The sequence below is a fragment of the Eumetopias jubatus genome, unplaced genomic scaffold (assembly GCF_037043125.1).
Source record: "Eumetopias jubatus isolate StellerSeaLion01/CBP00866 unplaced genomic scaffold, mEumJub1_p1.0 scaffold_7, whole genome shotgun sequence".
Taxonomy (NCBI): domain Eukaryota; kingdom Metazoa; phylum Chordata; class Mammalia; order Carnivora; family Otariidae; genus Eumetopias; species Eumetopias jubatus.
The window spans coordinates 48,606,509-48,729,727 of NW_028274813.1; the positions used below are offsets into that span (position 1 = coordinate 48,606,509).

The window sequence follows — 123,219 nt, forward strand, 5'->3', positions numbered from 1 at the left end:
ACCAGTACTACTTAAAGCAGGCACACTTAATACTGCAAGTCATTTTTAACAAAGAATGTCCCAACATTCAGTCTTTAAATGTGTGTGACAAAGCCAAGACACCCCACCAATCCAAAAACAAAACAAAACAAAAGGGCAAATAAAATCTTATCTAACAAATCAAGGGGGGAAAAAAGAGAGAACTCTTAAACATACAAAATAAATGAAACATAAGGAAAAATAGTCACGATACAGAAGAAATTAAAACATTCACAAAAGTTGACTTTTCTCAATCTTCCAAAGAAATTTGAAAAATCTTAATGATACAAATCCTTATCTAAGGAAGAATAATTTAACTAAACTTCCCAAGAAGAGACAGAAAATTTAAGCAGATCAACTATAGAGAAGAAACAGAAAAAGTGGTCAAACAGCTCTCCCACTCAAAAAGCACACACCCCAGATGGTCTCACTGGGAGTTCTACTAAACCAATGGCTCTCGATGGTGGCTGCACATTATAATCACCTGGGAAGCTTTTGAAACATCTGGGATTCCAGGCTGTCCCCCAACCAATTAAATTAGCATCTCTGGGGAGCGCCTGGGTGGCTCAGTGGATTAAGTGTCTGCCTTGGGCTCAGGTCATGATCCCAGGGTCCGGCTTGCGACCTGCTCCGCGGGGAGCCTGCTTCTCCCTCTCCCCCTGCTTGTGGTCTCTCTTGCTACCTCTCTCTCTCTCAAATAAATAAATAAAATCTTTAAAAAAATTTGTTTTAGAAATTAGCATCTCTGGGAGGTATCTGTAACTTTTAAGCTTCCCAGGTGATTCCAGCATGCAGTCAAGGTTGAGAACTACAATATCAAATTGTCAAAGACATTTATGATGCTATTTAAACTGCTCCTTTGTGTAGAAAATGAAGGAAATTATTAATTGTTTATAATTTACAAAGTAGGGGCACCTGGGTGGCTCAGTTGGTTAGGCGACTGCCTTCGGCTCAGATCATGGTTCCAGGGTCCTGGGATCGAGCCCCGTATCGGGCTCCCTGCTCAGCGGGAAGCCTGCTTCTCCCTCTCCCACTCCCCATGCTTGTGTTCCCTCTCTCACTGTCTCTCTCTCTGTCAATTAAATAAATAAATAAAGTCTTTAAAAAATAACAATAATAATTTACAAAGTAAATTCTTTGTAATATTACTATTAACAGTATTGCCTTGTATGTTAATTGATGATTATAATTATTTATATTAAATATAATTAATAATTAACTTATAATAATATTAGTAGTAGTGTTATTTTGTAATAATACTAATGACTACAACACTGACACAAAAATATGATAAAGATAGCACCAAAAAAACCACTACAGACCAATAGCACTAATGATCATCAATGCCAGAAAGCCTATATTGACTGTCAGCAAACAGAATCCAACAGCACATTAAAATAATGACACACCATTAGGTTTCTTCTAGGAATGTCGGTTTGTCTTAATGTTAGAAAATCTCTTTATGTGGGGCACCTGGGTGCCATAGTCAGTTGGGCCCGACTCTTGATTTTGGCTCAGGTCATGATCTCAGGGTCATGAGAGTCTACTACTTCTCACCCTCTCCTACCCTGCCCCCCCCCCACTCCTGCCTGCTCGTGTGCACTCTCTCTCGCTTGCTCGCTCTCTCAAATAGATAAATCTTTATTTTCTTATTTTTAAAAGATTTTATTTATCCATTTGACACACAGAGAGCCCACACGAGCGGGGGAAGGGGCAGAGTGAGAGGGAGAAGCAGGCTCTCCACTGAGCAGGGAGCCTGACACGGGGCTTGATCCCAGGACCCCGGGGTCATGACCTGAGGCAAAGGCAGAGGCTTAACCGACTGAGCCACCTAGGCGCCCCTCAAATAGATCAATCTTTTTTTAAAAAAGGAAAATCTATTAATGTAACTTCCATAATAGATCTAGGGGGGAAAATCATATATATAGTCAGATCTATAGATGCTATTAAAGGATTTGATAAAAATACAAGACCATCTTTTGATTAAAAACTCTCACTAAAATAGGAGTAGATGGATACTTCCTTAATGTAATAAAAATGACCTCTCACCCAATCCCAAAGCTGCATAATAGGGACACACTGGCTCTTCTCTCCACTCAGGATCTTTATTCCTGCTGTGTTCTCATTAAACACTTTGCTCCCAGATCTTCCCAAGACTGATTCCTCCTCCATGTTTGGGTCTCAGTTCCTCTGAAGGGCTTCCCATGACCATTCAATGGAAGTAGTTCACTTTTCCAAAATTTCCATTTGTTCATTTTCTTATTCACTGTCTTCCCTCATTAAATTATAAACTCTAGATAAGCAGGATTTGGCCTGCTCTAGCAGTCAATAGAGGATAGTGACAGAGAGAGAAAAAGAGAAACTATCCTTCTGGGATGCTAAACCCAGAGCATAGGCTATGGTGAGCAAAACAAAGGCCTCTTTACAAAAAATAAAATACCTGTGGTTTGTGAGGGTTTTTTTTTTTTTAATATTTAAAATCAGACAAGGCGGTATCTACAATTTAAAGGATTTCTTTATTATGTATTACCTCTCCATCACTCAAGGGTTCTTCTTTGGCTAAGTCCACCTGCTTTGAAGAATAGGATTTTCACCTGGAAGTAGACATAACAGGAGTTTAAGTTTGATTGACTTAATTTTTTTTTAAGATTTTATTTCTTTTTTAGAGAGAGAGAGTTCATGGGGAGAGGGGAAGAGTGAGAAAGGGGAAGAGGGGGAGGGAGAGGGAGAGAATCTCAAGCAGACTCCACACTCAGCATGGAGCCTGACCTGGGGCTCACTCTCATGACCCCAAGATCAAAACCTGAGCCAAAACCAAGAGTCCAACACTTACCCAACTGAGCCACCCAGACACAGCTTAAATTTGATTTAGGAAAGAGTCTGCCTGACTCACACCATCATCAGCCCAGTTCTTTTCTCCACCCTCCATACCCTCCCAGACCCAGTCAGGGGGCACCTCAGCCAGCCCAACTGACTGATCTTTCTTTCTTTGCTGACTTTGGTGGTTGGTATGTGCTCCGTCAAAACTAAACCTCAGAGAGGAAACAAACTGGAATGGTTCTGGCTTAACTTGGCCTTTTCTGGGACAAAGATGTCCCACAACCCACACTCTTGACCTATTAGGCTACTGAATTCCAAACTAGTGAAGTTAAAAGAGGGCAACTAGCTGGTGAAATGTGTATTGACACCATTGACACTTTCACTCTCTGGGAGCTGAGTGTAGTCAAGAGACCAATGGTGAGCATAGACAATAACAATCCTAGAAAGTGTAGAATTTCAAAACGTGACAAAGGGACTATCAACTTGACAAGTGTCTAGGAAGGAACTTACCCCTGGGATTTTTAGAGTCAGGGATTTTCCCCTTGTATGCCTCCTCACCAAATTAAAATTAATTTGTACTTCAGTACAAAAACCTATAGGTTGAGTACCTTTAAGAAAATATGACAGTACTTGTACGGGCTGTTCAGAAACTACAAATCAAAGTATCAGAGAAAAGTTTGGCTTTAGATATCTGGACTGGATGTAACTGGGAGACAAAGCTCACCCAAAACACATACATCACTAGCATACTTCCTTACACCCAGTACGGTATCCTCTAACACGCTAAGTGAATGATTCTTGCCTAATCTCATTGATTGATCCTGTTGTTTTTCTCCATCCTCTAATTATGAGCGCCCCCTTGGATCAGTTTTGCTCCCATCCCAGTCTTTCTTCTGGGGACAACTTATCCACATTCTGGCAGTGCATTGCACAAATATGGCTTGAGCACCAACTCTAAGCCAGGACAAGACACCAGGACCCTCCAATACCACATTGTCCATGAGCCAGAGGAAAACACTTGAGTAAGGACAGTACAATGTGATAAGCACTTAGTGCACATTACCATGGGAGAAAAAAGAAGGGTGTGACTGACATCTGAGGAGTCTTTGCAGAAGGAGATAGTAGTAAAAGACGACCAAAATGTTGAAAGATGGACATGACAACTTGGGGCCAAGGGAACAGTAAGTGCAAAGGCATGGAATTATGACACAGCACAGCACTTTTGGAAAAGGACAAGAAGTCTGGCATGGAGGAACTTAGGGGGATTCAAGTGGGTGTAAGGAAGGGAAGCTGGAGCTAAAGGGAGTGTTGTGGAGGGTCCTGCTAAGCCCTGGTAATAAGTTCTGATTTTATTCATTGTGTACTGAAAACCAGTAAAAAGGGGTAAGCAAGAAAGAGACACAGTCATATTTGTATCTTAAAATGGTCCCAGTTTGGATGTTCTCCTGCAAAGACCTAAGCAAGTAAAGGCATTTGAATAATCCAGAAGAGAAGTCATGGCAGCCTGACTTCCATGGAGAGGAGATGGAGAGGAAGGATGGATTCAACAGGCGGAATTGATCAGGTCTATGAACAAAAGGATAGAGGGGGCAAAGAGAAGGACTGATTAAAGGCAGATTCAAAGTGTTTAGCATAGTCAGCAAGTTGGATGTTGGTATCACTAAATGAAACAAAAAATATGAGGCAAATGTGGAAGAGATGAAGCAAAGGGAAAGAAGAAAAATGATACCTATTTGGACATGAGTTGGAAGAGTCCATTGGGATATCTGAAGGCAGAGGTCCCGTGAGCAGTTGAATATAAGAGTGTGGAGCTTAGAAATAAATGTGGGGGTTAAAGCCTTTAGCAAGTGACAGCTTCAACCTTGAAAGGAAATGAAATCATCCAGGAAATACAGAATGGAAAGTACCTACTTTTATCTAGATACTCACATTTTTCTCTAATACTTTACTCTCAGAAAATCTGTGTCCTCCATCTTCGTTTACTTACCAGACCTCTCCATTTGGACATCCTACCATCACCTCAAACGTGAATGAATCTAATGATGTTATAGGTCAAAAGTGGTAGAATATTGGAATTACATGTGATTCAGTCTTAATAACTGGCATATCACAACGGCATCATCAAAGCAATTTCCTGGCTTCCTTACCTTCTAGTGCACCTTCTTATAATCCATATTGGCATATACTTCTCATCCCCTTCTTCATGTATTATTCCCCTGCTCAAAACCCATCAGTGATGTCCTATTAATTATTACAGTCAATCTAAGCCCCACACTCAATTCTATCACTTCTCAACATTATTTTCCACCAAATAGGGCTAGGCTCCTCAATGAACTGTGAATCAACCCACAGTGTTCAATCAATTCTTGGTTCATGTTGTACCCCTAATTTTTGAGTTCCTCCTCTAAACTTATCCAAATCCTGTTGAACATTTAGGGCAGCATTTGTCAACTTTTTGACTATGATTACCTTCAGTAAAGCTAACTCAAAACCCATTCTCGACCCTTTTCATCCTTGTCCTCTTTTATGAGAGGCGTTGGAGAAGTTCAGTGCCCTTTTTCTGAGCCTCCTTTGGAACCAGGAGAGGCCACGTGGTGCTGCTCTCTTTTTCTCCCTACCTTAAAAATGGGTACAGGTGGGGCACCTGGGTGGCTCAGTCGGTAAAGTGTCTGCCTTCGGCTCAGGTCATGATCCCAGGGTCCTGGGATAGAGCCTCATGTTGAGCTCCCTGCTCAGCGGGGAGTCTGCTTCTCCCTCTGCCCCTCCCCCTGCTCATGCTCTTCCACACACTCTTCTCTCTCTCTCTCAAATAAATGAAGAAAATCTTTAAAAAAAAATAGGGCACAGGTATCTAGAGCTGCAGGAGCCATCATGGGATGATCAGTCAACAAGTCAGCACACTAAGGATTACAGGTGGTGAAACACAGATTCCTGGGTCCTTGATTCTATCCCTAGGCTAGGCCAGGCCAGGACTGCCTACCTCTAGGCTTAAACTATGGGAGAAAATAAGCCCCGAATTGTTTAGGCTACAGTTGCCTGTCTTGTTTGTTTGTTGTTTGCTATTGCAGAAGATATTCCAAATTTATATACACAGCATGCTCACAGTATATATTTTCAAACAGTAGCATACTCTAATAGCCAATAAATTTGTGTGCGTCTTTATGCACAAAAATTAACATTCACCTGATAGTTCAAACTACTTTTTATTAGGTATCTAATAAAAAGCCCTCAAAGATATGTAACTTCTATTCCACCAATGATGGCTTTTTGTAGCAGCTACTGTCTCTGAAGGTCACAGAATCTAAGAGAGGCAACAATTTAACCCTTAATTTGTATTAAAGAGTTTCAGTTCTTCAATAGCAATACGTTTAGTTATTCTATAAGCATTTAGTTCCCTTTTATTGCAACTGCAAAGGGAGTTCTAAATTTTCAGATTTTTATATTTTAACCTTCTGCATTCCCTCTAAAAAGAGATGGGCAAACCCTCAGAACAGGGTACTGCTGAGTCCTCTGTCCTGATGTGGACAGACGGCCATTCCATGCCATGGGAGACTTCCTCCAAGATGGCCTCCTGTGTCCGCATCTCTCCATATTTCCAGTGTTTGATCTGCTCCCCTAAACATGGGCTAGATTAGTTGCCAGGTCATTTGATAACTTGATGTTTATCATTTTTAGGAACTGTCAAGCTGTTTTTCTAAAGTGGCTGCAGGGATGCCTGGGTGGCCCAGTTGGTTAAGCATCTGCCTTCAGCTCAGGTCATGATCCTAGGGTGCTGGGATCAAGTCCCATGTCGGGCTCCTTGCTCAGCAGGGAGCCTGCTTCCTCTGCCTGCCGCTCCCCCTGCTTGTGTTCTTTCTCTATGACAAATAAATAAAATCTTTAAAAATAAAATAAAATAAAATAAAGTGGCTACAGAATTTTATAATCTTAAACTACTTTTAATCTATGGAACACATGCAGATTATTTAACCTGAGTTTTCCATCACTGATGGAACAGGATAATTCCAAAATTAAAGACTAACATTTATTGAGCACTTACATGCACCAGCACTGTTCTAGGTAATTTCTAAGATTTCCTTAATTTAATCCTCTGTGATAAGGATGTCAGATAAAATAAAGGACACTCAGTTAAATTTGAATTTCAGATAAAAAAAGAGTAATTATGTACTATGCAATCTTTGCCCAAGGTCTCACGTACCAGGATGGGAAACTAGGCCATTTGATTCTGGAACAACTGCTCTTAATTTTAAGTAAAGTCAAGCAGTTCTTATGAGACAAAATAAGTATGTAAAAGGATTTTGTACCCACAGTAGTAAATTTTCAATAAATGTTAGTTCTCTTCCAGGTATCTTCTTTCCCTGTCTTCCTTCTTCCCTCACTGCTCCTCAATTCTATTAGAATTAAATCAACCCTTTGGGTGCCCATAGCACTTCGGGTGCCCATACCTCCTTTGTAGTAATATTATGCAGGTCAGTGTCATTGTTGAATGATCATAATTCCTGAATTGAGACTTTAATGAAAAGTTATTTAAATATTAATTTACCATGCCAAGTTATGGTAAGGACATCCTTGGGGAAAGCTTTAAGAAATAAACAATTACTCTTTAAAGGCAGATCAGGGAAGTGAAAGTTCCTGTTCTCTCTAAATTTGACACTTGACTTCTAATTTTGTTCTTTAAAAATAAGTAATTAATGATCAAGAACATCAAGTTTGATTGAAACACTGAGTACATTAATTACATTCCTATATTATGAATGCCAATTGTTTAAATATATCAATGGCAATTCTTTTTTCCAGGAATGGTTTTCTCAAATGCATTAGTCTAGAATTCACCCCAACAAAATTTGCTGGGATTTTTTAAAAAGTAGATCTTCAGCTTTCTGCAGTTTTCAAGGCGCCTTTAATCAATCATTAAACACAAGAAAATCACACCTTTTTTCCTTCTACATCTCAATGCTGTGTACAACAGTTATATCCCTATGAGTAAGTAGTGCACACTTGTTTGCTCTCTGGAATTTATTCAATTATGTTTGTAACTCAGTATACATTCATTCTTAGAAAATTAATACAGTTCAGAGGAAGAAATGCTGGTACATCTCCATTATCATCCTAAGATAACAGAGAAAATGTTAATATATAAAGCTGGTTCCCATATCATAGTAGTCATTTTGGTTACTGCCTTTCTTGACCTAACTGCTCCCTTTCTCCAGCTGAAAATTATGTTGGCTGTGAGCCATGCCACAGCACCTCCTCCCTGAGGAGTGACTCAGATAATTAGACAAAAAGCATTTAAGCCTCTTCAGGATTTTTTCAGGCTTCCCTTTTGACATTCCTTCTTCTTAAACAACTATTCATTTTGTGTAGTTGAGAGGAAAAAACTACGACCATTCATAAATCAGTCATGTCTGTTCTCAATCATCATCTTCAAAAAGGTATAATCAACAAATAGATGGTTCTTCATCACCTTGAGAAAGTCTTTGTTCACTGAATATTTTTTTAATACACAGTGTAATTTTTAGAACTTTTTAAAAAAGATTTATTTATTTATTTTGGAGAGAGAGAGAGCGAGAGCAGGGAGAGGGGCAGAAGGAGAGGGAGAGAGAGAATCCTCAAGCAGACTCGCTGCTGAGCTTGGAGCCTGACACAGGACTCCATCTCAGAACCCTGAGACCATGACCCGAGCTAAAATCAAGAGTCGGTGGCTTAACCAACTGAGGCACCCAGCACTCCTAAAGCTTTTTTTTTTTTTAGCTTTTTATTATGGATAATTTCAAACATACAAATGATGAATTCTCCATGTACCTATTCACTTGATTTGAACAATTGCAATTATATAGATTTTCATCTGTAATCCCACTCCCAGATTATTTAATACAAATCCTAGTCATATAATTTCATCTTTAAATGTTTCAATGATACTAGCATAAATCTTGAATTTTATTTCTGCTTTAGTTTTTTTTTAATTATTAAACTAGAGGGGAAAAGAGAATAGAACTAACTTTTATCGAGTGCTTAACATGCTAGAGACTTTCTCCTAAATTACTGCTTTTAATGATCAAACCCTGCAGGGCAGACATTACCATTCCCATCTTTAGAAAAGAAAAAAGATATAGAGGGGCGCCTGGGTGGCTCAGTCAGTTAAGCGTCTGCCTTCAGCTCAGGTCATGATCCCAGGGTCCTGCTCATTGGGCTCCCTGCTCAGCAGGGGGTCCGCTTCTCCTTCTTCCCTCCCCCCATTTGTACTCATGCTTTTGCTCAAATAAATAAATAAATAAGAAAATAGATAAAGAGATAAATTTTGCAATGTCATTCAGCTATTGAGTAGAGGGGCTGGGATCCAAACCTAAGTCTGTCTTACTGAAAACCCTATGCTCTTTCCCCAAATCAACCCTATCCGGCAGGGAACTAAAATGGGATGAAAAGATAAGAAGTGTCTTATATGATACTTTTAAGGAAAGGGGGATCTCTTCTACCTTCAGTCTTCCCTCTGACCTATGAATGGCATTCACAACATCATACATAGGATGTTTCCAGATCCTAATTTCTCTAATATTACTAATACCGGAATCCAGAATCCAAAAGTCACACAGTTTCTTAACTCACTGGATGCTCAGCAAAACAACATGGACTCTGAGGTGTACCAGTAGGCAACATACTTTAGGTTTTATTAGGACGGGACAGGCAGCAAGAAAAAGAAGAGAAAAGAAAGGAAAAGAAAAGGAAAGGAAAGAAAGGAAAGGAGAGAAAGCCTAGATATCACCAAAGGTATGAAAGGAGAAAAATTAACATGTCTAAGCATATGGAAACAATAGCCCTAACAACTTACTAATTAGGAAGATTAGTTACCCAGGATGTAATATAGAAATTTTGTTGTGCTAGTCTAAAATCTCCATTCAATGACACATCCCACAAATAATAAGAGTACCTATTCACATTTATTTCAATATTTTCTCCAAGATGCCACTAGCATATTATTACACAAAGTAGAAAAAAAAGAATAAAAATGTAGTGTTTTGTTCTAGATTTCAAGTTTGCCTTGATGAAAAAACAGGACTTAAGATTCCTAAAGTAGTTTTCTAAATACCAGGTTCTTATGTGAAATGCATTCACTACCTTAAATTAAGTATTATTCATGAATTGGAAAGAATAAAAAATGCAAACCAATCATATAAAAAGTTTAACTAACAAAGATAAACAACCACAAAAAGCTGAAAGTTTTCATATAATAGCACTAGTGTTTACTTCGAGATACCTATCTGTCTTCACTCTCAAACCTGATAATTACAGTTCAGATTTTTAAGGTTTCAAAAATAAGCCATAATGCAATGTGTTCATTTCAGTTATGGGCTCAAGGTTCTTAAGAAAAATTCGTGGCTTAGGAAAAAACTCAAGTGTATCAAATAGAAATATGATGTGTCAATAGCTACCCGCTTCCCAGGTTTGTCCTGTTAAATCCATAAGTGAGTCACCAGTTATTAACCTCAAAAATCTTGTTTTAAAAGCTGATTAAGAATCACGATTGGTTGGGGGCGCCTGGGTGGTTCAGTCAGTTAAGCGTCTGACTCTTGATTTCAGCTCAGGTCATAATCTCAGGGTCCTAGTATCAAGCCGTCTGTTGAGCCCCCAGCCCCGTGTGGAGCTCAGGCTCTTTGCTCAGTGGAGAGTGTGCCTGAGATTCTTGCTCCCCCTTTCCCTCTCCCCTTCCCTCTGCCCCTCCCCCGCCCTCATGAATAAATAAATCTTTTTAAAAAATCACTATTGGTTGCCTAGAGCCAAATATATAACTACTGCTTTTAATATCCCTGTATTTCTACTAAATATTTGCTGAAAGAATGAATGAATCCCAAATTCTCATTACCTTTAAATTTCTAAAAAAAAAAAAATCTGTTTTCAATTTACTGATAGCAAGCAAGAAGATTTTTTAACAATTCAACATTAAGTTCTCAAAGTCAAAGCCTCAGAAAAAGGAAAGTTATGGTTCATAGCCACTGACTCATTTCCTTAGATGATTCAACCTCCTGGCTTTAACACCGCCTTGCTTTCCTCTCCCCCTTCAAATTTTAATTCCGTACTGGGGGGCAATACACCGCGGACACTATAAAGCTAGGTTTCCTGTACTACCACATCATAATCTTTTAAATAAACTCTTTTTTCTATAAGCTTTTATACACTTTGATATTGAAGTCCTACTACATAATTCAATTAACAGTGGATCAAACGTATACATGCTACGTGGATTTTTTCTAAATGTTATTGAAAACATTCAGGGATTTTTTTTTCCCACCTCTTAAAAATGAATAGTTAACTTGTCACTGGCACAAAGATGATTTCATTAAAATGTGTATTTTTCTGCTACCCTGCACAAACCTTTGAAAATAAGTCTGTGCTTCACTATGTTTTTCCATGTATTCTTTAAATATTTATATACCTCAAAGGTTGAGTTCTTTATGAATAAATTCATGAATTTACCTAATACAAAGTCCAGACCGACAAAGACAAATTAAGAGAATTAAACACAAATACACCAAAGGCATGTCTGCACATGTCCATAATTCCTGGCCAAATGCACAACAGAAACAGAGTACATCTGGCTCCTCCTCTCCAAGTAAAAGCAACACAAGATCTAGCCAGCTAGCAAGGTTCAGAAATCATAGTAAATTGGTAACCCTATATTTAGTTAAATAGGGGCTAAGCTAATCGGCATGATGCTTACATATTAGAAATTCTTTTAAATTTCACTCCATGACTATGTGAGTGATAAATACAGGGAAATTTTGAGTCTCAAGTTATATCACTAACTTCTATGATTTACTGGACAAGTCATAGCCACCCTGGCTTACCTTCTACATTTGTGAGATAAGGATGCCACCATCTACATCCATAATTGAAGTAGGACTAGAATTACTTGCCCATGGTCGTTGTAGGCATTTCCAGGAGCAGAACCCTAGCTATGCAAAAAGAGCAGCTCTTAGGAATTAAGATCCACATTTTTCAAATGGATTCTTTTCCCAATTTTTCTTTACCTCTAGGAAATCGGTGGTAGGGAGCACATGTCCCTCATTTCCTACTCCACCCTCAACAATCAATACCTACCACACTTACCTGAACAATGCTTTGAAAATTAAATGACCCTCCTGTAGTAAAGTATCTTTATAAATGTCTGCATACATCTTCCTCTCCCAATCACATCCTTAACATCTATTATCATCCTTTCATCGCCAGCTTTTTGGAAGACTTCCATTCGCAACTCCTCTACTACCTCCTGTCTCTTTCATTGTGAACTAGTTTCTGGCCACTTCACTCAAACTTATCTAAGGAAAGTCCTGATGACTTTCTAATGTCAGCTCAAAAGAATTCATGAACTTCAACCTTCTTGATCTCCTTGTAGGATATGACATCATTGATATTCTCTCCCATTTCTTCTTGGTCTTCTTTGTTAATACCCTCTTCTTCTAGCCACCCCTCAAACATTAGTGTCCCACCGAGAGGTGTTGCGTCCTCTGCCCTTTATTCTTCTCACTCCCAGGAAATCTCACTACCATCTGTGGTTTCAAAAACCATTTACAAGCTCTCTCGTAAACCTCTATCTGTAGACTAGATGTCTCCTGACCTCTCTACTGTGTATCTCCATGTAGATTTCCCTGCCATCGACACCTAAAATTTGCTGACAAAACTGGGCCTCCTCCCTTTAAACTTGCTCTTTTCCCTCTAATTTATGTCTTTATAAATAACCCTCATTAGTAGTCACTCATGCAGACTCATTCAATTGGCCAAAACTTGCTGATTCTGCCTCTAAAATAGGGTTTCCTGAAACTATAGTCCTTGGCATCCTTGTTCCATAGGATAGTTTTTAAAAAATTATTAGGGTCCTGTGATCAAATGAGTTTGGGGAATGCTGGGCATTAAAGCAAGCCTTCTAAGAACCTTCAATATAATGCTAAGGTGACTTGTGACTCTCAAATGCAGATATAATATGAAGCATTTCCCAAATAGTCTGGAAGCCTTTTTCTGAGAGCGTATCTTTGGTGATCAGTGTTCTACAGAACATACTTTGCAAAATGCCATTCAAGTATTTTTCAGATGTGTTCTCCACTCTACCACCATGACCATTGCTCTCTTACCTAGTCTACAATAGCTTTCCTGCCTAGGACCTTTATTCATCCTTTACAGTAGTTGGTAAGCTCCCTAAAATGTAAGTCTCATGCAGTTTTGTTCTTAAAAGTCTCACAAGGTTTTGGGGCGCCTAGGTGGCACAGTCAGTTAAGCATCTGACTCTTGATTTCATGATCTCAGGGTGGTGAGATTGAGCCCCATGTTGGGGTCTCCACTTGAGATTCTCTCTCCCTCTGCCCCTCCTGCTTGTGCTCTCCCTCTCTCTCTAAAATAATAAAATAGGTTTTAAAAAAATTCCGGGGCGCCTGGGTGGCTCAGATGGTTAAGCATCTGCCTTTGGCTCAGGTCATGATCCCAGGGTCCTGGGATCGAGTCCTGCATCGGGCTCCCTGCTCTTTGGGAGCCTGCTTCTCCCTCTGCTTCTCTATCTCTCTCTCTCCCTCTGTCTCTCATGAATAAATAAATAAAATTGAAAAAAAAATTCCGTAAGGTTTTCCCAGTACCTAAATTATAAAATCCAAAGTTCCTTTAAAAAACAAAGGCACTTCATGATCCAGCCCCTGACCATCTTTCCATCTTCACCTCACATCAGTCCACATATGCTCCAGGCATAATAAGCTAGTTGTCAATTCCTGATGGTGCTATGCTAACCCCTTCTGACTTGCTCTTAACTAACTGTTCTGTTGCCTAAAATATCATCCACCTCTTATCTGAATAGTTCTTATTCATCCTTTAAAATTCATCTTAGGGGCGCTTGGGTGGCTCAGTCAGTTGAGCAACAGACTCTTGATTTCAGCTCAGGTCATGATCTCAGGGCCCTAGGATCGAGCCTGGTGTCTGCTCAGCCAGGAATCTGCTTGAGGATTCTCTCCCTCTCCCTCCACCCCTTCCCCTGCTCATGCACTCTCTCTAAAATAAATAAATAAATCTTAAAAAAAAATAAAAAAGATAAAAAAATTTCACCTCAGATGGACCTCTTCTTCTAAAGCCCTCCATTCCTCTGACTACCTCCCACTCCCCAGCCGGAGGAAGGTATCTCACTGGTGTGCACTCAAGGCACCATATGTTATAGGCCATCTTTGTAATTATCTGTGTATACATCTCTATTTTCAACTAGACTGTGACCTTCTTGAAGATTTAGGACATTTATTTATTCCTGTGTATGGGGCCTACTACAGTGCCTAGACCCTAGTATATAAATTCTCGGTGAATAAATGGATCAATACATACATTACCTTTTAACTATTTCGATACTATTTCTGAAAACTCATTTAAACATATAAAGTATGTGTTTCATCCCTGAAACTTTAGTTTGGAACCCAGAAAGGTGTTGGCAAATTTCTATAAAGGGCCAGATCGTAAATGTTCTATGCTTTGTGGGCCATATGGTCTCTGTCATAACTACTCAACTCAGATGTTGCTGTGAAAAAGCAGCCATAGACAATATACAAATAAAAGACCATGGTATGTTCCAATAAAACTTTATTTACAAAAACTGGCAGTGGGCCAGATTTGGCTCGTAGACCATAGTTTGGGCACCCCTGGTCTAAAAGTTTCATCATATTGCAATGACTTAACTAGATCAAAACCCTCTAGTGCAGTTTTTTGAAATTGTAGGCATGGTATTAGAAATAACCATCTTCTAAGAATGAACTGTTCAATATGAAAGCCACCAGCCATATATGGCTATTGAGCACTGGAATGTGGCTAGTCTGAATTGAGATGTGCTTTGAGTATAAAATGAACACTTGGATCTTGGAGATTTTGCATGAAATAAGGAATGTATCTTATTAATATTATTTTATACTGGTGACATTGAGATACAATATACGATATATTGGGTTAATAAAACATTATTAAAATTGATTTTACCTGTTTCTTTTTACTTTTTAAAATGTGACTCCTAAAGCATTTAAAATTACATGGTGGTTTGCATTACATTTATATTGGACAAAAATGCTCTAAGAATAGTTATAAAATAGAGTATGCCTAACAGATTCAATCTCGATTTTCAAGATTACAAATGAGGCACTTTATCCAATTATCAAAGTGTCTCTATTCAAAACTGCTGTATATCCTGGTTTCTTTCTACCGATGATGTGATTATCTTTTACATAAGAATTAAGGATCAAAATCTTTAACTCTTTTTTTCTTAGAGGGGGGAGGGGCTGAGGGAGAGAGAGAGAATCCCAAGCAGGCTGCACCCCCAGTTGTGAAGCCCAATGTGGGGCTCAATCTCACAACCCCGAGATCATGACCTGAGCTGAAATCAAGAGCTGGAAGCCCAACCGACTGAGCCACCCAGATACCCCTCAAAATCTTTTTCCTTCCACAAGTAATGTATGTCCACCAATTTATCTCACTTGTTTTTCATTTTCTCTATGCTATACTTTGTCTTTATTTTCTCACCTGAATTATTAAGTCTCTTGAAAGGACTTCTAGCCTCTATCTATCCATGACCCTAATCCATGATGCTATAGAAAACTACCAGATTAATATTTCTAAACTTTGTGACTCTCTCCTGCTATATGAATATTTAAAAAATTCAGTGGTTCCCATCACACACAAATATCCAAACTACTTGGTCTAGCTCCCGAGGCCTTCTAAAAACCTCATTTTCAACTTTTATTTTGAACCGTATCTCCCCAACCAAACACTCAAGTCAAACATAGGATTGTAGATAAGATACAGGCTACTCAATTCAATTCCAATTTCAGACAAACAATAATTTTTTAAAGATTTTATTTATTTTGACAGAGAGAGAGCACAAGCAGGGGGAGCAGGAGAGGGAGAGGAAGAAGCAGACTCCCTGCTGAGCAGGGAGCCTGACAGGGGCCTAGATCCCAGGACCCTAGGATCACTACCTGAGCTGAAAGCAGACACCTGAGTGACCCAGGCACCCCAACAATTTTTTATATATAATTTTAGGATATTGCATGAGATATACTTGTACTAACAATTGTGAAATTGAAATTTCACTGGGTACCATGTATTTTTTTTATTGAATGTTATATTAGTTTTAGGTGTACAATATAGTGATTTGACAACTTCATATGTTATACTATGCTCACCACAAGTGTAGCTACCATCTGTCACCATACAACACTATTATAATATCATTAACTATATTCCCTACACTGTACTTTTCATCCCCATGATTTAGTCATTCCATAACTAGAAGCCTGTACATCTCACTCTCCTTCACCCATGGCACCCTATATTTTTATTTGCTAAATCTGGCAACCCTACTCAGACAAGTCTTTTTTCTACCTCCCAAATACTATATGTAGATTACTACCCATGCAACTTTGCTCACATTTTAAGCAAGATAATGCAAGTAATGCACTTAGAACAGTGCCTAGCACACAATGAGCATGCAATAAATACCGTAATTCCCCTGAATTTGTGGGTCCAACTCAATTCCTACTGGCCTTCTCTAGCCCACTCCAGCCCACAATGTAATACTTCTTTGCACTGTCTAGTATTTGATGGAACCCTTGATTATTCACTTTGAACATTTCATGTGTATGTCTTACCTAGCCTATATTTCTACTTCATTTAGAAATTACTGACAAAAACAGGACTTTTAAATAAGGCATTTTGCATTTTACCAAAATTATCAACTTTTACTCTTACATCCTGACTTAAACACCAAAGTACATGATTAAAGCACTCTACCTGACCTTAGACTCCAGGTTCTTGCTGACAGGAGGATATAGTGTTAAGTAAACCTCACTCACAAAAACTGAGCTATAATAGGATCTAAAAAGCAAGAAATTCACATATTAAACAATACCTGAAATGTCTACTTAGGAATTTATCAGGTAGAAACACAACATAAATTGTACACTCTAAATTTTCTAAAACTTTTTTCTTATAAATAAGCATGCAAATAATCAGTTTGGTGAAAACTTTAACTTCTCCTATTTGTTCATGATGATCTGTAAAATTCACAAGTAGTCACATGTGATTTTTACAGAAAAAACTAATTCTCAAACAGAGTCCAATACCATGTTCTGCATTATACAGAAGGCTCAAATTATACAGGGTCTCAAAATTGGGGGATGATCAAATGAGAAAATTATTAGATATTACTCAAACTGACCTTTTTGTAAGTAATACAAACACAAAATATTAAGTACATGGTTAACCACTAGTTCACCTTACCCATACTCATAATATAGTACAGACTACCCGAGTCCAAAGTCTGGCTCTGCTACTTATTAACATATACTTCTCTAAGCCTCAGTTTTCTCAACTATAAAATGGGGGCCTTTTCTCTCAAGTTTTTGTGAGGATGGAGAGAATTAATATGCATGAAATGCTGAGAACAATGCCTGGCACATGGTAAACATTCAAAATATGCTCTCATATTCTCTTAGTCTTAGAATGTTTCCCAATTTGGTATCTGGGGACATAGCTCCAACCTAGGACTTACTCACAAAACTGTCTTAGAAACAGATATGGAGAGAAAGCACTTTGGTTTGCCAAATTAGAATAAATGTCAAAGATCTAAACTCCTGCTGCTCTAGCTCCCTTAAATTTGTTTTTTGTTTGTTTTTTTCCTCTCTCACAATGCTATGACCTTCTCAGGCCAGTCTATTCAGCTATAATGGGAAACAGTTTTTATGGTCATGAATATCCAGTTTCACATAGATCTTTCTATGAACTACAAGTGCTTTTATTTTTTAAAGCCCATTAGTAAATGACCTCCATAAAACTTACTTCCATAATTCCTGTTAAATTATTATTTACTCTTTGGGGATATTTACAGATTCTCACATTCTACCATACAAATAGCATAGAACAACTCTCCATGCAAGAAATAATTCAGTGTGAATTTCCTCATTTATATTGCTTGGAGGAGTAACAGTACAAGAAACCAAATATCATGCAACATATTAGTTTCCAAGTCAACAAAACACTTCTTCTTATAGTTTCATAATATAAAATGCTTGACTCAGGACTTGATTACAGTAATAACAGAATAAAAGTCAGTTCAATGATGTTATCTGAACCTATTCCAAACTAATCTAGGTTATCTGGAGGAAAGGGCACTTCAAGAGAGAAACACACTTAACTTATATCCAAAAACCAGTAAAACTACCATAAAAATAAGGGAAATAAGTTTAGTGAAATGATTCATAAGATCTTAAAGAATGTTAAAATTGAACTTGAAAAACTACTGAAACGTATTTAGGGGGAAAAAATCCAGGTTAAACTACTCAATAACAAGTCTCAAGGATCACTAAATGTTCAAATGTGGTAAATTGTATGAGCCACTGTTTCCTAAAGTTTTGATAAGACTCATTCATTAACCATGGTCTTTTACTTTGGATTGTTGGATTTCCTATATATTTTGGTAATATTTTAAAATCTGGGCCTTACATCTGAGGTCAACAAGTTTTTCATAAAGGGCCAGATAGTAAATATTTTAGGATTTCCAGGCTAAATACTCTGTCACATAGTCACGTTTGTATTTTCATAGTCTTTTAAAATGTAAAAACCATTCTTAGCTCATTCCCTATAAAAACAGGTCATAGCCAGATTTGCCCTAGGCCAGTTTCCCCACCCCTGCTTTACACTGTACATATTATCTTATTATGTCAATTCCACTGATATTTATTTGTTCAAATGTCACTTTCTCAATAAGTCCTCTGAAGACATTCCTGTCCGCCAATATATAGAACATAATATGTAATACATAGTACAGCACCTAACATATCTTTATTATCTGATCTTTGTCATTCCCTGCACCCCATCCCCACCAGCATAAATTCCATGAAGGCAGACCTTTTTTTTTTTTTTTTCACTGATGGATCGCCTGTACCTAGAATAGTACCAGGTGTATCTTTAGGCTCTCAATAAATAAATCTACTCTTGCAGTTATAAAACAAATACCATGGAGCAGATATATATCCAAACGAAATAATGTAACAAGTGGAAAAGTATCTAAGGACAAGACTGACAAATACTTCCCTTTTAAAATTGTTTCAAGTAGTCATAAAACATTTTAAAGAGAAAAAAAAGTTCAAAATTACAGCATTTTCTTACTGTCCCACAGAGTGGTTTTTCTTACAGACTTTACCATTACTTTAGCTTACTTAATAACAAATTCATTTGCCATTCCTAAACCTCTCTACAGACTTGTTCTGCCTCTTTGATCTCACTTGTATGTATTCCCTGCCCATTAAACTCACTCATCTAGTTTGGCAACTTTAAAGTTTAGCAAATCAGGGAAAAGTTACTTTACCTCTTCTTCTGTGGCTCCATGTCCCACCATTCCCTTTTTTATAAACTTCCTAGTATTGTAATCTTTCCTACTTTGTCTTTACCATTGAATATAAACAAAACAAGAAGCTAGATTCTATCGAATGTTCTACTCCAAATACATTCTGCTCAGTGATTAGTCAGACTTAAAAGTTCTTTTTAATTGCTATATGTGGTTTCACAATTTTTACCTATAAGAGACAAGATTTGCCTTACTGCACCCTGATATATACTTGGCAAGGGACTGGGGATGTAACTGGAAATTTAGGAAGCTCCACCACCATTCAGCTTATGGCTACTATATTTCTTAAACATATGAAAAATATAAATACCCACTAAAGAGTAAAGTATCTTCTGCTGCTATCACTGATAAATTGATACCTAATAGCCATTAGTAAATCACAGTACTAAGTATATTAACATTAATGTGGGGGTTAAATCATACTAGAGAACACACTAAGACATTCTAAAATTAAGTTACAAAAATTGCTAATTCAAGGGAGAATGCTTACAAAAAATGAAATGTGTTTAAAAAAACCTTTTATCCAACAAGTTATTCATCTACTATTTTACTTTCTAAATGGCTACAATTCTGCCATTCTTATGAGACAAGCAACTGGCTTTTAGAAGACAAACTTTAAAATCTAAAAGTCAATTGTCAAAGGTTAAGACAACTCTGTAGGCCAATTCCTTAGAGACACAATTCTCTACTCCTGAAAACGGTAAGGTTGTGATTTTGGAAAAATGGTAGAATACAAACTGCTTAGAACCTTAATTCTTAAAAATTATTTTCAACTGGTTTTGTCTCCTAAGTTATCATAAAATCAGATTACGTTTGGTAGAGCTAAATCAGTACAAAACCTTGTACACCCAGCATTATAAGAACCAAACTGATTCTTTTTTGTTCTTATAAAAGCTGGTGACTCCCAAATCGAGTCACTTTATACCATCTATCCCTGGAGAATAACGGCCCAACACACATGTCCCACTTAATCTAGTCCAAACGAGTAACATAACGTGAGAAACTGCACTGTGTAATTCCTTTATTTTCTGCATATTAGTGCTTTACCAACACTACAACCATAAAGAACACAATTCCAAGTACTGTACTTTTTAGTTTGGGGAGATCACAGTCTACAGACTCATTTACTTATATTAGACAAGATTAACCTCATTCAAAACTTACTGCAGTTTATAAATTCACATAAATACAGAAATTGATGCAATTAAACATAAACTTCAGGATCTTATTTTTTAAATTCCTAGATAATAACTTTTTCTGCAGGCTCCAATTACCTGCCCCATGATCACCAATAGTTATGGTTCAATTTAACTACATCAATTATCAACCTTTTGTATCCTTAAAGAAAATGTAAATGAAAATTACAATTTCTTACCAAAAAGTTTAGGGTTTTCCAAATTTCAAATATTTGCTCCCCCCTCCCCCCTTCAATTAGACATTTCAAATAAACTAAAAGTAACCACATCTCACCTGCAACATTCAATAGCAATCACTTGATGTATAAAATTTTAACTATGCTCCCAGTTATTTTAAAACACAAAAAAATGGCTGCCTATCAATCTGTCTGTCACAAGTTAGAAATACTACATTTAGGAATTAAGATGAGGGTTTCAAGTTTCCTCCAGTTTAGGCATTTACACCTTTGTGCTTGTCTAAAGATGTTACTATAGCATCGATATTTGTATAACCCATGTTTATGTACCTTAAAATGCAATCATTTAAAACACTAAGAATTAAATTTATGGTGGAGCTTCGGGAATTTTTTAAAAGCAACTAAAATGTTCTCGGATGTGTCTGTCAGCTTCATTTCTAGAGATCCTTCTAAAGCAAAACAGAACTTTATACCTTAGTTGCATTTTGAATTCAAAAATCCCTCTGCACCATCAGGAGCCTACAACATAGCACCTTTTCTCATCTGCTTTAAGTAAAATGTGTCAAGAGTTTTACTTTCAATAGTTAACTTTTTATAGCCTTATGCTTCTCATACATCTTTGGTAAAAGCTCCATTACACAATATGGCCAAAGCACGAAGGACCAATACTGTCCAACTATGTACCATGATATCCCGCTCCATTTTAGTTTTCAGACACCCTCATGAATAAAACCCACTCCACCTTTTCCTGTATACTGCCTTTGCAGTCTACGTTTCTTAAATTCCCTACGTTTAATTCCTTGAGGATCTCTAAAATTAATCCTTAAGGCTATATGAGAACCAGATGCTGCTCACAATTCTGTATCAAGCATTAACATTTGGTTCAAAGTATCATCATAGTGGTCTCAATAATCTAGTTACCAGTCCCAACAAGCTAAGCAAGTAATCTTGCTAGGATCTGGATATCACCAGTGAGCACACTGCTTACCCTTGAAGAAAAATAAGTTTACATTCATTGTCATCTGTAGGTTCTTTTTCTTCATCCTACTTCCCCTTTAATTGTCATTTCTCAAGTCTACACATCATTCATTCATCACATTTCCTTCCTTTAAGGAGATAGTGTATTAATGAACCAACAGAATATCTATTTGTGAGTTAATCCTACAATCAAACAGAATTAAATATCTTTTTTATAAAACATCTTTTCCAGTGTTCTAATTAATGGAGATGTGGATCACTCATCTACAAAAAAGACTTCCATCTTCAGCTTAATCAGTTGCTCTAATGTGAAAACAGGAATGTGTGTTTTTCCAACTAGGTAGGTGTATATAATTTGAATTGTTAAATGCTTTATTAATGAACAAAGTAAACATTCTAGTAATTTTTAAATTATTGGTTTTAGACATTTGAAATGTGGTAAAAGTATATATTCCAGTTTTGCCCCAAAGTCACTTAAAATATCTACAGATATCTCATCTGTCTGTGGCATACACCATTATTGCTCCATTTTCTGGAAAGAGTCTACTTTTTAAAGTTAAAAAAGAGGGAAAGCACAGCAAAGTTGCTAACTTTGCAGTGAAAAAAATCCGTGTTGATGGGTTACACTTTCATCTTTTTATGCAGTGTAAGTTAGCTATGTAATAAGGAACTTGAGTTTTATCCCTACTCATGCATGATGTATGTTTCAGAACTTAATAGCTGACATTTCAAAGAACCTCTTACATTACCTGTTTAACATAGTGATGTGCAACTGGAACATATTACAATGATATTACTCATTATTTGCCACTGTAGGCTAAGTTTACTATACTGGTCTTAGATATAAAAGGTCACATTTGAACTTACTAAGTTAAAGGTAAAACTCATAAGGGAGGGGTAAGGGCCTTAAATATAAAAGACAAACGGCAGTTTGATTAAGCAATAATTTTCAGTTTACTAGATGAAACAGACTTGCAACATAGTCTGCATGAATGCAAAATAAGCCATCTACAGCAAGTGATAAGGAAACCGGGCAAAAAGGAAAAAAAGCATACATTGCAAAAAAGATTCTCTCGAAATAAAAAAATCAAACCATTATTATAAAGGACTTTACCAAAAACTGCTATATTTCCCCCATCCGATTTGCTGGAAGTCAATAAGAGCATCTAGCACTGTGTTCATGTCAACTGTCAGATCAGAGCATCCTAACGCAAAGCAGAAAGAAAAAGAGGGGAAAAAAAAGAAAAAACAAAGAAAGAAACAAAAAAAGGAAACCCCTAACCCCCCCCCCTCCCCAACCGTAGAACAGTAACTCCAGAGTTCAAATTCAAAAGAAGAGAAAGTGGCAATTGAAAGAGGTGATGGTGGCGATAATCCTATGAATGGGTTTTTGATTTCTCTCCTTCCGGGGGGACAGGTGGAGAATATGCTCATTAAGATTTGTAGTTAGAGGTTAACCATGTGAGCCCCTCATAGAGTCCATCCCCTGAGGTGGCACAGGAGGGCTGCACATACCAGTTCCTGTCCCGAATCCGGGTCAGGCCCAGTTTCTCCTGGATCTCGTGGGGTTTCATGGCATCAGGCAGGTCCTGTTTGTTGGCGAAGATGAGGATTATGGCGTCCCTCATCTCCCGGTCATTGATAATGCGATGCAGCTCCTGGCGGGCCTCGTCGATGCGGTCGCGGTCGGCGCAGTCCACTACGAAGATCAGACCCTGGGTCCCGGTGTAGTAATGCCGCCAGAGCGGCCGGATCTTGTCCTGCCCGCCCACATCCCATACGTTGAACTTGACGTTTTTGTAAGTCACCGTCTCCACGTTGAAACCCACTGTGGGAATGGTGGTCACCGACTGGCCCAGCTTCAACTTGTACAGGATTGTTGTTTTGCCGGCCGCGTCCAGGCCCAACATGAGGATCCGCATTTCCTTGTTCCCGAAGATCTTGGATAGCACCTTCCCCATCGCGTCGGAGGAGCCGGGGCCGGGGGCATTCAGGTGTCCCGGGTCCCCTCAGCCAACTACGCCGCAGCCGCCGCGAAACCGAAACGAAGCCTCCCAGCCGCGAGGGCGCCCGTGCGGCCTGCGTGGGAGTTGCCTCCTCGGGGCAGAGGCCCGGGCTCGCCACTCACTCGGGCATCACCGACCGCACAACTTGAATCCTCCAGTCGCCGCTGCCGCCGGGGCCCTGCGTCTGCGCCGGGAGAGCCGCCGCCCTGCTGAGGCGCGGCCCGGCCCGGAACTGCCCTTCCCCCCGCAAGCGCCGCGCGAGCGCCGCCGCGGTTCCCGCTCCTCCGCCTTCTCCTCACTCCGCCGCGGGAGACCGAGGCCCTCCGGCCCGCCCGCCGGTCCACGAGCACCGGGCTCACCACCGACCCAGGCCACCCGAGAGTCAGCGCGGCTCCGGCGCCTCGTCAGGTCATTGATCCTCGCGGGAACTCGGAGCGCCGCCTGCAGAGACACAGAGAGGAAGAAGGGAGTTACTGGCGGAGTACCAGAGGAGAGCGGAGGCCGAAGTGGCCCGCCTTTCCAGCTCAGTCCAGGAGGTTACCTCCAGCCGCCGCCCTGAGCGCGGGCTCCCTCTGGCCTCCACCTCCTCCTCCCAGCACTGCCGCTGCCGCCGCCGCCGCCGCCGGAAAAGGCGCCGAAGAAACCGCCTCACTTCCCCTCCCGATCACGCAGGCGCAGCAAGGCCGACCGTTCGACGAGAGCGACCTCTGTAAGGAGCGCGGCCCGCGCGCCTAGCGTCATGGGCGCCACGCGCGAGGGGCGGGGCTACGGCGGCTCGGAGGCCTCGCGGCTGCGGCCAGGCCCTAGACTCGCAAAACTCGGACTTTGACCCGCGCCCACCTGTCCCTACACTAGCGGCTCGCGTACTTTCTGCATTTCTTTTCCGCGCGCTCACCTCCTCCACCCCCACTGGAACCGGAGGAGCAAATCCGCTGGGGAGCTCCACAGGGTGGGGCCCGCGGGAAGCGCGCTCCCACGATGAAAGCCTCCCCCATGCTGCTTCCAGACTTGTTCTCAGCCGTCGGTGCCCGCCAGGTGCTCCGCGAGTTCCCTTCATCCCGCCCCAGCCCTCGCGCGTCCTCAGTCACCCGGGAAAGCCCAACATGCTGTTCCTACCTCTCCCAGCCCCTCCTTGGCCTCCCTAATCCCTCGTGTTCTGTGCATTTCCTGAAAGACACGTGGGAGGCCCGTGTTTTGTGTGGCTTCTGCAGGCAGTGCGGCGTTTTACTGGGCTCGGGTTTGCTATGAAACCCTTCTTTTGAATGAGCCCTATCTTTATACATCTCTTCAGGACCAGTCCACGTTACTTAAAAATGACAGTGTTAACCAGAGTTCCCGTGCCTTGCCGCCTTTTCAACTGTGTAAGGTGATAACTTTTCATATTTAAGTATTACTTCCCTTGAGTGTGATGACCAGGAACTTCTCACCTACCCTTTCTTAACTTTAAGAAGCCCAGACGATAATAATCTTAGCATACGGTTTAGAATCGGACTAACTACTTTTGTGGCCTGGATCTAGGCATTTAACCTTGCTAGGTTTGTTATCTCATGTGTAAACCAAGTGTAATGCCGACCTTGCTCTCTGTACTCTGTTTCAGGGTAAATAACAAAATGTTTGTGGAAGACTTTAGGAAACCTTGTTGTAGCAAATGGTTAGAGATCAAGTTAGACTTAAGGCGAAGCTTAAAATAAATGAACCAAGGGGAGGAAAAGCAGGAAATAGCGCTTGTTATTTTTTAATGAAGATGCTCATTAACAGCATATGATAACATACTTATTTCATAATATAAGAATATTTGATAATGGTACATAGGTTAAGTGATAACCTTATAAGCTTCAGCTGAAATAAACTTGCTAGAGTTAGTAATATTCTGACAATGATCCAATTTACTTTCCGTCTGCCTTAATGCGCACTGTCATAAAACTGAAAGAAGGATTTTGGAGAAGATTAGGGTTCAGAGTGTTGCCTGTTTTATAGCTGTGAATCCTTAGGCCTCAACTTTCCTAAACTTCATTTTCCTTATCTATAAAATCAGACGAAGAATAATATCGCTAATAAAAAATAGTCACCATTTATTGTTTGTTATGGCAGACACTGTACTAAATACTTTAAATATATTTTTAATCCTCACAGCAATCATATGAAATAATTTTAAGTATTAATATTTTACGTATGAGGAAACTCAGAAAGAGTTTAAGTTGTTTTTTGAGGGTCACAGAACTGAGATTAAATCATAAGTCTGCAACTCATCCTCTTACCCCCTAATTATGCTATCTCCCTGGCTACCTCACACAATTGTTTGGAATCTCAGTTACAGTACCATAGTACTTATATTCTTTGAGGGAGGAATTTTTTTATATGTGGCAAATAGAGGTATTTTGTTGCATTCCAACATAATAGTTTTCTCAGAGCAGATTCCAGTTTTTCCAAGTAGATGGGAGCTTGATCTGCTGGGCTTGGATTTCTTTTTCAGTGGAAGGAGTAATATAATGAAAAACAGAAGTAGCTGGAAGTACTAGCCTCTACCTGGCAGTGGCACTGTGTTAGGGCTAAAAAGTTTATTTTTGAAAGCCCCTTCTGTTTATATGCCACCAGAATGCAAGCTTCATAAAGGCAGAGACTGGGGGTATAGCTCAGTGGTAGAGCATTTGACTGCATAAAGGCAGAGACTTGTTTTGTCAACGTAATGTCACTAGTGACATCATGTAGTATCAGAAGTTACATCATTATTTGAATGAATGAATGCCATTTATACCACAAATAAGACCAAACGAAAAAGGAAAGGGACATACTATTTTTATCTGGGGTTAGAGTATTGGATATGTAGAGTGGCTCATCATTTTAAGTAATAATCATAAAACAATAATGGCCAGAAAATAAATACAGACAGTGAAAATTTTTACTTTGTATATAATCATGGCAGTTGAGAAAATAAGTGAATTTCAGTAAAACCAAAATATCTGTAAAAAGTAACAATTTAGGGGGCACCTGGGTGGCTCAATCATTAGGCTTCTGCTTTCAGCTCAGCTCATGATCCCAGGGTCCTGGGATCCAGCCCCGCATTGGGGCTCCCTGCTCAGTGGGGAGCCTGCTTCTCCCTCTCCCACTCCCCCTGCTTGTGTTCCTTCTCTAGCCTTGTCTCTCTGTGTCAAATAATAAATAAAACCTTTAAAAAAAAGTAACAGTTTAGGCAACTACTGAATCATACCACTGATGAAACATTTTCTTGATTTCTTCAAACAGTTAACAATTCAAAAATAGTGAATTTAAAAAATATTTCTGTTCTGTGAAATATTTTACAGATAAACTAAAACTTGTATTTATGAAACAAAATATTAAATTTCTCAGTGTGTACCCTGTTTCTCTGTTTTAAGTTTCAAACACAAAACAAAACTATAGAAAAATTAGTCTCTGCTTTTTAATTTAAAGCCTATAAATGAGGGGCGCCTGGGTGGCTCAGTCGTTAAGCATCTGCCTTTGGCTCAGGTCATGGTCCCAGGGTCCTGGGATCGAGCCCTGCATAGGGCTCCCTGCTCGGTGGGAAGCCTGCTTCTCCCTCTCCCACTCCCCCTGCTTGTGTTCCCTCTCTCGCTGTGTCTCTTTCTGTCAAATAAATAAATAAATCTTAAAAAAAAAAGCCTATAAATGAAAAGGTTTCTTCAGCTTACTTAGAAACCAGGCTCCCCTTCTAGAAAACACCGTAATTTCTAATCTGCTGAACAACCACATATATTATCTTGTGATATTCCTGACTAGAATACCATGTTATAAGAAAAATATTTACTTAAAAAAATGGCTTAACTTTTTGCCTTTAAAATGAAATGAACAAGTCTTTAAAATAGCACCCCTTTCTGTTTACCCCTATTTCTGAGTTCCTAAAGCTCTTAATAATTTATTCTGTATGACTGTGTCATATATTTCTTTTTATCCCATGTAGTGCTAAGGACAATTCTGACCACACAGCAAGGGTGTTCAGACTACATACCTGTTTAAGGAAGATACCATCCCTGTTTATGGCTTCATTTTTGAGCTCTTAATCCACTTACCCAGCAATGGGTTCTATCTAGTTTAAAGAAGCCTAGAGCCCCAGAAAACCTAGTAGCAGTAGAAATAAAGAGCATACAAGAAGCTACTATAAAGTATATCTTTAGAAAAATTTCTAATCTTTTCCAACCAAAACATTGAGGCACGAGAATTAGCCCTCCCTTCATATTATACCTATCAGTTTATAAGCTGTCTAAGAAAGCTTTCATGTCCTTTTCATTTTTGAATCCTTAGTCCCTAGCATTGATATGACAGTCCCTATCATTCCCAACTAAAAGTGGGAATGATAAAACTAAAAACGAATTATACTTGATATTTTAGCAAATTGTTTAATAGGGCTTCGGACCATAAAAATAAACACTGAGGCAACATGGTCTAGTGGCACAAGTGAATAGAAAAAGCTAAATGACATCTTTAAATTACTCCCAACACTTCGTAATTAGCTTTGGGTAAGTTATTCATCCTCACTGATCATCACTTTTTTCTATTCCTGAAATGGAGAAATCTCTCTTAATTGATTAGGGCGGTATATAGTATTTCCCTTTACAATTGAAAGAGCTGAGCCACTGAGAGGATAAGCTACTTAAGATCAATAAAATGGTACAAAAGAGGTTCAAATTTGGATTTTTTTTGATCCAAGTCTGGTGTTCTTTTCTCTGTTGTACCAAATAATTGTGTGAACTCAATAAGCTGGACTAGAGCAATGGTTTTTAGCCCTGGCCGTACATTTAAATCACCTGGGGCATTTTAAAACCACATAAATGCTTGGGCCCCACCCGAGATCAATGAAGTCAAAATATCTAGGGTAGAAGTTCTACCCACCAGTATTTTTTTAAGGCCTCCCTGAGTGATTCTAACATGTAGCTAAAATTGAGAACCACTGAACTCATTGCTAACTTCCCTTCACGTTAAAAATGAATTTCGGGGGGTGCCTGGGTGGCTCAGTCGGTTAAGCGGCTGCCTTCGGCTCGGGTCGTGATCCCAGGGTGATGGGATCGAGCCCCGTGTCAGGCTCCTTGCTCAGCGGAGAGCCTGCTTCTCCCTCTCCCTCTGCCTGCCTCTCTGCCTACTTGTGCTCTCTTTCTCTCTGTCAAATAAATAAAATCTTAAAAAAAAATGAATTTTGGGCGCTGTAGTGGCTTAGTCGGTTAAGCAACTGCCTTCAGCTTAGGTCATGATCCCAGGATCCTTGGATCGAGTCCCTCATGGGGCTCCCTGCTCAGCAGAAAGCCTGCTTCTCCCTCTGCCCCCTATCCCCCTACTTGTGCTCTCTCTGTCTCTCTGACAAATAAATCTTTTTTTAAAAAGTCTATGAATTCTGAACTCTACTTATTTTATTATTCCTCTTCCCCAAATACATACCTCCACACACAATTTTTTGCATAGTATAGTTCAATAATACCTTAATCACTGGTATAACTTACCAAGACATTAGACCTGTCAGACAAAGGCGTAAATATTTCTGAGATTCTTGTAAAAAAGTATTTTAAAAACATAACTATAGCTAAATTTACTGAATTATTAATAGAACCACTATCAACTAGTCAGCGCCATTCAATGAAAAGAAAATAAGATGGAATACTTGGCAACCATAGGATGATCAAACTCATTAAGCCCTAGATTAAAACTTGTCTATGGATACTTGCCATTTGGCTGCCCAGTATGCAAATACCTCTCCTATTTGACTTAATCCCAAAATAGGTAGAAAGAAAGATGAAGGTGGGCAAATAGATATATTCCTTTTCTTATATTGCTGGTAGCTAGGATTTGGGTAAGTGAACTGGGCTCAACCAATCAATTAATGTCCTACTACAGGCTTTGAATTTTGGTAGATTCAAGATCAGAGTTGCTGGGACAAGTGCCCAGAGTGACTGAGTCCAACAGGATGGTGGCAACAAACGTTATAATAAAAGCACCAGCAAACTGTTCTGTGGCATAGGCCCAACAGTACCTTTTCTCCCATCTCAACAGCCTTCCTGACAATTCTGTGGGTCTTCTAATATACTTCCAATGAAATTGTCTTCAGTTCAAGTTAACCATGGTCAGTTTGATTATAAATAAGGATCCTGAATGGTACACATTTTAATTTAAAGAATGCAAAATAAAATCTTTAACCAATATTGTGCAAACTGAAGATCTGATTATGTTAGTAATTTTCCCATTAGGAGGTCATTCAGAAATGGGGTCAAAGAGAATTCTAGAATCATTTCCAACCTGCTAAAATTATGTTCCTTCTCAGAAGTACATGAATGTATCGTTTTTATATCAACCATTTGAATCACTACAATTGTTGAAGTGGGAAACATTTCATGTCTTGGAGATAACCATAACATTTGCTGTTAAAAAGCATATAATGTCAGAAATTGGTTTTTAATATCAGAAAAGTGTTTTTAGACTAAAATAAGATTATTACTTCTGTCTAAACTGACAGACTAAAATACTGATTTTCTGAAGAAGAGTTTAGTTTTTTAAGAACAGAGAAGCTAAATCATTCAGACTGCTTAATTAACTGAATCCTGCAAGCTTTGTAATTAAGTAATAAAACAACCGTTTGTGTGTAGTGTTTACAGTAAGAGTCGTCGGGCTCTGTGCTATCAGTTACTCAGATGTGTTGTTATTATACAATAACATACTCTATAGCTGTGTGTTGGTGCCGATAGTTTACTCTTCTCGTAAGACAGTGAATTTAAAACTGTTTATGGATTAGAAACCAAATAAATAAAATGATTTTAAATGCCACACAGTGCAGCTCCAAAGACAGAGAATAAATGAATAGATTTAAAAACAAGTGGGAAAGAAGAAGCAAGATGGGAAGGAAGAAAAAAGGAAGGAGTGAAGGAGAAAAGGAAATAATTGTATTCAAAAATAGAGTGTGGCAGTCTTGTAAACTGTAATCTTGTAACCTAATCCAAAACCTAGCTTGGGGTTGGAAAGGAAAGATTCCTTAGAAAAGTATAACCAGGTAGATTTATGTGGGATTTCCTCCTCCATAACCTTTTTTTATTTTGCTTTATTCACACGTAGCATGTATACCAAGAACAAACAAGGGAACAGTTTTTGCTGTTGAATACCTTTGGACTATCAGTATACAACTCTCTGGAGTAGGTCCTACTCCAACATACAGTTTTGAGCACAGTGTCCAAGACTTATAAGTGTGGCAATAGTTGTAAAATCCTAGGTAAATGTTACACTATAACCAACTTAACAATGGCTTAGTTGGGCAAAATTTATGGGTTTGTTTCCATTTCAAGTAAGAAAGATATATGTTCCAATTGGCTTAGAAAGACACCTCCTAGATTATATGTCCACAGTAATAGATAACATAAACCTGCTGAGCCAAAATCTGGCTTCAGGGATAATATTACAATTTCACAAACTGGAGTCTATGGTGCTATGACTCTCTCTGGTGAACTAGGGCAACAGTTCCTGTGCTCTCTTCACTGTGGAAGAAAGGTCAGCTACCTGTGTGCTGACTTCCCAAACTATGATTGCTGGAAAAGGAATGTTCTAGAGTCTTTAAAGTAGTTTCTGACGTTGGACTTCGTTTTTAAATGTAAACATGGATCTTTCTGCTTCTTATTATATCTTTTTGACATTATAACTCATGAATTCAATGTGCTTACCCAGTAGCAACCTTGGTTATATAAGAAGGTTAACCTGGGACTTTATAACATTTTGATATGGACACATCCTGAACAGTATATCAAAGATTTTAGGGCACCTGGGTGGCTCAGTCAGTTGAGTGCCTGCCTTTGGCTCAGGTCATGATCTCAGGGTCCTGGGATGGAGTCCTGCCTAGGGCTCTCTGCTCAGCAGGGAACCTGCTTCTCCCTCTGCCTGCCACTCCCCCCGCTTGTGCTCTCTCTCTGTGTCAAATAAATAAAATCTTAAAAAAATTTTTTTTAGCAGTAGAACAAGCCACCCAATGTATTTGACACTTTTAGGATGTCTTTGGAAAGAGCTACCCCCCATCCATAGGAATATGGGAGTAGATTCCTGGTATCCATGTGACTCAATATATACATCTCTGGTCATACCAATTGGACCATGGGTACACTCATTATTCTGATCAGCTAATCAGATTCTCATTCCTGAGAATTTAAAATCAGATCTGAAGGAAGACCGTGTTAGTCTGTCTTTTCCCAGTGGATCTATATCCTACTAACCAGTGACTATGTCACAGCCGTACTCTGCTTTGAGTACTGGGTGGCAGACAGAAGTTAGTCTTCAGGGAGAAAGGAAAAAAACAGATGTACAGAAAGGAGCAGAGACAAACAGATTATTTCCTAGGCTCCATTGCACAGTTCCAGGCCCTACTTGGGGTCTGTCTGCATACCAGCCTTTGAGTTTCATGAGACATCGTGTATCTTTATATAAAATTACCTTTCTGGGGTGCCCGGGTGGCTCAGTTGGTTAAGCGACTGCCTTTGGCTCAGGTCATGATCCTGGAGTCCCAGGATTGAGTCCCACATCGGGCTCCCTGCTCACTGGGGAGTCTGCTCCTTCCTCTGAACCTCCCCCTCCCATGTGCTCTCTCTCATTCTCTCTCTCTCAAATAAATAAATAAAATCTTAAAAATAAAATTGCCTTTCTTTTTGCTAAATCAATCTCCAATGAGCTGCTGTTACTTACAAATAAAAGTGCTACCTACCTTTACAAAATACGACAATGTAAAGTAGTGTGCAAGCAAAACAAAATTTTAACAGTCAAATAAAGTAAATGTATCAAAGTCACAAACTTTAGTGCTTTATGAAGAATTACATATGATATACAAATACCTAATACGTAATAATTATATACTTCCATCACTGTTACAAAATAAAACCACCATTAAAATTAGAGTGGGAAGGACTGAGTTATTGAGAAATCTAAATCATTATATAAAAAGCTCTATACAGGTCTGACCTATCCCTGAATTGCTTCATAGAGCTCTTAGAATAATTTAATGCATTCCCTTATATTATAGCAATAGTTATCTTAATGTGGGAGGAGAAAGAAACATCACAGAATCACTGGAGGAGTTTTTTAATTAGCATCATTTGCCCTAAACAGAAAGTAATTATAAAAATTAATACAATACACTCCTGTTTCTGGGAAGGTTGGATAACATGCTTTTTCTAATTCCACTCTCTAAATGCAACTAAAAACCCTGGATGTTACATATTAAACAAAAATAAGAAAACTTTAACAGATGGAGAGAAGAAAGCAGACTGGCTGCACAAGACAAAGGAGTGACATGGTAGTGAGTTCCCTGGGTTTTCTTTTTGCCTCATATATCCCAGACTTGAAGCTTAAGAAGTCAGAAATGCCAAAAAAAACCCCAAAGAGCAAAAAAAAAAACCCCACACAACAACAACAAAACAAACAAATCCTCTAACAAAAGAATGTTCTCTTTAGCCCAAAGGATTAGGAAAAGGACAACCTAGCAAGACAGAAAACCTTTAGAAAATAACCACTGTACTCCAGCCAAACAACAAAAAAAGTTGTGGCCCCACATTCACCTATGGTGGCAAAGGCTGAATGGGTAGCTTAGATTTCCACACTTGTGGGACTCTTTTTTTTAAAGATTTATTTGTTTATTTTAGAGAGAGAGCATGCGCAAGTCGGGGGAGAGGCAGACAGAGAGGGAGAGAGAGAGAATCCTTAAGCAAACTCCCTGCTGAGTGTGGAGCCTGATGCAGGGCTTGATCCTAGGACCCTGAGATCATGACCTGAGCTGAAATCAAGAGCCAGCTGCTTAACTGACTGAGCCACCTGGGTGCTCCTTCACTCTTACTGGACTCTTAATGGTGTTCTCTCTCACTAGGTGGAGTAGGAAATAGGGACTTTCATCCCTACCAGGTGGTAATGAGCCGTACCCAAACACTTGGTGTCAGTGGAGACCACAGGAGAGCCTAGACTTTCAGCTCCGTTGACAGGAGGTACCCCTTTCCCTCTCTGCTGGGGTATTATCAGAAGAGGCCTAGTGGAGAGTCAATATTTTCACTGTAAGTAGAGGCCCACCCCTTCTTCCACCATGACCTCCCTCATCCCTAACAATCTTCACCCCTTGTGGTGTGGTGTTAGTGAAAACCATGTGGGGAGCAGTAATAAATATTCCTACCCTTTCCAACTGGAGGCCTAGTAGGGATCCAGTACTCCCGCCCCCACCCAGCAGTAACAAGGAGCCTCCCCTTAGGGTGTCAACAAAGGCTGAGTAAGGAACCTTGGGCTTCTGCTCCTACCTGGTAGTAATTAGATGGTGCTCCACTTTTCCTGTTGAAGAGGTGTTGGAGGAAACAACCTAACACAGAAAGCTAAATAAGATCCAGAGTCCTATAATGACCAAAATATTCAGGTCTCAACCAAAATTCACTCATCATACCGAGATCTCAGACCGAATGAGAAAAGACAATTAATAAATGCTAACACCACTATGACAAAGATGTTAGAATTGTCTGGCAAAGATTTTATAGCAGCCATCATAACATTGCTTCAGTGAGCAACTGTGAACACACTTGAAGCAACTGAGAAAATAGTCTCAGCAAAGAAATAGGAAGTCTCAGCAAATATAGAGAAGATATAAAGAAAAACAAAACGGACATTCTAGAACTGAAAATATAATAAAAAGCTTAGGGGTTGGGCTCAACAGCAGAATGCCGGGATGGAGGAAAAAGTTAGTGAACTGGAAGATACAGCAATTGAAATTACCCAATCTGAACAACAGAGAGAAGATACAATAAAAAAACAGAAGAGCCTCAGAGACCTGTGGGACTGTAACAAAACTTCTAACGTTCATATCATTGGAGTCCCAGGAGAAGAGAGAGAGGGTAGGGCTGAAAAAGTCCCCTAAGATGTAATGGCTAACCACTTCCCAAATTTGGCAAAAAACACAAACCTACATATTTAAAAAGCTGAATGAACTTCCAAATAGGATAAATCTGATCTGGGAGACTCACATCGAAACACATTATAATCAAACTTCTAAAAACTGAAGACAAAAAAAAAAAAAAACTTGAAAACAACCAGAGAAAAACAGCACCTTACCTACAAAGGGAAAAAACAATTTAAACAATAGTGGATTTCTGGGGTGCCTGGGTGGCTCAGTCAGTTAAGCGTCTGCCTTCAGCTCAGGTCATGATCTCAGGGTCCTGGCATCAAGCCCTGTGTCAGGCTCCCTGCTTAGCAGGAAGTCTACTTCTCCCTCTCCTACTGTCCCTCACCCCTACTTGTGCTCTCTCTCTCTCTCTCTCTCTCTCTACTCTCTGTCTCTCAAATAAATAAATAAATAAAATCTTTAAAAAAAAATAGTGGATTTCTTACCAGAAAACAAAGAGGCCAAGAGAAAATAACATTTTTTAAGTGCTGAAAGAAAAAAACTGTCAACCCAGAATCCTATATCCAGTAAAATATCCTTTGGGAAATCAAGACATTCTCAGATGAAGGAAAGCTAAGAGAATCTCACCTCAGACCTAGCCTAAAAAATGTCCAACAGAAGTTGGAAGGTCTCTAAACAGAAAGGAAAGGATTTTTTTTTAAAGGAATCTTGAAACATGAGGAGAGAAGAAAGAACATAGTTAAGCAAAAATATAAATAAGTGCAATAGATTTTCCTTCTTCAGTTTTCTAAATTACATTTGATGATTGAATCAAAAATTTATAATACTGTCTGATGTGGTTCTAAATGTATATAGAAGGAATGTATTAAAGACAATTATAATATAAACTGAATAACCAAGGAACATAAATATGTGAAGCAAAAACTGATAGAAATGAAAGGGGAAATATCTAAACCTACAATTATAGTTGGAGATTTCAATACCTCTGTTTTAACAATTTATAGAACAAACTAGACAGAAAATCAGCAAGAACATAGAAAAACTCAACAGTGGCATCAACCAACATTTATAGAATATTTCACCTAACAATACAGAATACACATATCTTACCAAGTCCCCACGGAGCATACACTAAAATAGATCATATCCTGGACCATAAAACAAATGCAGCAAAAGTTTTAAAGTTTTTTTTAAATTTATTTTAGTAATCTCTACACCCCATGTGGGACTCGAACTCATGGCCCTGAGATCAAGAGTCACATGCTCTTCCAACTCAGCCAGCCAGGCATCCCAAATCTCAGCAGCTTTTAAAGAAGGAAATCATACTCAGTATGTTCTCCAACTACAATGGAATCAAACTGGAAATTTATAACAAAAAGGTAACAGGAAAATCTCTACACGCTTGGAAACTAAATAACACACTACCAAGTAATCTATGGTCAAAGAGTAAGTCTCAAGGGAAAGAAAAATACATTGAAATGAATGAAAATGAAAATGCAATGTATCAGAATTTGGGGGACCAGCTAATGCAGTGCTGAGGAAATTTATAACACTAAAATGCACACCTTAGAATAAGAGGGAAAGTCATAAATCAATAATCCAAGTTACCATCTCAAAAAGCTCAAAAAAGAACAAAATAATCCAAAGCAACAAAAGGAGGAAATTTTAAAGAGCAGAAATTAATAAAACTGAGGACAGAAAAACAACAGAGAAGATCAATGAAACAAGGAAGCTGGTTCGTTGGAAAGATCAATTAAAGTGACAACCTTGGGGCACCTGGGTAGCTCAGTTGGTTAAGTATCTGACTCTTGATCTCAGCTCAGGTTTTGGTCTCAGGGTCATGAGTTCAAGCCCAGTGTGGAGCCTGCTTTAAAAAAAAAAAAGTGACAACCTCTAGCAAAAGTAACAAAAAAAGAAGACACAAATTACCAATATCAGAAATTTGAAACATGAGATATTACTATAGACCCTGCAGGTAACAAAATGATAATAATGGGATGCTACAAACAACTTTACACATATACATTTGACAACTTAAGTGAAAGACCAATTCTTAAAAACACAAACTACCTCAACTCATTCAATATGAAATAGATAATTTTAGTAGCCTTATAATTATTAAGGAAATTGAATGTGTAATTTTGAAACTACAAAAGAAATCCAGTGGCTCAGATTGATTTCACTAGAGAATGCTACCAAACATTTAAAGAATTTTAGTAAATAGAAGAGGAAGGAACACTTCCCAATTTATTTCATAAAAGTAGAATCACCCTGATATGAAAACCAAATAATACAGTACAAATAGTCACAAAGAAGGCTGCAGACTAATAGTCCTCATTTATAAAGATGCAAAAATTTTTTAAAAATGGTACATAAAATTCAACTATGTATATATATATATTTTTTAATCATTCACCAATCATGCACCACACACCATGACCAGGTGGAGTTTATTTCAGAGATGCAAGGCCGTCTTAATATTTGAAAAATTAGTGTAATCCACCATATTAGCAGCCTAAAGAAGAAAGCACACAATCATATTTATCACTGCAGAAAGGGAGTTGACAAAATTCAGCACCTATTTATGGTTAATGCTCTAAAAAAACAGGAATCAACTTCCTCAAGTCGCTGTCTCTATGTTTTTGCTTTTTCTAGATATTTCATATAGGAGGAGTCATACAATATTTGTCCTTTTGTGTCTGGTTCATTTCACTTAGCAAAATGGGTTTTTCTGTTCTTTTTAAAGATTTTATTTATTTATTTATTTATTTATTGTTTTATTTAAGAGAGAGAGTGTGCGCACACAAGCAGGGGGAGGGGCTGAGGGAAAAGGAGAAGCAGACTCACCCCTGAGCAGGGAGCCTGATGTGGGGCTTGATCCCAGGGCTCAGAGATCATGACCTGAACCAAAGGCAGATGCTTAACCAACTGAGCCACCCAGGTGCCCCTAGCATAATGTTTTTAAGGCTTATTTGTGGTGTAGCCTGTATCAGATGTTCATTCCTTTTTATGGCTCAATAATATTCCATAACGTATTTTCTCCACCCATTCTAATGTTGATGGACACCTGGGTTGTTTCCACCTTGTGGCTATTGTGAATAATGCTGTGACAAACATTGGTATATAAGTAACAGAGTCCCAGTTTTTTATTCTTTTGTGCATTTGCCTAGGAGTGGAATTGTTGGACCATATAGTAGTTGTATGTTTTAACTTTTTGAGGAATTGCCAACCTGTTTTTTACAGCAGCCGGACCATTTTATATTCCCACCACCAAGGTACAACAGTTCCAATTTCCCCCACATTCTTGCCAACACTTATTATCTGTTTTTGTTTGGTTGGGTTTTTTTTATAGCAATTCCTAGTAGGTATGAACTGGTATCTCATTGTGGTTTTGATTTCATTTCCTTAATGCTGTAGAATTATTGGGTAGAGTTCATGAATGAATGAATGAATGAATGCACAAAGGGACTTACTATTTTATTTTATTTTTTAAATATTAAAGATTTTATTTATCTGAGAGAGAGAGAGAGAACAAGAGAGAGAGCACAAGCAGGGGGAGGGGCAGAGGGAGAGGGAGAAGCAGACTCCCCGCTGAGCAGGGAGCCCTATTTTTATTTTTTTATTAAACATTTTATTTATTTGAGAGAGAGAGAGGAGAGAGGGGGAGCAAGCACTAGTGGGGGGAGGGGGAAGAAGTAGAATCCACACTGAGCAGGGAGCTCAATGCAGGCCTCGATCCCAAGACCCTGGGTTCATTACCTGAGCGGAAGGCAGACACAACCAACTGAGCCACCCAGGGGGTCCCTGGGACTTACTATTTTAATAGAATTTATCATAAGAGGGTAAATCACTCTTCTAGTATATATTTGATTATGTTAATGCATAGGAGCATTAATATTAGTTTTGATAATGATAAATCATACCTCAGTGTTTGTATGTATTTGCCTTGATTATACAAAATACCCTTTTAGTAATCTGCAATATAGTTTATCCATACATCATGGTGACTATAGATTGTTTCCATTAAGAGAATATTGCAACTAATGTGTAATAGTTTTGTCTTTTTTTTATTTCTTGCCACATGCCAGGCCAGGCCCTTTTTGGGAAATGACCTATGCCATAAAATGAATTACAGCTCGGTCATTGTACAGTGACAGGGTTCATTTGAACAGGCACAGGCCGCCTGTGCCTTCAGTATTCTCTGTAAAAACAGAGTTACTTTCAGTCTACATTAGCCCTAAAAGCAGCCCCAGAGGAAACCATGAACCACTTTGATTGTAAATCATCATATACAGAAACCAGAGTGTAACACAATATATTTTTAAGTATCAGTGATGTGAACTGTGATAACAATGTATTTATTAAGTATTCCTTAGCAGACATGCCTGGTGCTATATATTCAACCATTACATCATAAAATCTCAGTAAGTCATATTAAAAAGTTGTCTAAACCACACAGAGAAAAGCTTAAAATCTCCCCCTCCAAAATAAAAGTGAAAGTAGTTTGCCATTTGAACCTTAGAAGGCCTCAATGTTCTTCCACCCATTCATGATAAGGGGAGAAGGTCTAGGGGAAGATATAACCCTCCTCACCACCTCCACATAGGAAAACCATAGAACTTTTATATTAGTCATACTTGGGGCCAGCAGTCATGCGAGATTAGACACTTTTCCAGTCCTTCCTCTCAGAAATTATGCCCTTTCCTCAGGGTCCAAGGTGAATAAACACAAACACATCTATTAGACTATTGTTTCATGTCAAGCAGATTCATTGTTTCCCTGTTTACACTTTTATTCTCAAAACTAACCTTTATCCACAATATTAACTAATGGTTAACACTTCAGGACACCTAGCACATAGCAGGTGCTCAATAACTATTTGCTGGAAGAGAGTGATTTAAGCAAAGAATGTTATCTTGATCCTCTCTCACCTTAGTCAGGGAAAGCTGTATGCAATTTAAAGTATTTGTTTTGCTACCAAAAGCCAGGCTGTTTCAATATATTAACCTGGGCAAATAATTAGCCTTGAGAATAGAAAGTTACAAAAAAGTAAATCAATTTGCAAACTATTCTGGTCTGAGGTGACATTAGCTTAAGTCTACAGGGTCCCCAAAGGAAGCACTCTTCTAAACATTATCTGAAGAAAGTGAAACATTCCTAATAATACTTTCAAGAGGAATAAGTTTTAAATACAGCAAAAAGCTTTTGCCACACTGGTGTAAAGAGACAGAATCAATATTTGCGATAAAGTGTTAAATATCAGGATTTTGATGTATGAAGTTTTGGTTTGGGGATGTGTTTTATTCCACGTCAGATCAGAATCAAGGTAATAAATAGCCATGCTCTGTTGGAGTTCTACTAAGTTTTAAAACGTTAAAAATATTCCCGCAGAACTGTCGGATGAAAGTCAAACCGTATTCAAATTAAAGAAAATAGCCCCCCAAATTTAATTTCTATTTATAGGCCCAGCTGTGTGACACTGGGTAAGTAATTCTGATATTTTTGTAAAACCTGCCACAAGAAATGAGTTTCTGGATGGGTGAGATATTGTGTATTAACCATATTAAAGGCTCTTCCTCCATGTAGGGTGTGGCCAAGAAGTAAACGTTTACTATGTCAGTGTGCTAATTCTCGTTAATGAATTGTTCGATTATCAAATGTAATAGAATCAGGGTCAGCCCACGGAGGCATGTCTCTGAAATGCAAATAACGTAGCGTGATGAAAATCCTGCTGGCAGCAACAAGTGATCCCCCTGCGGTGAGCGGCGGCGAACGGGCTGTATGTGTGTCAAAGCGCGGGGACAGGGGGGCCTTCGTGGGAGGATGCAGCCCAGTACTGGACGGCGAAATCCGGGACCGAGGTCATGGTGAGTACTTTGTCTGCCTCGCCCCCTAGCGGCCCTCCTCCTTTCCCCTTGCGGGCCCTGCCTCTCGGTCTTCTAGAGGCCCTGAGTGACCCGTCATTCCGAGAGTGACCCCGCCTCTCGCCTCCTTCTCCGCCCCTCGGCGTCCTCAGGTGCCTCGCCTCAGGTGCCTCGCCCTGAGGCGCACCTTTCCTCCCCTGCCCGTCTGAGCCCCTCTCTCCCGACTGGAGGCCCCGCCTTTCCGGGCGTGGCCCCGCCTCTCCCTCCCCTGGTGGCCCACCTTCACTCTCCGAGGTCCCGCCTCTCCCCGCCCAGGTTCCTCTTCCGTTCCCCGGCCGCGGAATGGATTGGCGGTCCTGGCAGGCAGCAGTCCCCAGCAGGCACTAGAGCCTCCTCCTCGGGTGTTCTCTCTGGGGCTAGCAGTTGGGGCCTCTGCGCCCCGGTCAGCCTCAGGCTTGTCCGGTGCTCTTGCCTGATGGCTGCTGAGGACGTAAGCTAGAACCCAGTTTGCCCTAAAGACTTTTCTCTCCGACCTGGGCAGAAAGCCTCTTCGTCTGACCCCATGCTCTCCTTCGTTTAACGTTCCAGAAGGACTAATGTATAAAGGTCTTGAGCTCCATGGAATGGATTTTTTCAGACAGATTTGAAACATAACCATTTAGGATGAGTGCATTATCTATTCTAATGTTTGAGCGCCTCAAAATTAACTGCCATTCAGGTTACGTTTTGAAGAAGCAAAACCTCATGTAGCCAGACGTGACCTAGTTTATTGAACTATTAAAAACTAAACAATCTAAGGGAGCCTGACTGGCTCAGTTGGAAAATCATAGACTGGATCTCAGAGTGGTGAACTGGAGCCCCATTTTGGGTATAGGGATTACTTAAATAAAGAAAAATAAACTTTTTTAAAAATGCACTCTTAGGTTAAAAAAAACACCTAGGTAATTAATGATGGCCATAATGTGGAGAAAAGGGAACCCATGTGCACTGTTGGTGAGAATGTAAACCGGCTCAGCCATTATGGAAAACAGTATGGAGGTTGCTCAAGAAATTCAAAATAGAACTACCATGTGATCCAGCAATCCCACTTCTGGGTGTATATCCAAAGGAAACGAGACCATTATCTGGAAGAGATACTTGTACTTCCATGTTCATTGCAGCATTATTTGCAATAGTGAAGGTATGGAAACAACCTAAGTATCTATCAACAGTTGAATAGATAAAGAAAAAAATATATATATGGATGGATGGGTAGAATATGATGGAATATTATTCAGCCTTTAAAAAGAAGGAAATCTTTGTGACATAGATGAAACTGGAGGGCATATGCTAAGTGAATTAAGCTAGACAAAAAAATACTTCATGGTATCACTTATATGTTGGATCTTTTTAAGAAAATTGTCAAACTCATAAAAACAGTAGAAAAGTGGTTGGCAGGGGCTGGGGGCATGGAGGAAATAGGGAGAGGTTGGTAAAAGGGTACAAACTTTCAGTTATAAGATGAAAAATGTCTGAGGATCTAATGTATAATATGATGGCTATAGTTGATAAACACTGTATTGTACAATTGAAATTTACTAAAAGAGTAGAACTTCAATGTTCCTACCGAAGAGGGAAAAAAGTAAATATGTGAGATGATGGATGGAAGGAATCCTTTTACAATGTATATGTATATCAAATCACCATGCTGTACACTTTAAATAGCTTACAATTTTATTTGTAAATTATACCTCAATAAAGCTGGAAGGAAAAGTCACAGAACCTAAAAAAAAAAGCAAACACTGATTCAAGCTTGTTAACTGACTTAGCACTGGATATTGTGCATATCACTGATTCATAAGACAATGCAGGTAAAATGTGTAGAATGATGAAGAGCTGGTTAGTGTAATTGACAGTAGTTGACTTTAAATCATCCTAAGTTATGCATCAAATCGAGAGGCTTATACTACCACTAAAAGTATAGTGACAAATGAGAAAAACAGAACATAAAAGTTTTATTTACAACATAATTATGATAAAAATGGATATGAATATGGAGATTGAAGGGGGACACAGGACTCAAACTAGAAAATCAGACTTCTTACAGGAGGTTGAATCTGATTCATCCAGTTGGGGTGATGCCTGTAGCTCGTTTGGTTCCTGCCCTTTCTGAGATCTGGTTAGTCAGGGTTTTCCTCTGTGAGCTTTCCTGTGTAGATTAGAGTACTGAGTATGCTACAATAAAAAAGACTCCCCCCCCTCCAGCCAAGTACAGTAATTTAAATGAGATAGAAGCTTATTTCTCTTGTAACAGTCCAGAGGTAGGAGTGGCCCAGGCTGGCAGGGTGGCTCAGCTCCATTAAGTCAATAATAGACTCTGGTTTCTTTCCTTTTGATGCTCTGCTATAGCCTAGGATATTTTCTTCATTTGCATAGTTAGAGCTGGGGCACTGCTGTGGGTTTGCCTTGGCGCCATCTAGCTCTGGGGAAGGGCAAAAGAGCAGAAGTAGAGGACAAAGGATTTATTTTTAAGCAAGTGATGCAGAGGTTGCACCTATCACTTTCACTCATATTCCGTTGGTGAGAACTTGGACACACTTGGTTGTAAGAGAAACTGGGAAATGTGGTCTCTGACTTGGAGAACAAGGCAAAAGGAAATGTAGATAAAATTAAATTTCCTTACAACTTACAGCCCATTGACAAATACTTCAGACAGGCAGAGTATGACATTCCTCCAGGAACTCCCAAGCATCTTCATGTTAATGCTTTGCTAGTGGCAAAAAGCAACCTTAGCTTGACAAGAGTTAGGCCTCCAGGATCCTGTAAGTCTTCTTTAACATATGAAAATCCTTTTGGAAACTTCCTTTTGTCTCTACCCCACCCCCTCAACTTAAAATTATATAACCAATCACGCCTTACAATCCCAGTGCAACCCTTTCTGCCCATGGGTCCTGTCCCTCGTGCTTTAATAAAACCACCATTTTTGCACCGAAAATGTTTCAAAAATTCTTACCATTTGCTCTTGGACCCCACATCAAATCACATCTGTCTCTAAGTGGGGCTTCATCTGCCCAACTAAAAATTTATTACTGTAGGAAAAGGTGAGAACAGACAGGGACAAGTACTGTTCTGCCACATTTGTCCCAATGCCTTCCAATGAGTTCTTGCTTAAGAGGAGTTCCTTTACTTCAGTTACACATAGCCCTATTGCTGGCAATTGAAGTACCCTAAGTAATGTCTCATTCTTCAGGCCCCAGTTCAAATGACACCTTCTCAAGGAGGTTTACCTGACTACTTTCTCTTAAGTATGTCCCTTCCCCATTCCTGTCATCGTTTTTTTCTCAGCACTTTGTTTCCTGCAATGGCACTTAACAGAGCATATATATACTGCTGTGTTTTTGTCTCCCCCAAATGTCTCTTTTCATTGCCACCACATTTTTATCATCTAGCACAGAGTCTGTCATTGGATAAGCAAGAAAAAAATATCTGGTGGTAAATGAATGAAGCAGTGGTCAAGGATGACAGAGTTCTCAAATGACCAATTAAATAATTATATTTGTAAAGAGTGAGAATATAGGAAATTGGGTGGGCAAGTTTAGAGATAGGGATCAGCAGATGGTTAGGTTTGTTTGCACAAGTTGAATTTGAAGTTCTGAATGATTTCAGGATGATATCCAATAGGTTGCTAAAAATATGGATCTGGAGCTCTGGAAAGAGCATCAGATTGGAGCTATAGATTTGAGAGCCTTGAGAATTGATGCAATCATGCATGAAAAGTATGGCAAGAAAATAAAGGTTTAGAGGGGAACTACAAGGAACAGCATCGTGTATAGAGTTGGCAGAGGAGAGACTGGCAAAGCTTGGGAGGACCTATCAGAGGCTATCAACAAGAACCAGGGAAAAGAAAACTTCAGGGAGGAGGTAGTGGTCACAAATGATACAGATGGGGGTGTGTGTGTGATAAACTATGTCACATAAGTCTTAAAGGGTTCCTAGATCTGTCAGTTAGGAGCATAGGCATGGGAGCCTTAGTAGAATAGTTTCAGTGGGTCAGTGGGCTGTGGGCTGAAGACAGAATGTCAGGAACTGAATGTAGTTATCATAGAACAAGCTTTCAAAAAGTGCAGCCATGAAAACAATACACATTTCATTTGGAAAAAGAGGCAAAGTCAAAGGAGGATTCTTAAGATGAAAGAAAACTCAGCATCTCTTTAAACAAGTGAAAGAGAGAGATAGGATGGGTATGGAAATGACTGAGAAATTTTTACCTACTGGATTTGAGATAGGAAGCCACAACAGAGTTGCCCTTTCTTCAAAATGTAAACACAAATTTAGAGGAGGGAGTAACCAGGACTTGATAGAGTTTTTCTGATGGCCTAGGTTTATCTATGAGGGAGGTATTGAAGTTCTGTGACGCAACAGAGGAGGTGGAGGGGAAGTTGGGACTATCTTCTAGGAGAAAAGAGGAATGGGAAAGATTGTGACGGGACAGATGAAAGGTCTGGTGGTTGCAGATCCACTATGGTTGGAAATCCTTTTTTCCTTCTTCCTCCTACCCCTTCCTAACCCAAACTTCTTCCAAAAACGACTCCAGGCTGACAAATCCTAATCCTTGCGCCCATTTACCCATATAGTAGATTTTTTTCCCCCTACAATAACCGTTAAAGAACATGCGGGGGCTACGAAAGCAGACCACTCCCTCAAACTTCCTTCATTTCAATAGGGAAAACTGAGCTGGCCTCAGATATTTTTGCAGACCCCCAACCCGCTTGCTACGACAAGTTACACTTCTTCGTACAGCTGTACAGCAAAGGCACCTGCTTGCTGTGGACAATGAGACTTTTAGGGACAGATGGTTCCCTCGTAAGTAACTTCCCCCAAAAGTTGCAGTATGTACTAAAGCCTGGTTTAAGTACAAGAACACAGTGTTCGGGGCAAAACACCCAGAGCCGAGGCCCGAACAGTGAAAGCGACTTCACCGGCTCAGAGCCCAGTAAAGCAGGACAGCAACCCATCCCCGATGACGTCACACGGTCTCAGCCTCCGGACCACCTCCCACGGGGCGTTCCCATTCTCGCGACAAGCACAGCCCCGCCTTTGCTCCGCCTCCAGGTAACGTCATCACACCACAGCCTCTAGTATCTGCTTTGCAGACGTTCTGAACGCCGGGCGCGGTGGCGCGCGCCTGTAGTCCCAGCTACTCGGGAGGCTGAGGCAGGAGGATCGCTTGAGCCCAGGAGTTCTGGGCTGTAGTGCGCTATGCCGATCGGGTGTCCGCACTAAGTTCGGCATCAATATGGTGACCTCCCGGGAGCGGGGGACCACCAGGTTGCCTAAGGAGGGGTGAACCGGCCCAGGTCGGAAACGGAGCAGGTCAAAACTCCCGTGCTGATCAGTAGTGGGATCGCGCCTGTGAATAGCCACTGCACTCCAGCCTGGGCAACATAGCGAGACCCCGTCTCTTTTGCCTCTCGCGGATTTAGAAGAGAATCCCGTCTCCTAAATAAACGGTAGAAGTTGGCCCCCTGTTTTTATGTATTCGGGAGTCTACTAATATGCACATTAAAAATAAATGAAATATAACTGGTCTCTATTACTGGCTCCTTCGCCTCACTATTTTACGTTTGTCTCCTATTTTGCGTCTCCTTTAGGGTCCAAGCTGATGGGGGTAACAGGATATTCGATGTTTCGGAGCCGACTCATCGCTGACCCCTACCGGACCGTCGCCAAAACTTCACTGCGAAGAGCTGTTATCACCCTCGCAGCCAACAGGGGCTGCTCGTTTACTCACCGCCTGTTGGAGAAGATGGCCGTAGGACACGAACAGGAAAAATGCTCCAGCATGCCCAAGTTCGCCGGCGGCGGTGCAGCTCGCTGCTGTTACCACTGTTTCCCCGGACCTTTCCTCCCCACCTCCAGCCACGGAATGTTACTTTCTTTCACCGCTGTTAGCTCAAGGTTTTTGCTTTCAAATGTTGCAGACGAAAGATCTGGCAAATCAACAGTTTTTCACCCGAATCCTTACAGTCTACCTGTTTACCGGTAGGCCTTAGCTTCCCACGGGGTATCCTGCTACTCCCTCCTTGGAAGGGGGAAAAAAAACACAAAACTTAAGAGGCGCCCGCACGCCTTTGTGAGAGCATATGTGAGGGGCCAGCGTGGCAGAATGCCGTCAGCCGGTCTTCCCCTTGATTCTTGGATTGCCAACAGCCAACGTCAGGGATGGAATGAAGCGCAGGGAACTTAGACCACCCGCTGCGCGGCTGAGTCTTGAAACCAGTGTTGCAGGAGCAAAACCTCAGCGCCCTGCACCGAGCCGCACCGAGCAAGTCTTGTGTCCCTATCTAATTTTTAAAAGGAAATAAATGAACACAGTATGAAAGAATAGAATGTTTCAAATTGTCAGAAGTTCTTGGTTGTCTGTGATCGTAATTTCACCTTTACGAAAGAACTATCTTAGAGGATTCCCTTTTAAATTCAGACATTTTAGGGGCAGCGGAAGTTGATCAAATGTTCACATCAATCTTAATATTAATCTGATCATCTATTGGGAATTTCAAGACTCTAAGCACTAAACACAGACTTCACCACTTGTAAAATGGCCAGGAAAGGGGACAATGTAGTAAGCTTTTCATAAAGCTGATTGTATTCAATTTCTTTGAGGTGATTCATTCTGTTTGAAGAAAGATAGCTGTCAGCAAAGGCCCTCCTTGAATTGAACGGATATCTTCCTCTGATGCTCTGGGTCTGCCCTCTACAACTACATGGAATAAATCCTATTCCAATGCTTCAGGACATCATTTCAAGAATTTATAAGTCACCTCCAAATCAATACATTTCCACAAAATGGAAATATACGGAAATGCTTTTTTACTTTTTTAAACTTCACCCCGCTCCTCCCAGAAAACAGAAAAATACTTCAGGCATGTCTCTCTCTCTCTCTTTTTTTTTTTTCCCACTACATGGACCCCTGAATTTGGCCCAGAATGACTTAGCTGTGACTATAAGGACTGCATTTCAGATGCCACCTCTGCTAGCTTTGGGCTTTATGATTTCTTTTACCCTTCAGTCTTTTCTATCACTTCTAGAAGAACTTAGCTTTCTGGAACTAGGATGGGGTAAGCAGAATAATGACCCCTCCCCAAAGATGTGCACAACCTAATATGTGGAACTTATGATTTGTACTTTACATGGTAAAGGAATTTTACAGATATGAGTAAATTAAGGATCTTCAGATGGGGAGAATATCCCAGTGGTTCCAATGTAATTACAAGGATCCTTATAACAGGGAGGGAGGCAGGAGGGTCAGAGTCAGGGAAGGATATATAGCCTGAAAGCAGAGATTGGAGTCATGCAAAGCCACCAAGCAAGAAATGTGGGCAGCCTCTGGAAGCTGGAAAAAGCAAGGAAACCAATTCTCCCCTAGAGCCTCCAGAAGGAATGCAGCCCCTGCTGACCCATGTGGGACTTCTGACCTTCAGAATTGTACGATAATAAATGTGTATTGCTTAAGCCACTGAATTTGTGGTAATTTGTTACAGTAGCAATAGAAAACAAGGTTAGTCTGTACCTGAAAAAAGCTCTTGAGGTCAGAAAGGAATTATATAGTAGATAAGCAGAAACAATATAGACTAGTTGTTGCCTTTGTAGAGCTTCTTATCTAGTTGAGGGTGAGGAAGAAACCATCTTTTAAAAATGAGCCATGTAAGTTGTGTTTTACTGTTCTCATGATGCTCTTCCAACCATATTCAATTCATTAGCCTGCCTGTATGCCTGAAATCTCCAATACCAAAAACTCTCTCCTGGGTTAAGACATGGTTCTCAGTTACAAATGCACTTTGGCATTTACTCAACACCATTAGAGAACTTCTATTTCAACCACCCACCTGATACTTGGTTATACTTTACAATTTCCTACAATATCCATGAAAAAAGTTCAGTATATCATGAACTTGACCATACTTTTTTAAAGACTTTTTGTGAATGTAATATTCTTGACATACAATGACTTTAAAATTTTATGTATTCAAAACTGTTAGTCTTATCCTTTATGGTTTCTTTTTTTTTTTAAGATTATTTATTTATTTATTTATTTATTTATTTGAGAGAGCGCAAGAGAACACACAAGCAGGGGGAGGGGGAGAGGGGGAGGGAGGAACAGACTCCCCAGTAAGCAGGGAGCTCAATTCAGGGCCTGATCCCAGGACCCCAAGATCTTGACCTGAGCCAAAGACAGACATTCAACTGACTGAGCCACCTAGGCTTCCTCCTTTATGGTTTCTGCTTTTAGTGTTTGCTTTGAAGGGTCTCACCCATCGCAAGAGCATGTACACAGTCATATTAATATTATAATTAAAAAAAGTCATATGTACACATGTGACTGATTTTAAAATGACAGTGTTGGGGCTCCTGGGTGGCTCAGTCAGTTAAGTGTCTGCCTTGGCTCAGGTCATGATCCCAGGGTCCTGGATTTGAGCCCCACGTCATCTGGCTCACTGCTCAGTGGGGAGTCTACTTCTCCCTCTCTCTGCCCCTCCCTCCTTCTCATGCTCTCTTTCTCAAATAAATAAGTTTTTAAAAATCTTTTAAAAAAATGAAAATAAAATAACACTGTCCCTCCAAAACAATGTTTTTTTTATTCTTAACTCTACTTTGTTGTTGTTGTTGTTATTCACATTCCTGGTGCAAGGTGCTTGGCAGCAGCAGAAGCAGCACAGACATAATTCTCAAAAAATTGTAGTTATGTGTTTTTGACCTGTCTGGCAGCTCCCTAAGGGATCAGTTTAAGAGTTTGCCTTTGTTTTGACTACATAGGGGCTTTTCCAGGGCTGGGAAGCCTTCATGGACCATATTTGTTCAAAGCATTTAAAGGCAAATGTATTAGCTCCTGCAGCTGGGGCAAGAGATAATAGGGCAAGAAATAAATTAAAAAGACTTGGAAGAAAGAAGCTGAGGAAGGAGATACTTGGAGGAATATAGACTGTGAAAGTTCTGGTATATTATAGGAAATCTAGAAGGTCACACACATGCCTAGAGCAAGAATGCATGCTCAGAAGAGACCTCTCTCACCTCTCTTTGACCTTCAGGCTCAGAACAAGAAGGAAATGAAGGCTAAGGCAGAGTCATAAACTGCCATGGTAAATGTTGAAGTGCCCCAACATAGCACACTCTGCAAAATCAGAGAGAATTCTTTGTTTGGTTGTTTGGTCGGTCGGTAGGTTCAAGCATTTAAGGAAATCTGTCAACCCATTAATGACACATTATTCTAATGGAATAGGGACTTCAGGGGACACAAACAAAGAATAAAGACTTTACAAAATTAGTTCAGAAAGAGAATTCTGGAAAGATGGTAGAGTAGGAAGCACCAGGAATCTGTCTCTCCACCTGGACAGTAATTGCAGAATTGCAGACAACAACTGGCAGAACCTGTCTGGGGTACCTGTTTTGGAACTCTGAGTCTACTGAATGTCTGCAACTTCCAGAAAAAGTCTTGCATGGTAAATTACGGTTAGCTTTTATCAATTTCCGCTCTGAGCCCCACAGCAAACAGCTGTGTACATGCTCCTGGAGCAGCTTGTACCTAGCTTTTGGCAGCCAGGACAGGCAGAAGGACACTGTTTTCCAAATATTGAGCGTCTATGCTCTGATTGATGATTGCAGCTTCTGGTCATAGAGGTGCAGACAGAGAGGCAGGTGAACATTGTTGTTGCCCTTCCCATCATTGTTGGAGGCCACTGCTAACTTCCAGAGGATTAAAAGGGCCAGCACCCTTTTTTTCCTGTCAGTCTCTCTCTCTCTTTTTTTTCCCTTTTTCCCCTTTTGGGGGCCAGATATCAAAGACTAGGACATTCAAAAGCAACTGCATATATGGGGAAAATTAGAAGTTTCTGCTTCAAAGGACTTGAATAGACATTTATCCAAAGAAGGTATTGGGGCGCCTGGGTGGCTCAGTTCGTTGGGCGACTGCCTTCAGCTCAGGTCATGATCCTGGAGTCCCTGGATCGAGTCCCTGGATCGAGTCCCTGGATCGAGTCCCACATCGGGCTCCCTGCTCAGCAGGGAGTCTGCTTCTTCCTCTGACTCTCCCCCCTCTCATGTGCACTCTCTCTCATTCTCTCTGTCTCAAATAAATAAATAAAATATTTTTTTAAAAAAAGAATGTATTCAAATGGCCACTAAGCACATATAATCTGCTCAACATCATTGATCATTAGGGATATGGAAACTAATACTACAATAAGATATCACTTCACACCCATTGGAATGGGCAAATATATATTGGAAAAAAAATCCAGGAAATAAGAAGCTTTAGTGAGAATGTAGAGAAGTTGGACTACTCGTGCACTGTTGGTGGGAATGTAAGATGGTATCGCCATTGTTGAAAACAGTATGGTGGTTCTTCAAAAAATTAAAAATAGAACTACCATATGATCCAGCAACTCTACTTCTGGGTCTTGAAGAGATATTTGTACACCCATGTTTGTAGCAATATTATTCACAGCAGCTAAAATGTTGTAGCAACTCAAGTGTCCATTGATGGATGAATGGATAAGCAAAATGTGGTCTATATATACAGAGGAATATTATCCAGCCTTAAAAAGGAAGGAAATTCTAACATGCTACAGCACAGAATAAACTTGAGAACACTATGCTAAGTGAAATAAACCCATCACAAAAAAGATAATTACTGTATGATTTCAGTTATATAAGGTAGTTAAATTAGTCAAAATTGAAGAGATGGTAGATTGCAGGTTTCTAGGGGCTGGGGACAGTGGAAATTGTGAGTTATTGTTTAATGGGTATAGAGTTTCAGATTTACAAGACAAAAAGAGCTATAGCGTTGAATGGTGGTGATGGTTTACAACATTATGTACTTAATACAAAATATATTTTAATACCACTGAACAGTACTCTTAAAAATAATCAAGATGGGGTGCCTGGATGGCTCAGTCAGTTAAGTGTCTGCCTTCGGCTCAGGTCATGGTCCCAGGGTCCTGGGATCAAGCCCTGCGTCGGGCTCCCTGCTCAGCGGGAAGCCTGCTTCTCCCTCTCCCACTCCCCCTGCTTATGTTCCCTCTCTTGCTGTGCCTCTCTGTGTCAAATAAATAAATAAAATCTTTAAAAAAATAATTAAGATGGTAGACTTTCTATAGAGCATATTTTACAACAATCAAAAAGTGGAAAAAAATTAGTTCAGAAAAAAACTGGAGTGTTTAGTTCACTATACAAACAAACAACGACTACAAAATACAAATGTTTGACCAAATATCTAGGCACAGTGGCCCAGCTAGGTTGACACATAAAATTAACCATCACAAGTCCACCCATGGTCAACTAGATACTCATATATATATTCTTAAACTATACTTAACTTCTAAATAAAGGCAATAACTATCCTGTGTGCAACCAAAAATGCACTAAGTCTTTCCCCAAAAAAGAATGCTGAGTCATTGGGTGATGTTTGTTCTTCTGCTTGATATCACAAAATTTGAATACTATAATGTAAAATTAACAACACTCAACTACTATGATATAAAGTCATTACATCTTATGTTACATGATAAAGGGATAAGAAAGGGAAGAAAACAAAGATATTTCCTTCATATATACATATCAAAATACACAAACAAATACACACACAAAATACGGAAGAAAAATTCCTGACAATTACAGTTCTTGTCTCTGTAACTGGGTATGTGGTCATAGCTGGTATTTATAACTCTTCCTTCACCTCAGCTGGTGGTCACGGTCCTTTAACTGGTGGAGTTACACAAACCTTCTTTCCTGAGGGGTCTAAGCCATTAGTAGTCTTGTCTGGATCAAGTTGTTGTAGTTCTCTATTGACTTTAATCTCAGAGCATGGTAATGCTAAGAGATTCCCTAAGGGATCTACTATATTCTAGACATACTCTTCCTTACCTCCATTGTGGAGTAGCAAATTTCTCTTTGGTAGTCAGGACCAATCACCCCTGTAAGCACAATAACTCCCTTCTGGCCCATTAATTCAGAGCTACGACGAACCCAAAGTGACTCAGCAGCTGTCTAAACTTCCAGTTCAATGGAACCATTATTGTATCTCAAAACTAGCAGCTTTTTGAGTCCCTTGGTAAATGAACCTGAGTACTATACACAAATGAGGGATATGCTGTCTCTAAAATCCACAAAGAGTCCACTAGGCATTGTGGGCTCTTCTTTGTTGTAAGGGGGACATATGCAACAACTTATCTTTCACATTAAAAGGGGTATCTGGCATATCCCACATCACTGGTTCCCCTGGAAATTTCACTGAAGTAGGTCTCTGAATTTTTGTTAGATTTACTTCCTCTCTCTGACACAAATGTCTTAGCAATGAATCTACAGTTGTTTCTACTTCTAGTTCACTAGACTTCAGTCAGCATAATGTCATCAGTGTAATGAACCTATGATATCTTGTGGAAGGGAAAGGCGATCAAAATCCCTGTGAACTAAATTGTGATACAGGGCTAGAGAGTTGATATCCCTGAAATAGGACAGTGAAAGTGTATTGCTGCACTTTCCAGCTGAATGCAAACTGCTCTGGGGGGTCTTTATTAACAAAGATGGAGAAAAAGACATTGCTAGATCAATAGCTGCATATCAGGTACAAGTGGGTGTGTTGATTTGTTCAAGCAATAAACCTACGTCTGGTATAGCAGCTCCAATTGAAGTCACCATTTGGTTGAGTTTACAGTAATCCACTGTCATTCTCCAAGGTCCATCTGTCTTCTGCAGAGACCAAATAGGCAAGTTCAATGGAACATGGTGGGAATTACTACCACTGCATCTTTCGAGTCCTTGATGGTGGCGCTAAATTTTTTTAAAGATTTATTTATTTATTTTAGAGAGAGAGCAGGGCAGATGGAACGACAGAGGAAGAGAATGTTCAAGCAGGCCCCGCCCTCAGTGCAAAACCCAATGCAGGGCTTGATCTCACAACCCCTGAGACCATGACCTGAGTGGAAACCAAGAGTTGGTTGCCCAACCGAGCCACCCAGGTGCCCCATGGTGACACTAATCTTTGCAACCCTTCCAGAAATGTGGTATTATGTTTCATTTTAGGTAGAAACAGTTTTAGTGGCTTGACATTTCCCACCATGATAGCCTCACACCACAGGCCAGAGAATCTGTGTGGGGATTCTGAAACTGCTGAGTATGTCTATTCCAATCATACATTCCAGTATTGGGGAAATAACCACAAGATGCATTTGGAGGGGCGGCTGGGTGGTTCAGTCAGTTAAGCTTCCAACTCTTGGTTTCAGCTTGGGTCATGGTCTCTCCAGTCGTAGGGCTCCGTACTCGGCACAGAGTCTGCTTGTCCCTCTCCTTCCCCCTCTACTCCTCCTCCTCCTCTCTCTCTCACTCTCTAAAATAAATAAATAAAATCTTTTAAAAAAAGTAAAAAGTAAAAAGATGGGTTTAGAGATCCCCTGGGACCACTGTGAGGCAGATCTGAGCTAAAACTTCATTTATCACCTGACCTCCCAAGCCCCTACTTTGATGGTGGACCAAAGTGACATTTTGAGTTTCTTAGAATTACTGTCAGTGAAGTTGGTGTCCAGCAATCCCCAAAAGGGATTTTTAAAAAAAATTTTATGATTGGGCACCTGGGTGGCTCAGGGTTTTGCACTGAGGGCGGGGCCTGCTTGAACATTCTCTTCCTCTGTCGTTCCATCTGCCCTGCTCTCTCTCTAAAATAAATAAATAAATCTTTAAAAAAATTTAGCGCCACCATCAAGGACTCGAAAGATGCAGTGGTAGTAATTCCCACCAGGGTCCTGGGATCAGACCCCGCATCAGGCTCCCTACTCAGCGGGAAGCCTGCTTCTCCCTCTGCCACTCCCCCTGCTTGTGTTCCCTCTCTCGCTGTGTCTCTCTCTGTCAAAAAATGCATCCCAATTTTATGGAACTAGACAGTGGAGATGGTTTCACAACATTGTAAATATTTTAAGAGTTACTGAAGTGTATATTTTAAAATGGTTAAGATGGTGAATTTTATGTTATGTGAATTTACCTCAATTTTTAAAAAATCTTGAAGACTGTATAAAAAATATGTCCATGAGTTGAGTAGAAAGTAAGATTAATTATATCTTATTTTATGTGAAACTACATTAGTTCCTAGTGATCACCACTTCATCTTCTAGAGATCAGTCAACTTTCAAGTATGGGCCAGAAGCCCCTTTCATCTTGGTAGTTAAAAATCCAGATATGTTGAGCCAAATAACTCTGGGTGTGGTGCCCAGGAATTTGCTTTAATTATGTCGGCAGTAATTGCTGAATGTACACTAAAGTTTGAGAATCATAATTCTAGATGCCCATAAGTCATCCATTAATAATTTTCTCTAAATTTTTCGTTGCGCCACATGTTAATAGCACCTGTCTGTGGTTTCAAATAGTCACTTTTATCTTCTTTTTGAAAATCAGAAGATGATTTGCTCACCCTGTTGCTTCTTATTTTTTCCACAAGTCCTCAAGTAACCCTGTCTCAGAATTTTCTCAAAGCAGAGAAATTACTTCAAAAACTAGAAATGATAGAAATCTGTAGTAAATGATGCAGTTCTCTGGTAATTTTTACACTTATCTTGATCTACCTCTTCCCTTAGGGATTTTCTTTCATTTTCTTTCTGATCCCCACTTTCTTTGACAAAGCAGAAGCAACATATGAGTTAGTTGATAGGCAGACGGACCCTGTATAACTTAAATCAGTGTTCCTGCTCCTATCTTATTGGTCCAGTGCCCTAAGGTGGGAGTTTTGTTATGAGTACTTCAGTTTTTGTTTTTAAAGAAACACCTGAGTGTTGTCCCTTTCAATGTGGAGTTTTACTCGGCTGCTTTGATGCCAGATATTTAGGCAATCTTTTGGGAATGCCTTCAGAGCGAACATAGTAACCTTAGTATTGTTTATGTACCCCGGGACCTCTCATTTTTGCAGTTTGGACCATCAGACTACTTGGCTCCCACTCTTTCCTGACTCTCCAAATGGTTTATTTTACATTTTGAGCTATTCTGCATGGTTTACTGTGTCCTAAGATGCAGTAATGAATGTTGTGTGCCCTATGTCCTATAGCAGTCCTCCTTAGCATCTACAGTTCCCGCTTTCTTCTGAAGTGGCAAGCGCATCCTTTCAACTTAGAGTCGCCTTCTGCTGGTGGGAATTGTGACGACTGGCTGCCGGCAGACTGGAGAATCCTCCCAAGCTCAGGATCCTCGCCGGGCGCGGTGGCGCGCGCCTGTAGTCCCAGCTACTCGGGAGGCTGAGGCAGGAGGATCGCTTGAGCCCAGGAGTTCTGGGCTGTAGTGCGCTATGCCGATCGGGTGTCCGCACTAAGTTCGGCATCAATATGGTGACCTCCCGGGAGCGGGGGACCACCAGGTTGCCTAAGGAGGGGTGAACCGGCCCAGGTCGGAAACGGAGCAGGTCAAAACTCCCGTGCTGATCAGTAGTGGGATCGCGCCTGTGAATAGCCACTGCACTCCAGCCTGGGCAACATAGCGAGACCCCGTCTCTTTTGAGTTCTCACCTTAAAGTATCCTTTCTTCTAATGTATCTATCGAACACAACGAAAAGTGGCCTACTTACATTCTTGCCCGACAGTTTTCCTACTACCCTGTGCATTTCCCCATGGTGAGGCAATCTTCTCTTATTCTGTCTTACTTTTGATTATCTAGCGAAACACCTGAATATTCAGGTTGCCTAGCGTTTATGGAGTTCCTATGGTATACCAGGTACTACGCTGAGGCAAGGGGATGCCAAGACATGGGTTAAATGAGAATCCCACAATACATCTCAAAATATTCTTCTGAGAGCAGGGCCCATCAAAATAGGAACTCCTTTCTGAACGTTGCTTCATCTTTATCATTGAGGGTAATTGTAAGGCGAATGAAACAGTTCCGCTTCGTTGCATTTCAAAATTCTACTGGTCCAAGTAACCGAATGGAAAGGGGTTGTTGCTCTGGCATACCGAGCCCTACCGCCCTTCTAGGGGAAATCCTCCCAGTACGCGCCTCATAAATTTTTACCACCAGCAGGGGTCACTAGGGACGCTCGCTTGAGTCCCGAAACACAAGGGGGAAAGGTAACCGGACTAGTCCGTCAGCTTTCCAGGAAGAAATGCACTTTCAGAGAATAATTGGGGTTTATTTCGAATTCTTTTGGCATACGAAAAGCCAGCTGACGGCGACTTGATAGTCCAAATTTCAGAAAAGTGACGCAAACACCTTCGCTTCAAGGAATATTGGGTCTTCTGCGCGGCCGTAGATTTCAGCCAAGTGCGCCTGCGCATAAGAGTAGCGGCGTTGAGTCAGGCAGTCAGTGGAGGAAACTGCGGCAGCGACACTCAGACCTCGCCATGAAGACTCGCTTTAGCACCATTGATCTCCGCGCGGTACTCGCGGAGCTGAATGCCAGGTACTGAGCGATAGGTGACCAGGCTCGTGCGGGGAATGCAGAAGGCAGAGGCCAGTGCCCCAAAGTGGAAGAAAGACCAGCCTGATATTTCCCCTTAGTCCCCAATGCTTTTCTTCTGCGGACCTGGCTAGGCCTGGGTGGGCGAGCGCGTGACATCTTTCCCGTGGCCCTCAGGACACCTGGGGGGACCCCAGCGTCCGCGTGCCCCACACCCTGCTCTCGCGGGTTGCCTGACTCACCAGGTCTTGTGTCAGGCTTTGGCGGGGTCCTCGCCGAGCTCTCGCCTTGTTGGCCTGAGTTGCCTGGGTCTGGCAGCAAGCGTTTAGTAAAACACGAGACACCAGGTGGAAGCCAGGATGCCCCAGTAGTCTTTTGCCTCAGAGGTTTCCAGACTGGAGGCCTGATTTCTTTGACACTCCTCCTTACTCCTGAGAGGGAATATCGGCGTTTTAGCTGCAGGTAACAGATTCTAGTCTGGTTTCTATTCAGCTGTGTGAGTTTTGTCATTTTTCCAGGGTTTCGTTTATCTTTTTTCCCTTTTGTAATAAAGTGGATTAGATTGTACTATATTTCCTTAAAAATATTGGGTCGTTTCAAGGACGCAGGGCATTGCATGGTTTTCTTAGGGCTGGCATTACCACTTTTGTTCATAAAAAGTTACAATTACGTTTTGGGCTGAATGCCTGGTGGCCTTCAGACTCTGCTCCCTGGTTGACTCCATATCCTTAGAGTTGGAGATCCCCTCTTTCGAAGGCTCTGCTTCCGCCTGCCGCTTTAATTTTTGTGAAGATTTATATTTCAAATGTTGTTACATGTTTCCTTTCTCTTTGCAGCTTAACAGGAATGAGAGTAAACAATGTTTATGATGTGGATAATAAGACCTATCTTATTCGTCTTCAAAAGTAAGAACATTTACAGGCTTGTTTTATCTTTGGTAATTAAATATGGGATAATTAATTTTTTTTACTTGCACTTTTAGTCTGTTTTACTGAGTTAGCGTTGACAAGTGCCCTAAAGAAAAATTTAACTTTTTTCTTCTACAGACCAGACTTTAAAGCTACACTTTTACTTGAATCTGGCATACGAATTCACACAACAGAATTTGAGTGGCCTAAGAATATGATGCCATCTAGTTTTGCCATGAAGGTAAACTTTAAATTATACTTGAAGCTAAATTTTAAGGCCCTGAGATTGGTCACTAACGATTTAAGTTTTAAAACATTTGGTTTTCCTTTACTGTTATGAATAAAGTAGAGATAAAATAGAGTAGTTGATAGATACTGGGATGAATAAAGTAGCTGTTTATTGACTTCTCCCTGTTACTCTTCACACCCCATTGTGCTCCAAATCTTTCTGTTCCCACAGTCACTATTCTAGTTTGAACTTTCATAACATTTCCTTAAAGTCCCTTAATTACAGTCTACTTCTTGCTATCAAAATTGTGTTAGACCAGTGTTAATTTTTCTAAAGCCTCATTTTCATCAGTTTTTCACCTTTTTATGATTCCCTAATTTCTGAACCCATATCCTATTATTCTTGGCTTTCTGTGATATGCCCTACCCCCCTTTCCTAGTTTTCTGCAGTTCACTTTTGAGCTACCAATCTGTATTTTGTTGGAATACTCAATGACATTTGTTATCAATCATATCTTTTTACTTTTCACGTCTCTCTTTGCTTTTGTTTTTTCTGTTAAAGCTGAGATTCTGCATTTGTGGACGTGTTACCTATCCATTTGTTGACATAACATATACTGAAAGATTATGTGGTACAGAGGAAAGACATTAGAATCAAATATACCTAACTTTGAATTAATGATTTTGCCACTGAATAATTTTATAACCCAGAAAAGTTACTTAACCTCTTGAAACTTAGTTTCTTTAAATGTAAAATGTGGATAATACCTCCCTCATGGGGTTATTGGTGAGGATTAATTGAAGTAACATGTAAAGCACCTAACACAATGCCTGACACATCATAGGGCTCCATATGTATTAATTTCCTTCTTCCTCTCCTCCTCACTTTCCTTCAGAAATTTATTTGTTTTGGCATTGTGTTATTTCATTAGAGGCTTTACAGAGAAGAATCTTATCCCCAGCAACTTAGAATCTGTTTTGGATTACAAGTTAGGTAAGTGTTTCCCAAATCACAAGGCCTGTCACAAAATTATCAAACTCTTAAAAGTTTAATATACTTAATAGTAAGCCTACATGGTTCTTTTGGGAATTGTCCTTAATAATGGTGACACTTGGTATTTGTATAGCACTTTTCAAAATAAATGAATAATATATATTTTAAGTTTAATATAACAGTGGATATGAAGAACGGTTATTTTAGTTTTACAGATGATGTAACAGATGATAAGATATATGATACTGGGATTGTGTAAAAATCCCCAAATCAGGCTATACTAATAGGAAGCCAAACACTCTAAAAAGAGAATTTTATGAGTTAGGTGTACATGTTAATCTAAACGTATAGAGAGATACTCTTCATTGGAGCAGACAATGTTAAGCACGTTATAAATAATTTAAAATAAAGAGCTGCTACTGTTGTATGTCATAGTCATGCTCAGTTTGTGGTAAATCACAGTGATTGTTCCTCATTCTCACATTTGGGAATGCCAGTTAATGCTTTGTGGCACTGACAGTTGTTTTCACCAAGCTGCTAATAGGGAAATAAACAAAATAAGCACTACATATGTACCGTATGCCCATCTATACTCATGATAAATAATCTTCCCTTTTCTCCATTCCACGGTGTGGATTTCTGTTCCCTTCAAGGACGCCTTTTATCTCCATTTAACTTTATTTTTCTTGAATAAAAATGCTACTGGGGGACTCTGGAAGGATTGTGATTTTCCCCTGGGGATTTAAAAATAGCCCTATATGTAGGTCACTGTTTAAATCAAAATCATCATAGACCACTCATAAATCAGAACTATTGAATATAAGAGGGGAAAAAAAGTTTGAAAAGTCTTATTACATCTGTCTGAATATACAAGTACATAAAATAAGAATTTTAGTCAATGTGAACCTATCAGGTCTGGGGAAGAAGTCTTGGTTATCAAAGAGTTGGCATTCTAGGAATGATTGTATATTTCTTTCTCTCTCTTTTTTTAAGGTGACTTTATATTAACTTCTCTGTAAAATTTGAATCTCTCTTTAAAATCTTGAATTTAAGTCTTGAAAGCATTCTATTTTACTGGTCTTGACTAAGGGGTCATTCAAATTCAAGTATTAGAAACAGTTGGAAGATTTTTTAGGCACTACAGATTAATCTTGTTTCTGATCTGTGTTATGCTTAAATATCTGTACTAAAGGATGGTATATATAATCTAAAGCAATAGGTATTTACAAAGTAATTTGTATTTGGGTTTAAGAATGTTAATTTTATTTTAATTGCTAATAAGAAAAGAACATCATGACTTAGGGATAGGAAGAATGGGATCTGATAAGGAATGAGAGTTAATACATTTGGATTTGAGCTAGGTTTATCAAAACCTTTGGAGACAGTACCAGAAAAATTCTGTCTGGGTTATATTAATAAATTTGTGGGATTAGAAGGTAATTGGATGTATGTAGAGGATTATACCAATAGAATACCAATAAGCTCATGGTTCAGAATTTGTATTTGAAGTGGAAGATTAGTGAAAACCACTAATTAATTTTGAACACAAAGGAAATTGGGGATACTTAAAAGATGGGACTAGAAAGAGGCTTAAAAAAAGGTTATGGTTTTGAATGAGGTTATCAGGGTAAGAAAAAGGGATTTAGCAGTGGTATAAACAACAAAATAAATTTCTCTATAGATCTGTCATTTTCTTCTTAAAAAATATACTGTTTCAGAGTTAGCAGTGAGAGTCATCTGAAGTGTTTTTCCTTTGGTTATCTGCAAGCTTTTGTTTACTACTTTTTAAATGTTATTCTTGATGATAATGAAAAGAGGGAACTTATTTACAAACCAGTATCAAACAATTAGGAATTGACTTCTACATAAATGACATTTTCTTCTGTTTTTCACTAGTGCCGAAAACATTTGAAGAGTCGGCGATTGGTCAGTGCAAAACAGCTTGGTGTGGATAGAATTGTAGATTTTCAATTTGGAAGTGATGAAGCTGCTTATCACCTAATCATTGAGCTCTATGATAGGGTAAGTTAAATTTGGGGAATGAGATAAAGGATAATTGATCATTATATTGTTAATTATTTGTGTAATACTATTGTACTGTGAAACATGGGCAGGGAACGTTCTGCCCCTTCCCCTGCAGTCAACTGTACTGCAGCCCATCTGAAATTGATTTTTGTATGTGGTCTCAGGTAGTGGTCAGTTAAAATTTGCGTGATACCTACTTTAAAAAAATTTTTTTTAACTTTTGTTTTGAAATGATTATAGATTCACAGGAAGTTGCAAAGATAAGAGAGGTCAGTGTCCCTCAGTTGTTACATTTTACATAATATAGGACAGTATCAGAATCAGGAAATCGATATTGGTACAATGTATGCATCTAGTTCTGTGCATTTTACCACCTTTGTAAATATATAACCACTACTGCAGTCAAGATACAGAATTTTCCATTACCACAGAGATCTTCTTGGTGATACCTCTTTATGGTAATACCCACCCACCTCTCTTCCTCCCACCATCCCAACCTCCTGACAACTACCAATTATTCTGTTTCTATAATTTTGTCATTATGTTGGGTCTTCAATAAAGAAGTCAGTTTCAGAACCTTGCTGGAAAGGGTATATCAGATACTCTTAAACAGGAGTAGATAAACTACAGCGGGTGGCCCCGTGTTATAAAGCTTGTGAACTTAAGAATGTTTTTTATGTTTTAAAAGGGCTCTTAAAAAAAAAAAATGCAACTGAGACCATATGTGGTCACAAATGCTAAAGTGTTTACTGTCTTGCCTTTTACAGAGTTAGCTTTGTAAAAAAGTTTGCTGACCCCTGCTCTTATATAATAGACTCACATCATCTGAGCCAGTATTGCTTAGACAAATGCCAAAATGTATCAGGGGACCAAATTAGAATTATGAGACTTCCTTTAATCTAGAAGCAGGTGCTTTTATGAAAATAGAGTGCCAACCTGTGATCTAGGATGATTAGAATTAATCAGATAGGACTAAATAAACTGGAGAGAATCTAACTGTGGTTAATTTTTTTCAGAATATTGTTGGTATTATTTTTATGATGTGTGTTTTATGGTAGTGTATGATAAAGCCCTTTACCTTTCTCTTGATCTGTAGTAGTTTATACTTCTGCAAATTGAAGTGATATATTCTTTAAATGGTAATTTGCTCTCATTGATCCCTTAGAATTTAGGAACAAATGTCTTTTATGGACATTTTTTTTACTGCTAATGGCAATGTGTATATTTACATAGGTTTGATAAGAATTTGTCCTTCCTTTTACCAAGATATAATTAGGCAAATTGTGCAACTAAGGTCAAACCTGGGGTGTCATAGTTGAGAATAAGTCTCATTTAAGTAGGATAACAAGCTCATCATTAAGGAACAAAGGTTATATTGTATATGCAGAAGCAGTGTCCACAAAGCCCTCCTGAGAAACTGGTTTTGTACCTATTCTGTGGCGTGTAGGATCTTAGCCTATTGGTAGTAAGGAAGGGTAGGTTTGAGTAACTTTAAAGAGGAATTTACATACATTTATAGGTATACCACAGACACAATGAGTAGTGGTTTTTTTGTTTGGTTTGGTTTCATAGCTTTGAATTAGAAGCAAATACTAATTGTTAAATCTCTGGGATAACAAACTTTTTGAAATAAAATCCCAGATTTCTTATGAATTCTCCAGGCAGCAGTAATTATTATGGCTTTAGTAATTGCTTCATACCTTGTGGCTCTAGATTTGCTGACTATAAGGAGATTGTATATGTTAATTAACATTTCTTGCTGTACTTATATAAATAAATCAGGCCAAGATGCAGTGAGAGTAGCTTATGTGTATTTGTCATCAATAATTTTAGATGTTATGAGAGGGGACCGAAAAAAAGTATCCAAAATTTGAAAAGAGACAAAAAGGACACAATGTCATTTAGTATCCTGCTGAGTTCTGTCTAGCAGGCACTCCTGGGGATTATATTTTTCTTGAAGGATGTATATCTTTGATTTGCTATTTACTATTGATTAGGTTTTTTAAACAACTCTATAAAGGTAGATTTTAACTTGTAGGAAACTGATAGAAATACAAATAATTCTTGCCTCATAGCAATGAAAATAATTGCATCTAGTAGAGATTCAAATTATATCTGTCCAAAGAAAAGATATCCCCAAAGGTTGGTCTTATCTTACTGCCTTGAATTGGCAATCTTATATAGTCATTCTCTCAGTCACTCTAAATATTTCACTTATTTCATTTCTCTTACAACCAGTTTTACAATCTAGTTGGTTCTCTTATTAATTAAATTTTTTACAGTTACCAAAATAGTATATTGTCTTGTGTCAACCATTGTTTCTAGTGAAATCAGTGTCGGCTCTTTTGAAGGTAATCTGGCCTTCTAATCTGGATGCTTTAAAATTTTTTCGTGTTCAGTTTTCAGTTTTGCTGGGGTGTGCCTAGTTGAGTTTTTATTTGTAATTATCTTTTGGGGGTTCATAGCGCTTCTAGAACTGAGTTGATGTTTTTCATCAGTTTTGGGAAACTCAGCCATATTTTCTTTGACCTGTCTTCCAGGTCACTAATTTTATTGCTATCAGACAAGAATCATTTGGAGTCATTTGGAATTGCTTTGAGCGTCTGTTTTTTTGTTTTGTTTTGTTTTTAAGATTTTATTTATTTGACAGAGAGACAGCAAGAGAGGGAACACAAGCAGGGGGAGTGGGAGAGGGAGAACTAGGCTTCCTGTGGAGCAGGGAGCCTGATTCGGGCCTTGATCCCAGGACCCTGGGATCATGACCTGAGCTGAAGGCAGATGCTTAACGACTGAGCCATCCAGGCACCCCTTGAGTGTCTGTTTTTATTGTCTGTTGTTTCTTTTGACTTTAATTACATTGTCTTGTCTCCTCACATGTCTGGTTATTATATTGTGTGGCCGACATTGAGTAGGAAAAACAGTAGTTATATTGTGAGATCTGGAATGATGTTGTCTTCCTCTAGAGAAATAATTGCTTTTGACAAGTGGCTAAAGGCACAGATAATCCCAGATTACCTCGCTCCAGTCAAGGATTGAATTGATAGAAGCTGGGCCTGGAAAAGCTGGTATATTTGTAATTCATCTCATCCCCTGAGATGCAGCCTTTATGACCCCCTATTCAGAGCTGGACTTACAGGATATCCCTCTCTCCCCAACTCATCTTTCACTTGGACTCTGAACTCTGGTTTTATTCCCCTTAGTTGTCCTGTAAGTCTATCAGAATTTATGCTCAGCTTCTCAGCCTGTCATCAGCTGCTTCTTAACTGTTAGACAAATGATCCGAGGGGAAAATTAGCCCCAAGCGTGGGGCTAATTCTGAGTTTTCTGAGTTTTCTTCTCCTAGGTTTCAGTCCTGTAAATGTTTACTGTCTTGCTTGCATTTTTTATTTCTTAAAAGACAGGCTCTGTGTATTTTATCCATATAATGTGATGTGTATATCCCCTAGAGAAGGATTTGTTACTTAGAATTTTCAACTTACTTGATCACAGAGTTCTTTTTTTATGGAGGGGGGACCATATTAAGGAAGAGTTTGGGAAACCTTGATTTAAGGAAAAAACACTTCCAGGGAAGTAACTGCCTTACTGGAATCTGCCAGATGTTCTCAATAATTGCACATTTTGATTCAACAAACATTTATTAAGTACTTCTGTGTGCCAGGCTCTATGGCCAGGTGTTTTTCAAGTCACATATTCCTGAACCAGACACTATATGGACATTTTTCCAAGCTCCCAGCTTTCCTTCTCCAGTTAACTTTTATGTTAAATGCATGAATGCTTTGAAGTCAGAACTTTCAGGAGTAGGTATTACTCTTTGAACACCTAGTAACTTCTGGTTAATCAAGGTGAATGGTGGCCCCATCTACTAAAGCCACTTCCCCAACCTGAGTTTGGGGCTACTTTTCCAATCTTCTGTGACCAACTTATAAGTAGTTGCTAAGGCATTTGTGATTATCTATTTTAATTCTGTAACAACACCTGTCTTCACTGTCTATAATAAATTTGGAAGGCTGTATTTTTTAGGCAGTTTTATTTTCATTAAGTTTTCCCCCTTCTTCGCTTGAGTGACTGAGTCAGTTAATCGCTCGACTCTTAGTTTTGGCTCAGGTCAGGATCTCGAGGTTGTGGGATTGAGCCCTGTGTCCAGCTGTGCTCAGTGCAGAGTCTGCTTCAGATTCTCTCTACCTCTCTCTCTCACACTCCCGTGCAGTCTCTCCCTCAAATAAAGTCTTAAAAAAAAAAAGTTTCCCTCTTCTTTTTTATTGAAAAGATGTAACAATATTTTTAAAAGTCTTTTTAATATTTTCATTTTCCCATATATTTGCTTTCTACTTCCTAGAATACAGAATTTTTTTGTGTCTTGCTATTTTTTACTTAAGATTATAGACATTCTACTTTTTCAAGACATAGTCTTAATAAGTTAACAGCTTTTCAATAGTTTATGTTGATAAATCATAAATCAGCAATTTCCCTAATTTATACATTTAGGTTGTTGCCATTTTTTTTCTATTGTAAATAAACTTAAGTGAATATCTTTAAGCATGTAGCTTTTGGTTTTATTGAGTTATTACAGTAGGCTATATTACAAGTGTGGAATTACTCGGATAGAGTATAACTGTCTTTGTTCATTTTCCACATAACTATTGCTATCAAAAGACAAATAGCTCTTCACTTAGCTCTAAAATGTCTGTTCTGAATTGTTCTTAATAAACCACAGTATTTGTAGACCTGCCTCATGCAAGGGCAGCAGTTAGTTCAGCTGGTGGTCATCAGGGTGTTAATTGACTACAGGTTTCCCCTGCTATCCAAAAGTAGAGCCGTTCTTATGAAACCTTTTATAAGCTGAAATGGTGTAAAGCAAAGAAGCAGTTGCCATCAATTTATATGGAAAAATTTTTGAGCACTCCCAGACGCAAAAAATAACTTCTCTTAGGCTTTTCTGATACTTTAGGTCATATCTTACTAATGGGCACACAAAATAAGTAGAGATAAAGTACAGATTTTCACAGTTCAAAGCTATGATGGCTTGCTGCTGAGATGCTGAGTGTAGTTCCAGGGAATTGGCAGTGCCACCTTTCACTGCTTGAGGTATGTGCTGACTCTGTAACAGATCACTGCAAAACACACTGAGTGCTTTTTTTGTTTTTTGCCTTTTTTTCATAAAAGTGAAAATCCTTTGAAGATTTCTTTCAGTTAGTGAAAACAGGTACTAATGTAGGTCTTTTATAAGAAAGCGGTTTTGAAAACTGGGGGATAACTGTATTGTGCTTCCATTAGTGATTTCTGTAGAACCATCAGACAATGAGTTTAAAGTTGCTGTACATTCCTTCATTATGTTTCAAACTTGGGGTCCTTTATTTGCTCATCTTATTTCACATTCTGTGCTGTCCAAGTGCAAAGAGCAGTGTTTAGATGTGATTTAAATGTCTTTTGTTTGTAACTTCATTTCTGTAGCTTGATTAAGTTTTCAAGAGACTGCAATTTTTTCCTCACTTTTTAAGAAGTTTCAAGAATGATTTGGGAAAAGCAGTAAATTATATTTTATTCTATTACAGGGGAACATTGTTCTTACAGATTATGAGTACCTAATTTTGAATATCCTGAGATTTCGAACTGATGAGTCAGATGATGTTAAATTTGCTGTTCGTGAACGCTATCCAGTCGATCATGCTAGAGCTGCTGAGCCTTTGCTTACCTTGGAAAGGTAACATGTTTTGTTTATAAGCTCATTTCATAATGTATTAGGAGGTAAAATAGGTCAAAGGTCAGAATATGAATGAACTGTCACATAAGAAAATACTTTGTTTACTTGCATGCAATAACTAAATTTGGACTGCTCGAACTACATAAATGTGCATATAAGCAATTAAGCTTCATTTGCAAGTAGCAAATGTATGTCTTTTTAATCTAAGTTTGGTGTTACTTTAGATGTTTATGATTTCTTGGTAAAGTGAGGGGACTTACTAGCTATTCTGTGAGAAGGCAGATGTCTATCTTAGGCAGAGTGCAAATGGAAATGGTTTGGCCAAGAAAAGGGAGTACTGTGGGATAAGGTGCTGATTGTAATTATAAAATTATAATGATGAAATGTTTGCAAGAAAATGTAGTGCTCTTCTGGCTGAAAGGTTTTGCTGGCTAATAGCTATAGCAGAGGTTCTGAAAGTGTAACATGCATCACATTCACCTGGAGGACTTAATAAAACATAGATTGCTGCCCCTGCTTCTAGTGTCTGATTCAGTGGATCTGGGATCGGCCCAGGAATTTACATTTCTTTTTTTTTTTTTAAGATTTTATTTATTTATTTGAGAGAGAGACACACACAGTGAGAGAAGGAACACAAGCAGGGGGAGTGGGAGAGGGAGAAGCAGGCTTCCCGCTGAGCAGGGAGCCTGATGCGGGGCTCGATCCCAGGACCCTTAATCGATCCCAGGACACTGAGATCATGACCTGAGCCGAAGGCAGATGCTTAACAACTGAGCCACCGAGGCGCCCCCAGGAATTTACATTTCTTTCTTTCTTTTTTTTTTTTTAAAGATTTTATTTATTTGACAGAGAGAGACAGCGAGAGAGGGAGCACAAGCGGGGAGTGGGAAAGGGAGAAGCAGGCTTCCCGCGGAGCAGGGAGCCTGATGTGGGGCTGGATCCCAGGACCCTGAGATTATGACATGACCCGAAGGCAGTCACTTAACCAACTGAGCCACCCAGGCGCCCCAGGAATTTACATTTCTAACAAGTTCTCAGGTTATGTTGATGCTGCTGATCTGGGGACCAGAGTGGCCCACAGCATCGTTAAGAGTTCTTATTAAAGCCATTCCGGGTATTAAGATATATCACCAGGTTCTACAAACATTTACCTGTTATATAAAAACATCACTTTCCTGTCATGTATGAGCACATTGACAATAAGCAATATGACTTAGTTGAGAAAGTATTGATTTTTCTTAGGAAATTTGGTTTTGGGTCCCAGTCTGCTGCTCAGGAACCTACTACCCTTGGATAAATTATTTTTACAATCCATTTTCTTACCTACAAAGTGAACTAATTCCTCTTGTACTTTAGAGTACCGTGATAAATCAGGCAATTTGATGTGTATGAAAGTATTGTGAATATGAATATTGCTGTAAATATAAGATATTAAGAGGTGTGTCAATTTTGTTTTCACAGATTGACTGAAATAATAGCCAGTGCACCTAAGGGTGAATTATTGAAGAGAGTTCTTAACCCATTACTTCGTGAGTACTCCTAGATAGGGCAGTGAAATGTTTGTAAGAAAATGTAGTTTTCAGGATTCTCTTATGAAATTAGAAGGCATTAAAAAGTTATCTCTGCAACTTTCCAGTTGGAAAGTGTATAGCACACATAAAACTTTTAAGTTTGGATTTTTTATAAATTTACTCTGTTAACATGGTGTATTGCATTAACAGGTTTTTGGATGTTAAAACAATCTTTCATTCCTGATTTATGTCCTTTTTATGTGGCTCAATTCCATTAAATTTCTATAACTTATGCACTGACTTCAATTGTTTTATAGTCTCAAATATTTATAAGTACTTGAATTGTTATTTCTAATAACATTTCAAAAATAAGTAAACTAAAATAATAAAATCTAAGCAAAATAAGTAAATTGTTATTTTCACTGGCTACTGTTATTTAGATATTTATATTGGGATATAAATTTTGGATTATATTTTGAATGTTAAATTTTATGGGAAAATATTAAAAATGATACCCTCTGCTTTTATAGCCTATGGACCAGCTCTCATTGAACACTGTCTTATAGAAAATGGATTCTCTGGAAATGTCAAAGTGGATGAAAAATTTGAAAGCAAAGGTATGCCTGCATGCTACAAGATTTGTCCATTTTCATTTCCTTTTTTAAAAACTATGAAAATTAATTCTGGGAAAATAAAAATGAGCAGGTAGCTGTAAACTTAAAAACATTTAACCTTTGAATGTTCTATCCATTTGGTATTCCTGGCTTCCTACTCTGATGTGGCACTTTTACCTTTTTTTTTTTTTCCTTTTTAAGATTTTATTTATTTATTTGAGAGAGAGAGGGAGAGAAAGCACGAATAGGAAGAGAAGCAGAGGGAGAAGTAGGCTCCCCGCTGAGCAGGGAGCCCAATGCGGGGCTCAATCCCAGGGATCATGACCTGAGCCTAGGGCAGATGCTTAACTGACTGAGCCACCCAGGCTCCCCGCTTTTCTCCTTTTTAAAGATTTTATTTATTTGGGACAGAAGGAGAGAGAGAGCACAAGCTGGAGGCAGGGGTTGCAGAAGGAGAGGAAGAAGCAGACTCCCCGCTGAGCAGGGAGCCTGACAAGAGGCTTGATCCCAGGACCCCGGGATCATTACCTGAGCTGAAGGTGGATGCTTAATTGAGCCACCCAGGCACCCCTCTAATGTGGCACTTTATCACTAGTAACTCACAGTTCAGTCTCTACCTTATTACCTTTCAACTTTAGAATATTCTCTCTTCCTCTCCCTAAATATTTGAAGTGGTTACCAAACTTGATAGTCTCTGTTACAGGCTTGAAGGAGTTGAATTACTCACCTTCTGACTAGGAAGTTGGAGTGCTTTTAGAAATAGCAATTATTCGTGCATTTTAATTCTGTAAGAACTGTAATGTAGCTATAAAATGAATTAGGCTTTTGTAATTACTTAAAGGAACCTAACTAAATTGCCAGATTAGGATAATAAAAATTAGAGGAAATATAAGGGAAATGGAAGACTTGGTTTTGGACAAATTTATCTGCAGATTCTCATGTAAAATTTTTAAAAAGTCATTCTTCATGTTTGTATTTTGGGGTTATATATAATTTAAGCTTTAGGGATAGTAATTTTTATGCTGTAAATGTTTTTATGTTTAAAAATACAAGTTAAATGTTTTAATGAATGATTTCGTATTTAAAATACTAATTCAGTGCAATCCTGATCAAAATGGCAACAGGTGGTATTGTTTTTGCAACTCTAGTGTTTTGTTTCAAATCTGATACTCTTATGGAGTAAAAGCATGTGAAAATGTTCAGGAAAACTGGAAAATAATAGTAATGATGGAGAATAACCCTTTCATAGATATATTAAGAACCTAACAGGAAGTTTTTGAAGAAATACAAAATAAAGAATTCAGAAACAGGCCCAAATATATATGGAAATTTAGTATGTGAACAAAATTCCTTTACCATCATGAGGGGAAAAATGATTCAGTAAAAAGCTGTTGGGATCACAAACTGGCCAAAACATATTCTTAATTACATCTACTGATTACAAACATGAAATAACTGTATCTACTTTTCTTGAACATTTTTTACTATTGCATCAGCACTTTTCTGTTTTCTACATGGTTGTTTAATAGTTATTAATTGACACTTGATTTTTTCCATTTTTATTCTGTTAGATATTGAAAAAGTACTTGTTTGTCTGCAGCAAGCAGAAGACTATATGAAAACAACATCCAACTTCAGTGGAAAGGTAGCACCACATATACTTATTGTATATTGTTGTGGTTTTATTTATTTAGATTTTCAGAATTTAAAGTTCATTAAGGATCACTACATTTAAGTTTTTGTTGTAATTTGGAAATTCAACATCTATAATATGCTTATTCTAGGGTTTTTTGTTTTTTTAAATTGCTGTTGGGTTTATAATTTTTCTTCTGTTTCTTTTATAGAAAGTATTAGGTGAGGTCATTATTGTTATACCAGGAAAGTTGAGGGATTTGAAAGTATATCCTCTTACACTGATTTTTAGATAGAGAAGCATGTTTTAATTTACCAGCACTTTTAAAAAAATTGGTGATTTACATCACTCAATTTTTTATATTAAAAAAATTTTTTTAAATTTAAATTCAATTAACCAACATACAGAACATCATTAGTTTCAGATGTAGAGTTCAGTAATTCATCAGTTGTATATAACACCCAGTGCTCATCACACCACGTGCCTTTCTTAAAGCCCATGACCTGGTTACCTCATTCCCCCACCCACCTTCCCTCCAGCAACCCTCAGTTTCTTTCCCATAGTTAAGCTTCTCTCCTAGTTTGTCTCCCTCTCTGATTTCTACCCATAAAGTTATACTTCCAATAGGGAAGAAAAAGACATCCTCTGAATTATCTCATACCTTCTTTTTCTTCCCTATTGGAAGTATAACTTTATGACAGGTTCAGAAAAAGTTCTGAGTAATTATACCTAAATTCAGTGCAAATATACCTGCCCAGTTTTTTAAATGAATTAAAATTTCCTACCAACAAAGTGAATCTAAGATTTTTTTCTTCTGGAAGTAAAGTACTTTTGGTTGTTTTAAGTTGCAGAACATCTAAAAATGGAAAGAAAAAAGCATAGTGCACATGTATAATCCCACCACTTTATTAATTCACTAGTTTTCATTTTCTTCCTTATTTTTTTCTTGTCCATATGAAAAAAAACAGTATTATTTAATAATACTTAGCCTAGAAACATCATTTGAGAATTGGTACAATCAATAGACAAATGCAGATTATTTAAAACTGGAATAATTTTATAAGTTAATAAAATTTATATCAGAAATGGAAAGTAAATCTTTGTTAACTATGAAGAGAAAGAGTTTTAATACTGGATTTTTGTAGGGGTACATCATTCAGAAAAGAGAAATAAAACCAAGTTTGGAAGTCGATAAACCAACTGAAGACATATTCACGTAAGCATGTAGGCATGAGTCACTTTGCTTTCGATGTTTATTAATGTTCTTGAATGATATAATAAATATGTTTTGCAGGTATGAGGAATTTCATCCTTTCTTGTTTTCTCAACATTCACAATGTCCATATATAGAATTTGAATCATTTGACAAGGTGGGTTTTCCAATTCTGTTTTTTTGACCAGTTAGCATGATATGAGTTATTAAATTAATACCAACTTGCTTTGATTGATAAATTGAAAGTATTTTTGGTTTACAGTCACTGAATCTGGGCATTAAAGATCAGTGCAGTCACAAATAAAAACTATTGGAAATTTTTGTTGCCATTTTATTTCAAGATGAAGGACCAAAGATTTTAACTTAATTTGATTCTGTTTAGCTATATGATACATTTACTAGGAATCTGTTCAAGTTCTTTGAGTAGTGTTGTAAAACAAAATGGACTCTAAAATTCTATGTTTGTAAGTTGAAGTAGAGACCATGTTTTTTTTTTTTAAACTAGTTACTATCTTTTTTTTTTTTTTTTTTACTAAGGCTGTGGATGAATTTTTTTCCAAGATAGAAGGTCAGAAAATAGATTTAAAAGCTTTACAACAGGTATGGTATTGCTGAAAACATTTATATTAAACCAGCTAGCCTTAGTGTGTTTTTTGTGTGGATGATGCTTTTATAATAGGAATGGGCAGCCTTTCAGAAGTAGTATGGGAATGCCCTGATTCCTTAGTTTATTGATAAAGGTACAGGGGAGGTCTCATTGTTGGAAGGCATTCCCTCATTTGTTCCATCAGTATGTCAGATATTCTCCAAAACGGAAAATACAGTGGGAAGGTGAGGCTTGTTATTTATTCCCTAGTATAATTTGTGTTACTACAGCAACCCAAAGCTTCTCAAACTTTGCTATTAAGGAAATACTCTTCCGAGGAAATTTTTAAATAGGCCAAAAGAGAGGGAAATGTCCTTTCTCTACAAATAATCGTATTTGTTTATCATTAAACTGTTTTTTTCTAAGTGGGCTTTCCAACTCCACAGGAGAGTTTAATAAGCTCTGTTTCCCCAGCACATTTGACCATGTTTTTGGAGGATTGCTGCAGAACAGCTTTAGAAATTAGCCACGCTCTTGATTTGAAATTGATTTGATTTTTCAAAAATATTGATAAGTAAAGTCTTGAAATATGTGTGCAAAAATTTGGAATTATATGAATCCCTGTACCGTCCCCCTGTTATAAAAAATTAACAGCACAGGGGCACCTGGGTGGCTCAGTCGTTAAGCATCTGCCTTCGGCTCAGGTCATGATCCTGGGGTCCTGGGATCCAGCCCCACGTCAGGCTCCCTGCTCCAGTGGGAAGCCTGCTTCTCCCTCTCCCACTCCCCCTGCTTGTGTTCCCTCTCTCACTGTGTCTCTGTCAAATAAATAAAATCTTAAAAAAAAAAAAAAAAATTAGCACAATTTCAAAGCAGGTGGGTTGAATGAATTAGTGTGACTGCCACATGGTGGCAGCACCTGAACTAGTAAACATATTTCGTGGGCACATTGAATGGCATGTTTTTATGAGCATCAGAATATCCATGAATTATTTTAGTGATCACTGTGTTCTTTTAATAGTCACTGTTCTTTTTTTTTTAATTTTAAGATTTTTATCAGAGAGAGAGCATGAGAGCATAAGCAGGGGGAGGGGCAAAGGAAGAGGGAGAAGCAAACTCCCTGCTGAGAAGGGGCCCAATGTGGAACTCGATCCCAGGACCCTGAGATCATGACCTGAGCTGAAGGCAGATACTTAACCAACTGAGCCACCCAGGTGTCCCCTTTTACTAAAAATTTTTTTTCTTAAGACTTTATTTATTTATAGCCACCATTCTTAAAATTCACATTTTTTTAAACATTACATCCAGCATTCAAACATTCATTAATTAGTGATACTATTACTAGTGTTAGAAAATTTGCTCCAGATCAGTAACCTTGAAAGGTAAATGATATATGATAAAATGCTTTATAGAAGGTAAATTAACTACCATGAGCCTTTGTGGCATTAATTTAGAAAAAAGAGTACTTTGTAGAAATGATGATGAGAAAATTAAAAGCAGCAATAAAATAAAAAGAAGCTGTTTTGGGGGGCGCCTGGGTGGCTCAGTTGGTTAAGCGGCTGCCTTTGGCTCAGGTCATCATCCCGGGGTCCTGGTATCGAGCCCCGCATGGGGCTCCCTGCTCGGCGGGGACCCTGCTTCTCCCTCTCCCTCTGCCTGCCTCTCTGCCTACTTGTTCTCTCTTTGTATCTCTCTGCCAAATAAATAAATAAAATCTTTAAAAAAAAAAAAAGCTGTTTTGGTCATTTATGTTCGTTAAGAATGCATTTCCCCAAAACATTACTTTTATGTGATAAGAAGACAATGTCTTGAATTATGCCTTCTTGAATAATGCAAGGGCATTAGGGGCACATATTACATGCAATATAACCTATAATCAAAATACCTTCCTATATAGGGAATGGGAGGTAGGTAGTTGGGAGAGGTAGTTTGAGAGCATGAAACACTTTGGGGTAGGATAGACCTGGGAGGTGGAGTATGGGAACCTTAGCTAGCAAGGTGACAACATTGAGGGGGCTGAAGTGGAGGTGGGATAGTGAGTTTCAGGACGTAAGAGAGAAAAGGTGTAAGAGGCATGAGAAATTTAAGTTTTTAAAAATCTGTTTTGTCTACAAAAGGAAAAACAAGCATTGAAAAAATTAGATAACGTCCGAAAGGATCATGAAAACCGATTAGAAGCTCTTCAACAGGCTCAGGTATTATGTTTAGCTTTTTCAGATTTCAAAAATGGTAACTTTAAATGTAACACTGTGTGTTAACTAAGTGGAATTAAAATAAAAACTGAAAAAATGGTAACTTTAACTGGCATTATAGTAAACATTTTTGTTTATTTCTTAAGGAAATAGACAAACTTAAAGGAGAGCTCATAGAAATGAACCTACAAATAGTTGACAGAGCCATTCAGGTTGTTCGAAGTGCTTTAGCCAACCAGATAGATTGGACGGAAATCGGGTTAATTGTGAAAGAAGCCCAAGCTCAAGGAGACCCTGTTGCAAATGCAATTAAAGAATTAAAACTACAAACAAATCATGTTACAATGCTACTAAGGTAAGTTTGATTCTTAGTTAAGCAGTTCATAATTGTTTTTATTTTGCTGTTTAATTGTTCACTATTCATTTAAAATTTTTTGTCTTTTATTTGGAAATTTATCCTCAAAGATACAGGAAAAAACAATTTACATTAAGATAATGCAGCTATTTAATTTTTTAAAAGATTTTATTTAGAGAGCGAGAGAGTGCAAGCGTGTGCATGAGTGCCCTTGGGGTGGGGGGGAGGAGGAGAGAGACTGAAGCAGCCTCCGCGCTGAGCTTGGAGCCCATCATGGGGCTCAATCTCATGACCCTGAGATCACGCCTGAGGCAAAACCAAGAGTTAGACACTTAACCAACTGTGCCACTCAGGTGCCCCCCAAAAATGCAGCTATTTAAATATTGTAAACAGTCTATGTCGTTGAGGAAAAAAATTGAAAAAAAAAAGTGATGTCATTGACATTAGTGAAATACTATTGAATATTTTTAATAGAAATCCATACTTGTTATCAGAGGAGGAAGATGACGATATTGATGGTGACATCAGTGTTGAAAAAAATGAAACCGAACCACCAAAAGGAAAAAAAAAAAAGCAAAAGAATAAACAGCTGCAGAAGCCTCAGAAAAATAGGCCATTACTTGTTGATGTTGATCTCAGCTTGTCAGCATATGCCAATGCCAAAAAGTAAGTGTTAAATTTAAGTATGAATTGTAGGTAAAATATCTGCAATAAATCAGGGTATTAAGGATAATATATGTATATGTATATTATGTATGTATGTGCTTTTGGGTGGAAACACTTAAATCTCATTTTGTGCATTATACAACTTTGTTTTCATAGAAAACATAAAACAAAGTTGCATAATGCACAAAACTTGTTCTGTATGATTTGAGAATCTAAGATAAAACAAATAGAAAGCTGAAGAATAAAGATTTGACTTAAACTTAAGAGAAATATATTTTTCTAGATACTATGATCACAAGAGGTATGCTGCTAAGAAAACACAAAAGACTGTTGAAGCTGCTGAAAAGGTACTTAATATCTCTTAGAGTGAACATTAATTGTTTTTCTCTGCTTTAACTTAATGGCCTTAATTATTTCTTCTGTTTAAATGTGGTTTTCTAATTCAGAAATATCTTTCAGGTTTAATTTTGCTTTAGATATGTGTATTTCCGGTATTTATTTCTTCCCCGAGCTTCCTTCCCAGTCTTCCCTGTCTTGGTAAATAGTGCCTTCTTTTTTCCCTTTAGTTAGGTTAAAAACGTTGGACTCATCCTAGACCCTTTGCTCATAAACCGTATCCATTCTCTCATCAGCATATCCTTGTAGCTTTTCCTATAGGGTGTAACCAGAATCTGGCCACTACTCATTAGTCCAGGCCCTCATCATCTCTGTTCACATGGACTGTAACAGCCTCTTCCTGGGTCTCTCTTCTTCTACCCTTTCCCCCCTTCAGTCTGTTCTTCATGTAGCATCCATAGTGATCTTTTAAAACAAAAAATGAAGTTATTTCTCTCTGTTCAAAATCCAGTTGCTTCCCATCTTAAGACAGTTTAGGGGCGCCTGGGTGGTGCAGTCCATTAAACGTTGGACTCTTGTTTTTGGTTCAGGTCATGCTCTCAGGGTCGTGAAATCGAACCCTCTGTTGGGCTCCATGCTCAGCCTGGAGTCTGCTTGGGTTTCTTTCTCCCTCTCCTTCTGCTCCCCACCGCATCTCCCCCCGCCCCTTGCCCACTCTTTCTCTCTCAAATAAATTAAAACAAAACCAAGGGCCGCCTGGGTGGCTTAGTCATTAAGCGTCTGCCTTCGGCTCAGGTCATGATCCCAGGGTCCTGGGATCGAGTCCCGCATCAGGCTCCCTGCTCGGCAGGAGGCCTGCTTCTTCCTCTCCCACTCCCCCTGCTTGTGTTCCCTCTCTCGCTGTGTCTCTCTCTGTCAAATAAATAAATAAAATCTTTAAAAACAACAAAAAAAACACACAAAACCAAGACAGTTCAAAGCCCTTCTCTTGCCCTGTAAGGCCCTACATGATTGCTCCCCTACCATCTAATCACCTGCACTCCTCTTGTTAACATTGTTTCCAGCTACACTGGGATCTTAGCTGTTCCTGCAACAGTGACTGATGCTGCCTTCTCAGGGCATTTGTGCTTGCTGCTCTTTCTGATGAGAATGTTCTTCCCTCAAAATTTCCATGGTTTGATCCCTCCATTCATTGGCATATCTACTAAATGAGGCTCTATCAGAGAGTCCTTTCTTGACCACTCTTACTAAAAATAGTACTGCCCTCAATCACTCCCTCTTTGCTTTATTTTTTTCTTAAAAAACACCCTTCCCAACATATGTTTATCTGTCTTCCCGCTAGAAAGTAGATTGTATGAAAGTAGGATCTTTGTTCATTACTTTGTCCCAGTCCCTAGAATATTGCCTAGAACATAGTAACATTAATATCTGTTAAATGAGTGGCCTTCATGACTTGGCCCTCTGTCTGCCTCTTCAGCCTCATTTCTTGACATTTTATCTTGTGATCACTGCTTTGTGGTCAAGCTGGCCTTTTCTTTTTGCTTACAGTGATCTTCTTCGTATTTTTGCCTTGATAACTCTATTAACCCTTCAGGCTTCAGCCCAAATGCCATTTCCTCAGAAATACCTTCTTTGACCATAAGCAGTTATAAATTGGGTTCCCTTGTTATACTCTCATAGCATCCCTAGAAGCACTTAACATACATTTATTTGAATAATTATGTGTTTTATATTCGTATCTTCTTCTAGACCCCCTGGTGGGGTTGAGGTGAGAACTTTGTCTTGTTCACTTGTGTGTCTCAGCATCTAGTGCAGAACCTATTATATGGTATGTACTCAGTATCTGGTAAACAAATGATACTTTTTGTTATTTGTGGGTCTTGAGCAAATACTTGTACGTGGTAAATCCTTGACTTAAATCATTTTAATATTCAAGGCAAAAATCTTTTCTTCATTTCTTTCGTGTGGGTATGGGGTGTGTGTGTAAATAGTGCCATCTTGTGACATTTAAAATAATTTCTTGCCCTATCATTTACTTAGTGTTACTTTATATTTTATTTTTTTTTTTTTTGAGAGAAAGAAAGAAAACGCGTATGCTCCCGTGCATGTGGGGGATGGGGGGAAGAGGGGCAGAGAGAGAGGGTGAGAGAATCAAGCAGGCTCCATGCTCAGTACCGAGCCCAATGCTGGACTTGATCTCATGACCTTGAGAACATGACCTGAGCTGAAATCAAGAGTTGGATGCTTAACCAGCTGAGCCACCCAGGCACCCCTTACTTGGTGTTACTAAAATATGTTCTTAACAAATTATTTAAAAAGTCTCTTCTTATAAATAGGCATTTAAATCAGCAGAAAAGAAAACAAAGCAAACCTTAAAAGAAGTCCAAACAGTTACCTCTATTCAGAAAGCAAGAAAAGTATATTGGTAAGTGTTCTACCTTTTAAAAATAGTTTTTTGTTTTTGTTAAAATTATACATGCACATTGTTTAGAAAATCAAGCAGTTCTACAAAACTGCAAAAACCAGTACCCCTGGAATATTTTATCCCTACTCTGTTACCTCCTCTCCATAGAAACTATTTTTAGCTCTTTTAGCTGATTACTTTTTCTCTTTTTCTCTTAGTAATATCCTTATATTGCTGCTTCTTAATTTTTCTGTTTTATACTCTATTAATGACTTCCCACTGTCTAAGATGAAGAACTTATTCTTTCCTCCTGTGCTCCATTACACACATATACACTCAGCCTCCCAGTAAAGGTATAGCATAATTTGCCACGGTTGATATTCAGCATTAATATTACATTAATATTTTAATTGTAGTCACAGCTGAGTCATATAACATTATGTTTCTTTTTCTTCCCTGCTCAGCTTTTTGTCTTCCCTGAAGGTAATAATTGTCGTTTCATTCACACCTTCCTCTTTCAAGTGTGTTCAGACACATTGGAATTCTATCAGTATCATCTTGCAGAAGTCTCTCCTGAGCTTTTTGATTTGACCTACTTTGTTTTAGATCAGTTACTCTTAACATCTTAAGATCTTCTTTTATTCTTATCCTGAAAATTCTCTTTTCCCCTCTCTGTTGGATTCTCGGTCCTGGATCTCATACTTCCTTTTTCTTGGTTGATGGAATATGTGCCCTAGAGGCTGCAGGAGAAGGGGTGTATAAGATGTAAAGTTTTTGAGGTCTTCAAAATATTAAAAAATTATTTTTACCCTTATGCCTAATTGTGTGACTGGCTATAGATTCTAGTTTGAAAATGTTTTCTTCAGACTTTTAAAGTCATTGTTCATTGTGTTAACTTTCAGATTTGATCTTCAAAAGTCTGATGTCATTTTGATAGTTATATTTTATTGAAAATTTGTTTTTGCCTTTCTGTAAACTTGTAGATCTTTTTTCTCTCAGTTTTCCAAAATTTCACAATGATGTAGGTTGGTGAAGATGTTTTAATCTATTATGCTGGATACTCTGTGAGTCATTTTAATTTAGAAACTTTCAGTTCTGAGAAATTTTCTTGAAATATTTCTTAGCACTCTGTGGATTGCGTTTTTTGGTTTGTTTTCTTTTTTTTTCTTTCCTTCTGGAAGTCTTATTTATTAAATATGGGACTCCTTGGATGGTCCTCCAATTTTCTTGCATTTTCTGTTTTTCAACTCTATCTTTTTGTTCTATATTCTGAGAGATTTCTTTATCTTTCAATTCCCCCTGAATTTTTAAATGTTTTATTCCTTCCTATCATGTTTTTATTTTATTTTATTTATTTTTTTTTTTTTAAAGATTTTCTTTATTTATTCATGAGAGACAGAGGGAGAGAGAGAGAGAGAAGCAGGCTCCCAAGGAGCAGGAAGCCCGATGCAGGACTCGATCCCAGGACCCTGGGATCATGACCTGAGCCGAAGGCAGATGTTTAACCATCTGAGCCACCCAGGCGCCCTATCATGTTTTTATTTTAATCTATTTTTGTTTTTTGTTACTTTTATTTTGTTTATTTATTTTTAAAAATTTTATTTATTAGAGAGAGAATGAGAGATAGAGAGCACGAGAGGGAAGAGGGTCAGAGGGAGAAGCAGACTCTCTGCTGAGCAGGGAGCCCGATGTGGGACTCGATCCTGGGACTCCAGGATCATGACCTGAGCCGAAGGTAGTCGCTTAACCAACTGAGCCACCCAGGCGCCCTTTTTGTTACTTTTTAAAAACTTCCTGCTTCACTTTCTTTATACTGAGAATAATTTTGATGTATTAATTTTATTTAAAAGTACTCTTTTATTGCAGGTCTTCTCTAAGATTTTTGGTTTTGGTTTTTTTTTTTTTATTATTTGTTGGGTTTGTCTTCAGCTTTTGTTAAAGACTTATTAATGTCTGGTAATCCCAAATTGTCTGTTCACATTATTGTCTGTTCACACTTTATAGTAGAGTATTAAAATGCTGATTGGAAGTTCTCTCTGGGTCGTTGGGCTTATGAGATGATGTATGTGGGCCATGTTGTGTGGAACTCTAAATGTCTTTAGCTTTTTGACTCTTAAGCTGGTCTCATTTTTCAGGAAAGATTTGTTTCCCCCTGCTTGGAAAGTGAAAACCTGGCTGTCATAATTTTGGAAGCCCGGTGGGAATAGATTGGGGAGACTTAGTATCCAGTAATTCATACATTTACTTAATTGCTCTATTTTACATATGTTACCTCTAGTTAGAACTGTGCCACTTTTCCCCTGATTCAGAGATACTCTTTGTAAACTTCCTAGAGAATTAACTTCTGGCCTTCTGTTAGGATGTGGAAGGGGAAGATTACTACCATGTTCAGAGCTGGAAAGAAGATCTAGGGAAGTAACTGCTTCTTGAGCAGATTTTTGGCCAGTTCTCCCGTTTTTAACCCCATCTTAAACCCTATTTCTAGCAGTACTTTGTACTGCTATTTTAAGCTTTTTATGGGTTACACAGAGTATATGGATTTGTTTCTTGGCTTTTTCCATTGTCAGCCTTGATTTCAGCTTCTTTTTTTTTTATGTTAGTCACCATACATTACATCATTAGTTTTTGATATAGTGTTCCATGATTCATTGTTTGCATATAACATCCAGTGCTCCATGTAATAGGTGCCCTCCTTAATACCCATCACCGGGCTAACCCATCCCCCCATCCCCCTCCCCTCTAAAACCCTCAGTTTGTTTCTCGGAGTCCATAGTCTCTCATGGTTCGTCTCCCACTCCGATTTCCCCCCCTTCATTTTTCCCTTCCTTCTCTTAATGTCCTCCATGCCATTCCTTATGTTCCACAAATAAGTGAAACCATATGATAATTGACTTTCTCTGCTTGACTAATTTCACTTATAATCTCCTCCAGTCCCATCCATGTTGATGCAAATGTTGGGTGTTCACCCTTTCTGATGGCTGAGTAATATTCCATTGTATATATGGACCACATCTTCTTTATCCACTTGTCTGTTTAAGGGCATCTCGGTTCTTTCCACAGTTCGGCTATTGTGGACATTGCTGCTACGAACATTGGGGTACATAAGGCCCTTCTTTTCACCACACCTGTGTCTTTGGGGTAAATACCCAGTAGTGCAATTGCTGGGTCATAGGGTAGCTCTATTTTTAATTTTTTGAGGCACCTCCACACTGTTTTCCAAAGTGGCTGTACCAACTTGCCTTCCCACCAACAGTTCAAGAGGGTTCCCCTTTCTCCACATCCTCGCCAACACTTGTTGTTTCCTGTCTTGTTAATTTTTGCCATTCTAACTGGTGTAAGGTGGCATCTCAGTGTGGTTTTGATTGAATTTCTCTGATGGCTAATGATGATGAACATTTTTTCAAGTGTCTGTTAGCCATTTGTATGTCTTTTTAGAAGTGTCTGTGCCCATTTTTTGACTTGATTATGGTGTTGAGTTTGAGAAATTCTTTATAGATCTTGGATATCAGCCCTTTGTTTGTAGTGTCATTTGCAGATATCTTCTCCCATTCCATGGGTTGCCTCTTTGTTTTGTTGACTCTTTCCTTTCCTGTGGAGAAGCTTTTTATCTTGATGAAGTCCCAAAAGTTCATTTTCGATTTTGTTTCCCTTGCCTTCGGAGATGTGTCTTAAAAGAAGTTGCTGTGGCTGATGTCGAAGAGGTTACTGCCTCTGTTCTCCTCTAGGATTTTAATGGATTCCTGTCTCACATTGAGGTCTTTCATCCATTTAGAGTTTATCTTTGTGTATGGTGTTAGAGAATGGTCGAGTTTCATTCTTCTGTACATAGCTGTCCAATTTTCCCAGCACCATTTATTGAAGAGACTGTCTTTTTTCCATTGCATAGTTTTTCCTACTTTGTTGAAGATTATTTGACCATAGAGTTGAGGGTCCATATCTGGGCTCTCTATTCTGTTCCATTGGTCTGTGTGTCTGTTTTTGTGCCAGTACCGTGCTGTCTTGGTGATCACAGCTTTGTAATATAGCTTGAAATCAGGCAACATGATGCCCCCAGCTTTGTTTTTCTTTTTCAACATTTTCTTGGTGATTTGGGGTCTTTTCCGACTCCATACAGATTTTAGGATTGTTTGTTCCAGTACTTTGAAAAATGCCATTGGTATTTTGATCAGGATGGGTGTTGAAAGTATAGATTGCTCTGGGCAGCATAGACAGTTTAACAATGTTTATTCAGATCCATGAGCATGGAATGTTTTTCCACTTTTTTGTGTCTTCTTCAGTTTCTTTCATGAGTGTTCTGTAGTACGTAGAGTATAGATCCTTTACCTCTTTGGTTAGGTTTATTCCAAGGTATCTTATGGTTTTTGGTGCTATTGTAAATGGAATCGATTCTCTAATTTCTCTTACTACAGTTACATTGTTAGTGTATAAGAAAGCAGCTGATTTCTGTGCATTGATTTTGTATCCTGCCACATTGCTGAATTGCTATATGAGTTCTAGTAATTTGGGGGTGGAGTCTTTTGGGTTTTCCACATAAAGTATCATGTCATCTGCGAAGAGAGAGAGTTTGACTTCTTCTTTGCCAATTTAAATACCTTTTATTTCTTTTTGTTGTCTGATTGCTGTTGCTAGGACTTGTAGTAATATTTTGAACAATAGTGGTGAGAGTGGGCATCATTGTCATGTTCCTGATCTTAAGGGAAAGGCTCTCAGCTTTTCCCCACTGAGAATCATATTCGCTGTGGGTTTTTCATAGATGGATTTTATGAACTTGAGGAATGTTCCCTCTATCCCTATACTCTGAAGAGTTTTAATCAGGAAAGGATGCTGTATTTTTCAAGTGCTTTTTTGGCATCAGTTGGGAGGACCATATGGTTCGTCTCTCTCCTCTTGTTAATGTGTTCTATCACATTGATTTGTGAATGTTGAACCACCCTTGCATCCCAGGAATAAGTCCCACTTGGTCATGGTGGATGATCCTTTTAATGTACTGTTGGATTCTATTAGCTAGGATCTTGTTGAGAATTTTGGCATCCATATTCATCAGGGATATCAGTCTGAAATTCTCCTTTTTGATGGGGTCTTTGCCTGGTTTGGGTATCAAGGTAATGCTGGCCTAATAGAATGAGTCTGGAAGCTTTCCTTTTTTTTCTATTTTTTGAAACAGCTTCAGAAGAATAGGTATTATTTCTTCTTTGAGTGTTTGGTAGACTTCCCCAGGGAATCCATCAGGCCCTGGACTCTTGTTTTTTGGGAGGTTTTTGATCACTCCTTCAATCTTGTTACTGGTTATTGGTCTATTCAGGTTGTCTTGTTTCTGTTTCTGTCTTGGTAGTTTATAGGATTCCAGGAAGGCATCCATTTCTTCCAGGTTGCTTAATTTATTGGCATATAGTTGTTGATAATAATTTCTAATAATTGTTTCTATTTCCTTGGTGTTAGTTGTTTTCATTCATAATTTTATTAATTTGGGTCCTTTCTCTTTTCTTTTGGATAAGTCTGGCCAGTGGTTTATCGATCTTATTAATTCTTTCAAAGAACCAGTTTCAAGTTTCATTGATCTGCTCTACTGTATTTCTGGTTTCTAATTCATTGATCTCTGTGCTAATCTTAATTATTTCTTTTCTAATGCATGGCTTAGGCATCATTTGTTGTTTTTTCTCCAGTTCTTTAAGGTGTACAGTTAGTTGGTGAATTCGGGATTTTTCAATTTTTTTGAGTGAGGGTTGGATGGCTATGTATTTCCCCCTTAGGACTGCCTTTGCAGTATCCCATAGGTTTTGGACTGATGTGTTTTCATTCTCATTGATTTCCATGAATTGTTTAAGTTCTTCTTTGATTTCCTGGTTGAACCAAACATTCTTAAGCAGAGTGGTCTTTAGCTTCCAGGTGTTTGAATTTCTGCCAAATTTTTTCTTGTGATTGAGTTCTAGTTTTAAAGCATTATGGTCTGAAAATATGCAGGGAATAATCTCAGTCTTTTGGTATTGGTTGAGACCTGATTTGTGACCCAGTATGTGGTCTATTCTGGAGAAAGTTCCGTGTACATTTAAGAAGAATGAGTGTTCTCTTGTTTTAGGATGGAATGTTCTTTATATATCTATGAGGTCCATCTGGTCCAGTGTATCATTCAAAGCTCTTGTTTCTTTGTTGATTTTCTGCTTAGATGATCTGTCTATTGCTGAGAGTGGAGTGTTGAGGTCTCCTACAATTAACTTATTATTATCAATATGTCTCTTTATTTTGGTTAACAGTTGGCTTATGTAGTTGGCTGCTCCCATGTTGGGGGCATAGATATTACAATTGTTATATCTTCCTGTTGGATAGACCCTTTAAGAATGATATAGTGTCCTTCTGTGTCTCTAACTACAGTCTTTAGCTTAAAATCTAATTTGTCTGATATGAGAACTGCTACCCCAGCTTTCTTTTGAGGTCTGTTGGCATGAATGATGGTTCTCCATCCCTTCGCTCAGTCTGGATGCATCTTTAGGTTCAAAATGAGTCTCTTATAGACAGCAAATCGATGGGTCCTGTCTTTTTATCCATCTGCAACTCTGTTCCATTTTATGGGAGCATTTAGGCCATTCACGTTGAGAGTGATTATTGAAAGATATGATTTTATTGTCATCATGTTACCTGTGAAGTCCTTGTTTCTATAGATTGTCTCTGTAAATTTCTGTTCTGTATCACTCTTGGGGTCTTTCTCCTTTTATATAACCTCCCTCCGTTAATATTTGTTGCAGGGCCGGCTTAGTGGTCACATATTCTTTCAGTTTCTGCCAGTCCTGGAAGCTCTGTTAGATTTCAGTTTCTTGAGTCCAATCACTTGTTGATTGATTTTTCCACTTCTCAAAATGCTGTTGCATTTTTCTTCTCTCTTTCTTTCTTTTCCTCACATCTCTGTTGATGAATGGGATAGACCTGTAATTTTCATTTCTTCATAATGTTCTTCTTAGGATTGGTCTCAAGGTAACATTACCTCATAAAACAGATTGGGAAGTATTCCTTTATTATTTTTTTAAAGATTGTATTTATTTGAGAGAGAGAGAGGGAGAGAATGAACAGGGGGGAGTGGCAGAGGGAGAGGGAAAGAGAAGCAGAGTTCCTGCTGAGCAGAGAGCCCGATGTGGGGCTCCATCCCAGGATCTAGAGATCATGACCTGAGCCAAAGGCAGACGCTTAACTAACTGAGCCACCCAGGCGCCCCTGGGAAGCGTTCCTTTATCAGTTGTCCTTGGATGTTTGACAAAATTCCACCTGTGAAGCTGAGTAGTCTTGAAGTTTTCTTTATGGGAAACTTTTTCACTATAGATTCAGATTCTTTAGTACTACTCGGATTGTCTAATTCTGGTTAGTAGTATCTTCCTAAGACTTTGTCTATTTCTAAGTTTGGAATGTACTGCCATAAAATTATAATATTCCACTTAACTTTTTAACATCCCTATATTCTTTAATATCCTTCCCTTTTTATTTATGATAGTTGTTATTGTGCCTTCTCTTTTTCTTGATTAGTCTGACCAGAGGATTTTCAGTTGTATTAATCTTTCAGGAACTAGTTTTGACTGTTGATCTCCTCTATTACCTATGTGGTGTCTGTTTTATTATTTTCCTCTTTTGACTTTTCTTGAAGATTCATTTGCATTTCCCTTTCTGATTTCTTGATATGGAAACTTAGTTCATTGATTTTTTTTTTTTTCTCCCAGCCTCTTTTCTTTTGTAATATGTATTTCAGGCAGTAAATTTCCTTCTAAGCCTGGCTTTAACTTTATCTAAAAAGTTTTGTTATATTGTATTTTCATGATATTTCATGTGAAAATGTTCTTGTGATTTCTTCACCCATGCATTATTTAGAATTATGTTATTAATTGCCAAGCCTATGGAGCTTTTTTTTTAAATTATGTTACGTTAGTCCCCATACATTACATCATTAGTTTTTGATGTAGTGTTCCATGATTCATTGTTTGCGTATAACACCCAGTGCTCCATTCAGTACATGCCCTCTTTAATACCCATCATCAGGCTAACCCATCCCCCCACCCCCTCCCCTCTAAAACCCTCAGTTTGTTTCTCAGATTCCATAGTCTCTCATGGTTTGTCTCCCCCTCCGATTTCCCCCCCTTCATTTTTCCCTTCCTACTATCTTTTTTTTTTTTTAAACATATAATGTATTATTTGTTTCAGAAGTACAGGTCTTTGATTCATCAGTCTTACACAATTCACAGCCTATGGAGCTTTTTTAGTTCTCTTTTTGCCATTGATTTCTAACTTAATTTGCATAATGTTCAGAGATGGTATTCTGAATTATCTCAACCTTTTGACATTTGTTACTGAAACTTGCTTTATGGTACAGCATATTTGTGGTCCACTTTATTTACAGATGTTTCATATGTAGTTGAAATGAGCGTTTTATAGTTATTGAGTGCATTTCTCTAAATATCAATTAGGTCGCATCCATTAATTACGTTCAAATCGTTGACATCTTTGCTAATTCTTTTTTTAATGATTGTTTTTTCAGTCACTGAGAGTTGTGTTAAGAATCACATAATTGTGCATTTGTTTCTCCTTTTACTTCTGCTAGTTTTTGCTTTATATATATGAGGTGATAAAAATATAGAGCTGTTATCTTTCCAGTGAATTGAGCCTTTTATTAACTCTAATCAAATGTTCTTTTAACTTGTAACTTCTTTTTCCCTTCTGTGTGAGATATTAAAACTAAATTAGCTTTATTTTGGTTAGTGTTTGCATGATATATCTTATTCCATCATGTTTTTTCAATTTTTTTATATTCTTTTATTTTAAAGGAATATATATATTATTTTCCAGTCTGACAGTCTGCATTTTATGTGAAGAATTGACTACATTTACATTTAATGCAATTTCTGATACATACGGGTTTAAATCTAACCATTTTACTGTTTGCTTTCTATTTGTCCCATTTGTTCTTTATTCTTGTCTTTCTGCCTCCTTTCATTTTTTTTCTTTTAGTTATATGCTCCTTTACTAAGATAATTACAGAATACATCCTTATATTTCCCATTTTCTGTCTTTATAGGTTTATGTCATTTTAGAAACCTCTTTACCATCAATAGGGCAGTTGTTAAATAAGTATAGTACATCCACTCAGCAGTGAAGATTTTTTTTTTTAAAGATAGTATTTTTAAGTAATCTCTATACCCACCATGGGACTCGAACCCACAGCGCCAAGATCAAGAGTCACATGCTCCACCAACCAGCCAGGTGCCCCAAGAAGACATTTTTAAGTGAAAAAAGAAAGCATTTTCAGAATAGTTTGTATTGTGTCTAAAAGAAAAGGTTTAGAATAGGCATTTTATTCTAGCTTTTGTATGTATAAAGAAACTCCAGAGAGGGAAACAGAAAGCTAATAACAATGGATTCCTGTTTGGTAGTGGTAATAGGACTGAAAGAGGATGCAGGATCTCTCACCATACTTTTGTATAGTTTTTAAAATTTCTGAAATGTGTATATGTATTAATAAAAAATCAGATTAGAAAACAGGGATAATTTGGGGAGATATAAAGGAGTTTAGTTTAATGCCTGTGCTTAATCTATCATTTGTAACCAGCAGGTTTTAAATTGTGGATTAAGTCATAAAGATTATCATCTTGGTAGTCGGGTGTAATATAGGAAATATTTCTATTCATCTCTGTGTCATTTCTAAATGTCATATAAATACACTCTTTACTTTTTATCATGATGGTATGTATTAATCATAAAAACCCAAATTATTTTGCCTCTTGAGAAAAGTTATAATTTTATACTTCTAAAGGTAATTTTTGCTCTATAAAAAAAGTATAAAGAATATCATATATGTAAACATTCAGTTGAAGACAGAATGGGAAAACTTTTCTTTCTTACCAGTAGCCCCAAAACCTAGCCAGTGCCCCACAAAGGGACCATGTGACATTTTATGCTTTTGCTTTGTGTAATTCATTGTTGTGTTTACCTTGAGTTTAAGAAGACTCTGTATGAGAGTGAGATAAGGAGAGAACATACTTTTTTTAAACATAGAATTTAATTACTTTCTTTTAAAGAATATCGTAAGGCAATTTGTATTACAAGATTTCAATAAAATTCAGTTTGATGAAGGATAGCTTCATTGGGTTTTTTGGTTTTTGTTTGCGAAAAGGATGTGAATTCAGGTGACTATAAAGGAAAAGAATGTTAACTTTTTTCTTTCAATTTGATAGGTTTGAGAAATTTCTGTGGTTCATTAGCTCAGAGAACTATCTAATTATAGGTGGACGAGATCAGCAACAGAATGAAATAATTGTGAAAAGATACTTGACAACAGGTAAGTAAGATTAAAATTTTAAAGAATTTTCTCCTAAGTAATTGGATCAGTTACCTCAGTATGAGATACAGATTTTCATCTTACACTCCTTTGCTTGACAGGTTTAGTTGGTAGGAAGAGTTTCATCTTGGTGGCTTATGGTTTGTTGAATATGTGCTTTGACACTTAATTCTCATTTTAAGTGAATAGTCCTAAAGTAGTAGTGCTGAGCTACTCTGTAGTATTGGAATTTTGATTCTCTGCTACACTGACAAAACAGCTTTCAGTCCTCCAAAGTCATTGTATGTCAAAATTTTAATTTTAATTTTTAATTTAGTGCTGAAGGTTGTGACTTTTTTTCACATTTAGGAACAGGACTTAAGCCCTGTGGTGTAAGGCTTCTCATTTATTTTTGTTTGCTGATAACCACCACCTCACTGTGGTTGAACCTTCAGTGTGGGTATCTGAAATCAATAATTAAAGCTAATCTGTTGTCCACTGAAGATCCCAAAACAGGAAAGAAAGCAACAGGGAACAGGTTTTTATAATGGTGCTCAGGGTTTGGTCTCTTGTCTTCTGTAGCTCTGTTCATTGTGAGCTGAGCCTTTCTTGGAGCAGTATGGGTTTTTCTCTTCTTTGAGTTTCAAATCCCAGACGAACTGTCATGGCATGCAGTGGCTACTCAGTTTACCTTTTAGGAACCATGCACTTCCCTTTTCCCTTAAAAAAAAGAGGAAAGATCTCACTTCCACATTTGTTTGTTCATTTGGTTATTCATTGGTATCACACACTTAGAATACAATCGAGGCCCTCATTGTTGACTTGCAAGCCTCCTGGCTTCTTCTCCAGCCTCATTTCTTACCACTCTTCCCTTAGTCTGGCCTTCTGACTGCTCTTCATACATGTCAAACATCCATGGTCCTCAGGACCTTTACATTTGCTAGGATGACTCATTTGCTCCATGTGTCTCTCACTTTCCAGCAGGTTAGCCTAGATTGGCTTACATGGTAACTCAGCAAGTTTGAGAGAAAAAGAGGAAGCACACAAGGACTATTAAGGTCTAAGCTGAGAATTGGCACTTGGTCACAGCTGCCACATTCTGCCAGGGCAGGTCATGGGGCAGGCCCAGATATGAGGGATGTGACTCCACCTCTTGAGCAAAGAGGTGTGGATTGCAGGGGAGAGAGGATCTGACCATTTTTGTAATCTACCATATTAGCATTGCTTTCCTATAAGAAAGCTTGTGAGAGCCTCTCCAGGGGTGGGAAATGGACTTTTCCTTATATGCCTTCTTAATACCCTTTGGATTTTGAACCCGTTAAACCCGTTTTTTTTTTTTTAAAAGAAAGAAACAGGACTTAAAGTATTATTTCTCATCTGTTTTTAAGGGGACATTTATGTACATGCTGATCTTCATGGAGCTACTAGCTGTGTAATTAAGAATCCAACAGGTAATATATTTTTCTTTATTATTCAGAACTTTAATTCCTTTCTTTAAAATATTTTTAGTATAACTGTAAGACAAAAATAGTTAATAGAGATAAAGGACACTTTATAATGATAAAAGGGTCAATTCATCAATAAGATACAACTATTTTATATATATGTATTTTAAGATTTTATTTATTTGTCAGAGAGAGAGAGACAGAACACAAGCAGGGAGAGTGGCAGGCAGAGGGAGAAGCAGGCTCCCCACTGAGCAAGGAGGCCAATGTGGGACTCGATCCCAGGACCTGGGGTCATTACCTGAGCCAAAGGCAGACACCCAACCAACTGAGCCACTCAGGTGTTCCCATCACTAAGATATAACTATTGTAAACATATATGCACCCAACAACAGAGCCCTAGAATTAGCCATGAAGCAAAATCTGACAGAATTGAAAGGAGAAATAGGCAGATCAACAGTAATAGTTCGAGACTTTAATACCTACTCTCAGTCGTGGACAGAATAACTAGGTATAAGATCAACAAGGAAATAGAAGATTCTATAAGTTAATATAGAATACAGAATAGAAGATTCTGTAAGTTAACTCAACCTAACACATATCTCTGGTATTCTCACCTAACAACAATAGACTACTCAAGTGCGTCTGGTATATTCTCTAGGCTAGACCATGTAATAGTCTATAAGACAAGTCTTAGTAGATTTAAAGCTACTGAAATCATACAAAGTAAGCTTTCTGACCATAATGGAGTGAAGTTAGAAACCAGTAATAGATGAAAATTTCAAAAATTCACAAATGGGGGCACCTGGGTGGCTCAGTCGGTTAAGCGACTGCCTTCGGCTCAGATCATGATCCTGGAGTCCCGGGATCGAGTCCCACATCGGGCTCCCTGCTCAGCAGGAAGTCTGCTTCTCCCTCTGACCCTCTTCCCTCTCCTGCTCTCTACCTCTCATTCTCTCTCTCTCTCTAATAAATAAATAAAATCTTTAAAAAAAAAAATTCACAAATGTGTGGAAATTAAACAACACAATCATAAGTAACCAGTGTCAAAGAGAAAATGACAGGGAGTGTTAGAAAATACTTTGAGATGAATGAAATGAAACACAATATATCAAAATGATATGAGTTGCAACTAAAGCAGTGCTTAGTGAGAAGTTTATAGCTGTAATGTTTATAATTTAAAAAGGAGGAAAGCTCTCAAAAATGAAAGTGTATACATAAGATCTAGAAAAAGAATAGCAATTAACCCATAGTAAGGAAAGGAACTAATAAAATTTAGAGTGGAAATAAATGAAACAGAATAGAAGAACAGTAGAGAAAATCAGTGAAACCAAAGTTGGTTCTTTGAAAAATATCAACAAAATTAGTAAAACTTTAGCTAGACTGACCAAAAAAATAAGAGAATATTCAAATTCCTAACATTAGGAACACAAGGGGGGACATTACTACCAACTTTACAGAAATCAAAAGGATTTTTAGAAGTTCACTAGCTTCCTCTTGGAAAACACCGTTTTAAGAAATACTCGTGTGGTGTTCCTTGTGGTGAAGGTGCAGTAAGACAGCAGAACTCTGTTTTCTCTCCTAAGTGGCTTCTTTAACCGAAGAAGGAACTTTTTACTGGGATAAAAATTAGATCTATAGTCTATATCTGGAGCATTTATTAAATACCTTTGGGATCTACATTTGTTGAAGGGAAAAAGGATTGTGAGGGCATGTTACATACAATTGAATAGCAACAAATTAAATGACCTAGATGAGACAGGCTCATTCCTAGAAAGACACAGACTACCAAAACTGACTCAAGGAGGAATAGAAAATCAAAACAAACGTATAACAAATAAAGAGATTGAAATAGTAATTAAAAAAAAAAATACCTAGGGGCACCTGGGTGGCTCAGCCGGTTAAGTGTCTGCATTGAGCTCAGGTCATGATCCTGGAGTCCTGTGATCAAGCCCCATGTTAGGCTCCCCGCTCAGCAGGGAGCCAGGGAGCCTGCTTCTCCCTCTCCCTCTGCCTGCCGTTCTGCCTGCTTGTGCTCTGTCAAATAAATGAATAAAATCTTAAAAAAAAAAAATACCCAAAACAAAAAACATGCTCACAAAGAAAATTATGGGCCCAGGTAGCTTCACTGGTGAATTCTACCAAACTTTTAAAGAAAATTGAACACAAATCTTTCACAAACTCATCCAAAAAATAGAAGATATGGGAAAACTTCCTCACTCATTCTGTAAGGCCAGTATTACTCTAATAACAAAACCAGACAAAGACATCACAAGAATTGAAAACTACAGACCAATATTGCTTATGAATAGACACAAAAACCCTCAACAAAATATTAGAAAGCTGAATCCAGCAGCATATTAAAAGGATTATACACTATGACAAAGTGGGATTTTTTTCCCAGGAATGCAAGGTTGGTTTAATATATGAAAATTAATCAGTATAGTAAAGTGTATTAATAAAGGACAAAAACCACATGATCATCTCAATCGATGCAGAAAAAGCCTTTGGCAGTAATCCAACACCCATTTATGATAAAAATACTCAACGAACTAAGAAGGGAGCTTCCTCAACTTAGTAAAGAACATTTATGAAAAACCCACAGCTAACATCAGACTTAATGGTGAAAGACTGAAAACTCTTTGCTTAAGATCAGGAACAAGATAAAAATGTCTGTTCTTGTCATTTCTATTCAACCTTGTATGGAGGTTCTTCTAAGTAGGCCATTAGGTAATAAAAAGAAATAAAAAATACCCACATTAGTAAAGAATAAGTAAAGCTATTTCCGTTTGCAGATGGCATGATCTTATATATTTAAAACCTCAAGGAATCCACCAAAAATTATTAGTTAGTAAACATGTTTAGAATGTTTGGGATACAAGGTCATTATATGTAAATCAGTTGTAGTTCTTTTTTTTTTTTTTAATTTATTTATTTGAGAGAGAGTGTGCACACATGAATGGGGGAGGGACATCGTGAGAAAATCTTCAGGCCAACTCCCCACTGAGCATGGAGCCCAACTCAGGTCTTGATCTCACAACCTATGAGATCGTGACCAGAGCTAGAACCAAGAATCAGATGTTTAACTGACTGAGCCACACAGGCTCTCCCAAGTCAGTTGTATTTCTATATACTCGCAGTGAACAGTACTAAAGTAAACCAATAAAACATTCATTTATAATAGCATTAAAAAGAATAAAATACTTAATAAATTTACCAAAAAGAAATGCAAGACATACACCCCAAACTATAAAACATCATTGAAAGAAATTAAAGAAGACTTAAATGAATGGAAAGACTTGTAGTGTAAGGATTGGAAGTCTTGATGTTGTTCTGATGGCAGTAACTCTATAGATTGATGTGATCCCTCTCAGAATTCCAGCTGCCTTTTTTTTTTTTGCAGAGATGGGTAAGTTGATCCTAAAACTCACACAGAAATGCAAAGGATCTAGGTCAGCCAAATCATTTCTAAAAATGAAGGACAAAATAGGAGGACTCACACTTCCTGATTTCAAAACCTCCTACAAAGTAACAGTAATAAAGACAGGTATTGGTATGAGGATGGACAAATAGATTACTGAAGAGAATTGAGATTCCTCATTTCCAGTCCATTGACTTTGAACAAGTATATGAAAGCCATTCAATGGGGATAGAATAATGTTGTCAACAAGTGGTGTTTGGAATACTAATATCCATGTACAGAAGAATAAAAGTAAGACCCCTGCTTCACACCATTTATAAAAATTAAGTGCATCACAAACCTAAACTTAAAAGCTAAAACTATAAAACTGTTAGAAGAAAATAAGGCATAATGAATCAGGAAGTCATTTCTCAGACATCAAAAGCATAAGCAACAAAGAAAAACAGGTAAATTGGACTTAAAAGCCTTAATTCAAGGGACGTTCTCAAAAAAGTGAAAAGACAACTCACAGAATGAGAGAAAATATTGGCAAATCATTTATCTAATAAAGAACCAGTATCCAAAGAACTCTTAAGTCTCAACAATAGAAAGGAAAAAAACAAAAACAATTTTAAAATGACAAAGGGTCCAAATAGATATATCTCCAAAGATACAAGAGTGGCTAACAAGCACATAAGGTCCTCAGCATCATTCATCATTAGGAAAATGCAAATAACCACAAGGAGATACCACTTCACACCCAGTACAATAGTTATAAAGAAAAAATAGACAAAACAAGTGTTGGTGGGGATATCGATATTGGAACCTTTATATGCTGCTGATGGGAATTGAAAATGATTCAGCTGCTATAGAATAGAGTTTGGCGGTTCCTCAAAAAGTTGAACATAGAATTTACCATGTGACCTAGCAATAACACTCCTAGTTCTATAGATATGACCACACTAAATATATTTGCACATATACTTAACAGCATTATTTATAATAGCCAAGAAATGGAAACAACCTACATGTTCATTAGTTGAGGAATAAACAAAATGTGGTATGTTGATATAATGGAATAGTATTCATTCTTAAAGAGATGAGGTATTGGTAATTGCTCTAACAGGGACGAACCTTTAACATGTGATGCTAAGTGAAAGAAGCCAGACACATATGATTCCATTGATATGAAATTCCAAAATAGGCAAATCCATAGGGACAGAGTATATTTGTTATTGTCATGGGCTGGGAAAGTGGAGAATGACTATTAATGGATATAAGATTTCCTTGGGGGATGATGAAAATGTTCTGGAATTAGTGGTAATGGTTAATAGGTTTATGAGTATACTAAAAACCACTGGATTATGTACTTTAAAAGGGTGAATTTTATAGTATATAAATTACATCACAATTAAAAGATTTGAAATCTAACTGTAGGGTTATATTACTAATATGCTTTTTGCTTTGATGATTTTGGTGATCTGTAGTAATTCTGGGAGTCTTCAAACTTTGAATAGGCTTTTCTAAATTATTCTATCTGGAATGAAGTTAGAGTTATTAATATAAGTGACAGGGCATTTCTTCTCTGATTTACTTAGACCATTAAAAGCCTGCTTTGTAAATATATTTTTATTATTTATTTTTTATCTTATTTTAATGCCAGTATAGTTAACATACAGTGTTATGTAAGTTTCAGGTGTACAATTAGTGATTCAACAATTCTGTGTATTACTCAGTGCTCATTAAGATAAGTGTATTCTTTTTTTTAAATTTTATTATGTTAATCACCATACATTACATCATTAGTTTTTGATGTAGTGTTCCATGATTCATTGTTTGCATATAACACCCAGTGCTCCATTCAATAGGTGCCCTCTTTAATACCCATCACCAGGCTAACCCATCCCCCCACGCTCCTCCTCTCTAGAACCCTCAGTTTGTTTTTCAGAGTCCATCGTCTCTCATGGTTCGTCTCCCCCTCCGATTTCAGCCCCCCTTCATTTTGCCCTTCCTACTCTCTTTTTTTTTTTAACATATGTTGCATTATTTGTTTCAGAGGTACAGATCTGTGATTCAACAGTCTTGCACAATTCACAGCGCTCACCACATACCCTCCCCAGTGTCTATCACCCAGCCACCCCATCCCTCCCACCCCCCACCACTCCAAGATAAGTGTATTCTTAATCCTCTTCACCTGTTTCACCCATTCCCTTACCCAGCTCCCCTTTGGTAATCATGTGTGTTCTCTATAGTTAAGAGTCTGTTTTTTGGTTTGTCTGGTTTTTTTTTCCCCTTTGTTTTTTTTTTAAATTCCACATATGAGTGAAATCATATGGTATTTGTCTTTCTCTTGACTGGTTTATTTTGCTTAGCATTATACTTTCTAGATCCATCCATGTTGTTGCAAATGGCAAGATTTCATTCTTTTTTATGGCTGAATAATATTCTGTTGTGTATATATACGTGACATCTTCTTTATCCATTCATCTATTGATGGACACTTGGGCTGCTTCTATAATTTGACTATTGTAAATAATGCTGCAAGAAACATGGGGTGCATGTATCCTTCTGAATTAGTGTTTTCATATCCTTTGGGTAAATACCCAGTGGTGTGATTACTGGATCATAGGGTAGTCCTATTTTTAGTTTTTTGAGGGACCTCCATACTGTTTTCCACAGTGGCTGCACCAGTTTGCTTTCCCACCAACAATGCACAAGGGTTCCTTTTTCTCCACATCCTTGCCAACACTTGTTGTTTCTTGTGTTTTTTATTTTAGCCATTCTGACAGGTGTGAGGTGATAATTCATTATGGTTTTGATTTGTATTTCCCTGATGGTGAGTGATGTTGTAAAATACATTGTTAATAAAAAAATAGTAACTTTATGTAATATTGAAAGAAAAATATGGTATCATTATTTAAGATGTAAGGAGATCAGATCTGTCATGCTGCATGTAATTTTCTTATATTGCTGTGTAGAAAGTCTGTACTTGGGTACTGAAGCATTGCAGTGTTGTTATTACAGGAGAACCCATTCCCCCTCGGACCTTGACTGAAGCAGGCACAATGGCACTTTGCTACAGTGCTGCTTGGGATGCACGAGTTATCACTAGTGCTTGGTGGGTGTACCATCATCAGGTAATAAGGGCTGTGGTCTTTTTTCTTAATTTATTAAGAGCTATTGTGTACTGGGACACCTGGGTGGCTTAGTAGGTTAAGTGTCCGACTCTTGATCTCAGCTCAGGGCTTGATCCCAGGGTCATGGGTTCAGGCCCCATGTTGGGCTCCCAAAAAAAAAGAAATAAAAGAGCTATTGTGTACCAAATTTTGAGGGTATAGACGTGAACAAGGCAAAGTGCCTACTTTGAGATGACGTTTTGGTGGTGGAGAAAAATACATACATAACGTCTGGTAACAAGTGCTGTAAAAAATTTTTCTTGAAAGTGGAGTAGGCAGTAGAGAGTGATAAGGGCTACCATTTTGAATGAAGTGTCAGAGAAGGCCTTTCTAGGAAAGTAAGATGTGAGCAGACCCTAAATGAAGAGAGCAAATGATTCATGCAGTTATACAAGATGACAGATGTTCCAGTTATGACTGGCATACTGGCCTAAAAAATCTTTCTCCTCTTCATCTTTGTTGGAATTTTCTGATTTCTCTTTGGCCCTTCCTGAAAAATAGCTGTATCTGGTGGTTTTTTATTCACTTGGTTTTAGTAATTGTCCTTCTTAAATGCTATTTTACTTGATGCTACTTCACTCTATATTTGACTTCCCCTTGCTATTTCATATTTTCAGTAATTACAATTGATAACGATGTACTTTTACAAGGTCCTAAAGCTATGCAGCAAGGTAAAGAATTCAGTACTGTTGGGGCGCCTGGGTGGCTCAGTTGGTTAAGCGACTGCCTTCGGCTCAGGTCATGATCCTGGAGTCCCGGGATCAAGTCCCACATCGGGCTCCCTGCTCAACAGGGAGTCTGCTTCTCCCTCTGACCCTCCCCCGTCTCATACTCTCTCTCTCATTCTCTCTCTCAAATAAATAAATAAAATCTTAAAAAAAAAAAAGAATTCAATACTATTATCCTCCCTTAGTTTAAATTTACATCTATTTATATTCATTATTTTCTGCTGTGCTGTGATACTGTGTTTTCAGGAAATTAATATCACTCAGATTATATTTTCTGTCTCAGTACTGTTATAAAAGTAGTTTTAATTCTTTTATTGAATTGGTTTTTAAGGGTGAAATTAGTGTGCTTTAGTCCCTCCAGTATCTATGACAAAGATACTCTCAGATTTGGGGGTTTCACAGATAATATAAAATTTTATTTATTTTTAAAGATTTTATTTATTTATTTGACAGAAGGAAAGAGAGCACAAGCAGGGGGAGCAGCAGGCAGAGGGAGAGGGAGAAGAAGGCTCCCCACTGAGCAAGGAGTCCGATGCAGGGCTCGATCCCAGGATCCTGGGATCATGATCTGAGCTGAAGGCAGATGCTTAACCATCTGATCCATCCAGGCGCCCCGATAATATAAAATTTTAAAATATTATGCAATTATCTTCTTACTTTGCCAAATTAGAATACATTTTTAAAAATCTATCATCTTTTTCCTAAAATGAAAGGTTATTTTACTACCCCAAAAACAGTACTTCAGGAAAGGATTTTATTTAATAAATATAGTATTAGTAAATATAGCTTTATGATACAAGCATATTAAACTGTCCTTATTTTTCTCATTATATCTCAAACCAGAGGAAACATGTGGACAAGTTCTGGCTCTAATCCATGGCATTTGAAAGTTATTGGTGTAGTGTATCCTTAAGTCTTTTCTTTTTTACTGCCAAAGGTATATCTGTCTTTGAAGAGATATTTTGGCGTTGAGAATTTTTACTAAATTATAAACTTTTTAGGAGACAGTGCTATTTACTTGAATATGACTTGACTTTATTCAGTGAAAATTTTAAAAACGTATTTCTTAAGACAACAGTATAATGTGGTGTTGTACTCCTCAGGTGTCTAAAACAGCACCAACTGGAGAATATTTGACAACAGGGAGCTTCATGATAAGAGGTAATGACTTGTCGGTAGGTTATGGAGATAGGTTTGAGGACCATTGTTAATAATATTTTCAGAACAGAAACTATTCTGATTTCATGTATGAAATCTGTTATGAAATAAGGGATATTTTGTGCTGCTATGGCAAATTTAGCATTTGTCCTGTCATCTCCATATGTATTTTTCTTGATGAGAATGTGCTTTCACATAAAGTTATAAGGGTAAGAATGTATAGCATGACCTTTTTTCTAAAAATAGATTATTCAGGGCTTGACTAACTCAAAGATGAGAGCAAGTATTTGTATTTTTTCTTTCTTAATTCCTGTTCCTATACATAATGCCACATTCTGTGAATGGGAAATGTTCCTTCATGACAGAAAAAAGACAAAATAAGTGTCACCACCAGTGTCAGATAATTTGCAAGCATGAAATGGAAAAAAAGGGATTTTTTTAACATTTATGCTTATTGTCTTTTATAGGAAAAAAGAATTTCCTTCCTCCCTCATATCTAATGATGGGGTTTAGTTTCCTCTTTAAGGTATTCTTCAGCTTCTTTGTTATTTTTTTTCTGAGTTTCATGAATCTTAACTAAAGTTCTGTCAGTGAAAAAGAACTGTTTCCATAGGTAGATGAGTCTTGTGTTTGGAGACATCGGGGTGAACGAAAAGTCAGAGTGCAGGATGAAGACATGGAAACACTGGCGAGTTGTGCAAGTGAACTCATATCGGAAGAAATGGATCAACTAGGTAGTTTACAGATTTTAATAAAATAGCTTATAGTGTTCCCTATTGCCTAATTTATCTTCTAGATTCTTAGAAGATCATATCTACTTTAGGATAATTGAAATTTCAAAACACTTGTTATTCAGTTTTACTGAATTTTGTTTTTGGCAGTATTAAATATACTTGTTTTAGTGAATTATAAAGTGTTTAATTGGATCTGTAACTAATATACTATATAAACATATATAGTGAAACTTTAATATTTAATGGGTCAGACACAAATGTGTTTAGCAGAGATAGACTCAGGTATTTACAAATGAGCATTTACTTTTGGATTTAAGAATTAGAAGTGATACAAAGATGAGTGCATAACAAGTGTAATTTCTCACATGAGAATTTGGCTTGATTTAATAATACACTTGCTTCAAGTGGAGAGCAACTGTGGTTGCTGAAATAAATTTACCCATCTACCTAAAAGAACTAGGGAAAGTATGCCCTCTATATTATTTTTACAGTTATTCTCCTAGGGTCATTCCTTTTTAGGACTAATAGTGCATTGTTTCATTTATGACTACTGTTGGCATTACAAGATTTTTTAAATTTTCACGATGTTCCTGATACTATACAAAATTCTGTATTTACATTATTTTTAATGGAATTAAAAATATTATTATATTATATTAAAATATTATAATAGTAATATTACTACTAAACAGTGTTTCTTTTGAGAAAGTGTGAATACCTTCTGTGTGCCAGTTATATTACTTGTCTCATTTCACTTCTCATGTGCAAGTTACAATAACAGCTGCAGAATTTATGGAATTACTTCTCTTGTCCTCCTTTCTGGAAATAGCTAACCAAGACAAGTTAGAGTTTTCATTGTAGAAATGGTTGCAATTCCAAGAAATTTATATAGTATCTTGGAGAGCATTTATTCCAGCCAGTTCATGATACAAGAGTATCCTTTTGTCTGAGTACCCTTTGGGGATGTTCGGGCTTTTTTTTTTTTTTTTTTTTGGTGATCTTTTGGAGAAATGGAATCAACAGAATGCTTTTTTGAAGTTTTCGAGGTAATCATCTAGCTTTGTTATGGTGGTATCACTCTGACTTAGCTTATGATATCTACAGATGGAGGTGAGAGTAGCAGTGAAGAAGATAAAGAGGAATCACACGAAACTCCTGTGGAAATGGAACTCATGACTCAGGTTGACCAAGAGGATGTCACTATTCAGAGTGGTGGGGATGAGCTAACTGATGAACTACTTCAGGAAGAAAGCTCTGAAGATGAAGGAGAATCTGAAGATGTAGTAAAAGATCAGGAACCTGTTGGTGAAATGAAGGATGAAGGGGAAGAGACATTAAATTATCCTGATACTACCATTGACTTGTCCCACCTTCAATCCCAGAGGTAATTAAAAATGATTGTTTTATAGCTGGCAATGGTGGAAGAGTTAATCCTTCTAAAATAATACCAAGGTTGACTGTAGTATGTTTACCCTCCATTGTCTACAGTCTTATTACCTGTTCACCATTTGGGGGGTGGGGTAGATTTCTCTAAAGAAATTTCCAGGATCAAGGGTAGAAGAATATAGTAAACATAAAAGTGGCCAAAGTAGGTCAGAATAGAAACAAGTGTATGAGTATAAATGCTAATAATGTAAGAGAGGCAATTCCATTAAAAAAATTTAAGCATTTTAATCTTTATTTAAAGCCTTACTGGTAGATCACCAAGTAAACGATATCATGGTTTTAAAAGCTTTATCACTAGAATAGTTAAGAACAGCTTAGGAGTCAAGCCAGAATTGAGTCTTAGGGTATGTCCCTGGGCAAGTTACTCTATGTCTGAGCTTCAGTTTATTTCTCTGTGAAAATGGAGTATTACCAACCCCCATAGGGTTTTGGTGAAGATTGTATGTATGTAAAGCATCTGGCAGTGCCTGGCACATAGTAAGTGTTCAATACATGTCTGCTATTTAAGAATATATTTAAAAGTGTGAGATGAGCAATATGATTTTTAAAAATTTTATCAACGTGAAAATTTGTAGATTGCCAGTAATTAAGGCTATGATATGGGAATGTTTGCGGACTTTGTAAATGAATACCTCTTACAGGCTAGTGGATGCCTCTTTCTGTTTATTTTCATAGGTCCCTCCAGAAATTGGCTTCAAAAGAGGAATCTTCTAATATGGTAAGCTATTTTCAAAGTTTTGTGAAGAACACCATGTCTTTCTCATTGAATCATTTTCTACTTTTAATTTTACTTTCTGGAAAATTAATAGTAGTGATGTTATTGTTTGTATTTGCTTGTGTTTTTTTTTTTGTTTTAATTTTAATAGAGTGACAGTAAATTACAGAGCCGGAGACATTTGTCAGCCAAGGAAAGAAGGTAAACATATTTGTGTTATCTAACTGGAAAGCATGTAAATTTTTTTTGATTACCGATGATTCAGTTACAACAGATGACTTGGAGGTTCTAAAGACCTCCCTTATTAAAATTAACAAGATTTGGCATAAGCCTTGTTTAGTTCTTAATGAGCTCTATACAGGTTTTTTTTGTTTTAGGCCCCTAATCTGTCACCACAGTCAGTGAGATAGATCAAGTAACATGAGACAGACCTTTGTTACATAAATCTGTGCATTAAATAGGCTGGTTCTAGGATAATATTGGCAGGAATAAACAGGAATACTTGAAAATGATTAGGAAAGTTTCATTTAATAGAGAAGATTTTTTTCTTTAACATAGAAGGTCTCAGGAGGCAAACAGAAAGGCAGAAGGAAAGGGACAATTGAGATAATCACTATAGGGTAAAAAAAGGCTTTATAAAGCTAGTAAAGCAGTCCAGGAAGAGACTCTAGAGTGGAATGGATAATAAACCCTTTTGTTTGAGAAAGATGGTCATTAAACAGTTTCAGCATACTCTCTGAGGACACAGCATTATGCTAGATACTGAGTATACAAAGAGGTAAAAAATAAGAAAGTTTGTGTCTTTAAGGAGTTTTTGAGTCCTGGATTCAGGAAAGAGCCATACGGAGGGATATAGTAGTCCAGGAGTAAGAAATTGCTGTGAGGCCAGGTGTGTTGAGAATGCCATTAGAAGTATACCTTGAAAATCTATCAGGACTAGGTAAATGAAGATAAGAAGGTCAAAGATTCCAAGGAGAATTAGCATGAACAAAGCAGGCAGGGATTTGGAAGTAATATGCATAGTGCTTTGGGGAAATGATAAGTAGACTGAGGTGAAAGGGGCAAAAGTTCACATTTGTGAACTGGTAGATGGTAAGATTGGCAAAGTGAACTTGGATCAAAAGTGGAGAACTGATTAGAATGATAAGCTTTCAGACTTAATCCTGAAAGTGATGTGAGGAGCACTTTTGGAAGATTTTAAATGGGAATGTGAGATAGGTAAACAAGGAAGATTAATCTAGAAGTTCACGTAGAACAGTTTATGGGGGAAATGCTGGAGAAAGGTCTGGGTAGGAAGTGACGAGGACCTGCAGTGGGAATAGAAGAGATTGCACATCAAAAATACCACAGTAATAAGATTTCCCCTTTCCCCTTCTTTGTATATCTTTATCCATTTATTTATTTAGCTAACCTATCACCATATTTTATTGAATACCTGAGGATCTGCCAAGGCCATGCTGATACACAGACTACAAATCCCAGTGCCTGGCCATCAAGATGTTGAGGCTACTGAGTAAGGATAAGTCAAGGGTGACAGTATGTGAAGCCTGGATGACAGAAAGAATGATAAATCCATGAGAGAAAAGTTTTCAGTTTTTTCCTATATGCTGATGGGCGCTGCTTTTATACTGTAGCCTGGTGGTTTTGAAGTTAAGCAGAAGCCTTGATCGTTTATATATTGTACATGTTCCCTGTCCCCTGTAGTATTTTAGGGCACTAAGAATTAGATGTTCCCATTTCATTTCTATTTAGGGAAATGAAGAAGAAAAAGCTTCCAAGTGACTCAGGGGATTTAGAAGTGATCGAGGTAAAGGACAAAGAAAAAGAAAATACTCTACACATTGAAACTCATGCAGACGCAAGCAAACGTGCCCCGGCCGTGCAGCCAATGAAACGAGGCCAGAAGGTAATACAGCCTCGGGCCGAGCTGCTAGAGTGCATCCTCTGTGGGCCATAAAGGAGTTGTGAGCTGCTGCTTACCTTTTTAAAGTTTAAGTGAAACAAAAGATGTAGGCAAAAAAATAATCCTATGTGACTTCCTTTTAATGAAAATAGTTAAAAGAGATAAGATTTAGGGAACATAGAGATCACTGTTCTGTGTTCCTTTAACATCATCTAGATAGACGCTCTTATCTTATGTAGAAGAGGAATTAGAAGTATAGACTTTTAGAAGTGTGAATTATCAACCTTTTATAGGTAGTTCTTTGTGCCATTTAAAGAAATCTTCAAAAATTTATAAATTTATTTGGGCCCCAGCTAAGATAAGGACAAAAATCTAGGTGAGGCCTAGAGGTCTATAGTTTTAAAAAATTACTAGGTAATTTGGATATGTAGCCCACATAAAACAATCACCAGTTAAGAAAATTCAGTCTTGGGGCGCCTGGGTGGCTCAGTCGTTAAGCGTCTGCCTTCGGCTCAGGTCATGATCCCAGGGTCCTGTGATCGAGCCCCACATTGGGCTCCCTGCTCAGCAGGAAGCCTGCTTCTCCGTCTCCCACTCCCCCTGCTTGTGTTCCCTCTCTCACTGTCTGTCAAATAAATAAAATCTTTAAAAAAAAAAAAATTCAGTCTTAAGAAAGCCTTTATCCAGCTTAGCTTCTGCTGCCTTGTTTCCCGTTCTTTCTCTATATGTAGATCCTGCCTCCAACCAAATGCAAGGACTTGTTATTACTATACTATACTGTCCTGTCTTTTTCTTATACTCCTGCTTTTCCTATAAAATTCACTTCTTTTAAGACCTTCAAGTTGTACTTTATTTCTTCCCCACAGTTCTTGCTTAAGCTGAAAGAAATCTATCTCTGAATTACCTTAGAAATAATGTTTGCATTTAGAATATGTTGCATTAATTTCTCTTTACTTTTACATGTGTCTTCTTTTCCTACTAGGTGGTAAATTCTTTAAGGCTAAAGACTATGGTTTATCCATCATTTTAGCCTCCATATTGTTTATTATAATGGTACCTTCTCAGAATTTTTGACAGAATAAAAGCACCTTTTCTTTACAAACATTTGTTGACATTTTTTAACTGCTGAATTTTTCCAACTAAAGTCTTTTGATTTTGTAGAGTAAAATGAAAAAAATGAAGGAAAAGTACAAAGACCAAGATGAAGAAGAACGTGAACTCATCATGAAATTGCTGGGGGTAAGTAACATCCAAAACCATTTTCTTTTTTTTTGTTTTTAGATTTTATTTATTTGACAGTGAGAGAGAGAGCATGTGAGCGTGTGTGTGCAAGCCAGGGGAGCGGCAAGCAGAGGGAGAGGGAGAGGCACAAGCAGACTTCCCGCTGAACAGGGAGCCCGATGTGGGGCTTGATCCCAGGACCCTGGGGTCATGACCTGAGCCGAAGGCAGATGCTTAACCAACTGAGCCACCCAGGCGCCCTCTTCTTTTGCTTTTTAAGGGGCATCCAGACCACTACCTATCCTATGCTAGGATTCAATACATTTTGTTAAAATATTGACAATATTGAACATACCGACACTTTTTTTTTAAGATTTTTTATTTGTTAGTGCGCACACGCAAGCAGGGGGGAATGGCAGGCAGAGGGAGAGGCAAGCTTCCTGCTGAGTAGGGAGCCCGATGCGGGACTTTATCCCAGGACCCTAGGATCATGACCTGAGCCGAACGCTTAACCAACTGAGCCACCCAGGTGCAGCCCCTTTTTAAGATTTTTTTGTCAGAGAGAGCTGACATTATTTTACCTCTATGAATTAAAGTCTGCAGGTTCAAACAAAGAAGAAAAAGGGAAGAAGGGGAAGAAAGGAAAAACAAAGGATGAACCTGTGAAGAAACAGCCCCAGAAACCTAGAGGTGGACCAAGGGCTTCCGATAGCATAAAGAAAGAAACTCCCTCCCTTGAGGTTGTAACTCATGAGTTACAAGACTTGGCTGTAGATGATCCACATGACGACAAGGTAGGGCTACCACACATATGTATGTGGGCTTTCACTTCATTTAAGGTCACTAACCTCCTCAGGGTTCCCAGGACCCAAGGCTTACATAAGTGCTAAAACCAGGACAAGTGGTAATCTTATTCTTAATGGAAGGTCATCTTAGAAATACAACCTAAAAGACTAAATTTCCAGGATATAAGTGTAAAAATGGTCGTGTCCGTGATAAAAAGTTTTTTTACAAGCCTTTAGAAAATAATTTTATGGAGAGGCTTTATCTGATTCTAATGTGGGAACTTAGTTACAATAAGACAAATAATTCGGATTGTCTTGAAGATGAGTAGAAAGTAAATTTGCACTTCTCTAGATTTTTCTATAGGAATATATGCTGTATTATCTTACATGTTTACAGTGCCTGTGCAGCTCAAGTGCCAAGTGCCCTGGTTGAAAAACCAGCAAGAAGTGAACATTTATCCAGTTAAGACGGTTGCCTAATTATTCTATCAGCTGAATACAAGCCCAGCTTTAAGTATATCTTCTTGAAATCCTGAGCAAAGGATTTATTACTTTATAAAACTGGAAAAAATTTGGCTTCACTGGTATTTGTATTTATAGCTGTTAAAGCTTTGGTTAGAATCGTGAGCTCTGTTCAGTGTAGGTAATGCTTACAGGGATTCTCAATGTGTTACTGTTTTCTTCTTTCCCTGAACATTGTTACTCTTTTATAATATGACAACCCATTTTGATCCTCAAATTTTTATACTGTTCTCATATCTGTAATTCTATAAACCAGAGACTCATAAATATTGAGGTCTTATGAATTATACATAAAAAATCTATTTGGAAATAATCTAAGAAGAGCAAACAAAAGTAAGTTTACCTTAATATGTGAAAAATTTATCCTAGAACTATTGAACGGAGACTAAATAATAAAAGTTCTGTTCACCAGGATTCTCCATTTTCCTTTGGCAAACATACCGAATTTAGTTGTCATTTTAAATTACCATTTTACATTGAAGATTGTCATTTTACATTTAATTTCACTGTTTTAGCATGCACTCCATGTGAGTTTTTTTTTAACTTTGGAAAACAGTGCTTTTTCTCTTTCAATGGCATTGCTCTCTAAAATGGGAGATGCAAAATTAATTGAGTTTTGGGACACTGAAGAACACAGTCTTGGGGTCCATAATCTGTTGTTTAGATGTGACAGTCTTGTTATATTATTGTTTTTTTTCTCCTCATAGTTTTTAATCATGGGAAATTTCAATTTAAGTTATAGCTGACTTTTAAAATTTTGTTTGGAGCAGGAAGAGCAAGATCTGGATCAACAACAGGGTAATGAGGTATGATTTTGTGTTGGGGTCCCTAGTGTAGCACTCTGACTACAGTCTGGTTCCCAGAATATTTGATATACAGTTTCTAATAATTAAAACTTCCTAAGGCTAAGACAAGATTATAGGCTCTAGAGTCCAACATTCTTCTTTGAATCCCAACTTTGCTACGTGTAACTGCAACTTCGAAGCATTATCTTTTGTGCTTCTGTTTCCTCATCTTGAGAGTGGGGATGATTGGTCCCTACCAGGAGAGTGTTGTTTGGAGAATATACATAAAGCATTTTAGAAAAGTCCGATGGCACATAGTAAATAAACACTTCACCAAGCATCTTGTCCAAGTTTTATTCATGTTGCTAAATAAATATATGGCTTATATTGTAGGCAGCCTACCAAAGGGCAACTCTGAGAAGCCCGTAAGATTTTCCTTAAGAACAGGCAAAATGTCTGGGGTGGGCCAGGGTGGGGCCACTAGAAAATCCCCCTAGTCAAAAACTGCTGGTCCAGCCAAAGTATCAGTCCTGTTTCCAGGCAATGGATTTAAATCTGTGGTCATTATTATGCATCATTTTAATCCATAGTAGTTTTCTGCCAATAACATCCAACAAGTTTTTTCTCCCTTAAATGTATTTACAAGTATTATTTTTGAAAATCATTGTTCTCATTTCTCATTATGCTATACAAAAATTTTAGTAGTAAAGAATATAAACACCATTGGTCTTAAACTCTTTGGAACTAGAAATAGAAAGCAGAGCTTAGGACTATAGGTCTGTCGGAAAAAAATAAAAATATATTGAGATATTAGACTTTTTTTAGGACTGGTAAGAATTTTATAATTGTTTTTGTTTTCCCTTTTTAGGAAAATCTCTTTGACTCTTTGACCGGGCAGCCACATCCTGAAGATGTATTACTGTTTGCCATTCCAATATGTGCCCCTTACACCACCATGACAAACTATAAGTAAGTCATCTATAGTTAAAACTGCTGACACAATAATGACTTATGAATGGTTTTGTAATCTCTGTTCAGTAACACACGCAATTCCTTTTTAAAGATACAAAGTGAAACTTACTCCTGGAGTTCAGAAAAAGGGAAAAGGTATTTAAAAAATTTTCTTGAATTATGATTTTGAACATTTCTTCATTGAACAGAAGTAGATTCTTCTATTTTCTATTCACAGCGGCAAAAACAGCCTTGAATAGTTTCATGCATTCCAAAGAAGCAACAGCAAGAGAAAAAGACTTGTTTCGCAGTGTAAAGGTAAAGTATTCCTCCTGAAGTCTGGAGATAGTGGTGTAGTTAAAAATGTTAGCAGTTACAATTTTTTACTTTCAGTTCTTTATTCAGTAGATGCAAGCTGCAGCTATTGTTTTGGTAGAAAATGTCTAAAATCATTCCAGTTGAAAATTTTGGAAATGCCTTTGACAGCAGAGGACACATAATTGTCATAAAAGAAACATGACCACCATATAGAATGTGAAGATATTCAGCAATTCTCTTTTTTTAGGACACGGATTTATCAAGAAACATTCCTGGCAAAGTCAAAGTGTCTGCACCCAATCTTCTGAATGTAAAAAGGAAATAGCTGAAATGAAATCCTAAAATATTTGAGAAGAGCCAATTTTATAGCCTTTTGGAAGTTCATAGATGAAAACACCATGTAACCAGACTTCCGCATTTAAAAATGAACTGAACATTGCCTTGCTATATTCGCCAAAAGGACTTGTTTTTTTTCCAGTTTTTTAGAGAGGAAACACTATGATAGGACTTCCTAAAATATTTGTGGACAGTTAAATGCTAATAATTGTATACATCTGTAGTTATTCTATGTTTTCTTGAAATTTGGGAGGTTAATACTAAGTTTTCATTTCATGTTGTAAAGAAGTTGAACAGTGAAGTGGCTCAGTTGCTTAGACTATTGACTTGGTAGTCTACTGTATATAACATCTAATATATCTATTACAGGTCAATCACAAGGGGTTTTTTTTTGTTTTTTTCTGGTGGCATGGTGGGGGTCGGGGGTGTTCAACATTTAGGATTAAGTCTTGAAAACCTTCTGCCTTTACTTGTCAAAAAATCTATTAGACCAGATTTAAAATACACATCATTCAGCCTAAGAAATAACACCTAGAAAAAATTGGTATTGATCATTTCCATGCATTTACACAACTTCACTTTTCATCCTGATTTCTTGTTTCTACCATTTTATTTTCTACCTCTAGTAATTATCATCAGCATGTTACAGAGTATCTTAACCTCTGATATCATAAGTGCACTTTTAGGCTTATCACTAAAGACTCCTGACCCAGTTCATCCTCTTCTATCTCCTAACAGAACGAGGAATTTTTTTATGAGCTAAAACACTGTTACTTATTAAATGATTAGACGATAGCTACCTACAGTCAATGAGACCACTTGCCCCGCCCCATACCAGAGCATTAATAAGGTCAAAGTACTGAATAGCTGTTGGTCCTTCCAAAATTTGTTTAACCAGCTTAGTCCTATTGAGAATATTTTTCTGTGTGAAATTAATGTAAAAAAAAAAACTTTTGTAATTATATGGCCTAGTGTTGTAAATAAAACACTACTCTTGCCATTAAAAAAACCCTAAAATATTAATTTAAAAAAATAACATCACCATTTTGATAGTGATAATAATTAGCATAATGTTTCTACAGCTATATATCCTAAAGTTAATAAAAAGGAAATGTAATAACCATTCCTTGGGGTAAAAAGCCCAAGTATTAATGAAGACAGTTACTGGTGTTAAATACATTTATTGTAAACTTTAGACACAAAAATAGGTTCTCTAGGCCATTCACATGCACATTAAAACCAAAAAGCTGCAAACTACAACAATGCATATAATTGTACAAACGACGCCACTCTCTGATGTTTACAGAATTGCTGTCCATGCAAGGTGATCAGAGGCATTATCTATGAAGCCTTAAGATCCAGAAGTGTTGTTACTACCAAACCTCTGATTAACACTGTGAAGTAAGTGTTTTGGAAGGCAGTTCCACGAGTTGGCTAACATTTCTTTAAAGCAAATGACTGCTTCTAAGCTTAGCCTGAAAATGGATAAGAGAAAAATAGTTTTGCTTTACTATTTGGAAGTACATTAATTTGAAGACTTATAACCCCCCCCAAAAAAAGACTTTAAAGATTTTCATACGAACTGGTTAGTTCTATCATTGAAGGCTTGTTATTGCCCTTAAGTTATCTATAAACCTGGTTTTTCAAGAGCATTAATTTAAAATGAAGTACTTAGTAAAAAGTTACCTTACAAGAGATTTTGGTTGAACTGAAAATATAAGTATTTCATTACTGTGTGCCTGAAAAATAGAAACGAAAACACATTCAAAAGTAAGTATTCCACAAGTAAGTTTCAGAAATATTATGAAGTGTCCTTTAACTAGGGTAGTATACTTACAGCTCTGTGATGGACAAGGAGGTTATTGGCGCACCCACCAAACACAATTACTTCTCCTTCGTCACTGGCACAAGCTGTATGCCATAATCTATATTTAAGACAAAAGCTTGAGTTTGAAGCTACCCAAACACCAAAGTGACAATTTATACTACAGAACAGAATGATGAAATAAAGACTAGAGATCTTTAGTACAGACCAGAAACATGTTGAGAAGGAATTATCTTAAGTAGCAAACACTAGAAAAAAATCAGTGTCTGTTTTGTCTGGTTATCATTTCTCTCTCTGGTCCAGTCCTAATTTATGCAATGAAGGGTTTGAACTGAATGATCTGTTCTCTAGGTCTTTGTTAGCAATAAAAACCTTATGGGAGATGTGGTATATGCCCTCTTGATCTTCTTCTTTTCATGGCAGGGCCAGTCGACCTGGATGTTGGATCTGCCTGAGATACGCAGAGTATCAGGCCTGGTAATTCTATGGAAAGAATATTTGTGCCAAATGAAGCCTTTGTGCATAAGTGTACTTAAGTTAGAGGCTTCGGGGAAAAATGCAGGCTGACCTACTTAAATGTGATTGAATACCAGTTGTGACTATATCATGACAGTTCTTTTTGGGGGATTTGATTTAGCATTTGTTCTATAGGGCTACTGCAAATCTGATAGAAAGTTCTTGATTGTTTTCCCTATATACATTCTTCTAGGTTTTGAAATTCAAAGTCCAGCTGTTTTTTTATGCCACAGTGACAGAAAAGAAAGCATTCGATACTAGGATAACATTGGTTTTCTTTCAAGAGGTACAATGTGAAACCTTATTGAGTGCTAGGGTTTTTATAGTAAGAAAGGGATTTAATGCAGCCACAATTTCCTCTCTCATTAACAATCTTGTACATCTTTATGGACCTCAATTATTCAGTACAAGAATTATTTTTTAAATAGTATACTATTAACTAAATACCTTGGTTTTTCAGTATAGGGATGATTAAACTGTATCCATTCATTTTTACTGATGCAGTAAGTCCAGGCATCACCTGGTTGAAGCAAAGAAAAAACAGCCATGAAGTATATTATTTTGTCTATAGGACACTGATAAAGGGCACAGCTTTAACAAGAAAGATAATAAATCAGATTGTGAGTACAAACAGGAAGTATATATCTTTTTTAGCCCTTCGTCTGTTACAACCCTTCAGTGGGGCTTTTAAGTGTTTCACTAGACAGAATCGATGGAAGTCCTAGTATAAAAACAATTACAGGTTTGTTATGGAATCAAAATTAATAGCATATCTTCCAACCAACCCTAGAGCCCTCTGATATATCTAAAATAGACTGATTTTTTTTCCAGCTATTTATAGATCACATATGAATGATACGATTTCTTATATTTTTAAAAGACTTACTTAGCGGCTGTTTATCAGTGGTAAATCCTCCGAAGAGAAAGAGATGGTCTGAAGAAACTGGTGTTAGTGAGTGCCAAGATCGGCCAACTGGGCATATGCCTTGTGGAATTCTGAAAACAGCAGCTAAGTTACAGTATCTGTGTTGAAAAGCAGCTACTATTTAATACACAGAAATACTGAAGAAGTTTTAAAGTTTATATAGAATTATGAAAAAAGACTTTAAATTTAAAAAACTTCTTGGTATTAATAGCTACATGCTTTAGAATTAACCATGTTCTTAGAAGGTAGAGCCAACTTCAGGCCTTTGCTTTTCAGCAAACACTGAGCATACGCTGCTGTGCCAGGTACAGTTACAGGAACAGGAAATTAAAAAAAAATCCTTTAAGGATCTAGTCATGTTTATTTAAATACTCAGTTATAGAAAACTGAAGCAAGTACATTATATACTGATAACAGAATAAAAAAGTAAAATGTTTTAAAAATAATTATCTAAAGTGATACATACAATTCATTCCACTCCCATGTGTCCAGATTAAGATAGTGAAGATCATTCATTCTAGCATCCTGAAAAAGGACAATTAAGTAATTACCGTTTTGAATGACTCAAAAGCAAGTCATTGAAACTCTTCCTACACTTACTCGATATCTGCCTCCAAACACAAAGCCTTTGTTTCCAACAGTTGCACAGGCGTGGGCAGCACGAGGTGAAGGTGCTTTACCCTATAAAAGTCATAAAAGCAATTTTTAAAAATAAATACCAGAGTCTTCTCCAGATATGTGATGAGGATGTGCAAGACACCTGAGCTTTTAAGCAAATGTGCAGATGTCTATTCAACAGCAACACTAAAACTGCGAACTGTAATTTTATATTTGAGATGTGTTACCGAACGCACTTGTCTTATTTTTATCTTTTGCAAAATAAAAGGTAGCACATTTTATGACACCTGTGTCAGAGGAAAAAATCTAGTATTTGAGTAACTTAAACTACAGTCTAGTGCTAGGTCATTTAGTTACAGACAATACCACTTAATCTCTATTAGTAATGGATGCTGGGTTAGTCTATGTATTCACTAAACTATTCTGAGGTATAGACTCCTTGGAGAATAATGAAAGCAATGGAACTTCTCTCTCCAGAAAAAGAGGAATGAACTGTCCATTTTTATGACCTCCCAACTCCCTTTCTCCTCCAAGGAGCCTTGCTTTAATAATTCATTATTCTTCAGTAACTCACAGTAGTGATAGGCTGACTCCAGATAAATGTTTCAGTGTCTAAAATATGTACATGATCATTCCATCCTCTTGGGTGGCTTGAATTCTACAGAAAATGAATAAGAATCTGAGTTATTTTACAAATGTTTGTAAAATTATATAGCTTTGTCTGGTTTATGAATAAGGCCAAATAATATGACTAGCAAATATGTATTATTTCAATATACCAAGAAGGCCACATACAAATACGAAAACCTAACTTACCCAAAAAGATGTTTCATCAAATTCAAAAGTTCCCAATACTTTATCTTCAGGTAAATATCCATAACCTCCAAAAAATATCAACCTGTTTGATAAAAAACCAAAACACTAAAAATTTAAACATCCACAGGTTAGGAAGATACTAGAAGTTTTTCTTTTGTCATGCTACGAATTGAGAAGGCACACTTAAATATATAAAATACTTATTCACATAATAATGGCTACTATGGCTAATTATGCCTTCGGTGCTATGTTAAGCACTTTAATGTATGGATTCACTTAACCCTCATGTGGGCCCTAGAAGATACGTTCTAAGGTTAGAATGGTTATTGTCTAAAGATACTTCAATGGCAAACCACTTTGCACATAAAAACTCAAACCTACGGGGCTGCTAACTCACTTGTTTTTATATACCCAGACACCAAGTTTGTCCTTTGATGATGGAGGAATTCCTTGGCAATCAATCCTTTCCCACTGTAATACTCTGTCAGTAGACCTTGAATCCAGCATGTAGAACTGTCAGAAGCAATGATTTCAATTAGATTTGGTTATGTGCAAGAAATTCCACCTTGGCATTTAATTTTATTGTGATTTAACAATAGGAATGTCCTTTAATTCAGTTCTCCTAAAAGTGTGATTACAGACTGTTACTGGTCTGAATCTACATAAGGAACTTACCCCCGAATTTAAACTGCCTAAGTCACTAGGCACCCTGTTCAGCTCATTTTTTTCCCAATTGCCTCATTTTTTTGATGAAGGAATAGAAGTGTGTGGATTTTTATTCTGTGCCTTATTACATAGGCACTTAGATCCTACTAACCCAATTGATGGGTAGGAAGATGGTATTACCAAAAAAATTCAACTCAGCAATTTCACCTTCAAATTGAATTTAACAAACACGTCTGCAGGCCTACTTAGTCGTTTAAGATTTATCCTTAGCCGCTACAGTTAAGTATTGGTCTTTCTTTCAAAGGGTTTCCATCCAGGTACTTGAATGAATCTGATCATATATATATAGATATATCTCTTCTTCTCAAGACTCCTAAGCTTCGTTCTGATCAAACTTAAAATACTCAACCCCCAGCCCTTTGATACACTAACTACTCCCATTTTTCTGTCCAGCCCTAAAGCCACAGCTTCTTTCCCAAGCTGCTTCATGTTGTGTCCAAGTTCTCTTTCTCCGCCTTGGCCCCGAAAAACACATGGCTCCACTACAGCCCACAGCAGTGCCTTGCAAAATCTTCTAGGCACAGAACACTTTCTTCAAACAAAATCTTCAACAAAGCCTAACTTCAGAGGAGCTACACTTGTTAAGACGGGAGTCGGGAGGGGTGGTCTGGAGCCTGCCCAACACCAGTATGCTCATCCCCAGGTGTCCCAAGGCCTGTGAAAGAAATCCCTAGAGCGCCTAAGAGTACAGTTTGAAACTCTGTCATCCATATGCTCCATCCACACCGAACCACTTGGCGTTTCCATAAATGAGACATATTTGTTTATACCTCTGCTTCTTGATATCTGTATCTTGGCTACCCCTTCCAATTATGATTCAATTCAACCCTCTTGGGTGAAGACTTTCCTTATTCTGTTCCTCCATCCTGCCAAACACAATGTCAAGGATTCTTTTTCAGATTTAACAATATTTACTAAGCTATTATACTATGAGCCAGGCTCTATGTATCTCCTTATATGCTACCGAAATCATCTACTTCTTATGTGTGTCTGTTTTAGAATGTGAGTGCCTAGAGGTGGGGACTGTCTCTTTCATCTCTGTGTCTCCGGAGTCTAGCCAAGTGCTCACAAGGTGCTAAGTTGCTAAATAAATGTATGAGTCTCCCTAAATCATACGCACCTTTCTGACATTTGTGTCTTACTGGCTTGAGACAACAACTGTTCTCTTTTTCCTATTTGGAAAAAAACCGACAAAGTCTAAACAACAGTATCTTATAGTGCCATATTATAGGAATGTTAGTATATAAAACGTTGTCAGTATTAATTTATCCTTATAGCTGAGTGGTGGTCTGCTAATTTTTACCCTGCCCCTCATGATTGCATCTTGTTTTCATTTGGTTTACTAATACTTATCTAACACCCCAGGGTTCTAAGAGACTAAGCAGCTGCAGAGAGCCCAAAGCAAAACCACTTAGGAAATTACTGCACATAAGTTATCAACCAAAGGCCTATATAAATGTAGACTGGTAGACAAAAATACTAAAATAAAATGCACATTCATACCATTATCACGTATGCGTATTTTTTAAACTGGGACAAAAGTATGGGCTAACCTTAGAAATCTGAAGTTGTCTGAAAAAGAGTAAAATTGCCTTGAACCATAATCCTGAGAAACACTAACCTTATTTGTATTGCCTCTTGAATGGTGTCCTCCAAACAAGTAGAGCACCCTGTCTACACACACAGCACAGCTTCCTGACATGGAAGGAGGAACATCTCCTTCCGTGTTAATTTTTTTCCTGAGGGCAGAAAAAACAATGTAAATGTTTCAGAAATGGGAAGAAATGCAAAAGTTATTCACTTTTCTCCTATCCCCATAATAAAGGGAAAAAATAAAATAGGCTGGCCAGCTAGATAACGCCTGGGGTCTCTTCTAGCTCTAAAACTAATCCAGAGAAGGAGTTCTTTCCTCCTCAGCCGCTCTCCAGGCAGTACCAGCTGCTGCCGAATGGGCAGTGAGAATTCGGAAGTCTCCGTGTTGGGTAAGCCTAAGAGCACCCCATTTTGTGTGGCTCAAACTAAACTGCTCTTTATTGACATAACCAGTGGCTATTTTGTTTTTGGTTTCAAGTGAGCCAGGAACCCCAGAGGAAAACTTCATCCCACTCCTGACAGATTAATTCAACAAGTGTGTTTTATTCAGTCACCTTTTAGCCATTCAAATGAATCTGATGATTCAGACCCCATGTAAAATTATAGGCAGTTAGTACTTACTGTAGGCCAAGCACTCCTCTGAGTGCTTTGCATGCCTTAAAACATTCTGATCTGAATCAAAAAGTCTAAGAAATCCAAGATTCAGAATATTAATAGGTTAAGGTCTTCTGCTCACTTTATCACTTTATGCTAAGCTTTAAGTTTTGGTAGGCTTATTTTTACAAATCCTGTATGGGGCTGAATGTTTTAAAAAATTTGTAGAATTCCCCTATTAAAGGAATACTGTTATAAATTTCCAATTCCCTAAAAAAAAGAAAAAAGCAAACAGCTCAGATCAACACTGATTTGCTATGTACAGAAATAATGTTGACTTTTTAATTGAAACCTTAAATCAGGCGGGACCACTACTCTTCTAGTTCTGTGATCTAGAATGTGCAAAATATGTAAAGGGCACAGACTTCTTACAAAGCAAACCATGGAGACTACTTGATAAATCCCCAAACATGGCTAACCCAACATTTTGAGAACCATATTAATTCTGCCAAGAACATACTCTTTGAATACCACTGTTATGAGACTGGCAAAAGATCTTTTCAGAATATCCCCAGTAGTACGGAAGGCAAATTTAGGTGTTAACACTATTTTAAAGGGATCTGCACTGAAATTTTAATGTTAGAGCTCAGAATACCATCTTTATTTCTAGCAGATACAATCTAGAAATCCTCTTCTCATTTACCATATAACGAGATATAACATCTTGAAAAAATATATATAGAACTTTTACTATATTTCCATTCCAGGATCTGAAGCCTCTACTTCTTTAATATTACAAGGATACTTTATAGAGCCTTGAATATAAGTGTCTTCAAAGGTCATCAAAGTACCAAATTACTGAACTACTGAAGAGTTGCTAAAATATCTAAGCTTAGCATCTAAGCTGAACTAGCAGAACATTGTTTTTAGAGCATACTTTTGCATCTTCATTTAAAATATTTTTATTCTAATAGAATGAGCTTTACAGAGGTTTTTTAAGATTTATTTTATTTTAGAGAGAGCGCGGGGTGGGGGGGGCAGGGAGAGGGAGAGAATCTTCAAGCAGATTCCCTGCTGAACATGGAGCCCAACTTAGGGCCTGATCTCACGACCCTGAGATCATAACCTGAGCCGAAACCAAGAGTTGGACGCTTAACTGACTGAGCCACCCAGACACCCCCAGGGTTTCTTTTTATTTGCAATCTTATTTGAACTTTTTAGTCTCCTTCATAATATCCACAGTTACCATCTTCCAGTCTCCATGTTGTAGATCCACAGTTCTTCTCTAGGCAGATAAAAGTCATATAATCCTCTGACTTGATTACTCTAAGAATAAAAAAATAGCAAATATAAAAAACAATTGGTATTCTAAAGAGGCACTATTGTATATTTTTTCATATCTACCTTGAGATACTAATGAGAATTAATGAAGTTAAAGAGGTCTTACAATTCAGTTCTAGCAGATGGACAATCCTCCCTGCCCCATTCCACATACTCAAGATAATGCTTATTAGACAACCGACCCTTAATTCAAGCTTTTGACACAGCAGTTGCAATGCTGCAGGCAGTTAAGAGATCTCCAGGAAATCTCCAAGGCCACTTTATGCTGAAGAGACCATGCTCCAACTTTCAGCTGCATGACTTCAGGAGCGGTTACCTGTGCCATGGCTCCCACATTACAGACCTAGTGTGTAAGCGCCTGACCCACTAACACACTATGTCCTTTTCTAGCCATCTCCTTTCCTCCATCCATTCTCTACCAAGAAATAGCGGGGGCAGAACTGCACATGTGCAATTAAGTCCATATGCAAAATTTTAAGTTCCTTGTTCTGCTCCATTTCCCTTCAGGTAATGATTCTTAACAGAATGAGCTTACCGTATGCCAGAACTAGCTGAGCGCTTTCAATGGATTACTTTATTTAATCCTCCCAACAACCCTAAAAAGCAGTTGCTATTACAAGAAAACAGGTTTTTGAGAGAGGTAAGTTATTTGCCCAAGGTTACTTGCAAGTAACAGTGGAACCAGGATTCAAGGGAATTTGCAACTGCAATCGAGGCTCAACCTCCCCAACCTTTGAACCCCCCTGGCTGCTTTTTGAACAATGTCAACAAACGGTGAACAATAGCAGTTCACGGAGAATGGGTGTCAGAGTCGAATAAGCTTGTATATTAAGTATTATACAGAGATAGAGGAGGTGGCCATGTAAATATTTTCTATTCCACCACTTATGAAGAGAAGGCTGGAAACAAGACAGCAGGCTGACCCGGAGTGAGCAGCCTCGCCCGAAAAGAACGGACTATTGTGTAGGAAGCTAAGGTTTATTGCCTTCAAAACAATCTCCAAAGGCTTCTCAGGGTTCTAGCCAAAATACTGAGGACAGCCTGTTTTGGAACCACCCACTTACTTCACTGATCATGCCTCCCTCCTGCCGAAGTCCTAGGCATCCAGGCCCTCAAAAACTCACCATCAAAAATCTTCGTGACAACCCTCCCCCCATCCCCACTCCCCAAAGTCCCATTCTCTCAACGCTGCTGACTTTCACAAACAGAATTATGAATTAGTAGTTTAGACCAAAGTGTGACTAACAGGTTAACTTCTCCAATGGAATCATTTACATTTAATAAGTGTCTCTACATACCTGCCCCTTTCTCCTACCAAGTACCCTCCTCTAAACACCTATTCATTGGACCCTGAGGAAAACATTGCAGATTAATTAGGACTGGCACCAAAAAAAAAAAATGCTCTTGTGGTTAAACTAAATGAATTCATCAGGACAGCCACAGCAGTTTATTCCATCTGCTTTTTGGACAGTCATCAGCTATGATCAGGTCAACTGTCCCAGAGGCCAAAACCTATTACCAGAGTCAAAATAAGTCATCCCAAGACACGGGTGTAGTGGACCAGATTCAAGCAAATGGGGGTGGGGACATCAATTTAGAGACTAAAAAGAGTATTTTTGGTAGGAATGGATCAGAGCCACCCCTGCAAATGCAATGAGGTAATTCTAGAACGTGGAGTGTTACTGGGAAGCTCTAATAGCAAAAGGGCAGGAGAACTGGTGAACAAGGCTTCAGTAGGAGACTGGGGAGGATTCCCCAGCCAAAGGTAGCAAGAAATGCAAATGACTCTAAACTGGTAACGAATCACATTGCTTACGATTAGGGGTTAAAGAGCTGACTTGGTGGTTACAATTGTTGCTGTTGATTTTTCTCATTACTGGTGGAGCCTTTTCCGTTAATTTTCTTAATAGGGGTTTCTTCTGAAAAATGTCAACCCTTTCTCAGCTGAAACCAAAAGGAAATCAGCCCTGCAGTGTTCAAACAACACGGTAACGGCCACCTGCACAGGTGTAGCTAGGACTCCTGAACCGGCGGGAAGATTGAACAAGGCGATTCCTGCGGCCTTCGGGAATTCCAGGGAGTTTTCCTACACCTCGGTTACCCCATAAGCGGGCAACGGTATCCGTGGGCCAAATGACCCCGGCTCCGGTGGGTAAAGTGCTCCCCAGCGGGCCCGATAAACGGTTAAGAGTGACATCACACGTCACCTCTCTTACACCACCCCCCAACCTTTTTAAAAATAAAACACGTCTCGGAGTCGTGCGCCGCCCAACGCGCCCTCCCCCGAATAACGCTCCCTCCCCCGAATAACGCTCCAACTTCCACCAGCGCCCAGGGCCGCCGGGGGCGCCGCAGGCGGGGGGGCGCGCGGGCTTTGCAAGCGGCGGGCTGGCGTGACAACAACCCAGGCGCGTCGGGGCGGGTTGGGGGACTGGCGAGGAGCCCCCCGCTCGCGAGAAAATGCACCGACGGGCGGAGTCGCGTCGCGGGGGCGCCCTGGGCGGCCGCTCTGGCCTGCCCGCCGACCCGCACTCGGGGACCGGCCGAGCGACGCCCGCCGCGGCCGGCCGCCCACTGACCTTGTAGCCGCCCCAGACGAACATGTGGCGCCCGTCGCCCACCGCTACGTGGCCGCTGCGCTCGGCCGGGCAGGCGAGCTCCATGGACTCATAGCCCTCGTAGGCTGGCCCCGGCAAGTCGTCCGCCCGCAGATCCTCGTTGCCATCAGCCATCTTGAGGCTGCACTTTTGTTCACCAACAATCCTCACACCCGCCAGGGGGGAAGAGACAAAGGAAAAGGAAGAAATGCACGGCGGCGAGAGGCGAGCAGAAGGCGGCGGCGAAAGGGACGGCGTGAAGGCCGCTCGCTGGCCGCCCGCTCGCCGCCCGCGCCCTCCCAGCCCTTCTCAGCGAGGACAGCCTCTCCGCCGCCTGGGCTGCGCCGCGGGGTCGCGGGCTGGGGGCGGCGGCGGCTGGCCCCCGCCGGCAGCACGGCCGAAAGGGGGGTCCACTTGGGGCCAGGACTAGCTTCCAGCCTGCCCGCCCCGCCTCCAGCTCACCTCTCGCCGCCCGCCGCCGCCGGCCCTTGTTTACGCCGCGGTCGGAACCGCCCGTTCCGCTGACGCCGCCCGCCGGGCTCCGGAAGCGCGGCCTGCGCTCAGCGCCCCCAGCGCCGGGTCCTCCCGCCGCCGCCGCCGCCGCCGCTGCCGCCGCCGCCGCTCGCTGCCCCGCAGGCGGCCCGGGCCCCAAACACGCTCCGAGCCTCCTTTCACCGCGGGCGCTGCAAGGATGCGAAGAATGGTAGCCACATTCTTGCAAAAAAGAAAAAAAAATTTTTTTAAACGGAGAACTTCTCCTCGTGCGATTGAGGAATGTTCTCAAAGGGTTCACGGTCCGAAAAGGGGTAGTGACATTGCTCAATAAGTTTCTGGTCTCAGTCTCTCCAAGAGAGGAGTCCATGCCCTGTTTTCCTGTGGCCACGAGGCGTGGCGCCTGGCCCTCCCGCCTGCTGGCGGCCCGCCTGCTCGCGCGCCGGTGCGCTGCGGGCTCCCGACTTCGCGCCACCCCGATGCCCGCAGAGCGGTTCCTGGCACCTCCGCTCGCTGAGCTCTTCTGGTTCAGCAGAGATCTTAGTGAGGCAACCTTCACCCAGTTTGGAAAATTGTACTCAAAAAGTACATCAGAAACCATCACCGCCCAGCCCTTAAGGGAGGATGGCAAATCCTGTTGACACACATGGTTACTGTTTTGTCTTACATTTTATATGATACATTTCAGTTAGGTCAAGAAAATTCACAATTATTGTAATCTAAGCTTGATTCCTCACCTGTAAAATAGGGTTGGACCAGAATACATCTTAAATCCCCAGTGTAGTGGTGCCTCTTTACTTGGATTCGTTTGGTGAGAGGAGTCTGTTTTATTATCCCGTTTTTTCTCCCATCTTCACGCTGCGGCCACTACTTGGAAGGAATACTTGGAACAATAACAAAGGCTTTCCTGACTCAAACTTTCATAGCCTGAAACTCCTTTCCTAGTCACTGCCCGTATGTTTACAATTTATCAAAATTTGTAGGATGGGTGAAAGCAGTGCTTAGAGGGAAATTTATAGCAGTGATTACATGTATTAGAAAAGAAAGATCTAAAATCAATCATCTAAGTTTCCATCATAGGAAACCAAAGAAGAGCAAATTAAATCCAAGTGGAAGAAAATAAAAATTTAGAGCTGTATCAATGAAATTGAAAATAAGAAATAAGCAGAGAAAACTAAAAGCTGGTTCCTTGGAAAGATCAATAAAATCAATAAGCAGCTAAGCCAGGCTAAGTAAGGAAAAAAGAGAAAAGGCACAAATTACTGTCAGATATGAAATAGGGGACAGCACTACAGTTCCCATGAACATTAAAAGGATAATAAAGAGATATTATGAACAACTCTGCCCCTATATCTGATAACCTAGATGAAATGGACCAATTCCCTGAAAGACACAATCTGCCAAAACTCACATAAAAAGTAGTCAATCTGAATAAGCCTAGGTCTATTAAAGAGATTGAATCAATAATAACCCACCAAAACAGAAAACAATAGGCCCACATGGGTGCACTGGTAAATTCTAACACACTTTTAAGGGACATATATCATTTTTCTACAATCTCTTTTATAAGATAGAAGCAGAATAGGAGCGCCTGGGTGGCTCAGTCGTTGGGCGTCTGCCTTCGGCTCAGGTCATGATTCCGGGATCCTGGGATCGAGTCCCCTGCCCGGCTCCCTGCTGAGGGGGAAGCCTGCTTCTCCCTCTCCCACTCCCCCTGCTTGGGTTCCCTCTCTCGCTGTGTCTCTCTCTGTCAAATAAATAAATAAAATCTTAAAAAAAAAAAAGATAGAAGCAGAATACATTCCTAACTCATTCTGAGACCAGCATTACCCGCCTGAGTGCCACGGGGGGCTCCTCCAAGAACAGTGTGCAGCCGGGACCCGCCTCCCTCCCCCGCAGAGGTGGGGGCGGGGGTAAGAAGTGTGACTTCCCATAGCATGTGTGTCCTGCGTCCCGAAGGCGGTTTTGCTTCGGAAACCCGCTCCTTCCCAGGCCGAGGCGCGTCATCGCTCACCAGGGCTCCCAGGCACCTGGAGCCGCGGCGGCCTCGCCTCCTCCCGGCCCCAGAGTGACTGGTGCAGCCCACGGCCCCTCCCCAAGGAACAGAGCAGAGGATGCAGCGAAGAGGCTGGCCCTCGTACCCCAGCTACCCCGCAGTAGCGTTAAGGGCCCCCCTCGCTCGCGAGCCGCGCGCCCGCATCAGCAGCATCCATCCTGTCCGACATAACCGCGCCATGGAGACAACTATAGCACAATTATTGTAACAATACTTGTCCATAGATTGGCTTGCTCCTTTCTGTAATGAGGAGATTCGGCATTTTAAGGGGCTGTACACAGTATTACTGTAGCTAATGCTAATGGTTAACCTTATGGAATTAAATCATATTTTTCTATGGTTTTTACCTGACACTGTCTCCGGTCATGGGGTTGTTGTGCTGTGCTTGCTTGCTTTCCTCCTTTCTCTTTCTTTTTTTTTTTTTTTGGCTTTGTTTTGGTTTGTGTTCTTCGGTCAATGTGTAGGCTTTGCACTCGTTTGGATAAAGAAACAGATCAGAAATAACTAACTGCTCTCTCCTCAAGATTGTCTTGAGACTTTGTGGAGAAATTTCAAAAAACTGAGGGGGGAGGAAGACATCCAATACCATTCACTAAAAAAAAAGTCATCAATAAAACTCCTTCCCCCCCCCAAAAAAACAACAAAGACATCACAAGAAAAGAAAATGACAGGCCAATATTGGCCAATATTGAACACAGATGCAAAAATCCTCACCAAAATATTGGTAAATCAAATTCAAAAAATTGAAAAAGAACTATACACCATGATCAAGTAAGACTTACCCCAGTATGTAAGGCTGTGCCAAATTCAATAAGCTAAAAAAAAATCAAATGATAACAATAGAAGCAGAAAAAATATTTAACACCTATTCAGGATACAAACTCTTAGCAAGGGGCGGCTGAGTGGCTCAGTGGGTTGGGCGTCTGCCTCTCCGTTTCCGCGTGGGTCACGGGTTCCGTGCTGTGGCGGGGGGGGGGTCTGCTTGTCCCTCTCCCTCTACTCCACCCCCACTCATGCTCTCCTCTCTCTCTCAAATAAATAAAATCTTTAAAGAAAAATCTCAGCAAACTAGGAATAGAGAGGAACTTCCTCAACTTGATAAAGAACATCTACAAAAACC

General features: G+C 38.6%; 4 protein-coding genes, 1 long non-coding RNA gene and 2 other non-coding genes across 11 annotated transcripts in view; 4 read left to right on the top strand and 3 right to left on the bottom strand.

The window, feature by feature from the left end:
* The window catches only part of LOC114207724 (uncharacterized), a 25,696-nt gene extending 20,701 nt beyond the window's left edge, over positions 1 to 4,995 (bottom strand). Inside the window, exons 1-2 of the long non-coding RNA XR_003608912.2 lie at positions 4,568 to 4,995; positions 2,549 to 2,612 (exon numbers count right to left, since the gene is read on the bottom strand). This is a non-coding gene — a long non-coding RNA (uncharacterized LOC114207724). The remainder of the gene's footprint in view (positions 1 to 2,548; positions 2,613 to 4,567) is intronic.
* Positions 4,996 to 20,247: 15,252 nt separating this feature from the next.
* ARF6 (ARF GTPase 6) lies at positions 20,248 to 24,249 on the bottom strand. Its single transcript, XM_028114534.2, has 2 exons — positions 24,141 to 24,249; positions 20,248 to 24,040 (listed from the first exon to the last, which is right to left on the bottom strand). The coding sequence occupies exon 2, from the start codon at positions 23,552 to 23,554 to the stop codon at positions 23,027 to 23,029; it is 528 nt and encodes a 175-aa protein (XP_027970335.1). The 5' UTR covers positions 23,555 to 24,040; positions 24,141 to 24,249; the 3' UTR covers positions 20,248 to 23,026.
* Positions 24,250 to 40,179: 15,930 nt separating this feature from the next.
* LOC114206651 (uncharacterized) lies at positions 40,180 to 47,098 on the top strand. Its single transcript, XM_028100547.2, has 2 exons — positions 40,180 to 40,327; positions 45,955 to 47,098. Exons 1-2 carry the CDS (start codon positions 40,180 to 40,182, stop codon positions 46,347 to 46,349), a joined length of 543 nt encoding a protein of 180 aa, XP_027956348.1. The 3' UTR covers positions 46,350 to 47,098.
* LOC148163886 (signal recognition particle RNA) lies at positions 45,468 to 45,767 on the top strand. The gene has a single exon (XR_015768661.1).
* An 8,429-nt stretch (positions 47,099 to 55,527) lies between the features above and the next one.
* On the top strand, positions 55,528 to 55,827 carry LOC148163887 (signal recognition particle RNA). The gene has a single exon (XR_015768662.1).
* An 800-nt stretch (positions 55,828 to 56,627) lies between these two features.
* NEMF (nuclear export mediator factor) lies at positions 56,628 to 114,934 on the top strand. 4 transcript variants are annotated; one of them, XM_028106128.2, is made up of 33 exons: positions 56,628 to 56,726; positions 57,560 to 57,628; positions 57,770 to 57,872; positions 60,750 to 60,875; positions 66,431 to 66,579; positions 68,041 to 68,108; positions 68,621 to 68,707; positions 70,276 to 70,349; positions 71,483 to 71,553; positions 71,632 to 71,707; positions 72,088 to 72,150; positions 74,254 to 74,331; positions 74,475 to 74,683; positions 75,158 to 75,349; positions 75,633 to 75,696; positions 78,022 to 78,110; positions 88,295 to 88,398; positions 89,766 to 89,828; positions 96,247 to 96,359; positions 98,230 to 98,287; positions 98,752 to 98,810; positions 98,898 to 99,018; positions 100,123 to 100,402; positions 101,140 to 101,182; positions 101,331 to 101,380; positions 102,932 to 103,085; positions 104,244 to 104,321; positions 104,900 to 105,097; positions 106,378 to 106,416; positions 107,264 to 107,364; positions 107,459 to 107,502; positions 107,585 to 107,664; positions 107,912 to 114,934. In XM_028106128.2, the coding sequence occupies exons 1-33, from the start codon at positions 56,668 to 56,670 to the stop codon at positions 107,987 to 107,989; spliced, it is 3,240 nt and encodes a 1,079-aa protein (XP_027961929.1). In that variant the 5' UTR covers positions 56,628 to 56,667; the 3' UTR covers positions 107,990 to 114,934. The 4 variants fall into 4 exon arrangements, 3 of the variants coding, with proteins under 3 accessions (XP_027961929.1, XP_027962000.1, XP_027962054.1); XM_028106199.2 differs by having other exon boundaries at positions 106,381 to 106,416; XM_028106253.2 differs by lacking the exon at positions 72,088 to 72,150.
* KLHDC2 (kelch domain containing 2) lies at positions 109,166 to 120,066 on the bottom strand. Of its 2 annotated transcripts, none has more exons than XM_088024623.1 (13): positions 120,014 to 120,066; positions 116,860 to 116,939; positions 115,048 to 115,165; positions 113,098 to 113,213; positions 112,701 to 112,782; positions 112,459 to 112,542; positions 111,867 to 111,947; positions 111,733 to 111,791; positions 111,228 to 111,337; positions 110,789 to 110,861; positions 109,838 to 109,925; positions 109,687 to 109,739; positions 109,166 to 109,475 (listed from the first exon to the last, which is right to left on the bottom strand). In XM_088024623.1, exons 2-13 carry the CDS (start codon positions 116,874 to 116,876, stop codon positions 109,352 to 109,354), a joined length of 1,005 nt encoding a protein of 334 aa, XP_087880749.1. In that variant the 5' UTR covers positions 116,877 to 116,939; positions 120,014 to 120,066; the 3' UTR covers positions 109,166 to 109,351. The 2 variants fall into 2 exon arrangements, with proteins under 2 accessions (XP_087880749.1, XP_027962257.1); XM_028106456.1 differs by lacking the exon at positions 120,014 to 120,066 and adding an exon at positions 119,534 to 120,007.
* Positions 120,067 to 123,219: the final 3,153 nt, after the last annotated feature.

What these genes read in the sequence shown, in the direction of transcription:
- NEMF (XM_028106128.2), top strand. Translation starts at nt 56,668, where the DNA reads ATGAAGACTCGCTTTAGCACCATTGATCTCCGCGCGGTACTCGCGGAG. An exon ending in CATCTAGTTTTGCCATGAAG is followed by an intron (nt 57,873 to 60,749) that starts GTAAACTTTAAA and finishes GTTTTTCACTAG; the next exon opens with TGCCGAAAACATTTGAAGAG. An exon ending in AGGGAGCTTCATGATAAGAG is followed by an intron (nt 98,288 to 98,751) that starts GTAATGACTTGT and finishes TGTCTTTTATAG; the next exon opens with GAAAAAAGAATTTCCTTCCT.
- ARF6 (XM_028114534.2), bottom strand. Translation starts at nt 23,554, where the DNA reads ATGGGGAAGGTGCTATCCAAGATCTTCGGGAACAAGGAAATGCGGATC.
- LOC114206651 (XM_028100547.2), top strand. Translation starts at nt 40,180, where the DNA reads ATGAAAATCCTGCTGGCAGCAACAAGTGATCCCCCTGCGGTGAGCGGC. An exon ending in AATCCGGGACCGAGGTCATG is followed by an intron (nt 40,328 to 45,954) that starts GTGAGTACTTTG and finishes CGTCTCCTTTAG; the next exon opens with GGTCCAAGCTGATGGGGGTA.
- KLHDC2 (XM_028106456.1), bottom strand. Translation starts at nt 119,686, where the DNA reads ATGGCTGATGGCAACGAGGATCTGCGGGCGGACGACTTGCCGGGGCCA. An exon ending in CAAGAGGCAATACAAATAAG is followed by an intron (nt 113,214 to 115,047) that starts GTTAGTGTTTCT and finishes TGCTTCTGACAG; the next exon opens with TTCTACATGCTGGATTCAAG. An exon ending in TTGATGAAACATCTTTTTGG is followed by an intron (nt 112,543 to 112,700) that starts GTAAGTTAGGTT and finishes CATTTTCTGTAG; the next exon opens with AATTCAAGCCACCCAAGAGG.